The following is a 144,179-nucleotide window of genomic DNA, read 5'->3' on the forward strand; positions in this document are numbered from 1 at the left end:
TAGATCTTAGGATCACCAAGTGCACCCAAATAGTGTATACTATGTCAATGACATAGTTGGGGCCTAGTTGGGCGCAGTTGGTAGTTTCTGGGCGCAGTTGGTAAACTTGGCTAAAATTGAGGCAATTCTGGAAGCTATGGTTTCAGGATTAATGTCACAAAGAGGTAAATGGTAGAGGACAGTGTTAGGGCTAGTATGAATGCTCAAAATAATGGTTAGGACACGCAAAATGATGGATAAAGTGGTCAAGATGATGAATAGGTATGCAAAGATGCAAGGCGGTGAGTGCAAAGTGTTGATTCTGAGATGGGAATGCAAAAACTAAGGAAAGTAAAACTGAACCTAAATGGATGCAATATGAAAGTTAATAGATACTAAATGAAAAATAAAAGGTGAAATATGAAGTCTATATGATACAATAATAAAGCCTAAACTAGGGTGAATGCAAGTGAAATCTATGCAAGTGTGAGATCTACATTTTGCCAAGCACATTTAAGAGCACAAGTCACCATGTTTTCCAAGGTTCAAGTGTGTTGAATCAATGTTTGCAAAGTTTGATAAAGGTTAAAATATTTTGGAAATGTGTGAGGTTTTGAAAAATTCAAATGATATCCAGGGTGTGAATTTAAAAGTTTGGCTTTTATCTTGATTATGTTTTACACACATGCAAGACACATTAAGACAAGAATAGCTGTTGTAAAAGTTAACAAACACACCATAACCTAGGCTTTTAGGACTGTATCCACTGAATTTCTACTTGAACTAAAGTTCAGCTACACTTATCCAAAGTAGACAACCTAGGATCTTGGCACCACAAGCTCTCCCTTACAACGCACTCACTTCTCGGGGCTACCAAGATCCACTTCCCAAGGGGCATGACTTCCCAAGGGACTGTTGCCTCTACTAAGGACCATGAGAATGTAGGATTTCTTTACGAGCATGGGTGACCCCTTGAGCCAGTGGATAGAAAGGATTTTGGCCACTAAAACATGGTTTTTAGTAAGGGCATTTCGTTTGGAAAGTTAATGATAAACTTTCGTAGAAGGTCTCCCAGCCCCAAGAACCGAGGTTTGATGCACCACAAGGGTATTGGAGGAGAGCTATCATGCGGCAATACCGCCAACACAACTTTCACCATAATCAAATTTTAGATAGTGGCTAGAATGTTGACCTGGCTTTGGCCCATTACCGCTCTGAGGTTGTCCCCTGGCATACCCAATATCAAGTATCTTCGTCCAAGGCAAGCCTCCTATAGAAGTTAAACAAATTTCTCTTACACCCAAGATCCACGAATGGCGAGGGGAGAGGATACGTCCAATGCAACTCCTAGGGATTTAACACTGTAGACACACCAGGCAGAAAAGAAAAAGATTCTTTTTAAGCACCAAACGAAATGTTATCTAATCTAGGAAATCCACACACATAGTTTTGAAAGACACAAAAAAGTCTTCGACAACATCCTGCAAACAAAGCATTAGTAGTTTATGATAATGTCTTCATCCCACAATTGCCACATGCTAAAAATAGACCACCAGTAACACAAAATAACCTAATCTATGTCCTAGAGAGTGATAGAAACCTTAGATGCAAATTTTGATTGATGCATGTGCTTACTGTGAACCTAGGTGTGCTTTAACAGTGCAGATTGCACCCCAGAAGGCCAAAATGGCTCTAAACATCCCCAAGTGTTCCCAGACAATGCAGACTACATCAATGATGTAGTTGGGGCCTAGTTGGCTGCAGTTGGTAGTTTTAGGGTGCAGTTGGGAAGTTAGGTGCAGGGTGTGGGGAAATGGTGCCTAGACAAGACCTAGAAACTAAAATTTTGGAGATTACACTCCCAAGTGCACCCAAATAGTGCAGACTACATCAATGATGTAGTTGGGGCCTAGATGGGCGTAGTTGGTAAGTTGGAAATAGCAGAATGAGATTTTGGTGGTTTTTGGGCTCCTAAAACTGCTCCTAGGGGTCCCAAGTGCACCCTGACAGAGCAGAGTGTGTCGTAGGGTAGTAGGCTAATAGAATGCATGAAACAATAGCATATAAGTATTTTATTGGACCCGTAATTAATCTAGGTGTGAAAAGGAAGAGCAGATAGTCATTATACCCTTCCAAGTGAGCTCCTTCCTTGCACCTACAAGCACAAAACAAGAAAACCCAAGTTAGATATGCATGTTCACGTCGGGTTCACCAAATGTAGGACAAGAAAAATGGGTTAAAAGCATAACACACTATGAGAAAATCACAAACTTAATCAACATGTATTAGCACCCACTAGTCTACCATGAAAGCCAAACTAATAAAGAAAGCAATAGAAACCCCCTTTTTCGCTTGTAGCTCCCATGTCCTTCCCTCTTCTCCAAATGATTGTAGCTCCAAAGTTTCCTATAGTGCACACAAAATTGAAGAAAAATTCCATGATGTAGATAATTCCATGAGAATACTTGAAGTTGTGATTTGAATGTGAGAGCAAGAATTCAACATGCAAATAAGCCAAGGACTTGAAAAATGCTCAAGAATTAGGACCAAGGACTCAAGATTTCAAGGATTCAAGGAACCAAAATAAGAGAAAGAGTGTCTAATTTACAATTGACATGGAGGATGAGAGCATTGGATTTTTCACCCATAGATATGCAATGTGGCAAGAGATTCCTATGACACATATGACAGAATATGCCAATTGTGAGATTCTATGACACATGCAAGTCAAACTTGGCTAAATGTGGAAGAGAATCTATGACGCGTCATAAGACACCTCAACCCACTTAAATCCAAGAATCTATGACAAAGAAGAAAAATAGAGACATGCGTAAGAGGTAATAATATTTGATTATGACAAATCTCAGCCAAGTGTCAAAGGAGAATCCACGAGGTGTCACATCGAAGTGTCATAATGATGGAATATTTTATGGAATATTTGAATTAAAAATCCTCTTATTCCACAAAATAAGAATTGGTAGAAAATGGAATTAATGATGGAAAATGGAACTTAGGAAATTAAGAATTTCCATGGTTTACAGATGATAAACAATTAGAAAGAATAGGAATAAATTATGGGTTACTTAATCCTGTAGAGAAAATTAGCAGATGATTGGCCAAATTGATTAAATGAATGTGATTGTATCCTTTGATAAAAATGTGGCGATGATGGATATAAAATAAGATGACTAAAAGGTAGACCAAAGCCATGGTCAAATTGATTGATTGAAGTTGATAACATGCCAAGGACACATGACATGAATTGGTTGATATGTAACATTTAACTAACATTGTAAATGCTACAGGATTGAAATTGATTGATAAGGTTTGATCATAATAACACCATCAAACATTGTCAATGTTATTAAAATGGTTGATGATGCCATGATTTGACATTGAAAGCCTCAACAATGTCAAAGATTGGATGACATGAATGATAGTTTGACCTAGCATTGAGAGCCACGACAGTACTAAGGTCAAATTGATAAGATTGATAAGTTGATAGGTTTCCAAGGCATTGAAAGCCACAAAAATGCCTAGGAGCGGATAAATGATGATTGATTTGGGATGTTTGATATGTTTCGGGTTGATTAGGACTGATTTTGAGTGATTTCAAATTGATTTGGGGTGATTTTGAGTTGATTTGGGGTGATTCTGAGTTGATATGAAATTGATATGAAAGGGGATACAAATGACGAGATATGGTCAATCTAGCCAAAAGATCAAAGTTAGTAGAATAAGAAAATGGGACAAATTAGTATGAAGAAGTGATGAGGTTGTAGATGCAAACCATTTTTGAGCGTCTACAAGTATGTTATGCATTTAACCCATTTTTTGGTCCTACAATATCAGATGGATGTCAACTCAACATTTCTAAATGGAGAAATTGAAGAAGAGTTATACATTGAGTAGCCTAAAGGATTTCCTTTAGCTGATGACAAGAACATAGTATGTAGAGTAAGGAAAGCATTGTATGGATTGAAGGAAGCACCCGAAACCTAGTGTGCAAGCTTGGAAAAGCATTTGGCAAAGCTTCATTATAGCGAAGGTATGCTAGATAGTAATCTATATTAGAAAGAAACTGATGATGGTTTGATGATTTTGGTAATTTTTTTTATGACATTATATTTAGAGGAAATGATGAAGAAAGTAAAAATTTTGCAAAAGAAATGAAGAAAGAATTTGAAATGAGTATAATAGAAGAGATGAAATATCTCCTAGGATTGTAGATTGTATAGAATAAAGATGGAATCTTTATTTCTTACACTAAGTACTTGAAGGATTTACTGAAAATGTTTGGTTTAGAAACATGTAAACCTACTATAACACCAATGGTAATTGGACACAAGTTATATAAGAAGGATGAGACAACTACTATTGAGTAGAAGAAGTACAGATCTATGATTGGAGGTTTGCAATATCTGACATACACAAGTCTGGATATAGCAAATGCAAATGGAATTGTTGCAAGATTCTAGGTTGATTTTAGAGAAGCACATTATGTAGAAGTGAAAAGGATATTTAGATATCTAAAGGTAATATCTAATTTTGGATTATGGTATGAAAGATCTAATGATTTTACTCTAAGTGCTTATGTTGACGTAGATTGGGCAAGTATTATGGATGATAGAAAGAGCGCCAATGGAGGAGCTTTCTTTCAAGGAGGAAGATTGATTTTTTTGGTTAAGCAAGAAATAGGATTGTACATCTCAAAGTACAGTAGAAGTAGAATATGTTGCAGCAAAAAATAATTGCAATCAAGTCATTTGGATGAAGGAGTTGCTAAAGGATATAGGGATAAAAATAAGTGAACTTGTTATTATACATCATGGAAACACAAGCACAGTAAATATGTCTAAGAATCCAATATTGCATTTGAGGACTAAGCATATTTCTATTATTATATGTTGAGAGACAAGGTTGCAAAAAAGGAAATTTGATTAGAGTATGTGAGCACTAAAGAATAGATTGTAGATATATTCACTAATCCTCTTCCCAACAAGAGTTTTGAGTATTTGCAAGGTATTCTTTGGGGTTATGTCCCTTCCTACATCTAAGTAGAAGATGAAAGAGTGCATCGGTATAGGGTAATAGAGCACCATTATTTAGACTAGATGATGATGCTTTATGTATGGGGAGTATCTATAATGGACAGTGTCATCTAGGACTATTGTTGATGTTGTTTTGAATAGTGTCTTTTGATACTCAAGCTAGTTAGTTGTTGTAGAATTTTATGTAGACATGTTGGTTGCAAAAATGTTTGACATTAATGTCAATAGGGGAGAAGTATTGGATGAAATATAGTACACTAAGGGAATAGTTTGGAAATATGCTGAGTGAGAAGTTTGGCATGAATTTTTATTAATAGTTTGTACAGAGCCCATTGAGGTATATCAATGGGGGAGTATGATTGATGAAGAGGATTTGAAGACTGTCAATCTTTTGTTGGTATTCTTGGAACTACATGTTTTTAATCTATGTTGCCATCAATGTCAAAGGGGGATATTGTTGGAAGATTGGTTGGAAGTATGATTTCTAATGATATTTTATATTTATGACTGAGTTTTTCATTGATGTCACCTTAGAATGTTTGATGTCTTCTATGATATTTGACAGAAGAATAATGGAAAGGTCAAGTTGGTATGGATGGCTAGTTGAGAATGATAACCATTCAAGGTTATGGAAGATACTTTTGAGTATCTAGTATATGTAGTTAATGTTAGAAGTAGAAAGGAAAAGTCTAGAAGAAGTTATGTAAGTTTTGGTGATGTCTATTTTGAGATAGAGTTTATAGAGGTATGTTTTGGTAAACTTGTTATATCTCTTAGAAGAGTTGATATCTTGGAGATCAAGGTTGAGGAAATGAAGCAGACATGTTGAGGATGATGTGGCTAAGCTTTCTCATCATAATATTTCATGTATGGAGAGTTATTCAAGTTGCAAGGGAAAAGATTAAGATTATCACTAAGTATAAAATTTTCTTTGTCTGATCCTATAATAATTAATTGTGAAGGACTAATAACCAACTTACAGAATTGTTTTATAGACTCAATATAAAGGGAGGAAATTTTTCTTTATCTTGATATGATGAATGTGATTTGTGAATGTTTAGAAAGTAGTAGAGAGTGTGGAATGTGAAGTTTAGTAGAGCAGTGATTCAAGGTTTAGTATTTGGATCTGAGATTTGTGACATGGTCTACAAGGCCTAATAGCGACTAGTCTAGTTGAAAAGACAAAGGAAAGATAGAGTAAATAAGAAGATATTAGTAAATTACTTATTTGACTAGTGAGCTCTTTTTGTAGTTAAAATTGCATGTTTGGGCAATGGGCTCTTCTTGCATACATTATTTGACAACTCCTAAGATGGTTGGAATTTCATAATAGGGATTCAAAGTCTCCTAATAGGGACTCATTGTACTAAATGTTTTAATAGACTCCTAATAGGGTTCATCCTCTAATAAGAAATATTTATATTAGTACATCATCTTGTTGGCATCATTCCCACCAGGATTTTCCCTCTGATCAAGGATTTCCCTTGTCAACATATTTGGTATATTTATCTATGAGTATATTTGTATGGATTTTATTTATTTTGGTTGAATGGTTAAGCTTGGTTAAAGAAGATAAATTTTTTAATTATTGGATAACTAATTCACACCCCCAAAATATCTTTGTGGACTATTATTTGTAACATAGACATTATTTGATTCTTAAGGAGTTTGTGATGTGTATTGATCATAAAGATAATTTAGATTATTTGGGAAGCTAATGTAATTTGAATTATAGACATATGAAGTGGGTTGAATACTTGTAGAGTTTTACATTTTTTATCAACAATAAATTTAAATTTACTAATTGAGTTGTTGATGCATTGAGAACACAATGTTCTTGGATGACCAAGATGGATGTTGAAGTTCTTGGTTTTGTTGAAATTAAGGAATTGTATGATATTGACCCTAATCTTTTGAGGTGTGAAGAGAGTGTAGAACACCAAATATATCAAGTCAAATGAGTAAGTATTATGAGTATTTCATTCAAGAAGGTACATTTTTCAAAAGAATTAAGTTGTATACCAAGAAGTTCTATGATAGTTAATTTTATTAAGGAAAAATATTGTAGTAGTTTGGTTGGAAATTTTGGAATTGATAACACATTGAGTTTTCTAAAGGATTATTGGCCATAGATGTATAAGGATGTTAACAAGTTTGTAAGGAGTTGTGGAATTTATCAAGTTAAAAAAGGACTAAGTTAGAATACTAGATTGTATAGACCTACTTATGTTCCTAAGAAACCTTGGATTGACATTGGTATGGATTTTTTTCTTGGATTACCTAAGGCAACAAGAGGGTATGATTCCATATTTTTTAATGTGGATAGATTTTTTGAAATGGAATATTTCATACCATGTAAGAAGACATCAAATTTTATCCATGTTATTAAGATTTTCTTCAAAGAGATTATTAGATTGTATGGATTACCAAAAAGTATTATTTCTAATAGAGAGAGTAAATTTGTTGGTTTTTTTGGACTATGTAGAGGAAGATGGATGCTGAGTTAAATTTAAGTTCTAAATTCCATCCATAGATAGATGGATATATATAGGTTGTGAATAGAAGCTTGGGAAATTTTTTGAGATATTTAGATGGAGATAAGTTGAGTAATTGGGAGACTCTATTGGTACAGGCTGAGTTATCATATAATAATTTGGTGAACAGGAGTTGAGGAAAAACACCTTTTTAGATTGTTACTAGAATGTAACCTAGATTATATTTGAGGGATGTTGTTAATTAAGATGAGAATCTTTCAAGGGAAATAATTTTCTAGTTTTATGAAGTCTTTGCATGAGAAAGTAAAGATGAAGTTGGAAAAAAGTAATCAGAACTATAAGGAGCATGTTGATAATTCTAGGAGACATCATGTTTTTAAAGTTGGTCATGAGGTGATGTTTATTTTGAAGAGAGGTATATTTCATATTGGAACGTATAGTAAGATAAAAATGAATAATTTTGGACCTTGTAAGATCTTGAAGAAGTTTCATAGTGGTAATGGTTATGAAGTTGAGTTACCTGATGATATAGATGTAACTCATATATTCAATTTTTCTGATTTACATAAGTATCATGAATTAGATGATGATCTTTTTGTATGAGAAAATTATCCTAAGATGAAGATTGAAGAGTTTGAAAAGATATTAGATCAGTGACTTGGTAAAAGGATGAGAGGAAAGGATTACTATGAATATTTGGTAAAATGGAAAAACGTGCCAGTTGAAAATGCTACATGCATTTCTCAATCTAAGTTGGATTCAACTCAAGTTGTGACATCTCAATGATTTAGGAGAATCATTTCTCTCTACCTTGGTTGTCTGATGTAGGAGCATCATGGGTTGCCTTAGAATCCTACACATTTTTGTTCATTTTTCTAGCTATTGCTACGTGCCAACTATTGTTGAGTGCCAGTTACCATCAAGTTCTAATGTTGGTTGGGTTACTATAGCTTGTGTTGGATGAGATACTATAGCTATCGAGTTACTATAGATATCTAGTATGGCCAAGCTATCTAGTGTTGGTTGAGTGTTCCTTCATATATTGAGTGAGCCTAATATTTACTAATGTTTGATTCTTTCTTTGACTCAATATGTGTGTGATTTGTTCTTAGTTTGAGATGACTTATGTATTTAATCTGGATCATGAATATAATTATAGGATCTTATCTTGGGATGTATGTACTTCATTTTAAGGTTCACCTTTCTATTATGTAATGATTTAGAATCTTCTGTTATTAATTTTGACAAGTATAAATATAGGTATTTAGGTTCAAGTTAGCAAGGACTTAGAGAATTAATAGTAGATGTTTCTAGAATAGAGAAATTGAAGCTAGATCATGGATTTGTAGCTTTATTGTTTATTTATCCATAACTTAGAAGGAGTTACATGTGGGAATGTATGTTGATAGTTTAAAGAATCAATAAAGTGTTTACTATCTCTATCCTTGGTATTTTTCTCTGTGTGTTTTCTTCCATTATGGTTTCTTAGCAAGGTGATTGGATAGTTAAGTGTGCCTCTAGCCCTAGTTAATTAATTCCCTCTTTATGTCACATAGGGATTCTTGTTTGTTCCTTTCTTCAATTGAACTTAGTTGAAAATGTAAATAAGAGTACTAATTTATTCTCTCTTGAATAACTGAGGACCAACACAAGTAGAATATTCATTTTCCAACCAATGTGTGACATTGTCTCCAATGCCAAAAAAATGCAGCTTCATTTTGTCCTTCCATGATGAGAAGTTCTCTTTGTTCAATTTGGGTACCTCTCTTTTATACATCTTTGATCTTTAGCTTAAGTTCCTTTAAACTTATTTCTCTAAGAACTATTATTTTCCAATTGCTTGGTCAATACTATAGTCACTTGATGAATACGATCCCTATTCATTAAACTTGTCAGTCAGTTAAGGTTGTGTACTTAAATGCATTATAATATATAATTGAAAAATAATAAAATAAATATTGCATTATCATTTTCCAAATCATTCAGGTACCCGTTGAATACCATACATAGTAAATATGTGTTCATCATACTTTCTTCAAATCCTCTTCATCAATCAAATGATATGACACTCTACTAAGTTAGCATAATGTCTAGACAACTAAGACTTTGACATTAATAGCAATATAAAAATTAATATGACTCTTCTACATGAATTCATAGATTTACCTATTGCATTATCATTTGGTGATAATACAAGGATTATATGTCATTATATTGACCTCATAATTCCTAGAGCTAGAATGTCGAACAAAGCCCCTTATAGATTGACCCCTACTAGGAGTGACTAACTTAATAGGAAAGTGTAGGAATTGTTATAGAAAGGTTTGACCTGAGAAAGTTAGAGTCTATGTGTTGTATCTACTATTTCAGAAGATAAGAGTAATGGTGGGTGGAGAATATGTAGTGATTCTAGAAATATTTAGGATAATAGTTAAATATCGGCTTCCTATGCCAAGGATGGATGATATAACTAATTTTTTGAGTAGAGAACCTTCTTTTACAAAGATTGACTTGAAGAGTTCTTATCATCATATCAAAATTAGAGAAGGTGATAAGTAGAAGACTTATTTTAAGACAAAAGAATGTGTATATCAATGGTTGGTTATGCCTTTTTCTTTGACTAATGCACCAAGTACTTTTAAGAGGTGGATGAATGAAATCTTGAAGAAATTCTTGGGTAATTTTGTGATTTTCTATTTGGATGATATTTTTATATTGAGTAATACTAAGGTAGAACATATTGAGAATATTAGACAAGTGTCACAGAGATTGAAATAGGACAAGTTTTGGATTGATTTGAAAAAGTGTTTATTCATGAAGGAGGAAATTATGTATTCAGATTTTGTGATTTTTGTTGATGGTTTGAAGATGGATCTTGAGAAGGTTAAAGAAATTTTTGAGTGTCCTACACCCAATAATATGAGTGAGGTAAGATAATTTGAAGGGTTGAAAAGTTTCTACAAGAAGCTCATTAGAATTTTCAGTTCCATTTGTAATGCTATGATTGAAACAATGAGAGAATATAAAAAGGATTTCAAGTGGAGACATGGAGCTGATAAGTTTTTTAAGACTTTGAAACAAAAGGTTTTTGAATCACCTATGTTCATTTTACCTAATTTTAATGTGGTATTTCATGTGGAATGTGATGCAAGTGGTAGTACAATTAGAGTGGTGTTGAGTCAAGAAGCAACTTTGTCTAGTGACAAGTTGAATGATTGCAAACAAAATTATTATGTTTATTATCAAGAGTTATATACCTTTTTTGAAAATTTGAAGAAGTGGAATTTTTTTTTGATTCTTAAGGAGTTTTTGTTCAATAAAAATCATAGGGCTTTACAATTTTTCAAAAGTCAACATAAGTTAAATTAGAGAGATATGAAGGAGGTTGAGTATTTTTAGAGTTTCACATTTGTGATGAAGCATAAGAGTGAAGTATCTGATTGAGTCCTAGTTACACTAAGAAGAAAAAGATCTTAGTTATCCAAGATGAAAGTTGTTCAACTCTTGTCTTTAATGAGATGAAGGATTTTTATGTGACTAATCCTAATTTTTCCTAGGCATGATGAGAGTCTAGAGCACCCGTTTCATATCACAAAAGTAATTATGGAGATTATTTCATTCAAGAAGGTATGTTCTTCAAATGAATTCAATTTTGTATATTAAGATGATCTATATGAGTTAATTTGATTAAGGAGAAACATAGTGTCAGATTGACTGGACATTTTGGTATTGGCAAGACATTAATTTGTCTTAAGCAAAACTATTATTTGCCACAATTATATAAGGATGTTTAGAATTTTGTAAGGAGTTGTGGAGTTTTCCAAGTGAAAAAAATATTAAGTTAGAATAATGGATTGTATACATCAATTTTTGCACCTGAGAAACATGGAAGTGATATTTTTATAGATTTTGTTCTTGTCTTACTGAGGAAAACAAGAGGGAATGCTTCTATATGTGTTTTTATCGATAGATTTTCTAAGATTTCACATTTCATACTTTGTAAGAAGAAATGTGATGTAGTACATGTTGCTAAGTGTTTCTTAAAAGAGGTTGTTATATTGCATGGATTACTAAAGACTATTGTATCTGATTGAGATAGTAAATTGGGTAGTTATTTCTAGAAGACTTTGTGGAAAAAAATGGACATTGTGTTGATGTTTAGTTCTAGATTTCATCTACAAATAGATGGAAAAATAGAGGTTGTGAAATAAGCTTTGGTAATTTGTTGAGATTCTTAGTTAGCAATAAATTGAGTAATTGGGATTTGATATTGACTCAAATAGAGTTTCATATAAGAATTTTGTGAATTGAAGTTCTTGGAAAAAACCATTTGAAATTTTTATAGGAATACATCCTAAAGGTATATTAAATTCAAGGAATGTTGCTAGTAAAATAAAGAGAGGTTTTGAGGGTGATGAATTTTTGGAATATATGAAGTCTTTTCATATGAAAATGAAACATAAGTTGAAGTAGAGTATTAAAAAATACAATGAGAATGTAGATAAGTAAAGAAGACATAATTTTTGAAGTTGGTGATGAGGTGATGGTTCATTTCAAGAAAGGAATATTTTGTTTTGGTACACATAGTAAGTTGAAGATAAATAAATTTTGACCTTGTGGAATCTTAAGGAAATTCAATAGTGGCAATGCTTATGAAGTTGAATTCATTGATGACATGGTTATATCTCATGTATTCAATGTTGTTTATTTGTACAAGTATCATGGATCTGATGATGAGTTGATAGTATTGAGTGATTCTCCAAAGAAGAAAACTAAAGATATAGAACCAATATTGGATCAAAGATTTGGTAGGGGTGTAGGAGGAAATAAGTAATTTAATTATTTGGTAAAGTGGAAGAACAATGTAGTCAAAGATATTGCATGTATTTTTCAGTCTAATTTGGATTCAACTTGAGTTGTGGCACACACATGATTCAAGAGAATCATTTCTTTTAAACCCTAATTTAGAATGGATTTTAATCTTTGTATTGGTCATAACTTGAAAGGCCTCACAACTGGGCTTGTATGATGAAATTTTTATGAATAAATGAAATATTTATGGATCTCTCTCTTTATAATGTTGTCTCTTTATTATTTTCTTCTATTGTGTTAAGTCAACAAGGTTTCTTAAAAATTGGGTGATTCCTTGGCCCTAGTTATCAACCTTGCATGTATCACATTCATACAAGTATGATTGCCCATCAAAATAGGTGGTGCATGAAAAATATAAAATGAATAACAATAAGATTGTAAAGATTCCATATGGTGAGAAGCTCTCAAAGCTAGAATCCATGTCCCTAGATCATGACTTGAAGTAGAAAACAAGGTTTGAACTTTTTCCTTGTTTCAATTTACTTTAGAAAAATTTTAATGAGAGGAAGAAGATGAAGTAGTCATTCTTCAAGATAGATTTATTAGATTCTTCTTACGAATATTTTTGAGTTTATCTATGTCCTTCTTACATTTCAATTACTTTCTTCATGTCCATTCTTTTTTCCATATGCACAAGTAGGACTTTCCTTTTAGATGATTCCCTTTTTTAGTCCAAGAAGATTCAAATTCTCTATATGTTTTTTTCTTTTTCTTCTTTTGTTTCTATATAAGATCCCCTACTTCTTTTTTTACCTTGGGCTCACTAGAAAATAATGTTTGCAACTTGGATATCTTGATAATTCCCATTTGAATCATCTTTACCTCCTCTTAAATTATAATATTAAAAAATGCATCAAAAGTAGGATCAACATATGAAACTGCCATAGAAACTTGATTGGTATGAAATTTACAAACAAATACAAAGTACTCAAGACCAAGATTTAGATAACACACTAATAGTAAAATAGATAGTTTAGTTAGTCATCTTGTAGTATTTTATATGTGTTATTAAAGTTGTCTAATCTTGGAGACCTAGTGTTTGATGTTGTAGAAACTTTTTGGATCAAGATTCATCATATCATTACTAGCTTGATAACTCTTAATCTTGTCAATTTTACCATTAAATTTTTTAAGAGAATCCAAAGGATTTATTGATGTATTGAATGATTCTAGGTCAAAGTATAAGTTAAAAGATACTAACTAAATTATAGAGGCAAGAGATTGTTAGCAACTATAATATGAACAATTGTTGTTTTATCATTGATGTCAAATTTACTAATGAGTCATGTTATCTAATCTAAATGTCATATCTAATTTGATTAATGAAGAGAATTTGAGAGATTTCTCATTAAAAAATTACTTAGAGGAAAGATTGAGTTATCAAAAGGAACTTACAATGGAAATTTCATTAGTTAGACTCTGACAAGACAAACTAATTTTTGATATCATTGATGTAAAGATTACCTAAGCCATTGAGTAAATTATAAGGAATGTCGAGTGATGGTAGTGTTGACCAAGAATTAGTATCAACTGAGTGATAATTGGTGCTGAGCTCTACAATGACCTAATGATTAAGTAATGATTTAGTGCCATAACTTAGTGAGGGATGAGCAACAATATTCTCAACATGCAAGAAGAATCATGATTTTTAGTTGAGTTAGTTGATTTCTTGGGATAAAAAACCATGTTGAAGATAAGATCAATGAGTTGGATCATTTAATTCAATGAGAGGATTATATATAATGGATATGATCAAATTCAAGGGATGAGAAGTGTCTCAAAGAGGAAGAATATGGATGGATACAATGAACTTGATGGACTAGAATTGCCTATTTAAGGAGGCCTTGAGATAAAGAGAAGTGTGTGTGAGATTTGAGAAAGGACATTGAATACATGCATAGATGTTGTTGAAGTTGATAACTGCATCTAAATAGAAGGCTTAAGTTTAATGTGAAGAAGGATGACTACTTGAATGATTGCCAAGAAAGTTAAGTGATAGAGTTGACAAAGGAACTTATTAGTGAATCAACACATGAACCAAAAATTCATCTGAATCTACAAAGTGATTTGTAAATCATACAGATTAAAACCTATTGTTTTCTTTCTAATAATTTTAATAATTTTGTATGGAAATCCTTTTAATCAGAGGCTTATCTAACAATCTTTTGATTGAATTAACAATCAATGTAAATCCTTTAGCGAGGTGACATTATAAATGGAATGATTGAAGTCTTCTGAGATGGCCACTCCTAGCAAGGTAATTAAGTCCTCTAATCAGGTCACATTTAATAGTGTGTATTGTAACCTTTAACAGGGTTGACTCCTAATAGAGCTCATGTTGAAAGAGTGGGAAAATGGTGACATGTTACTAGTGGTTTTGTTCAAACAATTGATTGATTGTATATTGTCTTTGATATTACACAAAATGTGATATCATTACCAATCAGTGTATGCCAAACTCACTCGAGCATTGAAGATAGATTTTTGTGTCTATTGAGCATTCCAGAGTTTTCCTAGTTTAGAAGAAAGTGTCTACTAAGCTCACTCTGGTGCCAAAGGAAAGTTTGTGGATGTTGAGTGTTAACTAAGCTCATTTAGTTAATGAAGGAAATTTTGGATGGAAGCAATGTTAATAGAGCTCACTCAGTTACCAAAGGAAATTTTTCAATGTGTAGTGTTAATCGAGTTCACTTAGTTAAAATAGGAAATTTTTTCTAAGTTAATATCTACCAAGAAGGGTCAACTAATGAAGGATTTTCTTATTTTGGCATATTGAGTTCAATTGAATTGTCTATTGGTTCTAGCTGACTGAGAAGATGAATATTAATTATTCTAGGTTATATTATAGCTAGCTTGACAATATGAAAGATATAAATATAAGGTCAAGTTGTGAATTAGAAAGAATGAATGCATGGAAGATAATTAAAGATTCAATGATGCTAAGAGGAAGTGAATTAGAAGGATAAGAATAGTATGCTTATGGAGCTGAAAAGATACATTTGATCAAGAAGGATCAAGTATAAAAGTTAGAATTGAGATCTATAATCAACAATTTAGTTGCATTAGAAATCAGGTCATCTCATTGTTACTCTCTAACCAATGTAGTAGTAATCTAAATCTCTTAACAAAGTTTTCTTAAAAGCTATTTGTAAATCCTCTAACAAGGTGGTATTTCTATTGAATTGTCAAAAGACCTCTGATAAGGCCACTCCTAATAGGGTAATTAAATCCTCTTACAAGGTCACACCTAACAGTGTGTTTTGTAACCTTTAATAGGGTCGGCTCCTATCAAGGCTCACTTCAAAAGAGTGAAAATTAGTAGCTAGTTGGAATTGGTGGTTTTTCCTAAATTAGGTTTCACGTTAAATATTGGTGTCAAATGTGTTCATGTTATTTATCTTATGTGTTTTTAAATAAGTTAAAGTAATAGTAATCATAGGTAATATCTTAAGATTTTCATGTTAAGCATTGCAAGCATCAACAAATTTTAGTTTTCATCGGAGTCTATTTTATACTAACATCTAAGGGATTTGGGATTTATTTTAGTGGTAACTAATTCACCCCTCCCCTCTTAGTTACTCCTTTTATATTTCCAACATTTGGTATTAGAGTTTGGTACTTGTAGAGAAGTTTTTAAGAACCTAAGCTAAAGATCATGATGTCTTACATAAAAGAGATTCCGAAGTTGAACCATGACAACTTTGCAGCATGGCAAGGACTTATGAGGTTACATCTGGAAACTATCAGTGATTTAGGTTGTAAGTATCTTGACAATGAATACAATACTCCTATTGGAACATTATCAATTGAAGATATTGCTGAAAAAAAAATCATAACATCATGATGATTGACATTTCATTAGCTTTTAATTATGTTGAATTTGATGAAGTCAAAAGCTATACTACATCTCATGATATGTGGATCAAACTAAAAGTCATCTATGGAGGACATTAAAATGTAAGAAGAGCCAAAGCCAAAAGTCTTAGAGGACAATCTGATTAGATGAAGATGAAAATATTGCAAAATATGTTGAAAGAATCAAAGAAAGTGCGAGTGCGATCAAAACATCTGGAGGAGACATTGATGATAAAAATTTGTAGGCAAGGTACTTAGAACCCTTCTTCCTATCTATACAATTAGAGTGTCTACTATTCAAGAGATGAGATGTGATCCAAGTAACAATATAACTTTGGATTCTCTAGTTGGAAGATTGACAACTTTTGAGTTGGATAACTATGATAACTATGTTCCTAGTTCCAAAGGTATTGAGTATTTTTTTGAAGCCAAGGATTCATTGAAGAAAAGGGGTAAGAAATCAAAGGCCAATCAATCAAGAAGTAAAGAAGAAGAAAGTTTAGACTATGATCTTGAAGTTTTTCAAGCCCTACTTGTAAGGAAATATTCAAAAGGTAGAGGAAAGTACAAAGGTAATATTTCTCTAATCAACTTTTCTTGTGAAGAATTTGGTCACATTATTGCTAGGTGCCCAAATAGAGAAAACAAGGAAAAAAAGAAAAGAAATAAGTACAAAGTCAAGAAGGAATTCAAAAACTACAAGGACTACAAGGAAAAAGGTAAGAAATCATGTTTAATGGCTAAAGATTTTGATAATAGTGAAGATAAAATGGTATATATTACTATAAAAGATGAATCTAATGATGAAGGAGATAAGATGGCACTTATCTCTCATGCTAGAAAAAATGATACATGGATTATTGATAGAGGCTACTCACATCATATGACTAGAGACAAAACAAAGTTTGATCACATGGAATATTATAATGGTTGTAGTGTGAGATTTGAAAATAATGAACCTTGTTGCATAAAAGGAAAAGGATGTATCTCATTAATCAATGAACTTATATGTGACAATGATTATTGGGTTGAAGAACTAAAGAAAAATCTACTAAGTGTGGAATAGTTGGATAACATTGGATTCAAGGTACAATTTATAATTGGGAAGGCCGAATTGCTAGATGGAAAAGGAGATCTACTTGGATCTGGAAAACAAACAAAAGGTAATCTATTCTATCTTGATTTTAGTGAATGTTTATATTTTATTGCTCAAGTAGAAGAAAGTTGGTTATGGCACAAAATATTATGTCATGTGAACTTTGATAACCTAGTTAAGATAAGAAAAAAATAAAGAGTAAGAGGTATTCCTACCTTGAGGAAACCTGATATGGGTCTATACAACAACTATCAAATTGGTAAGATTGAAAAGACTAGTTTCAAAAGCAAGAATTATCATTCTGAGGAAGTCTTAGAACTTATTCATACAAACTTATGTAGACCTATTGGAATAAAGAGTTATAGTGGAGATAAGTTTTTAATTCTTTTTGTTGATGATTATTCTACAATGATGACTTTATTGTATCTAAAAGAAAAATTTGAAGCTTTTAAAAAATTCAAGTGGTATCTAGCAAGAGTAGAAAAAGAAACTAGAAAGAAGCTAAAATGTTTGAGATCATACAAAGGTGGTGAATTCATTTTCAATGAATCCAATGAATTCTGCATTAAAAAAGGAATTAAAAGACAAGTATCAGCCCATGGTAAACCTCAACAAAATGGTATAACTGAAAGAAGGAATAGATCCATCATGGATTGTGCAAGGACACTAATGATAGCAAAGAATGTTGCAATCAAATACTAGAAGCAAGCAATCAATACTACAATGCATACCTTAAGCAAAGTATAGCTATAGAAAGACTCAAATCAAACTCCTTATGAACTATGGTATGGCTACAAACCTAATGTAAGTTATTTGAAAGTATTTGGCAACAAATATTATATCTTGAAAGAATCTAGGAAAGGTAAATTTGATGTCAAAGGTGATGAAGGCATATTCCTAGGATACTACTGTAGAAGTAAAACATATAAATGTTTCAAATTTTCTACTCATAAAATCATAGAAAGTGCACATGTGAGAATAGATGAGTTTGTAGAAAATATTGAAGAAGAAAGCAACAAAGAGCCTAAGGATTATAGAAGATTTTTTTACTATGAATTCGATACCCTACCAAATCAATTTGGAAGATAGGAGGCTTCACCTCTTGAGTTCCCAAAATCTTCAATAGCTACTAAGTTGTGATTAGTGCAACCCAAGTCATAGTCAAAAGCTATCAGGTTGTTACTAGAGAAAATTGAGTTTGATGAACCTGAGTCATAGATAGTGGGACCCAATTTTAATAATGAAATTCATGAAGAAATTAGTTGAACAAACTCCAAATCCAAAAAACCTATGTTAGTCAGATATGTTAGAAGGCATCATGCACCTAATCAGATCATTGGAGACAAGTCAAATGGAAAAATGACAAGAAACAAATTGAAAGTTACATGTTTACTTGCTAAATTTCAACCTAGAAATGTTAAAAATGCTTTGGGTAATGAAAGTTGGATTGAAAAAATGAATGAGGAAATGGAATAGATAGAGAAGAATAAAACTTGGACTATTTTTCCTAGGGCCAAGGATAAAAATGTAATTAACACAAAGTGGGTATTTAGAAACAAGTTAAATAAAGATGGAGAAGTTTCCAAAAACAAAGCAAGGTTAAAATGTAAAGGTTATTCTCAAGAAGAAGGTATTGATTATGTTGAAACTTTTTCTCCTATTGCAAGATTGGAAGGTTTTCTAGAACTTTACTAGCATATGTATGTCATAGAAGATTTAAAGTTTATCAAATGTATGTAAAATCTGCATTCTTGATGGAATTCTTGATGAGGAAGTCTACATAGAGAAACTTGAAGGTTTTGTAGATCCTAGCAAAATAGATATGGTCTACAAATTATACAAAGAATTATATGGTCTCAAGAAAGCTCCTAGAGCTTGGTATGAAAGACTTCATAACTACTCGATATATATTAGTTTTCAAAGAACAAAAGATAACATTAGTTTGTATATCAAATAAGGATTTAAAAAAAAAAAGATTATGTTGGTAGAAATATTCGTAGATAACACTTTATTCATAGGAAATGATGACTTGTGTAAGGCATTTTCAAAAGAAATATGTAAAGAATTTGAGATGTCTATGTTTGGAGAGATAAATTCTTTGTTGGATAATAGATCCAATAGAAGAAAGATGGTATCTACATTACTCAATCTAACTATATCAAGGAGATACTAAAGAAAATTGAAATGGAAGATTCAAGAGTAGTTGGAACCCCTATGTCTACTAGACATAAGCTTTCCAAAACCTTGATGATTCCAAAGAGGTAGATCAAACAACATATAGATCAATGGTTGAAAAATTGTAATATATAGTGCATACAAGGCTTGATATTACATTAGCAATTGGTATGGTGGCAAGAGTCTTAGAAAATCCCAAAGAAAATCACATGATGGCAATCAAAAGAATCATGAGATATATGAAAGGTACTAAAGAATATGGTTTATGGTACAAAATAGGAGGCAATTTGGAGTTAAAAGTATTGACAGATGTTGATTGGGTAGGAAGTATTAATGATAGAAAGAGCACCAGTGGTGGAGCATTCTTTCTTGATAAAAGACTAGTGTTTGGATAGGAAAGAAATAGAATTGTATTTCCCAGTCCATAGAAGAGGCAAAATATGTGGTAACATTAGTTAATTGTTCCAATATTGCTTGGTTCAAACAACTGTTGGCGAGTATGAAGATAGAGATCAAGGATCCAGTGACCTTATATACTATGATAACACCAATGCAATTAATATATGAAAGAATCTAGTGATGCATACCAAAACTAAGAACATTGCTATAAAATATGATTTTTTAAGAGAATTGGTACAAGATAAAGAAATAAGATTGGAATATGTAAATATAAAAGAATAAATTGTAGACATATTCACCAAACCATTACCTAAGGATGCATTTCTATATATAAGAGGTAAGCTAGAGGTCATTCCCCTATCTAAAGCTCACTAAATGAAGTTTAGGTGATGCATCAACCAGAGCATGTTGAAGATCAATTAGTTGGTGTAGTATTGACAAGGGCATACTGCAAATGAATTAGTACTTGATGTATATTGATATTTACTAAATATTGTCTTTGGCATGATATGTCAAAGAGGGAGAAGTTTTCTATCATATCTCATAGAAATTCTATAAAGAAAAGGAGAAAGAGATGTCAAGAGAGAGAATAAACTTGGTCTAATATCAAAGGTAGAGTTTGCTATTAGAAGAAGTTGTTGCAAACAAAAGTTTTCTGATAGAGGGAGAAATTAAAGGAAGAAAGAGTTCACACCGATACATGGAGTTTTCATGGATGAGAATCAAAATGAAACTAAGGATATATTCCTTACTTCATTTTTGTTCTAAAATTTTCATTGTATTATGACATGTTGTGTTGCTATCAATGCCAAAGAGGAAGATTGTTGAAATAATTGATTAATAGTGTATTTTCTTTGATGTTCCACAAAATGTCATATCATTACTAGCTAATGTATGCTAAGCTCACTTAAGCATTGAGGATAGTTTTCTATGTCTACTAAGCATTCAATATTTTACCTAGTTTAAAAGATAGTGCCTACCAAGTTCACTCAGGCACCAAAGGAAAGCTTGAGTAAGTTGAATGTTAACCGAGCTCACTCAGTTAATAAAGGAAATGTTGGATGGAACCAGTGTTAACCAAGATCACTCAGTTACTAAAGAAACTTTGTGAATATATCGTTAACCAAGTTCACTTGGTTAACACAAGAAAATTTCTCTAAGATAGTATCTACCAAGTAGGGTTGGCTAATGAAAGATTTTTTTTTTTTAGCATATTGAGTTCAATTGAATTATCTATTGGTTCTAGCTAATCAAGGAGATGAATATTAATTATTCTAAGTAATATTCTAGTTGACTGGACAATATGAAAGATATAAATATAATGTCAAGTTGTGAATTAGAAAGAATGAATGCATGGAAGATAATTGAAGTTTCAATGATGCTAAGAGGAAGTGAATTAGAAGGATAAGTAGAATATCCTTGTGGAGTTGAATATCCTTCAATGGGCTAGAGATGAATTTTGCAATGGCCTCCCCTTGAATCAATAGAACATTTGGTGGTCTCCCCTATTTTCAATTTAGGGTACTCCCCTTGCCAAGACTCAAGATACCAATGCTCTGCAATTTTTTAAACATGGCATCAGAACTCCTAAGGACCTCTTTTCAAGCGTCACCATGAGTTTTAGGACCTAGGAAGACATGCAAGTATAGTACCACCTTATCTATTTAGATTGATAGACTTTTGACCTGCTACTTTCTTCCATCCCTATTCACTTAGTTCATAAAGTGAGGATTCAGTCTATTAGACCTTGGTGGCTTGATTGAAAGTGGTATCCTGCCACTCCATTTTCTAATTACAAGAAAAATTTGCAATACAGATGGCTTTTTCCACATATTCTAATGGTGGATACATTCAACCAAAGATGGCATTTGCAATCTTCTCTTTCTCAATGGATAAAATGCTTTGATACCATTTGGAATGTTATAACTAAACCCAATATTGCACATTTTGTTTGGTGCCTAGCCTTCCAAGGTCTTCCCCAGGGCCTTGGCTAAAACACATTGGGGTTTCTAACACTAGGTGACCATTTTTTGGACAACCAAAATCTTTCTTACATATTTTTTGGTTTTATAAGTGTGCTAAAAAATTATTAGCATTGGATTCATGATTTTTTTAAGCCATTTAGGCTTGAGTTTTTTTCTTGGCACATGATCTTATTGGGTGACTCTCCTAGAATTCCTTGAAAGTTCACCTAGATTTGGCATACCTTCAGGATGGAAATTCTATTTTCTCTATGGAATGATAGAATTTTTTTTCTTTTCACACACAATTTTTTGGATGTTAACATTGCTATGTACACTAAGGAATGCATTTGTAATAATGTAATTATACAAATTTAGGTGCAAGATAGAAAAGTTTCCCTTGAGGTAGCTCACCTGTACTAGTTGCTAAACCATTGGGGCAATGCTCCCTACACTATTGACAGAGTTCCTCCTAATGCCTCGGTAGATACCTCAATGCCTCATGGCCATTGTCCTCGATGCCATTCCTCAAGCTACCACTCACACACCTTGTGCTCCCATGCTTTTTGCTACTGCTCTCCCAATGGTGGTGATGGTGAATGGAGGTGTCACTCAACTTCTCCACCTCATGGTGGCTCTGGCTGGTCCTCGGCTCCTCCTCTTGGTATTCATCGGGTGCATTCTAGAAAGTGGCCTCACTTGGACTTGGCAATCTCTCCTCCATAGCTAGAGGTTAAAGATGTTGAGGCTACCACTATTACTACTGCTATTGATGATGGCTAGATTATTCCCAGCCTACCCTGAATCCCAAAGATTATTGGGGTTTTTATGACAAAGATGATCCACCACCCTTGGTCGGTACTACTTTGGCAGCCTCAAGTTGCTTTAGATGTTTTTTTTTTATGAATAGTTTTTGTTTCCAGCTGTGGCCATATTATTAGTCTAGTTTTGGTTGTGTGAACTCATTCATAGGGTGATATTGTATCCCTTGACCCCTTTTTTGTGAATTGTAACCTGAGTATTTTTTTTAATAGAAAAGAAATATTCATAAAAAAAAAGAAATATTGTTGCCTTGTGTCTTGACAAAGAACAAAATGATGAAAGCAAGGAAATAAAGTACAAAGGAAGAAGAGATGATAAATATTACAAAAAGAACAAGGATGAAAAAGGTAAGAAATCATGTTATATTGTTGAAGAAAAGAATGATTCTAAATCTAATAGTAATGATGATGAAATTGTCTATGTTGTTATAAATGAAGATTTTGATGAAGATGAGAAAACTAAATAAATATCTTATGTGAACAAGAGTGGTAGATGGATAATTGATAGTGGTTTCTCCAATTATATGACCCGTGATAGAAACAAATTTGAGGATATTAGACCATAAAAAGGTGGATGTGTTAATTTTGGTAATGATATTTCATAAGTCATGAAAGGTAAAGGTACAATTCAATTGACTAACAAAATTAAGTATGAAAATGTTTATTGGGTTGAAGGACATAACTATAATTTATTGAGTATTTCATAGCTGAATAAGTTAGGATATAGAGTTGAATTCCATTATAGAAAGGAAAATATTTATGATGTTGATGGTAATGTAATTGGAAGTGGTGATCAAACAAGAGGTAAAGGTAACTTGTTCTATCTATATTTATCTAATGAGACATGTTTTTTTGCACAATAAGAACATTTCTATATATGACACTATGAAGATTTGGTAAACATTAGTAAACTAAAGAATGTAAGAGTTTTGTCAAAACTAAAGAAGCCTGACAATGCTTTGTGTAAACAATGTCACTTGGGAAAAATGACAAAGTCTAGTTTGAAGAGAAAAACATACACATCTAGTGATATTTTTTAATTGGTTCATACTGACCTATGTGGACCTATTAATGTTCAAATCTATTGTGGAGATAAGTATTTTATTCTATTTTTTGATGACTATTCTAGGATGATGACTGTGATGTTTCTTAAATCTAAATTTGATGTTTTTTAGTTATTTAAGTGTTTTTATCCAAAGTTCAAAAATAAATAGGGAAAATTCTAATGTGTTTGAGATCTGATAGAGGTAATGAATTCATTTCCAATGATTTTAATAAATTTTGTAATGATAGATGAATTAAATTATAGATGTTAGCACCAAGGACCCTTCCTTAGAATGAGATAGCTAAAGGAAGAAATAATTCAACAATGGACTATATAAGAACATTGATGATGGAGAAGAATGTATCACAAAAATATTGAAGAGAGGTAGTTAGTACTCTTGTCTATACCCTAAATAGAGTACAAGTCAAGAAGGTTAAAAATGCTACACCTTTTGGACCATGGTATGGATATTCTCTTAATGTTAAATATTTCAAGATCTTTGGAAGTAAATGCTATATATATTCAAAGATAATAGGAAAGGAAAACTTGATGTAAAGAGTGATGAAGGTATATTCCTAGGATATTCCACTAAGAGTAACACTTATAAGTGTTTGAATTCTAAGACTAACATAGTTTTGGAAAGTGCAAATGTGAAAGTTGATGAGTTTGCAGCAAGAAATGATCTTACATGTAAAGAAGGACCTAAAGATTATAGTTCATTCATCTATGTGGATGATGATGCTCCAACACTCCTAATGAAAAAGAAAACCAAGATGTAGTTCCCTAAGAAACATGGAATGTTGAGGTGCAATGACAGGTTTTTGAGTAATAGACAATGGGTACCGAGCAAGACACTTAAGATGTCAAGTCACAGATATGCAATGTTGACCATCAGGGAGACAATGTCAAGCATGCAAAATCTAGATGAGAACCTAGACAAGAAAGATAAAATGAGATTTACATTATTTTTCAAGATGAACCTGTTGAAGAATATAGAAGGAAATCACCTATGCTAAGCAAGTTTATTAGAAGACATCAAAAACATGAAAATATTATTGGTGATGCTGAATCAAGTGTTATGACAAGAACCAAACTCAAAGATGATACATGCTTATTTTGTGAATTTAAGCCCAAATCAATAAAAGATTCTCTAGACAATGGAGATTGGAATCAAGAAATGAATGAAGCAATTGAATAAATTGAAATGAACAATACTTGTTCTTTAGTACCAAGACCAAAAGAATTTTTTTTGTTAGAAAAAAGTGGGTTTTTAGAAATAAGATGAATGAAAATGATGAAGTAATAAGGAACAAGGCAAGACTAGTATGTAAGACTGGAAGGAGTCATAAATCTACTTGCATGTTCAGCCTACAAGAATTTCAAGGTATATCAAATGGATCTTAAATCTACATTTTTAAATGCTATACTTGAGGAAGAAGTGTACATAGAACAACTTGAAGGATTTGTGGACCTAGAAAAGAAAAATATGGTATATGAACTAAGAAAATATCTTTATGGATTGAAACAAGCCCCAAGAGCATGATATGAAACACTACACAATTATTTGTTGAAGATTTCTTTTGAAAGGAAAAATGATAACAATAACCTATATTTGAAGATTGGTAAGAGAAATGAAGTACTGCTATGTGAGATCTTTCTTGATAATATTATATTTGGAGGAAAATAAGAGTTATGCAAACCATTTGTTAGGATAAAACCACGAATAGAAATAAAAACTACATGTAAATATAACCAATAACAAAAAATAATAGATCACACATAACTGAATACAAGACACCAAGATTTAATGTGGTTCACCCAATCCCTGGGCTATGTCCACCAAACAACAAGTCCAATCATATTACAATCCAGTGATTACAACCTAATTACAATCTGTAATCCCTTACAGTTCAATATCGCTGCAAGAACCAATTTTGCATCACACTATATTGAAAATAGCTTACCCTAAACCCTTTTATAAAAATATTTTATGCCATTTTCGGGTTACAACTATTATGAAGTATGTATAGTACTTTCCTTATCAGTCACCATAATCTAACAATCTCCCACTTGGGGACTGATCAGGTTCCACACTAAACAACAATCTCCCACTTGGAGATTGATCTTGTAGCAATAGCACTACCACATGGGGCTCCCACTAGATCAAACCACCCTGGGCTCTATTGTTCTTTGATTCATGTTCAGTCTAAAAGACCAACCAATGCTGAAGAAGAGTTCAGCTTCTCCCTTGTTACAACCTTTGTCAACATATCTGCTAGATTGTCATTTATATGGATCTTCTCCAACTTTAGCTATCCATCCTCCAAAACTGACCGAATGAAATGGTACCACAACTGTATGTGTTTTGTCTTAGAAAGTAGAGCTGAATTCTTTACAAGATGAATGGCACTCTAACTATCTGTGAACAAATAGTTATCCTTCTGAGGATGTCCCAATTCTTCTAAGAAGAACTGAAGCCATATCATCTCCTTGGCTGCCTCTATAGCATCAACATACTCTACCTTTTTAGTGGATAGAGTATTTATCTTCTATAACCTAGAAACCCATCTCATAGCTACCCCACCAATAGTAAGTACATAACCTATAGTACTCCACCTAGTATCAATATCTCCTGCCAAATCTGAGTCAACATAGTCCTATAAATTAGTAGTAGAGCTCCCAAAGTGTAAACACTTATTGGATGTTCCTCTCAAATATTAGTGAATCTACTTGACAACATTCCTATGCTCAAATCTTGGATGACTCATATACTTGCTAACAACTCCCACTGCATGTGCAATATTTGGCCTAGTACATACCATAGCATACATCAAGCTTCCTACAGCTAAAGCATAGGGTACCTTAGATATCTTATCCTCCTCTTCCTGTGTCTTAGGACATATCTCCTTAGTCAACTTCAAATGACTAGGTAAAGGTGTGCTGACAGCTTTAGCATTCTCCATAGAGAAATGTTGCAACACCTTCTCAACATAATCAGCCTGAGATAGCATTAATGTTCTATTCTTCCTATCTCTGCAAATCTTCATACCAAAGATTTTTTTTGCTGCCCCCAAATCCTTCATAGAAAATGCATGTGCTAACTAGCATTTTAGCCCCTTAATATGATCCATGTTAGACCCAACTACAAGCATATCATAAACATATAAACATAAAATAATGTACCTATCATCATCCAACCTATTAAAATAAACATAGTAATCTGAATGACACCTATTATATCCATGCTCATGCATAAAATTGTCAAATTTTAGATACCATTGCCGAGGTGCTTGCTTCAAGCCATATGAACTTTTCTTCAATTTGAACACTACATTCTCATTACCTTTGACTTCAAAACCATGTGGCTAAGCCATATATATTTTTTCATCTAAATCACCATGAAGAAAGACTATTTTAACATCCAACTTATCTAAATGAAAATCTTCCGTAGCCAGAAGACTTAAAACAGTACAAATAGAAGTCATTTTAACAACAAGAGAAAATATCTCATCAAAATCAATTCTCTTTTTCTGTGCAAATCCTTTTACAACTAACTTGGCCTTAAATCTTTTCTGACCTCCTTCCTCTTCTTTCAACCTATAAACCCACTTATTCTATAAATTCTTTTTACCTGCAGGCATCTTGCATAAATCTCATGTTTTATTCTTCAGCAAAGACTCCATTTCATCTTTCATTGCAAACTCCCACTAAATCTTAGTATCCACCTACACAACTTCATCATAACTTTCAGGTTCACTAGCATCATTAAGTAAAATAGAATACAAAGAGGGAGAAAATCTTTGTGGAGGTCTAATTTGCCTCGTTGATCGTCTAACATTCACTAGTGTGTGTGGTATTTGTTGTTGTATTTGTTGCACATCATGAGGAATGGTTGGAACATCAGCTTTTGGAGTATCATCCAGCACTACATAATCATCTTCTTTCTTCTCATGTTGCTACAATAGATCTTTGTACAACACTTTCTCATTGAATATGTCATCCTGGCTTCTAACAATTTTATGATTTTCAAAATCCCAAAGCCTATAAAAAAATTCATTAATGGCATATCCAACAAAGACACATTTATTTGATTTAGCTTCTAGCTTGGTTCTATTTTTAGAGTTTATATGAGCAATTCACAACTGAAGGTCTTGAGAAAAGAATAACTCACCTTCTTACCAATCCATGCTTCCTCTAGAATACCATAGCCCAAAGGAATAGAGGGACCTCTATTAATCAAATATATTGCATTATTGATAGCCTCCACCCACATGTGTAAGGGCAACCCAACATGCAACATCATGCTCCTTGTGTGCTCCATTATAGTTTTGTTCATGCATTCAACCACTCCATTTTCTTGCAGAGTCCTTGAAATAGTTTTATGTTTATGAATACCATTAGTGAAGAAATAATCTTCAAATTCATGACTGCAATACTCACCACCATTATCAGATCTAAGACATTTTAATTTCTTACCAGTCTCATTTTCAACCAAGCATTTCCATTTCATAAAAGTTTGAAATACATCAAATTTTTTTCTAAGGAAATAAACCCATACTTTTCTAGTTACATCATCAATAAATGTAACATAATAATGAGAGCCACCAAGGGAAGATACCTAAGCTGGTCCCCATACATCTGTATGCACAAGCTCTAATTTTTCCTTTTTATTTTCCTTCCCAGTCTTTACAAAACTCACTCTCTTTTGTTTTCCATACACATAACTTTCACAGAAATCTATATTAACACATTTCAAACCTAGTAAAACTTTCTTTGAATGAAGTACTTTCATACCTTTCTCACTCATGTGCCCAAGTCTATTGTGCCACAACGCTATATCAGAATCTACAGAAACTATTATTTCTCGCTGCTCAGTTGTAGCAATTGTTCCTGAACATTCATTTTTCTCTAAAATAATCAAAGTAGAAGGAACAATATGACCTATACAAAGATATAAGGTTCCTACTTTCACACCTTTTTCTACTACAAGGGAACCTTTTGAAACCTTCTAATTTTTATCATTAAAATTAACTATACAACCCTCATCACCGATTTGCCCCACTGAAATTAAATTCTTACTCAACCTTGGAACATGTCTTACCTCATGTAGTAGCCAATGATTCCCATTCTGCAACTTAATCTTAATTTTTTCCTTTCCGAAAATTTGACAAGATTCATTATCCCCCAAATAAACGAGCCCAAAATCCCCTTGGACATAATCAATTAAATAAACTCTATGAGGTGTAGCATGAAATGAAGCACCAGAATCTAAAACCCATGAATCATCAACACTTTCTAAAGACAAAAGCAAAGCATCCTCTTCAGATTTGTTACTTACCACATTTGCCTCCTTGTCTCCATTTGATTCATCTCCATTTTTCTTTTGATTCCAGCAATCTTTCTTTTTGTGCCCTGGTTTCCCATAGTACTGACAATCGTTTGGTCCTCTCGATTAAGACCTCTTCCCCTTTGACTTTCCTCTTGATTTCCCATGATTTCCATAGTTACTTCCTCTCTCAGTCATTCTACCCCTACTTTGTGCATTCAAATCACTTCCTAATATAGATCCACCTAAGGATTTCCTATTTGTTTTCTCGCTCAAAACAACACTGATCACATCATCATATTTTAGGGTACTAGATCCAGGAACAAAACTACTCACCACCATTACCAAGCCATTCCAACTTTCAGGCAAAGAACACAAAATCAAGAGAGCCCTAATTTCTTCATCAAAATTTATACCCACAAAATATAACTGACTAGTAATAGTATTAAACTCATTTAAATGATCTACAATAGATCCACCTTCTTCCATTTTCATATTAAATAAACGCTTCATGAGAAATACCTTGTTTGAAGTGGAAGGCTTTTCATACAGTATCGCTAGGGTTTTCATCAACTCTTCCATCATCTTTTCTTTTGTAATATTAAATGCCACCAATGGTGCCATGCATAACTGAATGCTTCTAAGTGTCTTTCTATCCAAAAGATTCCATTTAGCATCTGACATAGATCCTTGATTCTTGGCTTTGCCTTCCAATAGTTTCTATAAATCCTTCTGATACATATAGTCTTCTATTTGCATCTTCCATAACTAGAAGTTCTACCCATTAAATCTATCAACCCTCAATTTACCCTCATCTTCCATTGCTCCTACTCAACCATGAGAGTCCTACTCAACTATGAAACTTTTCTATAGAGGATAACTAAAAGACAACTAGGCTCTGATACCACTTTTTAGGATAAAACCATGGATAGAAATAAAAACTACATGCAAATATAACCAATAATAAAAAATAATAGATCACATAGGAATGAACACAAGACACCAAGATTTAACGTGGTTCACTCAATCCTTGGGCTACGTCCACCAAATAGCAAGTCCAATCTTATTACAATCCAGTGATTACAACCTGATTACAATTTGTAATCCTTTACAGCTCAATACTACCCCAAGAACCAATTTTGCACCACACTATATTGAAAATACCTAACCCTAAACCCTTTTATAAAAGTATGTTATGTCATTTTAGGGTTAGAACATGTCGGCCATATGTCAGCTACAATGTTGGCCACAGCTCGAACCCCACTAATTATGAAGTATGTAGAATACTTTCCTGATCAGTCACCATAATCTAACACCATTTGCTGAGTGAATAAATTAGGTTCAATTTGAAATGTCTATTTTTGGTGAAGTCAAATTCTTTGTTGGATTGTAAGTATGTCAAATGAAGTTTTTTTATTTTTATTACTTAGCCTAGATATATCAAAGAGATACTAAACACTTTTAGAATGGAAGATTCAAGACTTGTAAGCACACCTTTTTCAATAGGACATATGTTATCTAAAAATGATTAAACTATTGATGTGAACTGGTTACTATATAGATCAATGATTGGAAAATTGCAAGATATTGTTCATAATAGATGAAACATTGCATTAGCAGTTGGGATAGTTGTTAGATTTTTAGAAAATCCTAAGGAGAATCACATGATAGAAGTGAAAAAGATATTGAGATATTTGAAAGGTACAAAAGACTATGGATTGTATTACAAGAGAAGTGATAGGTTTGAACTGAAGATATTCAGTGACTCTGATTGGGTAGGAAATATTGATGACAAAAAAATCACTATTGGAGGTACATTCTTTCTAGGAAAGAGACCGGTTTCATGGAAAATCAAGAAACATAACAATATTTCCCAATTAGTAGTTGAAGCCAAGTATGTGGCAACTACAATGAACTATTAAAACATTATGTAGATCAAACAATTGTTGGAAGGAATAAAAGAGGAAATTAAAGATCAAGTGGTTATCTATTGTGATAACATAAGTTCTATAAACATATCAAAGGATCCAATGATGCACACTGATACCAATCACATTTCTATTAAGTATCACTATTTGAGAGCAGTAGTTCAAGACAAATAAGTGATGTTATAATATGTGCACACCAAAGAACAAATTGAAGACATGTTCACTAAAGACTTACCTAAAGATGATCATTAATATCTTAGATGTAAATTAGGGGTGATTCCACTTAATAAATTAACTTGAGAAGACAAGGTTAATTTCTTCAAGTGTGATACTCAAAACATCATAAACATTGATGTAGACAATTCTACTTTAGAAGATCCATAAGGTAGTAAAGATTAGTAAGAAGAAGACTAGCATAATAGATTAGTCATAGATAGATGAAAGAATTCAGCTAGGCATGCAAATATCTACATGATCAAGATGCATTAAGTAATTGATTTTCTTTGGCATTGTTGTCAAAGAGGGAGAGAATCATTAAAGAAGAATGAGGGAGAAAATTACGAAAGAGAGAGATATACTATAGAGTGAGAGATTTGAATATGACAAAGGATACGATATGAGCATTTGAATGAAACTAAGGATATTATTCGGTCATAGTGAAAATTTTTTGTATTCCATGGTAACAAAGCAAGAGATTGTATTCCTATATTAAAGTGATGTATTGAGGTTTTTCCATTAATGCCAAAGAGGGAGATTGTTGGAAACTACAACCAGAACAATTGTTGTTTTGTCATTGATGTCAATTCTACTGATAAGACATGTTTCTATATGATCTAAAGGTCATATCTATTTTGATTGATGAAGAGGGTTTGAGAGATTGATCATAAAAAAAGTATTTAGAGGAAAGGTTGAGTTATTAATAGGAAGTTACAATGGAAATTTGATTAGTTAGACTATGATAAACAAAGTGATTGTTTGTATTATGGATGTTAAGATTAATCAAGGAATGCCAAGTGATGCTAGTGTGATCTAAGCCATAGTAAGTATTGAGAAAATTAAGTGTTGAATGTGGATCAATATAAATTCAATGATAGGTGTTGTTGAGATCTATAGTGACTGAGAGACTAAGTAATGACTGAGTGCCATAACTTAGTCATGGTCAAGTAATAGTATTTTGAATACACAAGAGGAATTGTGATTTCAAGTTGACTTAGTTAATTTCTTAGGATATGGAAAGCATGTTGAAGATAAGATTGATTAGTTGGATTATTTAATTAAAGGAGACAATTAGGTAGAATTCCTATGACTGAATTTGATGGATGAGAAATTTATAGAAGAGGAAGAAGATGTACAGATATAATGAACCTGATGGACTAGATCGTAAACCCTAAGATCCATGGTGATTGTGAAAAAATGACCAAGCTAGAATTACCTATTTAACAAGGTCTAGAGACAAAGAGAAGTGTGTGTGTGTGTGTGTGTGTGCATGTGTGTGTGTGTGCATGTGTATGTGTGCACATGTGCTCATGTATGCATGCATGAATGTGTGAGTGTGAGAGAGAAGAAAGGAAAATAAATACGTGTATAGATGCTTCTAAAGTTGATAATTAAATTTGAGCAGAAGGCTTAAGTTTGATGTGAAGAAGGATAACTTCTTCAAGGATTTCCAGGCAAGTTAAGAGATAGAGTTGAGAAGGGGACTTATCAATGATTCAGAACATGAACCAAAAGTGATTTGAACCTACAAAAGTGAGTTGTAAATCATAAAGATCAAAACCTATTATTTTCTTTCTAATAATTGTAAATTGTTTGTATTGAAATCCTTTTAATCAAAGGTTGACCTAACACTCATTTGAATGACTTAATAGTCTATGTAAATCCTTCAGTAAGGTGACATTCTAAATGGAATAATCAAAGTCCTTTGTATAAGGCCACTCCTACAAGGGTGATTAAAACCTCTAATTAGGTCACCTTTAATAGTGTATATTGTAAGCTTTAATAGTGTCTATTCCTAATAGAGCTCACTTCAAAAGAGTGAAAAATTGGTGACATTTTTCTAGTAGTTTTTCCCAAATTTGGTTTCCAAATTAAATCCCAGTGCCAAACTTGTGATTGAATTTTAAATGGTATTTTACATTTACATGTTGTACACTCATCATGTTTGATATAATAGGATAGTGGATTACTAGTAATGTTTTTTATTATTATAAAGTAGAGTGTGAGTTATAGTAGGATAAGTAGTATGATGGATGTTTAATGATTATTTGTTCAAATGGTACTTATGGACCTTGAGTAATTGATTCACCCACCCCCCCACCCTCTTAGTTATTCTAAACATTTCTAATAGATATTTATCATGAATGTTATCCCATTCTTGAAGAGAATTAGTATCAATAGGTGTGGTAATTGATTCATTTACATATCCTATGCAACCTTGATCCCTTAGATAATTCCATATTTAATTTTTCTATTATTCATAGATATATGGAGTTAGGGAGTTCAAATTATGCTTTTCCTAGTTGTATTGCAAAAATGAACCAAATCAATAAATAAATAAAACTATATCATCCTCCCAATTAACTTTATCAGAAATCATGTCCCCCTCCCCAAATAGGATGCAATAATTTTAAAGCATTGTCTAATTTATTAAATCTACAATTAATAATTTCCAAAATGGATCAAAGTTGGCCTATTATTTTGATGATTACAACTAAAAATATGAATCTCTACAAGACTTAAAAATATAGAACACAACATCACTCAAGAATCTTATCAGTTACAAGTGCCAAATATGGCCATAAAAGACCAAAGTATGATAGTGTTATGTCTACATATGATTCTCTAGAATGATACCAGATCTAGAAAGTAGACAAAATTTCATGCACTTCAAAGGAAAAATACTACAAAATGTGTCCATATGAGCCCAAATGAAACTCCAGAAGTTGCAAAATTTAGCATTAATCAATTATAATTATGAAAAATTGCATTTTTTGTCAAATCCATACACCAAAGTAAAAATAATAATACAACACTGCAAATTCAGGGAAATTCTATTGAAGATCAAAAAATATTGCATCAAATTTTGAGTTTGAATAACCAACCTATGCAATTTCAAAGTCAAACAAATAAATTAGAAATGTAAATGGTGAGGGGTGAATCAAAAGAATCAAGTTTAAAATTGATACTCAAATGAAAACTATGACAAAGAAAAATTAGTGACTACTATTGGCACATGGCCATTTAATTTTACATAGTGTGTTGGCAACATTTTAAATAATGTTGTGTCCTACATTGATGAATTATTGGGTTTCTAGAACTTTAAAATGAAGATTTATCAATACTAATACAAACAGAAGTGGTCAATTATGGTCCACATCAGTAGTTTGCATGTGTGGTTGATTGGTATGTGGGACCCACATGGGTGGTATTATTTGTGTGCTTAAACAACATGAGGGAAACCTCCTTGGATTGTGCAACAATTCACTCTTTGAATTGGGAGAAATTTTGATAGTTGGTGACTTCGTTCGATTGTGTTTTGGCCTATTATTCAAGAATTGGCTGATAATATTCGATACATATTTAAAATGTTTTGCCTCAATTTGTATGTAGAGGCTTTGGAAAATAACTTTTTCCATAGAGAGATCAAGACACCAAAATAGGTCACATTTCATAACAAAATTAATCCCTTAAGCCTTTCAAACACAATCCAAGGGTCCTTTTAGCCTAAAAATGCTCTATTTGCATGATGTTCTGCATATCTAAGATATAAGTACAATCTTGTAGCTTATGCAAATGAACTCTAACTTGGATGAAAGAAAATTCAATCTTAACTTTCTCAAGCCTTCTAGATATAAAGGAGATTTTATAAATACTCGAAGAATCCTCTAGAGTGCTTCAATTATCAGATCAATGAAAACTAAAATATATGCAAAAGAGATTAGTGGGTCTTCATAAATCCTATACGAGTCTCCATTTTATATAAAAACACAAATGAATATCATATGATATTTTCCAAGACTTCTAAGAAAATAAATTGAATCTTTCAAAATTATCTCTAGTAGCATGTTAGAATTAATGAAAAAAAATATTAAACAAGAATCTAATGGAAGAGTTAGATTAATCAATAGGAAATGAAGTTGACAATAAAAATATAAGACTAATTAATAATATGATTTCTAAGAGGTATAATAACATTAATATTATTTTTATCTCGAACTATTATTGTCTATTAGTGTCAACTACTTATTGATTTACAAGGCCGAGTTAGACAATCATCACTATGACCGAGATACTCATTATAGGTTGAGACATGTACATAAACAAGTATGTACCAAGCTCTATAGAAGCCCAGCAATTTATGGTCACTAATTATTTTGTATACAAGCTAAGCTCATCAGCAACCAAGCAAAAATAATTCCGAGCATCTAAAAATAATAAAAATCAAGCAATGCATAGTTTACATAAAAGTCTAGAATGGAATAAAATTTGACAAAAAACATTTATCAAGCTGACATGGAAGGAACATTTAAATTTTTTAGAGGTTTTTATAGAACATTAGATACATGCAGAGGTTGTTACAAAATATTTCCATGATGTGTATCATAGATCCCTATGTTTTGTGTTCAATGATCAAGATAAAGAGGCAAAACATGAAATCATCTAGAAAACTTTGTAGGAAGCTCTATAAATAGCGATGATATTAACCTAGACTAAGGGTATGTAGAGTAAGAGAAAGAGTAGAGAGGTGTATTAATGTTTGTAAGGAGTAAAGTCGAGGATTGAGATAAGATCATAACTTAGTAAAGGGTTTTGTTATCACTTATTAGAGAAACACTTGACCTATTCAAAGCATTGAAGTGAAAGGGAACGACAAGTAATACTAGATCAGAGGAGAGGATCAATTAGCTAGGAGAAGACTTAAAATTAGCTTCCAGAGAAAACTAAAAGTCATGTACAGAGTTAGTTTTAACCGACTTGAATCAAGGTAAATCTCTCAATGGAGTGGTGTTAACATATCTTTATAAATCTCCTAATAGAGTTCTTACTTTGTCATAAGTGTTAAATCCTCTAACAAGGTGAGACCTAGTAGTCTCTTAAGCCTTTAATGTGGTAGACTCCTCATAGGGTAGATCATATCTTATTATCAATATTGTAACCTTAACTAGTTAACTGTAATACTGTGGTAGTGAAGATTTGTGGGTGTCATTCCCACAGAAGTTTTACCTTCAGCTTGGAGGGTTTTTGGCTAACAAATATTGTGTTATTTTTATTATTTTCATGTACAATGTTATTGATTAAATTTATATGCTGCAATAGATTTTCATTAAAAATTTAATATGCACAAGTTTACTGATAGATGTGAATGAATTGGTAAAAATTTTAAAGTATTAAAGATTCTAATTCACCCTACCTCTCATTATCTCATTTATCCTATTTATAACTCCATTAGTCAACACAATATTTCTTGTTATGTGATACTTTCTATATGAAATACAAATAGTTAGCCTATTTATATAGGCAAAAGTTGGTAGGAGGCCTAGATAGGATTGAGATAAGTGTCTCAACTTGGAAGAACTAAAGCCTTCATGGAATGAATCACCTTCCATGTATAGAGGGTAGAGTCCAAATTGGACTAAACCATATCTAAGAAGTAGTTGGAGTAAAAAAGATGACTAAAAAACATTCTCCTAATAATAATAACCAAAATATTGAATTCCACTTACTAAATTAGTTCATCTAAGAAAAAACAATAGAAGAGAAATTAGTTCAGCTATGTAAACTTAATAGAAGAGTGAAATGGGAAAGAAACATTTACTCTAACACCCCCCTTAAATGCAACTTATTGAGTACGATAATTTAATATATAGCTCTAATGTGTCCTGGAAACAAAGTGATGTTAGATACACATGTACAACTAAAAGGATGCAATATCCCATAAAGAGGAAAAAAAGGGAAACCCACATGGAAATGACCTCCCCAAAAAGAAGAGAACAAAAAAAACGCATGAATGTAAGGAATAGTCAAGGCCATGCCACTATGACATACATTGTGCATGTACATTAAAGGAGTATGAGAAGAAGATAAATAGAGTATCCCCACTTCAATATTGATACTATACTAATGGTAGATGCTCCAAGTCTGATGTAGAAATAATGTGATGATTTAAGAATAATATTCCTCCCCTTAAGAAGAAACAAAACCAATGATGCATCAATAAAGCTTCTCCAATATGAAGTAATAAACTTCAAAACATATAGAATATCTAAACATTTCTCAAGAATCCTCATTCTAATATTGAAAAGGTGTAGGGATAACTTTAAGAAACCCCTCCCAAGAAAAATATGTAAAATGCTGGAAAATTTAACATTAAAATGCCAAAAAATTTCTAATCGAGAGTGATCTTTTCATTCGAGGAAAGGGAGAAAATTATTTTCTATTGGCAAAATTTTCCTTTTCATATCAAAATTTAATAATAACTATGGCAAAATAAATTTATTTGTTTTGGTATGCTAATAAATTTAGGCAATTTTTTTTGTCAATCATAAACATTTTTGTAATGTAAGAGGCAAATTAATTATTTCATACAACACAAAATATTAATATAGTTGGATAATGTGTCATTTTCTAAAGAGAGATCATTTAATTTTTTGGTGAAATTATAGAATGACAAGTGGTCCATGGCCCACATGCCAAGTGTACACTATACAATGTACTTGTAGTATGCCAATCCATTAAGATTCAATTAATAATGTGTCCTTTTTTATTGTTAACTTGGTTGTCATCACATTTAATGTTGTCCTTTTTATGGTGAAAGGAATTAATTTGGATTGTTGATGTAATATAGATCAATAGCTTCAACTCTATTTTAGGTCTAATTTTAAATGACATACCATAAAGTCTAAATCTTCTTTGAATTAGGACAGGTGTCCCAAAGACCAAAATAGAAAGTAGTTGGATAAACGGGAATAGTTGGAGACACACGTCAGTAAAATGGTAGGTGATGCTCAACCCAAGGGAAAATATTATTTTATTTTATGGGTGAAATAAAATTGTCCAATAAGAAAACATTAGGGAAACATAGGCAAAATTTTTAAAATAATTGTGTTCTAAATGTAGATTACATTGGCAATTGGACTAAGATTTGGACCAATTATGTGTAAACTAATGAGCGATTAGCCTTGGATTTTGACCCAAATTATTTAATATCTTGGCAACATGGTTGACCCCATATGTAGGTTTTATTAGCCAAATTGTGATTTCCCAAAGAGACAGAATAGCCAATTGGCAAAGATTTGCCACTAAAAAAATCACTAAAAAGGTGCCTCCTTCAAATCATATGTACTAAGATATTCCATTAAAAAGATTAGTCTGGGTCAATTGAGGATAAATATCGAATATGTTGTATATATTGAAGAGTCTCCTCTAGAGATAAAATGGTATCCTCTAATTAAATTATGTTTAATCACTTGAACCCATGGATGTATGAATGCAAGAACCATGAAGAATAATAGTAGAAACAATATTAGTAGAAGGAAAATTAATGGATGGATCAAGAACTTGATCATATATAAGAATACCCAAGTTAAAGTAGCCAAATCCCTCCTTAAAATGTGAATCAAAACTATAATTGTGATCAAAATAATCTAAAGAATCACTATCATTATCATAAGAAAAGTATGCAAAGTACTATATTTAAGATTCATGATTAACCACTCATGTAGAAATGATATTTCTTCTCTCCAAGTATCTAATAAGAACTAATTCAAGAGTAAATTGCAAATTTTTTCTTTTTGTTGCATTAGTGAGTTGATAGATGGAAAGGTGATTATGGGTTAAGTGAGGTATACCCAATACATATTTGAAGATGACTGGTCAAAAGTAAGGTTGTTAATGTTTTAGAACCTAAGTTAGACAAGAGGTCTAACATATTGCTTCATTCAATGACCAAAAAAAAAAGATTGCTATTGACAAGAAAGGAAAGAAGGCTTTAGAGTATGAATGATTGAAGGGTGAACAAGCTATCAAAGATGAAGTGTGTGAAAGTTAGGTAGAATGGAGGACTCAAATAGAGATTTGTAATCTACAAATTAATTCTATTTTGTTATAGATCAGGTATTATTATTAATTTCTAATCATTGTACTAGTCTAGGGTAAATCCTAAGAACTAAGGTTGACCTAACAGTCATTTGTAAATCTTTTAACTAGTTGACATTCCAAGTGAATGATCTAAATTCCTCAAACAAAGCTCACTCCTAATAGGGTGATTGAAATCCTCTAACCAGGTCAAATTTAACAATATGTATTCTAACCTTTAATAGGGTTGGCCTTTCACATGGATACACTTTAGAAGAGTGATAATGAGTAGCAAGTTATTGGTGGTTATTTCTAAATTGGGTTTCCATGTAAAGTCATTACACCAAAAATGTTATTGAATCTTTTATGTTTCATGTTTATATTTCTACAAAGTTGTTTTGACTTGGGACATTAATCTACAAGTTTAAGTAATTATATGATCTAATGGATGCATGCATGGATATGTTTTATGTATATGGGTTTACTAAGCTTTGAAAAGTTTTATTTTTACATTTGGACCTTGGATAACTAATTCACCCCCCCCCCCCCCCCCTCTTAGTTATTCTAAAAAATTACAACAATTGGTATTAGAGTCATCTGCTTAAGAGGACTAGTTTGAAGGTACTAGAAGCAAAAGATCAAGATGTCAAAAAGAGAGGTACCCATGCTTAACAAGGAAAATGCCCTTTCATGGCAGAGTCTAATGAAGCTACACCTAGGAGGTCTTGGAGACCATGCATAATCTACCATTGCCACTAAGCATGTTGATCCTGCTAGAACCCTAACTATTGAAGATCTAAAAAAGAAGAAAGGACATAAATGGAAAATATTGGAGATTGCTTCTACCCTAAGTTATGTCGAGTTTGATGACATCAATGGTTGCAATAGTGCAAAGAAGATGTGGGATTCTCTTCACACCATCTATGGAGGAGATACAAATATTTTGAGAACCAAATATGAAAGACTTAGATGTAATTTTGATGATATGAGGATGCAAGAAGGTGAGAATGTTACTCAATATTTCTCTAGAATAAAATATAAGAAGAGCTATTGGTAAGACAGATGATGATAATGTATTAAGTAAAGTTTTGAGAACACTATTTCCCATGTATACTATTAGAGTTTCTATAGTATAAGAATTGAGATGTATACCTAGTTCTAATCTGACTCTTGAAGGTCTAGTAGGTATGCTCACTACTTTTGAGCTATCTAATTTTGACAAATTCAAATCTCAAAACATTGAATCTTCTTTCAAAGGTAAGTTGTCATTGAAGAAACCTAATAAGAAGAAGAAAAAAAGGTAAAATATGTTTCAAGTGGTAGTGATACAAATGAGGAGGATGTAGAACTCCTTGAAACACTACCAGCAAGGAGTATTCATAGAGGTAAAGGAAAATTCAAAGTTAAGTCACCTATCATGTGTTTTAATTGCAATGAGAATGGTCATATTATTGCTAGATGCCTAAAATAGAAGAAAAATAGAAGTGGAGACAAATATAGAAGTAGAAGAGATGAGGACAACAAAGACTAAAAAGACAAAGGTAAGAAGTCTTACTACATTATAGAAGAGGAAACCAAAGATGGATCTAGTGATCATGATAATGAAGTGGTGTATGTTGTAATAAAATATGATTAAGATGAGGATGGAGCAACTGTACTAGTGTCTTGTGTGAACACGAATGATAGATGGATAATTGATAGTGAGTGTTCACATCACATGATTGGAGATAAAAAAGTAGGTTCATTACCTTGAATTACTATGTTGGAAATAGTGTAAGGTTTGGTAATGATGCACCTTGTCTAATAAAAGGAAAAGGATCTATCAAACTCATAGAAAAGATTTTAGATGACAATACTTATTATGTTGAAAGACTTAACTATAATTTGTTGAGTGTGTTAAAACTAAATAGTTTAGGTTGCAAGCTTGAGCTTGAGAACATGATAGCTAAGATATATGAAACTGATGGAAAACTAATTGGAAAAGGTGATCAAACTTGTGGTGATCTATTCTACCTAGATATGAATGATACTACTTGTCTAGTTGGAGAATTTGATGATGTGTGGTTATGGCACAAGAGGAAATGTCATGTTAATTTTAATAAGTTGGTTAGTATAGGTAACATGAGAAGAGTCAAAGGTTTTCCTAAGTTGAAGAAACCTAATAATATAATTTGCAAACAATGTGAGTTAAGAAAAATGACAAAGTCTAGCTTTAATAGTAAAACTCACACCTCTAAAGGAATTTTAGGGATTGTTCATACTAACTTGTGTGGACCAATTGATGTGAAAAGCTACAAAGGAGAAAAGTACATTATATTATTTTTTAATGATTATTCTAGGATGATGATAGTTATGTTTTTGAAACATAAATCTAATGCTTTCCAAATGTTTAAGTTGTACTTAGCAAGAGTTGATAAGGAAATAGGTAAAAGCCTAAAATGTCTGAAATCTGACAAAGGAGGAGAATTTACATCAAATGAGTTTGAGATGTTCTATAATCATAGAGGAATCAAAAGATAGACATCTACCCCTAGGACCCCTCCACAATATGGAATTGCTGAAAGGAGAATATATATGTAATGGACTATACAAGGAAACTCATGATGGAGAAGAAATTTGATTTAAAATACTAAAGAGAGGCTATAAGTACAACTATCTATACCTTGAACCATGTTCAAGTCAAGAAATGTACTCATTCAACACCTATGGATACACAGGCAATGTAAACTATTTAAAAGTATTTGGAAGTAAGTGTTATATTCTCAAAGATTTCAAGAATGGTAAATTAGATCCAAAGAGTGAAGAAGGTATATTCTTTGGCTACTCCACAAGAAGTAAATGGCATGTGCAGGATCATGGCCAACCAAACCATGCCCTTAAGTGGCAATGAAAAATTAGCAAATTAGGACTACGTCAACTTCATGTACAATTTTAAGCTTGTTATGAAATTTCAAACAAAAAGTTGTTAAAAAACAATCTTTAGAAAATTCAATTAAATTTCTAAACTACTAGGCCTTATCTAAAGAAAGAAAAAAAAAATTTGGTCAAAATATTGGATTTTAATGCAATAGTACAAAAATTTCAAGACAAGAAAAAGAAGTAGATGCATGTTTGACCACTTTAGTCAAAATCAACTGATAATTTTTTTTGATAAGATTATAGATGTAAGAAGTATACTCATGCTAGGATGTGACACATATTTTTGGATATTTTTATTCCAAATAAATAATTAATTTTGAATTCTCTCCTATAGTATTTTTAGAATTAAAAGACTCTCATGTTTGACCACCTTAACTAACTCAAGACTTTACAAAATTTAAATTTTGTTTCATTTTCCTTATAGTAGAAGAATAATATAATGTGATGCACCTTTTGGATTTCAAAAATGTTATACCATTTGAAAGTTATATTTGTTTTTCAATCAGTGTGTCAATTAACACTTTATGCATAACTAAATTAGATAATGAATAACAATTACTCATTGAACTTATAATTTGGCAGACATTACATTTATGGAAATACAAGAACATGATAAAGAAACCCTTTTCATTTCATCAAATTTTGGTTCAAAAAAGACATTAGACAAATGTTTGAAGTAAAAAAAACACCCAAGAATGTGTCAAAAACATGTTTTTGAGAGATTTTTAAAGTTGATCATGTAGGGTTAGTATCTAAAGAAATACTAAGCCTTATAAAGGTATTAACAATTTTTTTTTGTATTAGGATGGGTGGGATAAAAGTCAGAATAGATTTTGAAATGATTTGAGGCATTTCTTAACTACATATTTCTTAGATTGCTACTTTTTGGCACACCACGATCCTAGGCATAGCCTAAAGCTTATAAATGTTTAAATAATAACACTAACAACGTTGTGAAAAGTGGAAATGTGAAATTTGATGAATATACAAAGGTACATGATACTGAACCTATGAAAGAAATAGAGGAATACAAATATTTTGTATACTTTTATAAAGGTTTGTATACCAATGAAGATGTTGTAAATCAAGTTGCAAATCAATAGCAAGTTTCAATGACTATTGAGTCACATACAATGAATGCCATGTTACATTTAGGAACTAAACTATAGTCAGGTGTTGAGCTGTAGTTTGAAGTTGAGGCACATTCTTATTCTGATATTAGTATACATAAAAGAGATATTGAATTACCTAATAGAGAAGTACATAGTGATTCCAAAGTTGACAAACCTAATGAGGAAAATAGAGCAGAATCAAGATTGTCAAAGTATGTCAAAAGACATCACCCTGCTACACAAATTATTGGAGATAAAGATGCAAGACCAATGAAAATAAACAAGATGAGAAGAGATACATGTTTTCTTAGCATGCATGAACCTAAAACAATGAAATATTACTTAGAAGATAAGGATTGGAGTAAAGCCATGAAGGAAGAGTTGAATAGATTGAGAAGAACAAGACATGAAATCTAGTTCCTAGACCAAAAGATAAAAATGTGATTGGCACCAAGTGGATGTACAAAAACAAGTTAGGTGAGATTGGTTAATTCATAAGGAATAAGGAAAAATTAGTTTTCAAAGGGTATGCACAAGAAGAAGGGATAGATTATGCAGAAAGATTTTCCCCTTTTGCAAGAATGGAAGGAGTATGAACTCTACTTTCTTACTCTGCATACAAAGGTTTTAAAGTTTATCAAGTTCATGTTATATCTACATTTCTAAATGACATATTAAAGGAAGAGGTCTATATAAAATAGCCAGAAGGATTTTGTGATGCTAACAACAAAAATATGGTATGTAGACTACACAAAGCTTTATATGGTTTAAAGTAGGCACCAAGAGCATGGTATGAAAGGCTTAACAATTATCTTGTGGAAATTGGATATGAAATGCTTCACAATTATCTTCGGGAAATTGGATTTGAGAGGACTGATGATAACAACAATCTCTAGTTGAAGAAAAAGAAAGGAAAAGGTATTCTATTGTTTGAAATTTTTGTTGATGATATCATATTTGGAGGTCAAGATCCTCTATGTAAAGCCTTTGCAAATGAAATGAAGAAAGAATTTGAGATGTCTAAGTTTGGAAAGATCAAGGTCTAGGTGGGTTTGAAAGTACATAAGATGAAATATGGTATATACATCACTCAGTCTAAGTATGTAAAGGAGATACTAAATTATTTTGGATTGGAAGATTCCAAGCTATTGAGCACAACTATGATAACAAGAAAGAAGTTGTCAAAGAATGATGATTTAGTTGAGGTGAATCAAAGATTGTATAGGTCTATGATTGGAAAATTGTAATATTTAGTACATAGAAGATCTGATATTTCATTATCTATTGGGATAGTTAAAAGATTCTATTCTAATCCTAGGGAGAATTATTTGATGACTATTAAGAGAATAATGAGATATTTGAAAGGAACATAAGATTATGGTCTATACAACAAGAAAATTGAAAATTTTGAGTTGAGAGCTTACATTGATGACAATTGGGCTGGAAACATTGATGACAGAATGAGCACTAGTGGAGGAGAATTTTTCTTAGGAAAATGGTTGGTTACATGAACTAGAAAGAAACAAAATTGCATATCTCAGCCTACTACTTAAGCTAAATATGTTGTTGTTGTATTAAATTGTACAAATAGCTACTAAAAGTTATGAAAGAGGAAATCACTAAACCTATAATACTTTACTGTGATAATACAAGTGCTATAAATATATCAAATAACCATGTGATGCATACAAAGACTAAGCACATTGAAATCAAGTATCATTACTTGAGAGAGTTAGTTCAACACAAAGAGGTGAAGATGGAATATGTGAATACAAAAGAGAAAATAGTTGATATCTTCACAAAAACATTACCTAAGGATGCTCATGAGTATCTAAGAGGTAAACAAGGAGTGATACCCCTATCCAAGGCTATTAAAGAAGCATGCATAGTGCCCTGCATGAATTGAGATGATTGACATATGTTACACATTAATGTAGTGGATCTTACTTTAGGAGCTGCCTAAAGTAATCAAAGAGCTGGAGTTGTAGATTAGTCACAAGCTAGGTGATAGATGAAGAAACTAAAAATGTTCATATCTACATCTTCAGATGACAAGTCTTTGGCATAATTGTCAAAGAGGGAAACCTAAGAAAATTGAGAAATACAAAATACCAAACATAGTGAGAACAAGGGAGAAACATGGAATTTCTACTTAGAGGGAAATAGTGTACCTGATGATTACTATAGAGTGAGAAATGACTAAAAGACATACATCTACCTAGTAAGAGGGAGATAGTGTTGAGGGAGATATAAGAAAATAATAGTACAAAGATACCTAAATATTAGAGGGAGTCGTAAGGATGACTTCATTTTCTATTGATCAAAATAGAATTTTGTAGGCTATATGAAATATTAAAGTTGTTGATAGAGGGAGAGATCTCAATATGAGGAATTATTTTCTTTTTGGTATTGTTGTTGGTATGGTTTTCCATAAATGCCAAAGAGGGAGATTATTGAAAACAAATTGACATAAGTATGAGAATATGTCTCAATTATTATTTTGTCATTGATGTCAAACTTGCTACTTACTGGTATGAAAATTGATTAGTTTATTTGAGTACTATAATTTGTTTGATTGATAAGGAGGTTTTGATCAAATGAGATAATAGCACCTAGAGTAAAGGTTTTGGAATGTTCAAAATGGGAAGAGTACTTCTAGGGTGTTGGCACTCAAAATTGTAGCCTTGATTTTGAGCACTGTTGAGAAATTAAGCCCTATAAATGCTTTTTGATGCCTATGTACCTGACTGTACCTTTTGACCCCATGAGGTGTTTAATGTTTCTAACACCTTCCATTTAGCATGTCCACATGTTCATTATGAGACAAATCATCATCCCGTTTGAGCATTTGTCAAATTTGCATTTTGACTTGAAGTGTCAAACAATGACAGGAGGCTATGTTTGCAACTAAATATCTTGCACCCAGAAAGGTTTTGTGACTTTCCACTTTGAGAGTGTCTAGTGTCCATACTCAAGAACCTATGTTTCAGATTTTGAGTTGTTTCAAGTTAGTTTGACTAGGTTTTGAATCCCTCAAAGTTAGTAGTTTATTGTTTTCGTGTTTTTGCAATTAATTCTGAATTCTAGAAAGCCCTGCTTGACCTATAATAACTTTTGACCAGTTGACCCAAATGCTAAAATTCATTTTTTATTGCATTATAGATGTCAAAGACTTGTAATGTTTTAATTTTAAAGTCTTGATGAATCTATTTGATCAGTTTTCAAACGCGATTCCAAAAGCAATTAATAACTTTTTACTAGTGTCAGCATTTGCAAATTATTTGGTACCCCTATTTGGGATGCTATAACTTGAGATCCATTGGTGAGATCGAATGGATTGTGCCACTATGTAGTACTCTAAAAATACTCCAACTGTGTCAGTTTGCAAGTCATGACGAATCCGTATGCACACTATTCCAGGGGCATTCCAATCGTAAAAAATGATATTTTATTGGTGTCCACTGTCCTGCAAATCTAGATAGCCAAGTTTAGATGCTTGCTAAGTTTGACCTGTGATTTTTCATGAGACGAAACTATAGAATCATAATTTTATCATGGAAAAGTACCAGTGTCCCAGTTTTCAAAACCTTAAGTGCCTATTTGCCTAGTTTTTCGAGCCAATTTCGAGCCCAATTTATTGCTTTCTAACATGTTTTCTTATAGGTAAATCTGAGAAGGCAACTTTGACAATCAATATCTTTTGACTGGAAATTTTTCATGAGACAAGATTTGACAGGGTGAAAATATATGGAACAAACAATCTGTGGGTCAAATTTTCAGAGCTTGGTCAGGTGTTTATGTCAGTTTTTAAGGCCAATCAACAGACCTCCTGGCATTAAATTGATAGTTTGCAAATCATTAGTAAAATGAATTTTAAATGATTAGTCTGGGATCCAATTTTCTTTCAATCAGTTTGAGATAAGGAATAGATCAATTTGAGGTTTCAATTATCCAAAAATGAAAAAATTTTAGCTGGACCCACTTTGGGGCCCAGCTAATCTCAACTAATCCTACCAAATTCATAAGGTGCTTGGATAGAGGGTGAATGGATGAACCTCTATAATAAAAAGGGAATTGAGAAATGCTTAGCATTAGCAGATAGACAAAAACAACCATGGCTCATTTTTGAGTTCTTGATTATTCATCAAATTCATGCCTCGCCTTGCATGTAGTATTTGAAGAGCTGATGGGAAGAGAAACATACCAAAAATTTTAGTAGAAATATCAGGTTGACATTGCTTTCACCACATTATAAATCAAGTGTCCATGAGAGAGCTCTATTTAGAAGATACGATACACATCGAAGTGCAGTCAAAACAGAGTGATCATGCAATGCATGCTTTAGAAGGCTTGGCCTTTGACAAAGGTTCAATACTTGGCTTAGGCACAAATAATTCAATTGTTTTAGATTATGTGATGGATGGAAATAAACTAATCTCCTCTATATCACTTGATCAGTGTGAAGATTATAAAATTCTCTGCAAAGAAGTGTTTCCCAAAGAATCTAGATTTTGTATTCCTTAGATAGTGGATGATTTGCTATCCCTTGCACTAAATTTTTTGTGGGATTGAGAGAGATTGTCCAAAAAAGGTGTCTCAAATCTTTTTAAAGTCTAGATTTTTGGTTTATCAAAAGAGTCTAACTTCAACATCATCTTCAGCGGCATCTAAAAATTTTCCTTCATTTCATAAGATAGAATCTAACCTTGAGACTAAAAAATCATGGTTTAAAAGAGTCTAATTCTAAGCATCATAATGTTGAGGATGGTATGGATAATGGAAATTCCTATTTGGCATTAAATAAAATTTTAATCCAAATAAGGTCCACATAACCTTTACGCCATTTAAGAGCAAATGATGCAATCCACGCAGTCAGCAGTTTGAAAAGGACCAAGTCGATATAATCAAGGAAAGAAGATCATGTTTTTAACAAAGAGAAACAAGCTGCTATCAAAGGCGAGGCAGATTATAAAGCCACAACTACAATACGAAGAAGGGCCCTCCATATATTTGTGTATGGAGATAGGAGAACAAAGGTAGAGGACAGCTTGACAGGAAAGGTAGAGAGCCCATGTTGGAGACCAAAACTATAGTCAAAGTTACAAGCCAACCATGTAGAAGGAGAGTGTGATGTTTGAAAGGAAGAAACCCATCACCGATTAGCCGAGGGAGGCATCATTAGCAAAGCCATTCCACACCGAGCTTGGAGATAGAGCAACTCATGCCAGCTAAAGACCACCCATGCCATTTTAAAGGAACAATCTATAGTGGATAAAAGACATTACCCACATAGTTAAAAGGCAGCCCACACAAATTTGAAAGATGCCAAAGACAAATGAAGCCACACCATTAAAGAAGAACTCGGAGGTTATAAGTACAGGGTCATAGAGCCATTTTGAGGTTTTGTCCCACATTTAGTGGGTGGAAGGCCCTTTAATATTTTATAAAGAACAATGCAATAGCATTGAGTGTTTCAAGAGACATGTTGAAAGACCGCCCAATGCATGTGAAGGGGTCATGTGGGGCCAAAGTCAAAAATCTTTTGACTCGCTAAAGCACTCATGACCAAGGCATAAGAACAAGGAGCAGATTTGAAGTGTCTACAATCTTACGATTAAGTGTAAGAGTGAAATGATAAGGCTAAGGTCATTATGGTTCTCCAAAAGTTTGAAATCGCGTATGATCGTAAATTGAATTTTGGAGGCTTGTGCTCTTACGAGAAAGGTTTCACCATAAAGGCATAAGATATAAAATAAAGGCTTTCAGTGGTACACTAGTGCCCATATGGGTGTAAAAGAAAATTTTCTAATAACCATGTCAACGTAAGCACATGGAGAAAACTTCAAAAGGCTCTAGGGATATGTTTGAGGTCACAAAGGCATAAAGCAAGGCCCAAGCATAAGAACGTAAAGAAAATTTCATATGCTCGCGATCTCATGAAAAATTAAGGTAATGTAATTAAAGAGAATTAATTAATTAATTAATTTTTCAAATTGCTCAGTCAATCAGAGTTCAACATGTGGCATCTTGAGATTGGAGAGACAAGGAGAGTTTGAAAATAGAAAAGTAAAAATTCAGATGATTTCAAATGCATGAATGGATTAAAATGAAAAATTGAAATATTTTGAATTGTTATATAGTCCAAACTATATACTTTTTAAAAAAATTCATTTTAAATTTTTTGATTCAGTCATGGAGGCCTATTTTTCAAACTGCCATAACATGGGTGTTTTTTATTAGAAATGGGCAGTGTAGTATACTGTTGGAACTGGGAGGAAGTAAATTTTTTGAATATGGGGTCAAATTTTGCACAAGTTTGCACTGGTTCAGTTTGTAAGTAGTTTTATAAATTTTGGGGCATTCTCAGTGAAAGGAGTAGATTTGATCTGAGAGCATCAAAGTCAGCTAGAGGATGGTTTGGAAGGCTTGGTAAAGTCTGGGTATGAATAAAATCAGTTTGAGAAGATTTTCTTGGGTTTTGAAGTCATTTAAAAAAAATCAATCTTCACTTTTACCATAGGTAAAGATCAAGAATCAAATCAAATAGTTGTTTAATCATAGTTTCAGATATTTGATGCTTTTGGAGCCATAACTAATCGGAGATTTGATTCAGCATTTGAGGGAAAAGTTTTGAAAGTTGTTTTTAACTTGTTGAGAAGGTTTTTCCAGGTTGATAGATGTCAGTTGTAGATTCAAATCCAGGAATTAACTCTTTCCTATATCTACTTTTCTTTTTCTCATTGTAATGGTTCCAGTCTTGGTCATTGCGAAACTAGTAGGTTAGCAGTTTTCTTTGGGTAATACCAGCAAGGTTCCATTGATTTACTGTGAAACCACACTTTTTTAGCAATTTTCTCTCTTGTATGAACATCATTAGGAAGATATATACAGATTGTCTAGATCTGTTAGGTGTTTTTTATGTTTTCATTTCATGCATATGACTATATAATTTCAAGGAAATAATACAAAGAATAGTAGATGGTTGAGTTTCATCTTTAATCCTGTCTCTTTTATCAGATAATTTTCAATGTTTTACACTCTTTGACATAGTGCTTAGGTTGTATTTGCAATCCCTTCAGGCTATATGTTATTCATTGTTGCTTATGACCCAAGGGGTTGTGTAAATGCTTCAGGGAATCAACAAGGTTGCAAGTTTACTAATGAGGATATCATGTAAGAATGGGATTAAATTTGAGCATAGATGTCTATTTACAAGTTAAATATATAGATCAGATGTTTGAGTATACAAAGAAGTACTAGATATCCATATGTATGTTTGTGATTCATGAATTTTCTCAATGGTTAAGCCACTGATCAGTTTATAGGATCATTTAGTTCTTGTTGCTATATACTAGGGGTTCTGCTGAATTCAACATCTTTAATCAAATGTTCTTTACATTTTATGTTGAAGGACCTAAATAGAATGCCCTCACTCAACTTGTGAATATTCTAGATTTTCATTTAGCTACTACAGATCTGTGTCATTTCATGAGTTACTAGGATAAATAAGGGTTTTCATCTACTTAATAGATTTAGGGCTATGTTTTTGCACTGGTATGGTATCAATTGAATCTAAGATCTACCCGCCTAGGTTTAGCAAAGCCTAAAGTAGAAGAAGGGTTATGCCTTATAGTTGGCCTTGTGTGTGAAATGATATGTTGATAATGGGAGTTAGCTGCCCCTAGATGTGTCATCTTCTCATGGGGATAATTGAAAACCCTCTAGCGTTTTCAAACACCAACATAGGGGGTGGGGTGTGAATCAAAAGTATCACACTTTAACCTTTTTTAATCCTTTAAATCGAATAATTGAGAAGTAAATTGCATGCATGTAACCATATAAATGAACATAAAGTAAACACATGCAATGACACACATAACACCAAATTTGGTAACCGAGAAACCCTCCAAGAATAAGAAGGTAAAACTGGGTTGGGGATGATACCCACAATAATCACTGTAGCAATAAGTGTTTGACCACTTCTGATGGTTTTCCCTATGAAAGGCCAACCCTGTTAAAGGCTTTACACTATGTCAATAGTGACATGGTTAGAGGATTTCCAAACACTTTACATGAAGTGTCACCCTATTAAAGGATTTAATCACCTCTTCACAGGATCTACAAAGTAGCTATTAAGCTAACCTATCAACATAGGATTTTCACTTATCTAATACAATGGCTAGAAAGTATTAGGAATCTTTGACCTGATTCCTTACAATCTTAAATTGCTAATTTTAGGCACTTGATCTACTCACTCTGATCTTGATCCTTTGAGATCTGATACCTAATTGTGTTCCTTGTGTTGTTCTGATCAACTAGATATGTACTTGTTGCTCTGTTCCTCTAAGTCTTTCTCCCTTCACACTAAATTTCACTATAGTTTACTCATACACTACTCTCTTCCACACATCCAATGGGGTTTTCATCCTCCTTTTAAATATTGTGAGGACTTAGGGTTAGGTATGGATCTATGATCCATATTGAATCTTAAGTTCCTACTCATTCCTTGCATTTACCTCATTGGTTGCATGCCTTCTCCATTTTTCTAATTGGCTACATGCTGGTTGCATAAGAAATGTAAGAGATTCATCCTTATCCTTTTTCTTCTTTGAAATCCTTCTATGTCAACTCCAAAAATGGTTTACATTTGAGTTTTTGAAGGCACAAACTCATATGCTGATTATGTGTTACTTGACACATACTAGACTACTGGTGCTTGGCACATGGGTGACCACAAAAAGTTGGGTTGCAATTCCATGGAAGTCAGATCCATAGAATTGTACTTCTCAGAAATGGGTACCCGATTTTTAAAAAATTGGGTACCCATTTCTAAAATTAAGCTTCAGGCACTCGAGCCAAATTTTAAAAATTGGGTACCCGATATTGAAAATCAGATCGAGTGCCTGAGCCACTCAAATATCGGGTGCCCACCTTCTTACAAATCGGGTACCTGAGTTTTAAAAAATTGGGTACTCAATTGCTTACAAATCGGGTACTCGATTTCTTACAAATTGGGTACCTGATTTGTAAAAGTTTATATAGCCGCTTTTTTGGCATTTTTGAGGTCATTTTCATGACCTCAAAAATGGGAGCACGATTAGAGACGCATACAAGAGCTCGATTTTCAGCCCTACCGACTACCCCCTTGCTGCTAGTTTTCGATACAACAGGTATTTTAATATGTTTTATACTATTTTACTTTTTTTTTTCAATTTTCAATTTAATATGTATGCTAATTTATTGTATTTCCATTTTTAATATGTACGTAAAATTGTAAATTTACATTGTTAATGAACTTAGATGTTTAAATTTTTGTATTTGTTAATTAAAATATAGTTTTGTAAATTTTTATTTAAAAAATTATTATTTTAGATTTTTGAAATGTATTTAATTTATGTATTTATTAAAATGTTGAATGATTAGATTAGATGTAAATTTAGTGTAGAAACATGTAATTTTACAAATAAATATAACCTCGGCCTAAAACCATATAACCTCGACCTTGTTTTAACTATAACCTAGACCTAAATTCATTGTTTAAACTATAATCTCGACCTAACCATATAAATAAAACCCTAAACATATATAAAGTACTTAATCACATAACAACCCGCCAAGGGATCCAAACAAAAAACTTATAGTATTTAAAATGATTTTACTTAAATTGTATTGTACTTTGTTTCATGGATCAAAAATGGATGATGTGAACTATTTTATAAATGTATATTCTTTTAGCCTTTCATACCCTGTGACATGTACAGTGGATGATTGTGCATTCCAAATTAATTTGCCAAGTGGCATTCAAAAAAAATGTATATAAATTATTTAAATGGATTGAACTAAAGTAGTTAATATTCTTTCATGTGGATATGTTATTTATTTTACTTTTAGTAGTTTATAATTATTTAAAAATGAAATGTAAATGTGCTCATTAAAGAATGCAATCTATTACATTTTTAATAAATGTAAATTATTGTATGTATGTTATTGCTTGCTTAGTAAAACTTTTGATTAGTTCTTTGGATCCCTTGGCTGGGCGTCATTTAGGATTAACTATAATGTCAATTTGTATTGAATTTAACTCTAATCATAACCCTTACTATCATCTTAACCTTAATCTTAATTTTTTAAAACCTACACCAGGTAATATATAAATAATTAAATAACTTTTCTATCTTACCTTGAGTACTAATTTTAGAAATGTTAAACCCTAAGATTGAAAGGTAACCCTGGCACTTAACTAATTAATATTATACTTATAAACCAAATTGAATTAAACAATGATCATAAACCTAATTATATATCCCAACTTAAGAGTAGAAACCTTGAATTTAACCTTTAAAATCCTTTCCCCAACCATTAACCAAATTGAACGATTACCCTAGAAGTTTGAACCAAGTTAAACATTGACCTTAAGAATAAACCAAATCACCCTAAACTAGAACTCAATAATATATTGAAGACTTTAAAATAAAATTCAAACCTAACCTTTTTGAATTAATGTTGGTTTTTAATCTAAAAGCTCTAACTATAATTCTATATCTAAAACCAAATTTAGCACTTTAAATCTTAATTCAATTTATTAACTCTTGTCCTAATTGAAACCTAATCAAACACTACAAACCAAATTGAACCCTAATCCTAAAACTAATTAAACATTGATATCAAGGTATCAAAATGATACATCATAAAAAAATTAGAAGAGACTTGAATGAATTAGGCATCTAATTAAGTAACCCTCCCTGACCATCAAGAGGTGGAGGTGTCCACATCAGTGCGAGTAGGAGCCCGGACTAGACCCTTGGATTACTAAGAATATATATAAAGAAGTGAATAACTTGTCTTTCCACTGGATGCCTAAACCTTTATATCCTAAGTGAAAATTCATCATGTAATATCTAATTAGGAGGGTATTGAAGCACTCTAACACCCCAATCCCTAACTAGATAATTATGTTAGGGTAGACTAATTTCTATTTATCTTGGGTTGGAAGTGCCTGAAAGTTTCTTTTGGAGACTGGAGATTCCCCTATTTGTTTCCTATTTTCTTGTATGGGTAGCCTAAATGTTTATTACCTTTGCAGAATGGAAGGCCACATAACAAAATATTGACTTATTCTATAAAAAGAAATACCCACCCCCTAGTGATATATATAGTAAGATCTTTTTCCTAATTTTACCATCAATTTTTTTGGTTAAAATACAATGATAGTTCAAAATGATTTAGAAGATAGGGATAAAATGAGGACCATAATTCCTAGAATGAATATTCATTATTCCAAGTGATAAACCCATTTCTATCATAAATCAACTTGTCCATCCATAAAATTAGTAATGAGAATTCCCTACGTCAAGTAATCAATGGAGGGCTCATAAAATTGATCAAGTGATCAATGGAGGGCTCATAAAATCCCTAGGTCAAGTAATCAATTGATCCCCAAGGGGAGATAAGAATCTCATTAAAAATTAGAGACAAGACACTCCTAAATAAATATCATACAAAAAAATTATTGCCAAGGTCTTAGCCTCTAGACTAGAAGATATCCTACCCAAGATCATTAACCCTACACAAAAGTGTTTTGTTAAGGATATTTATGCATATTGGAGAACTTGATAACCTATTGGAAGACTTTGGATTGAGAAACATTTCTAGGATAGAGTGTAGACATGCTCAAGTAATTGATTATGAAAATGTCTACAAAAAGGTGGAATGGAGTTTCACTATGATGATGTTGCAAGCCCTCCATCCAATATTAAATGTCAAATGGTGACCTCTCTTATGATTGGTATCAGGGTTTTAGTAAAGAAATTAATGGGGTTAGATCATAATTTTTAGGACTCTCTAGATCAATTATGAAAGGGTGTACTCTTGCATCCTCTTTATTTTTTATTGTTGAACATTGACTCATTACATTATCTCCTTAGAGATAACTAGTTGTCTCTAAAAGTTAGAGGATCTACTCTACAAATAATTAATAAGTATCTAATGTACATAGTTTGTTGATAATATATTTGTATTCTTTTTAAGCTAGAAGAGTGCAACACGAGTCATTTAATGATCAAATTGGACCTCTTTTCTTTGTATCAGGTAGTAAGATTTATGTCTCTACATCTATCTTATTGGGGCTAAATATTGAGTCCCCTACCTTGTGTACTAAATATGGTATTGGATGGAGATTTCATAATTAAGTGGTTAGGTACCTAGGGATTCCATTTGTAGTAAGCCCTAACATATAAATGAAATGTGTCTTTATATCAACAAGAAAATCTTTGGAAAACTCAACAACTAGAACTCTAATTATCTCACTTTTGTTGGTAGAATTCAAGTATGTTAAAATATTCTCTCCTTGAATATTGGGTGTAATTTTCTCTTCTTCCTACTCATTTTATTTAAATCAATTTGGTCTTCTATATAAATCTATTAGGAACATTTTGTGGATAGCCAAGCGATTACTCTGGCAATAAAATGGATAGCCAAAGCTTCATAAGGTAATGAATTATGGATTATGATTAGAAATAGGATTATTATATGGTTAAGTATAGGGTTCACATGTATTAGTTCATTACCTGACATGATCTACACTTATAGTTTGCATTAAAAAGTGAATAATAGTTAGGATTCAAACTACACTCATAAATATTTTTTAATCAAATAATAATTCTATCTCTGAGCTTTCATTAGATAATTGTAACCTTAGCTCTTGTCTTAATGCCATCTATTATATATCCTATAAAAAATAGGACCATAATAAATATCCGAAATAGGTAAATATAATTTTAACTAAAACCATAATCCTAGGTAATTTCCCTAACATTAAAGGATCGTAATCATTATAATGATCTTAAGCTTAGCCATCATGAAAACTATTAACATAACAAAATTGTAAACCATAACCTTGTCATAATCTTAACTTTGTTTCATCTTGAGACATGAACATGTATAATCCATAATGAGTTCATACAATCCCCCAATGTCACAAAATAAGTGTACATGAAAGAAAAATTAGTTTGGTGACTCCTATTTTAAGAAAAGAAACCTTGAACTAACCTAGATATATATTTTTGGACTATTATTTTATGATTAGACTTAAAAATTTAGTATTTAATGTTTAATTTCACTTAAGTGTTTAACTTTATTTATTTAATTGATATGATTTTAATAAAGATATGTGCATTTATATAGATCTAGTTGATAAATTTTAGATTTAAATTTTATTAAATAGTAATTTTTTCATGTATTATGTTGTGATGTATTTTTTTCATGTTTTATGTTTTATGTTGTTTAAATATATATGTAGATTATATTTGATGGACCTATTGGGCGTTCGTTTTGCATGAGGTCAATGGTAGGAATCCATAGTGTAATTCCTCTATTGAAAAGCAAATCTTTTTAAGGATCCACTCCAAGGTTCAGTGTTTGTCTTGCGACATACCAAAATCCACTCAGTAGAAGATAAATGTGAATGTTCACAAGGAGGCCTTTTCTGGTTCCAAAAACTCTTTTACCTTGGAATCAAGTAAAATCTGTTCGCTGTCTCAAAATATCACACCAAAAGAACAATATTTTTTGTATTTTCTATTTTTCAATGAATGCAACTCTAACAATGCAGCTAGTATGAGGTCCTATTCTAACAGGGGGGTTAGAAAAGAAAATAACATGAAATCAAGCAACTTGAAAGTGAAATTCCTAAACAGACATAAGCTATAGAACACAACACGCTGTGAGTTAAACCTTTGAAGAAATTGGTAGGAAACCAGTGAAGACAAGAGCAGTGCTTCATAGAATCCACTAATGCAATCGTTGGTGAGAATCTATAACAAATCAAATGATGTTTCACTCTTCATCAAATCGAAAGGCCACGGAAAGTGCACTCATGCGAGACAAAAAGCTATGTAGACATAATCGGGTTATCTCTTCTCAAGCTCGTTACATCAATGAAATTCATATATCTGTAGCAAACACCAAAACTAAAAGATTGCACAACCAAAAACAACACAATAAACCTTTGGATCAATCAAAATCTCATGAATAAATCCACAAAACAATGACACATTTAGGTAAGAATAACTACACTCCAAATGCTAGCACCAAAAGCATAACTTTATTGCATAATAACGGTGGCCCTTGTTACATTTTACAATGGGGTATTTATAAAAAATCATCTCCCCAGTTTGTGTTGAGAGTGAGAGATATCTTGATGCAATAAAAATGCTTTTAAAACATTAAAACAAATTAAATATATAAAAATTGGTAATCTAACTAGTGCTTAGAGGGACTCCATCCATATTTTATTCATTAATTGGACGCATGGGCCCTTTACATGTCAAAAACAATGAAAGCATGAGAGAGAAAGTAGGACGAAGCCATCAGTCGAAGTAGAAGTGCATGGAGATACCAAAAATAGAAGTTGGCCCTTCACTTGATGTGTGTCAGAGTTAACTTGCCATCAAAATGCATTTGCAATGCATGGAAAGTACTAATTTTGAAACTGGCAGTCAACTATCGGCACACCTTTGAATTGTGGAGCTACAGACCTACAGACCTACATAGTTGTGGACCTGCGAAGCTGTAGACTTGCAAACCTATGTAGTTGTGGAGCTACGAACCTACAGACCTCAACTGAGTCAAAACTCTCAAATTTTTTCTAAGTGTCAAAATTGAAATTCTAGCATTTGGGTTTTGTTCATCTTCATCCTAAAGATATGTTTGAATATTTCCCCTTGAATTTCTCTATAATATCAATAATCTTAGCAGCATTGGGAAGATCTAAAGACTCATACTTATCTTTGACCTTCTATCTGTAGTTGTTTACCTCAATTCGAGTTTCTGCAAAATCCCCAAGTTTGGTATCCAACTCTAACAATGCTTCTTCTATCTTGAAGGCTTGTCTGATGTCTCCATCACTGGATGCTTCCTCTAAAGTCTTTCTAAAGTTTTCTACAACTACCTCAACTGGTAAAAGCTTCTCTCATTCTTCATCTTCAAAAATATCCAAGCATGCATCACTATATAACTTTTCTGCTTCCAAAATTTGCTCTCAAGCTTGGTCCTTGAGCCTATGTATCTCATCATGCAATGTTTCCATCACTTTATTTCCCTTTGCAATATTTTCTATCCAATCATCTATCATGTCCAGCTCTTCTCTAGTATATACATCAATTAGAATTTGGTACCTTTGTCCTTTTATGGCCTGTAGAATTTGCAAATCCTTGCTCCAAACTCGTACCTCAACCATAATGTTGAAGTCCTACCTCAAAATTGCCATGATCTTATCAACATTATCTTGTGTAGCATGCAATAATATTAGACTTCCTATAATTATAGTGATACCCCTATCCTCAAGGTTGTCTCGCCAATCCTGACAAGCTCTCAGAAATGGATTGAGCCTTACACTTTCCCCTTCTTTAAGAATGGTAGTTAAAGTCTCCTCAGAGTGTTCAGAATCAAGAGCACCAATAACTTCAGCTAGATATCCTTTCAAGATCTCAACTTGCCTTCGAAGTGCTCTAATTTCAATCTCATCACATTCCATATGGTTAAGAACCTCTTTGACTCCCATAGTCATCATTTGTTAAGAAGTATCCCATGTAGGTTTCCTTAACATGATATCCTTTACTTCATAGTCCTGAAGGCTGACATCATCTTCATCTGTACCTTTTGGGGGATGAGCCACTTGTGCAAATAAGTCCTAATTTTGAGTAGTAGTAATGAATGCAAATGGTGTTGCATCCTATAATGGTGAGTCAAGCTTGTTCAAAATCTCTACAATGTCACAAATATCATCCTCTAAAGCAAGGAATTGATGCTTAGCACTTCTCATTATTTCCTTCCAAAACCATCTTGGGATATTTCTTTCTTTAACATTGGCTCTAGATGATGAAGAGATGATGAAGGGATGTGTTCAGCTACCTCCTTCCCTCTGTCTCTTTTTCTTGAAGTTTCCTATTGAGAGGGTTCTTCTTCTGTAGTCTCAATTTTTGTAGATCCCATATATTGATCCTCAACTTCCTAGGAAGGCTATTGTATACATTCTATTACCTATGCCTCTTTTGGTGGCTCATTAGTAGTCCTTGGTTCTGGTTCTCCTTGTAATGATGATCCTTTCTAAACATGTTCCTCTAAACTCAGAGGTGGAGGTGTCACTGAAACCTTATCTACTATCATAGCTTGAGGTGAAGATTGGGGCATTGGATGAGGACCTTGTGTCTCAGGTGGCATCTGCGTCCAATCTTGCTATTGAGATTCACCTGTAGGAGTATCTCTAATCTTATCTCCAACCAATTCTGTACCGACTAGCATGAAATCAAAATTTGGAATGGAGAGAATATCATCATCTAGCTCTCTTTTCTCATTCACCCATCGTTTTACTTCATCTTTCGAAGAAGAGAGCTCTACTATTTCAGCCTGGGTGGGTGGTGGGGTATTTGTGACATTCTTCTTTCTTTCCAATTCTATGGCTTTGGCAAACTGAGTTCTCCCTTGTAAAGGCACTTGTTCTTCCTGCCCATCTGACTTTGTTTCATCCTCATCTAATTCTTCCTCAAGAATGGTTTTAGGAACAGATGGCTTAGGCACTAATCTTTTACGAACTCTCTGTCTCTTGTTCATTCTAACCTTAACCCTCCTTTGCTTCTATGGAACCATAGGAGAAGCGGGTTCTTCATGCATTGGATGAATGGATGTCTCTAGAATCTCTCCTTCTTCTTGTTGGCTTGACAAAATAGGAGGTAATGGAAAATCAACCTAGATATGATAAATTGCAGGGTCTCATGGGTCTTGGGAAGTAGATTCATGTTGCTGTATAGGGGCCTATTCTTCAACATGCTCTATCTGAATCCTCTGAGGAAAGGCTCTCTTCCTCTTTTCTTTCTTCTTCTCTGAAGGATGGTAATATCCCACTGAATGATCAAGCTGGTAGACTATTTTTGACCTAATAGGAGACTAGAGCGCAAAGATAGGAACTGTGACCTTCCTCCCCTTTACCCTTTCTGGGTGAGCATGTGCATGGAATATCACTATGTTCGAAATTAGATCAAGTGGAAAGGGTTTCTTGATCCAACTCTTTGTCATTCTGATGACATGTCTTGCTCGATGATTGATATCATCTCCTTCCTCCATATCAACTTCTGCATTTAGAATGGGCCTCTCGCCAACCTTATCTATATTGAATAGGGGATCCAATAGCTCTTGCAAATCTTGTAGCCTTATCTCATCCAAGATGGTCAAATGGAGAGCCTTCTCTACTAAATATAAAGTCATTCTACAATATTCCCTGATACGGACATCATAGTCATTTGTGGCATTCATCCAATGATCTTGAATGGTGTCCTCATGGTAGAACTCTTTTCCTGCCAGATTTTCCACTTTACCAACATTGTCAAAGAATGGCCAGGGAGAGTTATATTCTTTGAGGGGATAGTTCTCCCATTTCCACTCGAAAGTCAGGATATCTTGCTTCCTCTTTACCTGGTATGCTCCTATTACTAATGGCCAATCCCAACAAGGTCTTCGTTGTTTCTTGATCCTCTCATAAGATGACTCAATCTGTCGAGAAATTTCCATTAGAACCAACTTGTCACTTGGGTACCTTGGGAGCTTCTTTGGATGGATAGATGCACCACCAACCTGAATGTATGTGAATGTTTGAAACTGGATAAAATATGCACCAAGAGCTGTGATCTGTGCCTTCGCCTCATTAGAAAACCTCTTTCCATAATCACCTTCGATGAATCGAATGATGGAAAAGATAAAGGCATCATTCACAATCGTGTACTCTTTTCTTTGTGGTGAGAGCTTCTTCTTAACTAGCTAAGGATAAACTATATACGGCCATGCATTAGGGTCCTACATACTGCCCTCTTTGTACAATATAGGATAGTCAGTGGCTCTTGCTGCAAGTAGATATACCACATAAGAAGTCATATAAAACTTCTTGTCCGTTACTGTCTGCAATTGATCACACACATTCTCACTAAGTGTGGTGGCCCAATCCAGTGGCATTTTTGTGTGTTTGATGGTTTCAATGAAGTTAACCATGAATGGAGCGAGATGACCTACTGCAGGCAATCCCATAACTCTGCTTAGAAGAATGATTGAATATCCAATGTCATCCTTCATGTATCCTCATGCCATATCTACTTTGTTGATTGTATTTCCTTGAGATGGCTTCTCAATGAAATATGAGGAATATATGATGTCCATGGCCTCCTGGTGATGATCCTTATGCCACCTCTCAGCTGCTTCATATGAAAGTCTGATAAATTGATTAGCTCTAGGTAAGTGAAAAAATCTCTTGATATTATTAGGTCATAGATCTAAGACCACTTCCCCAGTGATGCTCTTTACCACCCTTTCCTCAGGAACAAAATGTCGAGATAAGGTCAAAATCAATTCAGCTGACTGAACGGTCCTAGGATGTGATGCTGCATTTACCAATCTAGACCAGATTAAGGTGGATCTCAAAGAAGATCTTTCAGTTGGGTTGTTACAAACCCTTAAAAATTCTCCAAAGTCCGTGTGTCCAAGTTCTGTGTCTTTGATCTCAGAGTGTTCTTTGTGCAATTATGACTTCGGGGTTATGCCTTGGAACTTGTACACAACTGGCTTTGCTATTGATCCAAATGTGGATGCCATTTGATTATATTACCTATACATCACAAAGAAAAAAAAAAGATTAATCACTAGATACATATAAAACATTAAAAAATAAATTAAAAAATGATATTCTAAAATTTATTTTACTTATTGTGATTTTTTTTTTTTTTTTTTTTTAAATTTTTAATTTTTTTAAATTTTTTTTAAAAAATTTTTAGATCATATAAAAATAAAATAATAAAAATAAAATAAAAATTTTTGAAAGTGAGGAGGGTGCTAGTGGAGGCCGTGCGCGCACCAAGAAGGGGGTAGCGGAGTCCGCACGCGTGCCTAGAAGGGGGCCGCGGCAGAGCGACACGCACGTAGCCCAAAAGGTGCATGCAGCGACTATGCGCGCCGCGTGTCCAAAAGGGCATCGCAAAAAAGTAGTGCACACGCATCCCAAAAGGCACGCACAATGACCATGCACGTCATGCATCCAAAAGGGCACCGTGGCGAAGTGGTGCACGCGCGTCTAGAAGGTGCGTGCAGTGCCCGTGCGTGTCTAGAAGGTGCATGTAGTGGCCGCACACGCCGTGCATCCAAAAAAGGCGTCGCATCCAAAAGGGCGCTGCGGTCCTATAGGTGCGCGGTGCCAACATGCAAATGGAGGGGGGGGGAAGGTTTCTCACCTTCCACTCTCAGCTGTAAGAAAAATGAAGTGAAGAAATGATAATAACAAGGGGGAAGGAGGGGGTTTTATAACCCCCCTTCCTTCCTTGTTTTTACAAAGCGCGTGTGAGTCGATATGCACATGCATGGAAATTTTTTTTTATTTTTTATTTTCATTATTTTTTCAAATTTTTTGTTTTTAAAAATGATTTTCCCTTTTTTGATTCTTTATGTGATTTTCAATTTTTACTCTAACTGATTTAATCAAGACTTTCTCCTTCTTTCGATTCCTGAACTATGAGTTCGAGAGTCGAAAGAAAGTAGGGGGTCCCCATTCCTAGTGAGGAATGGGGCGTGTGTTGTGGATACCACAACAGGACCCACCACCACCCCCTCCCCCTCCCATACCCTCACCTCTACCCCCTCCATCTCCACCTCTACCTCCACCTCCACCTCCACCCACACCTCCACCACCCACCGCAAATGAACTCTGTGAGACCATGAGGCGTAACCTCAACGACCTCATGAGTGATATAGAGGCTATATGACATGAGAGGCAACCCCCCCCCCCCCCCCCACCTACTATGTCAACTATGTCTTGCAAATAGCATGCAAGGCATGGTTGACTCCATCCATCATTTTTATTTAGACATCAATTCATTTAGATCATGGAGGGAAAGCATGTGTGCCTTCTACTCTGATGGCATATCATACAAAGAGGTTTATAACCTACATATAGGTAAAGGGAATTTTCAACATTATTTTGTAAACCTTGCATTTCCATTAGGTGGTGTACACATCTGTGCATAGCAGCACATTTTTGGGAATGGTGGTGGATGGTATTTGACCATCCACCACACGCTAACCATGAGGTGCCCATGTACTTCCTTAGGAATTTATGGGCTGAGTTTGAGTTGGGTTTGAAACCCAACTATTTTGATATGAAAGTATTTCAAGGGGTTGGTAGAGGGATGCCTCAGGATAGGCCTGAGGCAAAGCTAAGTGATAGAATGAGAAACTGCAGGCTAGCTAAGCCCCTTATACCTCTTCCTGTGCCTATTGTGCTTGCTCCTCACCATCATCATGCAATTTCATCTTCTTTTACCTATTTGAGTGCCCTTTTGAGCAATTTCGTACAATAGTGGATGCATGCGGTACATGCTCCTCCACTTGGACATGTTTGTACTAGCTATGGAGGCATATGCACAGGCCCCTAGAGCGATCCTGGTGCAACACACGATGGCCATTATGCTGAGGGTGTAGATTTTGATGATGATGTATACGCTTCCCATGGTGATGGTAGTGACGAGATAGACGTGTCATCATTTGTTGACCTCATGTAGCAAGGAGAGCCTAGAGAGAGTCAAGAGCAGCAGGTAAAATTTTAATTTCAATATAAATATAAAGTGCACATAATTATTTACTTTCTACATACATGTGTAATTGTATTAACTATATTAATTTGTACTTTTCAAATAACAGAGGATGGATGATATTGTTCCTCCTAGGAGGTAGTATAGTCTTTTACTGAGACCTACAAGCGTTGGCATCCCTTATATAGTATGCACTTTGAATTACACTGTTAAAATGTACATTCAAATTTGAATTTAATAACATGTGCTCATATGTTCTTTTTATTTGATTTTGTAGGGATTGTCTGCATCTACACATATTGATGTTAGTACAAGTCCTACTCTAGTTACCACTGAGGCACAACCTCAAATACATGTGGTGTGAACTTTTGAATGAAGAAAAATAATTTGTATTATTTTTATGTATGTACATTATTATTAACTTATAATTTGAAAATTTTTAACTCACATGTATATATATTTTATGTGTTTTGATTTTATGAACATGAGCATAGATATCATACTCATCCATATAGGCCTCGATATAGTCTATTTTCGACTCCATCTTATGATTACAGTGCTAGGATACTTGTAGACACATCTGTGACATTGGCTACTACTCAGGTATGATATATACATTATATATACATGTTAAATTTATAGTGTATAAAAAATGTAGTGTACAAATTATTTACTTTGTAATTATTCATGTATATTTAATTTTGACTAAACGTTTATGTATCCATAATTTTAGGACTATGTCACCACAAGTGTTGCTGAGAGCACAAGACTTAGCCATATGGAGGTACCTACATCATCATTTGAGGTCAGTATTTTGATTTATGTACATAATGTATAGTTCATTATCCTCTAAAATCAAATTAAAAAAATGTATGTATTGTAAATTACAAGACCTCACCACTGCTGCATTTGGTAGTTTTGATAGTGTGCCTCCTCCAATTACTGAGGGATACCCATATCATGTGGTATAATTTATTTGCAAGCTATATTTTGAGACCCATTTCAATTAAGCATGTACATGATGAGACGTGCATCATGTTACACAGGATGATACATCTACCTCACAGGGTGTCCAACATGATGAGACAACTCATATTACACATGATGATCCATCTGAGTCCTCTTCACGTGGAGCAAAGAGGACATTCAATCAGATAGATTAGGTCTTGTTGGCACCTATAGATTGTGTTTTTATGATGTATATATTATTTATGATGTATACACTTTGTGTTAGGATAGTTAAAACTGTATGTTAGACCATGTATTTTTTCACTTCATAGATCATGTTATGATGTATGTTAGACCATGTACTATTTTTTTATGACTTCTTATCATGCTTGTGTATGTAGTACATATATTACTATGTTTCACCATGTTTTAAGTATATTTAAACCATTTTCTTTATTCTGACATATTTTATTCATGAACATATGACACATTTTGTAAGTATATATGCAAGATGAACAATAATTTTAACTATCTATAGAGCATTATTGGATAAATATCCCATCAAATTTATGCATTGATATTTATACAAATAAAATTGACCTACTAGATTAAAAAATGTATTGATAACATACCTAACAATGTATCATAAGTGATCTTAATGTGTTGTTTGGTAATGTAAGACTCATTATCACCTAATAAGACCTATTATGTGGTAGTAAACATATGAATACCTATCATAACCTATAACAGACATAACATGACCTATTAGGACTCCCATGTCCCCTTAAGACACACATGTATGGATAATGTACCTAACAATATACATCATAAGTGATCTTAATGTGTTGTTTGGTAATGTAAGATATAATCAATACAATAAATACAATGAGTAATGATCTTTAAATTATCATGTGCAAGTGACTTGTTTTTAATATTACAATCAATATTAATTTGAAACTTCAAGCAAACATTAATTTAAACATGCTTGAATGTAAAAGTAATGGAACAAAGTAGGAGGTCATTACTTAAATTGACAATTAATTTATAATTTATCAAGTGCACATACCTTTAACTTTCCAATAGAAGTAAACTCTCATTTTTGAATTAGTTTGTACAACATATTTCACAATATATGTAAGACAATGTCAATGATATATTTATAGTTTAGTGAACTCATTTGAAATATAAAATTGGTTGAACACATCTCTTCAAATGAGGTCTTGTAAAATAAAAATGTAAAAAAAAAACACACATGTTAATAAACACATAAATTAATATTCAAGGTATCTAAACTATGTAAATATATATGTGTGTAATTTGTATGTACTTACAATGTCAAATTGCAAAAGATGTTGATGTTCGATCTACTTTAACATTTAAATTTGCATAAATTGTAATTGAGACCTAAATAAGAAGTATATAAGTTCTCTAAATTGGTATTGACAACAAAAACATACATGTAATTAAATTATATAAGTACATATATATAAAAATAATACAATAATGAAAAACTTACATGTGTTTGATTTAAATGTAGTCATCCCATTGTACCATGTGCATCCTCTCTCTTTTGCAATGCATCTATGATTGTCTCGTGCTCATCCATTGAAATTGTCCATAATACCTTATGGCAAGTCTCCCTTTGTATCTTTCTAATTTGATATTTGTTGTCACAACCAAATGAGAATAGTGTAAAATCTTCTTTTTGGTTTGGTAGTCTTCAAATGTTGGCATACCATTTCTTCTTGTTAGGTATCTACATAGCCAGGTGCCAGCTACAACAATAGACCCGATTGGATACTCAAAACCATCATCATCTACTTGATGACATGTCAATTTTTTCTTAGGTTTCACACATCTAGCTAGCCAATACTTAGTCTGTTCATCATTATCACTATGTGCAATAACATCATAAACATGTCCTACAAGATAAGATAAAGTATAGAAACACTTTAATCACATGAGTGTACATATGCAAATTATATAAATTGAAGCATGAGATTGCAAAAAAATTTAATTAAATTGTGCATACCAGGTTTTATCAGGTCTAAAATACGATCATAGTCTTCTGATGTAAAAGTAACATTCTGACGTTCATTTACTATATCATCTTCAAAATGCATGTTAGTAGGTGTTAATGAGCTTTGTTTCCAATCTTCAACCCATTATGTATTCTCACATTCTTCCCATTCACCTACAAGAAAAAATTGACAAAAACAAGCAAGCTCCCTAATCCATATAGTCCAAGTGTTAGAACTTGAACTCCTAAATGAATGCCATTTAGCTGAACCACTAATTATATCACAATCATATCTTGAAGGTATATTATTTTCTTCAACTAGGTAGAAGAAATGTTTGATTGTAGAGTTTTGACTTGATCTCATGTATAAATATTTCTTATACCATTCGACAATCTCATGTGCATTTTTGAATTTAGCTTTTTTCTCAAATTTTGATTGCTCTTTACTAAGGGCTCTCTTCACACATGCACCAGAACCATCATGTTCTCCTTTACCATGTCCAGCCTCAAAAAAGCTCCACATGTGTTGGATGTTAGTTTTCTTATGTGTCCTACTCAACCAATAGAACATTCTAGCGTTCTTGAATTGTCCTGTACAATTATCTAACCATATCCAATGTTGTGTCATTTTAATTTGTCTATCTTTTAAATTATGATAAAAGACCTTGAAACAATATTGGAAAAACTCAAATGAATGGAGTTTATTATCACTTAAATAAAAATGTTACTCTCTCAATATTTATTGATCCTCCTTTGTACTATTAGGTGCATCCCTATAAATTATATGAACATAAATTGTTACTTGCACTGAATTGTAATATTGTGGTTGTACCTCTTCTTGTAGTGCAAGCATGTAGTTCTCTGCAAAGTAAACAACTAAAAGTATAGTACCAATTGAAAATGTATTCTTACATATGCAAAATTGTCCATCAAGTCATCTAGAATATTGAGAGTGTTTAACATATTTTGGTATGATCACACTCTTAAACTCATCCATAAATGCATGAAAACTAACTTTATTTGTAACTAGATTACACCTTCTTCCAATCTTCCCATCCTTCAATGGATATTCAATAGTTTTGAATCTTTTTATCTCAACTAATTGTTGTCCAAAAGTATTCAAAGCATTTTCATGCAAAAATTCATCTAACAAAGAAAGATTGCTGCACATATCACATGTACTAGAAAGACATGCATTGAAAAGAAAGTATTGATCATTAGGTGGCTTAAAAAAACAAACCTGATATGAAATCTTTTATAGTTTGAGGTGGTATTTTTATACCACATTCTTGCAACATTCTTTACTATGCATGGTACCATGTATAGATTGAAATACATCATAATGGTAACAAAATTGAATATGAGTTTTACAACAACATGTGATTCTTTCCTTGTTAATCCTTACATACCATGGTTTACATTTTTCAAAATATCTTTGACTAATGGTAATATTTAATACCTTACCATCTACAAATTTTTTAAACAATTAAGTTTGAGTCATGTCCAAAAGGTGTTTAGGATGTGGATCATGTACTTTTGACCAAATTCTCAATTTAAGAACATCTCTTGAATTAGGTGATACTCTTGTATTATCATGCCAAAAATTTTCAATCAAACTTTTGATTTCACTAGTAAGTTTCATATCACATCTTGGGAGTCGACCACTAGAAGTCCATAAAATATTTGTTGGATCACATTCAAAGTTAACCCTTCTCTTTACTACTCTTTCTAAAGTCTTACGATTCACATTAAGATATCCACTTATGTTGGTAATCAATCTTTTGTTAGATGTTGATTTGTTAACTAAAGCTGTTGTTATTGCTTGTCATGCTACATTCTTATCTTTAGATCGACTTCTCTTTTCGATAACATCAAAGGCACTAGCAATAGTGGATACAACTTATTTTAAAGACTCATTTTTATTCTTGAGTTTTGCATACATTCCCAACCTTCTCATTACTTTTCATATTTTAGACATTTTAATTAGTTGCAACATTAGTTGACATTGAAACACAAATTTCTTATTATAAAAAAATGCCTATACAATCTATTAGCATGTGTCCTAATTTGTCTCCATGAAACCAATCCCTCAAGATTATCTAACACATCATTAGGAATATGAAAATTATATTCAGACACTTTACTATCATGCTGACATGTTTGTTTAGTAGTTGGTGTTTCTATTTCTACATTCATGCAATTTTTATTTTTAGACACTTTACTATTTTCACTGTTATTTGGAATTTGAATATCATTTTCAATTTTTCTTCATAATTCTTTCGGGGTAGGCATTTCAATTGGAGTGTTTTGTGCATGATCGTTTGACAATTGCTTCTCATGAAGAAAATCTAAATCATTTAAATTGTAACTTGCTTCTAAAAAATCACCAATTTCATCATGAGAGAAAATTTGAGGGTTTGGAGACACACCTGTCTTGAACGCATGATTAGAATGTGCACCTGAAATTTTTTGTATTAGGTTCTCTTCTTTGACCCTTCATCCATCATGGTATCCTCAATGTCTTTCTCCTTTGAAACATTGTTCAAGTCTCTAATTTTTTGTCTTCTCTCTCGTTGACGTTGTGCTTCATTCTCTTTATTTGCTACAATCTCCTCATCTGTCAGAACTCTTGCTTTCTTCTTTCTTCGTTGTTTTGATGCCATGTTTGCACCAATTTTGAATTTGAATTAGTAGCTTGCAAATTTTATAAGAGGAAAATAAAATATAATAAGCATGACATAATTCGATGTTGCAGGTCGAAACTATTGTTCGATCATTTCAATCATTGAAATTGGGTCAGTGGGGTAGCTTTTGGGACCCAACGGGTACATTAGAAATGGGTACCCGATTTCTTAAAAATTGGGTGCCCGATTCTTTAAAAATAAGGTACCCATTTATAAATCAGGTACCCAATTTTTAAAAGAATCGGGTACCCGATTTTCAAAAAGTCAGGTACAACAGTTCAAAGTAATCGAGCACCCGATTTTTGAATTACAAATCGGGTGCCCGATTCATGAGACATGAGAAAGAATTTGGTATGGCTCCTAACTTTTGCATGGGGTTTTTCCTTGGGGAAAGGCATGGCATAGGCTTCGTCCCACCAAACCATGCCTTTGTGATCCTTTTTTTTTCTAAGGCATTTAATTGACAATTTTTGGTATTGTCGTAATTTTTTTATAGTCATTCCTATTGAATTTTTTGACAAGACAAAAACCCATTATAGGTCTTACTATTCTGATTTCAAAAATATAAATTTTATAGTGTTATTAGTTTATTTTCTATTTTTCCATTATTTCTTAATCAAAACTATCTCCTAAATGTTAAAAAGTGACATTCACTAAAACTTTAATAACTTTTTTATTTTATAATTTTTCTTAAATTATTTTATATGTCATCAATCTACATACAATTATTTTGATGTTAAAAAAGAAAAATTGAAAAAAGTGAGATTTTGATCAAATTATGTGGTTCATACACGAGAGGTTTTAAAATTTACCTTTATAGCCAATTAATAATTAATAATAATAAAAGTATTCAATAAAAAATTAAAAAAAAATATTGTCATCAATCATAGGTGTATTAGGTAACTCCTTTTAAAATGATTTGCAAAAATTCATTTATTTGTGTCAAATTATGGTGTCTATACACAAGCATGGTATGGTCCTTAAACAGGCATTTTGAAAAAGTGGTTTTTAAAGATCCATACCAAAAAAATAATCTATCATATGGGTGCACAAATAAATTACATATTCAAAAACTAGATTCCGAACACTAAAAATTTTATTTCTGGAGTTTTTTAATATTCAATCTCTGAATACCTCAATTTTTTACATCAATTGACAAAAAATTTCAAAAATAGGAAAAACACTTCCACTTTTTTGCCAAAAGTGAGACCCAACTTCTTGCATTGACCCACATATACTATCTTAGCTTGCTCAACACCTATTACATTCTATATTGCTTGGCACATGTAAGATCCTGGATTACTCGGCACATGTATAGTTCTAGATTGCTTAGTATTAACTGTGACTTGACACCTATGTATTAATGGACACTTATATACTGCTCAGCACCTGAAGTTACACGAAACCTATTGGAAATCTAACTCAGTACACACTGTGGCTTAGCATACATAGTGTACTCAGCTTCAATGTAGAAAGTGGTTAAGTGTGTTGACACTTAAATGTCAAAACTATTTTAAGACCAAAAATCTCCCCCTTTGACATAAGTGTCAAAAACAATTAACTAAACATCACTAATTTATCCTTATGAGTACCTTATTCACAAAATGTCAAAATTTGTTCAAAATTTGTTCAAAATACCTTATAACTCCCCTTGACCTGATTGTGCCTTGTCATTCTTGAAACAAAAATTTTGTTTTGAATTTGCCTGATACTCTTTTCCTTTGCCCTGTATATGTAATCTATACCTATGTGTTGTTTTGTTCATATGTACCTGTGTGTTGTTTTATTGATATCTTCCTCAAAACATTATTTCTCCCCATGAAAGAATGAAATCAAAATTTATTATTCTCCCCCTTAGACATATCTTTATTTCTATTATTACTCCTCCTATCTTCCTTATTGTTATTTCTCCTAGTTTTTGACAGTAATGTCAAAGGGCTCTAAGGAGTAATACCACATTTAGCCAAAAAGTTACTATTTACCTCCATTATTGTTTTTAGAGCTACATCCCAATTCTCTAAAGCAATGTCAAGTGCCTTGTGTTGGATGGCAGCCTTTTTAGCAAGGTGTACAAGTCCATCAAGTGTAGTAAGATTAGGATCTTTCTTTAGAATTATTTCAACATATACTTGCTCCTTGTGGAGGACTTCCAAATGTGGGGTGATAGAGGATTGAATTTGCATCAATTTAGCCTTAATATTGGCTTCCTTTGATGTAAGTATAGCTAACTCCCTTTGAGTGTGAACAAATTGTGTAAAATGCTTCTCACTTTGAGCTAGATCATTTGGCAGTTACATGCTAGAAATTTTCAAATTTCTTTCCAAGCTCATTATTCCCTGATTTGTTTCTTATCTAAAATTGGAAAAATCACACAACTTCCTATACAGTGAGAAAATGTTCTCAAGTACAACTTTGACCTTGTCTATTTTCTTGGCCAACTCTGCCTATTCAAGTGCTATTCCACTTGATATCTTCTCATTTACTTTTCCTTGAAATTTTCTCTCTGACCATTCCATGAGTTTAGCATTAGTATCTTGGTCTTCATTGGTCACCTAGTCAACTATGTCTGATAGTTGCTCCACTATGGGCTTTGATTCATCTAGTGATTGCAAGCTAAAGGCATCCATGAAGAAGTCCTTAATCTCATGTAGGGCTTGCTTGTGTTCGAACTCTTTTATGAGTATCTCTTGCCTCATCCTTCTGTCTAATGCATTTTATATTTCATTGATTTGTTCCATTGTGATGGTCTTGGAGTCATAGGAAGGTATTACAATATCTTCATCTAATTCACGGTTTCCATAGTGAAGTACCCTTGCCACTTTGGTTGAACTCAATCCTGGAGTTGAGAATTGCAAAGGAATGACTTTAGTGCTTAGCTTCTAAAGGGTCTTTGTAGGAATGTCAGTCTTTGGTAGTTCTACCAATGTTTTTTTGGTGGCCTGCTCCTTTTCTTTTGAGGTATCCTCCTTCTCATCAGTCTTCCTTTCTTTTGTGCTTGGCTTTTGTGTGTTGTCACCTATTTTTGTGGGTGGTGGAAGCATCCAAACATTAGTATAAGTAGTTGTGTAGGTGAAAGGTGGTTCTTTTGGTTTCACCTTTTCTCTTTGTGGTTCTGCTACTTCCTTTTGTAGTTCATCTATACTCACCAATATATGACTTATGCATAATTGTGCCTATAAAGTAGATTCGTGAAGGATCTTGGAGAAATTCTTTATAATTAGAGGATTGATGTTTTGAGCTAAGTTGTTAGGAACATCCTTAATGATTATTGTGTCTGCAGGTGTGATGGTTGTATGAGGTGGAATTTGTGTGTCTTATAGACTCTATTCCTCTTGCTGCTCTTGTTGTTTAGCTATTTCCATGTCTTCTCCCTTAGCTAATTCCTCCTCACCTTTTTCTTTATCCTCCTCATCTTTCTTCTCTTCCTCCTCTTTCTTATTTTCTTCATCTATTATTGCTTCCTTCACTTCCTCCTGCTTCTCTTCATCTCCATTCTTCTCTTCTCTTCTCCTTTCCTCTATCTTTTCCTTGGCATTGGTCTCTATCTAATTTTCTTCCTCTACCTTGTCATCAATTATCTTATAAATTGGTTTCCACAATTGTGCGAATTTATTTACTACATCCTCTATCTTGTTTTGTAGGTCGCTAAAGGCTCTATACTTAGGTGCAAATTTTCCACCATGTTTCTTATTAGCCTTTTTTATTTGACCTTTTGTCATGTCAGGATTTACTTGAGCCAAGGTAGATTCTCTTATTCCTTTTCCATTTTTAGACAATAATGCCATTTATTCTCAATTATCTCATATAGTTCCTTGGGCATAGCATTGTCAAGTTCTAGAGGTGTGTTTTTAAATTCTTCCATCATGGCATACACAAATTCCTCTACTTTATTTTTCTCTTCTCTACTAAGGTTATTGAAATCAAGTTTCTTTAAATCATTTAAATCTGCACTCCTAGTCTTTTCACAAATTGTATCTAAGGTTGATTTAGGAGGATGACTTACCACTCTAAATTGGCTGATATCTTTTGATTCTATTCTTTCTTCATCATTAGTATCTAGTTGTGCCACATACCTCCTTCTCTTCTTTGGCTCTTCAACAAGCTATTCAGTGGCTTTCTTTTTCTCTTTTGTTGCCTCTTTGGCCTTTTGAGTGATGCCCTTGTAGCTCCCTTGTTGCTGGAGCTAGCTTGGTTTGAGTTGGCTTAATGACCTTCTTAGGCTTGAGCTGAGCTATAGGCTGTGTTTTTTACTTTCTTTTCTTTTTCTTGGTAGGTGTAGGGGCTTCCTTGGCTTCTTCTTCCTTGACACCTTCCTCCTTGTCTTCTCCTAAACCTTGGGTCAACTCTATTGGACCTTGTCCTTTCTCTTCTTCTTCTCCACTTCCTCCTTCTACTTCTTCTTCTTCTTCATCAACTACTTCACCTTCAATGCTTGCTCCAAATTGCTTGTTTAACTTCTTTACCAACTTATCTTTCTTCTTGATAATAGTGGTTATTTTTAATTCAATCTCAACTTTGGACTTAACAACATCATATGTTCCAAATTGAGGAGCCTTCTTGTCTATCTCTTTTGCAAGAAATGCTATGATTGCTGCTAACGCTTCATCTACATCAAGCTCATATCCCAATGGCCTTAACCATCTTGCTCTTGGTATTGTAAATGTAGATGTTTTCAATGTCAACCAAGAAACATATATCATTGACATGTTGCTCTACCAATGAAACTAGTATTCTAACCCTTTGCTTCATAGATTTCTTTAAATCTTCAAAATAACTTGTCATTTGTGCCTCAGAATTGTCACCCATCTAATCAATGAACTCATTGATTTGTGTAATTATAGTTTTTTTTGGGTTCCACTTCACCTTTCCTATAGAAGGAAACTCCTCCATAACATAAAAGAATATACACATAAGAATAGAACCAAATTTTTATTGTGCACCTTTTGATCTCCTTATAACTCCTAGGTTTTCATTAATTTGCTACAACATAAGTTCTGACAGATCATATGTGTGATCTTTCTTCACCAAATTGTATGCTACATCAATAGCTATGCATGACACATTGTTCAATCTACTGGATTGGTAGATTTTGTGGGATACTATTCCCATAGCAAAATCTAGAAGAGGATCAGTGACAATGTCAATAGTCATACCCCTCTTATTCCATTTGGCACTAGTATTCCTTTCAATGATCTCTTTCGAATCACTACATAGGGTCTTAGGCCGATCTAGGGTTGGGAAACCCATAACCCTATGCACTATCCTTTTAGTGATCTTTACTGGTCTTGTTTCTAGCCATAAACATTCATTATGAATTTTTCTTAAAAAAATAAGTATCCATTTAGTCTTAATCATGTGAGAAAGACTAGGTCATTTGTTAAACCCTTTTTCTCAACTATCTCAAATTGGTTTTTCACAATCTTGTTTTCACATAGTTTATCATAAGCTTGGAATATCTCTAGATCACCTATGGCACCAATTTTGTAGTTATAGCATTTTCTTATATCTTGCACCATGACAACTTTAGGTGGGATAATGGATAATGTGCCAGCTAGGTCATTTTTGTAGGAAACTTTAGGGATTGGCCTAAATTTGGGTTGCTTTGTAACCTCATTGCTAACTAACTGGACCTCATGACTCTCTTTTCCTTTGGGGTTTCTTGAACTAGAGGCCATTTTACCAAACTAGGGTGTAAATGTATTAAAACTTTAATTTTTGTGTAGCTTGACACTTGATAAATACCTTTGGATTGATGAATTTGTGCTGAATTATTGTTGAAATTCATGCAAGTGGATGTTAGATTGCTGCTTGATTGATTCTTCGCTCTATGTTCAAATGGCATGAAAATGAGTGAATTTCAACCTTGTACCTGTCAAAACCTAGCATTAAATGCTTAGTGCATACATCTATAAACTGCACACTTGAAAGTTTCACCATGACTCGGCTCCCATTTTCTTTCATTTACTTGGTTTCCATTAGTTCACCACCTCACTTAGCTTCTATTGTCAACTCAGCATCCATTGGAGCTTTACTTAGCATTTGAGGATAGTTCAGCAGTATTTACAAAAAACTTTAAATTCTGACCTAGCATCTTTGCTCATGCAGATTTCTTCCTTACAATGCTTCTTTATTTTGGAACTAATGTATGATATAACTTTGTATATCAGTGCTATACACCTTTCTTTTGCTTAGTTGGATGAAGTGTGATCACTTGACCTCTTGGGTGAAGTGATCTCTCCATATGATGTGTTGCACTCATCTTTCTTCTTTCAAGTCTTGTTCATTTTCCCTCTTATTTGTTCAACATTAACCTTTTCTTTTCCTTTGTTGACTTCTATCTTGGGTGCTTTTCACTTTGTTGGGCAATTCCTATTGATATGACCAATTTTCAAGCAACTAAAACATGTAGTTTGACTTAACCATATGTTATAATTCCCTCTAAAATGTGTCCTTATGCAATTTTTTGGAATTTGTCCATACTCCTAACATTAGTGATAATTATACCTAGTGTTGTAATCCCAATTGTGATGATGACCATGGTTGTTTCTTCTTGTAGGTTGATTAGGTGTCCACATAGGCTTTGATCTACATTCAAATTCTGTATGTCCATATTTTTTGCAATTGTAGTAGTGACCTTAAAATCTTGGTGTCCTCATAGTCTTGCATCTGCATTCATGTGTTTGATGTCCTTACTTTTTGCACTTGTGAAAAAAGCTTGCATTTGTATGCTTATCATACTGATGACTATTCTTGCTCTTGCATACATTAGAAGTATGTCCCCTTTTACCACAAAAATAACAAGTAGGTTTAGTCTTCTTACCTTTGTTACTCCTTTCATTTGTAGTCTTTGATGATTCTCCTTGTTTAGTGCTAGTGTATCCAAGACTTGAAGTATCATTACTAGCCCTTGGTGATTTTGATAGTTTCTTAAAGTACTTGATAGCCTTATTGGGTTTGTTGAAGCTTTCTGCTATCTCCTTTTCTCTTTTCAATTCATTCTATAATTGCTCATTTTCTATTTTCAAGGTGGAAACATCAATGTCCTTCATGTTTAGTTCATGATGAGAATTCATCATCTGGCTTAAGGTGTCCAACTACATGTTTGAGATCCTTTCAAACACAATTTTCTTCTCATCTAGTCTATTGGTAAGATTTCTCTTGTCATATTCTATCATGACCTTGTCTTCAATGGCTCTCTTCCTTTGTTCAATTACTTCACAAAGCATTATGGCTTGTGATTCTTGTTCAAGTTTGAGTAATCTGATTTCTTTAGCTTGTGCTCTATTTTTCTCCATTAGTTCTGCTATTGCTGCATCAAATTCCTTAGAATCTCCATTGGAAAAGACTTGTGTGGTATCAATTTCCTTGTAGCGTATGTCATTTTTAGCTATGGCTATATCCTTCCTTCTTTTAAAGGATTTTCTCAATTCTTCTCTGGCTTCTTCCAGTTTGTGTAGAGCGAGGTGTATATCAATCATCTAATTGTCTATGATCTTTCCATGTTTGAAGACTTCCATCTTCAGACTTTTCTCTAAGTAGCTATGCTTCTCCTTGTGAGAACCAGTTCTTTGATACCAATTGTTGGAATGTTCAAAGTGGGAAGAATACTTCTCTTGGGGGCGGGGCGTGGGGGGGGGGGGGTGTGAATTAGAAGTATCACACTTTATCCTTTTCTAATCCTTTAAATCAAATAACTAAAAAGTAAATTGCATGCATGTAAACATATAAATAAACATAAACACATGCCATGACACACATAATACCAGATTTGGTAACCCAGAAACCCTCCAGGAATAAGAAGGAAAAATTGGGGTGGGGACGATACCCACAAAAATCACTATAGTAATAAATTTTTAACCACTTATGATGGTCTACCTTATGAAAGGCTTGCCTTGTTAAAGGCTTTACACTGTATAGATAGTGGCCTAGTTATAGGATTTACAAACACTTTACATGAACTGTCACCCTGTTAAAGGATTTAGTCACCTCTTCGAAGGATCTACAAAGTAGTTGTTAAGCTAACCTATCAACGTAGGATTTTCACTTATCTAATACAATGGCTAGAAAGTATTTGGAATCTTTGACCTGATTGCTTACAATCTAAAATTGCTGATTTTAGCCACTTGATCTGCTCACTCTAATCTTGATTGTCTGAGATCTGATATTTGATCATGTTCTTTGTGTTGTTCTGATCAACTAGATATGTACTTGCTACTCTGTTCCTCTAAGTCTTTCTCAGTTCACACTAAATTTTGCTATATTTTACCCATACACTACTCTCTTCCACACATGCAATGGGGTTTTCATCCTCCTTTTAAAGATTGTGAAGACTTAGGGTTAGGTATGGATCTACGATCCATATTGAATCTTAAGTTCCTGCTTATTCCTTGCATTTAGCTCATTGGTTGCATGCCTTTTCCATTTTTTTGATTGGCTGCATGTTGATTACATAGGAAATTTAAGAGATTCATCCTTATCCATTTTCTCCTTCAAAATCATTCTATTTCAGTTCAAAAAATGATGTATGTCTAAGTTTTTGAAGGCACAAACTCATATTCTAATTTTGTGTTACTCGGCACATACTAGACTACTAGTGCTTGACAACATATATTATCTTGGCTCACTTGGAACCTATTACATTCTATCTTTCTTAGCACATTTAAGATCCTAGATTGCTGAACACATGTATAGTTCTGGATTGCTCAGCATTAATTGTGACTCAACACCTATGTATCACTCGGCACTTATATACTGCTTGGTACCTGAAGTTACTTGGCACCTATTGGAAATTTGACTTGGCAGACATAGTGGCTCAACATACATAATGTACTTGACTTCAATGTAGAAAATGGTTAAGTGTGTTGACACTCAAATGTCAAAACTATTTTAAGACCAACAAAAGGTTGAGTTATGGGGAAAAAATGCGAGTACAAAGATCAGTTATGATAGTGATGTTATAGTGTATTGATTATCAACTTAAGGATGAAAAGTTTGGATGTACTGACTAAGTTTGGAAGAACAAGATAGAAGAATTGAGTCTTCCTCACTTGATCAAGTCAACAACAGGTGTTGAGAAAACTTAGTGCAAGCCAAGAAGGAAATTAGTTGGAGCCAAGAAAAGTGAAAGTTTAGTGTATGCTGAGTGATACAGTGTAAGATGTGTAAAGTTTAGTTGATGTTGAGCAAAAATAAACTTTAGTGTTTACTAAGTTATCCAGTGGATGATAAGTGGAAGAATAGTATTGATGCTAACAAATAACATATTGATGTTGGGTCCTAGTATTCATGTTAGATCATAGATAAATATGATAAGTTGGTTGCACAGAATTCATGGTAAACCATTTTGAGGTGAATTTAAATAGAATTTAGGGAGAAGTTTCTAGAGGAACCAAATGAAAAGATGGGTAAATTCATTGAATCCTACCTAACCCTAAAATGGATCTAATAGAGGTTGAATGGAAAAAGATCTTAATTTTCTATTTATTAAGATAGTTGGACAAAAGCAAGGTTTGCAATGTTTGAGAACCTAAGTTAGACAAGAGATCTAAGGTATTGCTTCATTTAGTGACTGAACATAAGTGATTGCTATTGGTAAGAAAAGAAATAAGGATTAAGCGTATGAATTCTTGAATGCTATGTTGGCTCCTGATTTAATAGATTTAGAAATAACCTAGAAGGTAGACCAATACATCTAAGGTTAAAAAATTCCTATGATGGATGCACTTGACTGCAATCTTTGGCCAACTATAAGGCTAGACCCTTCTTCTACTTTAGGCTCTACATGACCTAGGTGGGTGTACCTTGAGGTTCTAATATATGGTACCAATACAAATAAACATATAATTTGAACCTATTAAGAACAAATGAAACCCTTACATATTCTGATACTTATGCAATAACATAGAAATGAAATAGCTACAAATCATAACCTATGAATCCATAAGCTAAGTGAGGGTTAATTCCTTTTAGCCCACTACAAAACATTAAATTGAATTGATTTGTTTAAAATTATTTGTGCAAATGACCTCCATCTTAGCTTGCATTTGATTAAGTGATTAGTGCCTTATCCATTGCAACATAGAGTCACTACTAGCAAGATGACCTAACTTGACTTCCTTACAATTAATTTTTTGAACCGAAATCTCCAAACTCCATTTTTATTAGCATCCCCTCCATACACCTAAAAACATTATGAAATAATTGAATCATTTACTTAACTCCTTGAATTAAAAGAAATAACAAATTTGGTACACAACTCATCGAAGCTATCTTAAATTAAATGAACCTTATTCATTCAATCACAAAGTTAACAACATATGAAGAATTAGGTGAAAAAATAAGAGAAGATAGATAATTAATTATAAATCCTCTTTTGTATTTATCCTTAGAAAGACTAAATACATTAACTGGTAACACTAAATGAAACTCAAGATATGTCACATGATCTATCATCAATATTCATTATCTCAAAGAAACAAGACATGAAATGAAACTAGAAATTTGCACAAGAATGGATGTGTGGCCATCATAGTTACAACCCTACTCAATAGATAGGAAGTAAAACTAACCAACAACTTGGCCTCATAGTAAGAACTAGAACCCTACTAGTTTCATAGTGAAAACTGCCAACAACTACAATGGATGAGAGAAAGAAAGATGTAGAAGGAATAAATTCTCAAATTCACTCTACAACTACCATGTGTTTGATTGAAAAACTTCCCCAAGAAGTTAAAAACATCTCTCTAATATCTCCCAACAACTAGCAAATCAAATCCTCACACATTTTTCCTCCCAAGTTGAAAATATCTTCAACACTTGATGGAAAACATAACTAATTTGGTAGGAAACAACAATTACCAAAATTTCCACCAAATATACATCAAATTTCTAATTAGAAGCCAAATACTTCAACTATGATCAAAATATCACATACTAGAGAAACCAAACATGCCAAGTGTCACCACAACTTAATTCTACAAATGAAACATTTGCCAAAAGCCACAAATTCATAAGAATCACAAATCCCCCTATAGGATGCACTAGTGACTACTTATGCAAAAAGAAACTCCATAATAGGGAATTTCATCTTCTGCCAATTCTAATAGTATATTGAAGTCCATATTTTGGGCAAAAGACTCCCCCCTAGTAGCCATTCAAACTTCTCGGCTCCAATTGCACATTGTAATGCAAAAAATTGAAAAATTGAAAAACCAATATAGTAAAAACAATAGGTTTTTGAAGTTATAACTTTGATTTTATTGGTATGAACATCACTTTCATTTTTTGAATAGAATATTAGAAAAATAATATTTTATTGACATTTTGTGGCACCATACTATTGGTCTTACCATGACACCTATCCATTTATAATTTCTCATTACCATCCAAGCAGGTCCCACAACTCCTGCCATTTTTTCAATTTTCTGGGTGGTTGCCATGTCGCTACTGATAAAATCCTCCCATTTTTGATGGCAACATAGTGACCACTAGAATCTAACATCCTTTTTTGGTGATTCAAAGATGTATTTGACCTCACTAGGAAGGCTCCACCATCTAGCTTGCACCTTCCAAAAGAGCATGTCTTAAAGACATTAAGTCTATTGAGCAAAAATGTATTTAAAAGACTAAATTTCTCTTTGTGGCATCCATATGGGATAAATGTTTTTTATTTTTTTCTGTACATGCTCCTAGTCTTTCCTGCATTTTTCCATCATCTTCTTCTACCTGTGCCATCACCTTGATTTATATCAACATCTTCTTTATTACCATGCAAACATGCCACATTTTGATTATAATATGTTCATGTATGTCATCCACGAGTACTAAATTCAACTCCATTTTTCTCTACTTCCCACTCCTTACTGATTCATTCACAAAATATATAATGGTGTCCCATGATCCCATTACATTTTGGTAGATACTCATTTCCCTTTTCTAACCCAACACATGTAGCATAGCACCAATCTCCAATTGGAATGCACTCAATAGTAGGAGAAATGCAATATGATAAGCTACTTTACATGTACTGCAAAGTACAATATAATTATCATGCTATTAATGTGGTACACATTGAACTATAGTATCCCTTTCCTTGGAGTCCACATCGTCATTGTGATTTGTAGTTTCAACTTCCATTCCTCCATTTAGCCTCCCAAATGGACCTTTTAGAATGCAACTAACAAATTTGAATGTTGAATTGAGATTGGGGTAGGGAAGTGATTGAATGGAGGGGGAATGGGAAGTGCATTTGAATAAAGCTAAAGCTCCCAGTGATTACCTATAGAATTTTAGGTAGGGGCTGACAACTACCAACTAATGTGCTAGGAGTTTGAATCACGTGTTTCCCATTTTCAACCAAATTATTCAAATTTCTATTAGTAGTATGTTCTTGAGCCTTAACATTATTCCCTAGCTGGTTTTCTACCTCAAAAAGATGATGTTGGCTCAAATTTTGAAGAGATTCATGCATTTGCCTTTTAATATCAGATCCCACGTTAATGTTTTCAGAGTCATCAATCACATCCTTATCTCCATCTTTTTCCTTGAACTAATGTTGATTCCTTAGAGTAGACTGAGGTCTCTTTAGATTGGTGGCTAAGGAAATGGTAAAGTTCTTTATTTTAATGTAGAGAGAACTTATTTCTTTGATACTCATGCCATGTCCTCTTTATTGCCGATTTGGGTGCCAAAGATTCAAATCATTTGACAAGTGATGAGAATCTCTAACTAAAAGACCACTTTCTTTCTGAAAAATTCTACCTCTATAAGCATTGGGGATAATTCCTCAAGAAATCGATTCTCATCAATGTGTAATGCATTGATTCTCCCACTTCATTGATATGCAATTTTTTGTGATGTTGTGAAACTACTATTTGACTCGAGATAGCTTTGGAAGCACTTACATTTGTATGATATGGAGTAGTTGAAAACTTTATTTCTAGCTGGCAAGTGGGTTCCAATGCATTTGATTCTTCTCAAAACCATTGAGATTTCATGCATATATGTTTTTAAATTTATATTAAAAACTTCACAGGTGCCCTCCAAATCCTTCATGTTCCATTTCCATTGCACATATAATGTCTTCAGTCTTTTAGTGAAACTTCTAATGCTTAGCCTATACCCAATGGAGGCTTTGGTAATCCTTAAGCTCCCATTTATGACTTATGACCTTTTAAAATCCTTTGAGAATCTTTATTCCACAAACATTTGCATTAATATGATGAAATTAGTTGGGCCCCAAAGAGGGTTTGGCTAAAACAATTTTTTGTTTCCAAACAACTAAATTGTCAAATTGATCCACTGGTTGCCTGATACTGATTTGAAACAAACTTAACCACTGGAAACAATTTTAAAATTCATTTTACATCTTTCTACAACTTACCAACTTTATGCCAAGAGATCCTTTCTCTAACTTTAAAAATTGATCCAAATAGTTGACTGGGCTCTAAAAATGGATGCACTAATTCTTTTTTCTACATTCTTGCACCCTAATGAATTTCATCTCATGAAGAATTCTTAGTCAAAATATATTGACCATCGAAGTTTCCCTCTTAGAACTACCTAGAAGAAAACATATAAGAAAACAATAAATCACATTCTGTTTTGGCTTTGAAAACTGGGCAAATTGACACTTGGGGAAATCAAAACTAAGGAATTGGTTCACTGTCATGAGGAAAACATAAATATATGATTAAGGCTCATGAATAATAATGGGGAAAATTTTAGGAGAGGTCAAAGTGGGCTACTGAAATTTTTAGATTGGAAACACTGGCAGAAAAGCAATTTTTGCAAACAGAATGGACCTAGGAAAGTGTGCAGATGCATTTGTCAAGATTTACAAGCTGACCCACTTGAAGTATTTTTGGAGTAGAGAATAGTGCTACAATACATTCAATCTCACCTATTACATATTTCAAGATATGACATCCTGAACAGAGGTACCAACCAACCTGCATTTACTAACACACATAAAACATCATAAATTCCATTTGGAATCGAATTCAAAAACTAATCAAATGGATTTTTCATAAGCTAAAAATTGAAACATAGAAAGTCTTGAAACTATAGAATGCATTTAAAAATTAATTTTCTCATTTTGGTCAATTGGGTCAAAGTCATAACAATTCAAATAGGGCCTCAAAATTCAAAACAATTTGCATCAGTGTGACAACAATAAACAACTAACTTTGAGGGATTCGAAACCTAGTCAAAACATAATCAAATAACTAAAAATATGAAATATAGTTTCATTTATATGGATACTAAAAAATTCCAAAGTGGATAATCATGAAACATAACTGGGTGCAAGATATTCAATTGCAAACAAGGTCTCTTGTTGTTGTTTGACACTTAGGCAAAAATGCAGATTTGGACATTGCTCAAAGTAGGACTTCACATAATGACTCAGAATGGAAATTTATCTTTATGGGATTAATGGATATATTGGATGCAAGGTGTTAGAAACATTAAGCACCTCTTAGGCCTCAAATAAATAGTTAGGTACACATGCATTAAAAAGCACTTATAGTACTTGATTTTATCAATGGTACTCAAAATCAGGGCTTCAATTTTCAGTCCCAGTAGGGTGAAAAAGATGACTCAAGAAAATCCTCTTAATCATAATAACAAAAATAAATAATTCCTCCTATAAGTGACTTCATATAAGTAAACTTAATAGAAGATAAATGGGTTCACTTAATTTAATATAAGAGTGAAATGGAAAATAATCATTTAATCTAATAGTCATATCTAAAGAACTTTTTAGATCATGCTTAATCATATCAAGGAGATCATATATTCTACACATAATGATAAGATCATCCACATACATAACATGTATGAAAATATTTATTCCAAAGTTTTTGATATATATATTATGATGATAAGGGATTTTAATAAAACTAAACTATAGGTAGTGATCATCTATTTAAATGTACCATCCCTGAGGTTCTTGACAAATTCCATTTACAGATTTGATTAGATGACATACCTTGAGAGAATTATGTTTATCAATGAATCTTTCATGTTAGACTATGTATATATCCTCTATAAGATCAATGTTCAAGAAATACTTCTTGAGATCCATTTGGAAAAGATTACAACCTTTCTTTAGAGATAAATCACACATAACTCATTATAGTTTTGAGCTAAGAACATGGTGCATAGGTCTCTTTATAATCAATTCCCTCATATTGAGCATATCCCTTTACAACAAGACATGCATTATGCATCTATATATATCCGTCTACATTATAATTAATTTTTAAGATTCATTTGCATTATGTGGATTTCTTTGCCACTAGTTGATCAATAAGATCCCATGTACAATTTTTGGATAGGACATCCATGACATGCTTAAAATATGGTTTATTGAGATCCTCACACATCGTATAAAGTTCATTGTTGTCTTCAATTAAAATAATTAGGGATAAATTAACCTTATTTGTTATTTTAATTCATGTATTGATTCTTGTAGAAGTATATAGAGAAACACTTAGGTGAGATTCTCAAATTATACACTAAATCCATTTAGCCCAATAATGTTGTCATTGATCAAAATCCTCCAAAATACCCATGTCCACATGTAGATCACTATGTAACTCTTCTTCTCCTTTTGGTTAAAAAGAGTGTTCAATATCATCATCATAATTTAAGAGAGTCCTATGAAAGGAAAATGGAAATTTTGTGTGTAGTTGAGAGTCAAAAGAAGATTCATTAAAAACCACATCTCTACTTACAAAAAAATTGCATGTCTTAGGATGCATTAGATGATATACTTTGGACTGTGAACTAGAGTCCAAGAATATACAATGGAGTATCTTTGAATAAAGATTCTTTTATTCTTTAGTTGGGACATGCATATGTGTAGTACAACCAAACAATAAAAAATGTGAGACTAGTGGTTTATGGCCACTCCATACCTCATCTTGTGTCTTATTTTGGAGAACCTTAGTGGGAGATATATTGATTAGGTATAGTGTAGTTTGAACTTCTTCTTCCCAAAACTATTTTCTCAAACTAGTTGTAGAAATCATACATGAAAACATCTCTACAATAGTTTGTTCATGTAATTTTGCAATACCATTCTACTAAGGTATATAGGTAAAAGTTGATTATTTCTTAATACCACAAGCCTTCAAGATCTCTATTAATTTAGTAGAAAAGTAATCTTTTATATTGAGGAAAGAGGCAGTCTCCCCAATATAAATTTGGATTGCCATTATTTATTGTTTTCATAATTTTCAACATATAAACCTATTAGAAGGGTTTGTATTTATTTTATTATAGATGATAGTGAATTCAATAATCTGATCAATAACTTTGTGGTGGAATGGAGTTTCATTATAATTATGCTAGATGCTCATAGATCTCCACAACTCTTCTATCATATGATATATACCCTTGCTATTGGAAGAAGGGAAGCTATATAGATAAATGGTGCTAGATCAACCTTATTTGAACTTTTAAGATCTATCAAATAGAGGTGCCTCTTTGTCCCTTCTTACTTACTTAGGGATGATACTTATTCTTCAAGAGTAGATGGTTCATCATTACCTAAAAATGAGGAGATTTTCAATATTTAGTTTGTAGATAACATTGCCTTCCTATTTTGGCTAGAAAAAATGAAAAAAGGGTCACCTTATGAAGAAATTAATTATCTTTTTCACTTCTTAGGAAGTAAGATTTCTCTGTCAAAATTGATTTCCCTAGAATACAATGAGTAACCATCTGAGTGGTGACTCAGATATGGTATCATATAGAAGGGGGATATTCATGTAGTGAGATATCTGAAAATTCCATTTTCTCTTGACCCAAAAAATTAATGACATATGAATGTGGATTATATAGAAAATTGTTGGTGTAAATAAGTATTTACTTATTACACTTTACTTAAGTTTACTTAGGTCAATGCATTATTTTATTATCTATTTGTTTGACAACTAGTAGTTTGTGTACTCTTATGAGTTGTCATGTTGACCACAAGAATTCACACTCTTAATTAAGCACATGGTGTCTACAACATAATTTTATGTGCTATACCTTTGTAGGCTTATCCTATCATCATCGCACTTACTCATGTGCTTAATAGAGGATAATCCACTCCTAGTGGACATGTGCTTGGTTGTAAGACTTATCAGCGTATTGACTCCTAGACATTCTAGAAGAATTCCAAAGGTCCTTATATTTAGGCACTCCTAGTGTGTATGTACATTAATTGAATATCATATTGCTATTTCGATCATACTTTTCTAGTCTATTCTATGCTTGTGCTTGAGTTCCTTAGACTTGGGTTATTTTCCCCTAAGGAAAATTCTGACATGGTATTAGAACTGAGGGAAATTCTCTTCACATAGCCATTGGAGACCATTTTCTTGCTCCACCTCTCAGAGGACCTCAACTTAGATCTAGAGTATCACAGTCATTGGGAGTGTCTACAGCCAAAGAAAACCTTGCCATTACGTTTGGAGCATCAATTTAGTGAAATCTGATTATAAATTTTCCTACCTGAGGTGATAGTCAAATTTGATGCAATTTTTTTTGGAAACCGGCACCCAAAGGCCCAATTTACAAATTAGGAATGATCTCTTTTTAGATCTACACATTTATTTCTTACATCAAAATTTGGATTCTCTACAATTTCCATTAGAATTTTTCTGCACTTTATAGAGCAATATTTTTGAAAAATATTTGGCCTACGAAGTCTACAGAGAATTTTTTTTTCCAGGAACCGGGTGGTGAAACCCTGGCCTCAGAGAGAATATTCACTATCATTTTGAAATATTCCATCAATATATTCCTACATCTTTTGTTTATTAAAATTTTGACATGTGAGAATTATAAATTATGGTAGACTACATACGTTTCAGCCACTTCTCGAATACTAGCGGGCACCTTGCATTTGTTTACACACCACGATGTATTATTTTTATACATCTCTTTCACTATAGTAGGGTCAATGTGGGACTAAAGTCCCACTGATCCCACTATCAATAGAAAATTTGGCACCAACCTAATTCACCCCATTTCTTTTCCAATTGTTAGCATTTGTTTTAACTTTAGCATCACAACCTTCAAACTCCAATGCAAACATACCTTCAGGTGCTATTTTCTGCACTTCTTGGTGACTGCATTGTGTTCTAGCATTTTGAAATCTAACCTGATGCCAACCATCCATGTGTCCCTACTATGGATAGTCCAACTTACACTTCACCACATTGATTCATTTGGTCCCAATCAACACACCTTGAAAGATTCACATGTAACTACCACATCTATCTGATTCATTGCACTTCCACCTAGTCAAGAGGCCATCATAGACCCTACCACATCACCAACACACATGAGCTTCTAGTAAGCACTGTCTTGACATGTCAAATAGACCATACACACACATTAGCAATGACATGTGTTGACATGTTAGCTTGCCATACAACCATATAGCTGATGTTAGCAGTTGACATCATTTGCCACATCATCAAGGGACCTTTTTATTTGTTGAAATTAGCTAGTTAGAAGACTAACTTTGATGGCCATGTGACTTTCATTTCTAGGAAAAATTGAACTATTGTGATAGTCATTTGACCATCAAATTTAACCTAGTATTTTGTTGTCCAGACCCCTCTCTAGATTTAGTTTTGATTTGACAATCTGACTTTGAGAGGCCATAACTCCACCATGTAGACTCCAAATTAGGTACAATATTTTTAAAATTTTGGGTAGAATTTCCTAAACTTTTCAATGGTGTTGTTATTTTCTGGTTTTGGTGCACGGATTTGTCAAAAATTGCATTTTTTGTTGAATACACCTATCTAATTCTACATTTTGCAACCTCAAACACTCTATACGAGCTCACCTAGACACATTTTCAGGTTTCATATTTTTTGAAAGTGCTTAATTTTTGTCTACTTTCTAGATCTACAATCAAATTATAGGCTTGTGTGGATAGAAATATCACTTTTAGAATTAGGTCCTTTTCTCTATTGTATTGCTTTGACTACTTTTCAAAATTGTTGTACATCTAAGCTAGAGTGATTAGTACTAGATTTGAACCTTAAAACATAGCTGTAAGTAGCAAAATTACAAGTCCACTTTATACATTTTGACAAGTGGCCTATTGTAAATGCACTACATATAAAGTACCAAAAGCATCATTTTTTGGGGGGTTCTTTGATTGAGTGAATGGGGGGGTGTGTCTTACATTTTTGTGTCTCTTTTTCTTGTGCTCTTTTATTTTTCTACATTATGGCTTCACCTAAAACTCCACTTCTAACTTCATACAATTATGCTACATGGAAACATATTGTATGGAGTAGATTAATGGAAAAGGGTTTAAATCACTATGTTGATGGTACAATTACAAAATCCATTGATGCTACAACATTAGTTAATTGGTGAATTAAGGAAAACCAAGCTTTAGGAATCGTTCAAGGTTGTGTTCATAGAGATCTCTTCTTCCACATTTCTAGCTTTAAGGAAGCCAAGGTTGCTTGGGACAAACTAGAAGGGTTGTATAATAATTTGGAAAAGAAAAAGTGTTTCCAAATTGAGGATGATCTACTTCTCTTGGATCCTAAGAATTTTGACAAAATTCAAGACTATATCAACAAAGCCAATGAAAAGAGAGCACTATTTAATGATTGTGGTAATCCCATGAAGGATGATAGATTGATTCATCACATTTGAAGAGGCTAGCTTCAGAGTATACATCTTTTGTTTCAAGTTACAATTCTCATAGGTTGACCATGGGAAGTGCCTTCCTTAAGCCTACATTTGATGCATTTGTAGAAATGTTGATGTTGGATCAAACCAAGTTGATAGATATGGGAATTCCCAAGTCATCAAAGAGAAAGGAATTGGTGGCTAATAATGAGAACCAATCAAATAAAAGTGGAAAAAGTTCTAGCAACAACAAGAAAAAGAAGTGGAAGAAAAATCATAATTAGAGACACAATAATATTCCTCCTTATAGCAAGGCAATTATTCTTCCAATAAGAAGGGAAACAAGGAGAAGAAGGATAAACTATTTTGTGCATAGTGCAAGAAATTGAACCATGATGAGCATAATTACAAGATTAAGAGAATATATGAGTTGGAAAACCTACTTAGAAAGAACAAAATCAATGTGCCAAATACTTCCAAGAATTCAACTCCCACCACTTCAAAGGTAAAAGGGCAAGCACTTATGGCTGGTTCAAGTTCTTCAAGGGAATGGATTCTTGACTCAAGTGCCTCATATCATATGGGTTCTTCAAAAGGAGACTTTTCATCATTGAAGTAGTCTAAGGTACCACACATCTTTGTAGGAGATGATACAAAAATGGAAGTTGAAGGGAAAGGACAAATTGAGATGGAAAATGGAGAGTTGAAAGAAGTTTTCTATGTTCCCAACCTTAGCTCTAATCTCCTTTCAATCTACCAAATCACTCACTATGGAGATGGAAATAAATTTGAGTTACTTCTTGCTTCAGTAATGATGTAAAATCTTAAATATGATTCATTGGTTGTAGTGGGTAAAGTCAATCATCACACAAGGCTTGATTCTTTCTCCCACTTTGTGCCTAAGTCTCCTTCACATACCTTGTTGACTCAATCTCATTCACAAAGTAAATTATGGCATGATCAGTTTGGACATATTCCTTCCACTATCTTCATCAACTCTCCTCAAAAAATATGGTCAAAGGTCTACCTACAATCAACTTTTCTAACAGTCAATGTTTAACTTGTTCAATGGATATGCATCTAGAAGAGAAGATTGATAATGGGAAGTCTTAGAGAGCATCAATAGCTCTTGAGTTGGTTCACATAATTTTATTCAGTCTTTTTGTAATGACATCAGTTAGCAAGGGTCACTACATCCTCACTTTCATTTATGACTTTTCATGCTACACATGGGTCTACTTTCTTGATCATAAGAATGAAGTGTTTGATAAGTTTCTAGCCTTCAAGAGTCATATTGAAAAGTAATCAAGGAAAGCCATCAAAATTCTTCATATGGACAATGAAAGTAGATATGTCAACTCAAGAATTAGAGAATTTTGTGAACTTGAGGGTATTCATCATTAGAATCTAGTAGCATTCAGTCCACAAAAGACAATTGTTGTAGAAATGAGGATTAGAACTCTTAAGCCTATGGCAAGTGGCATGATTCAAGCCAAGTCTCTTGATCCATCACTTGAAGTTGAAGCTATCAGTAGTATCAATCACATACTTAATAGGTCTCCTCATAATGCCCCTAGATGGAAAGACTCCTTTTGAGGTATTGTGTGACAGAAAACTAATTCTGAAACACTTCAGAGTCTTTGGTTGTCCACCATGGGAAAACATATCTTCCAGGGAATGCAAGGCACCACCACCAAAGCCTTGTACTTTCATCGGATATGAAGATAGTGTTAAGGCATTTAGACTTATGGATCTTGAGACTTATGAGATCTTCATAGAGAGGAATGTTCACTTTGAGGAAAGTTCACCTAGCTTATCTTGTAATCCTCTCCATACTTCATTCATAGTGGAAACTAATAGTGATAAAAGTGATAGTGATTCAATAGATCTAGATATGTGGGATCCTTTTGATAGCTATAATAAGAGGTCACAACATTATCACATTCCACATGTATACATTGCTATAGTGATAGGTCCATGTAATTCAGTATAGTTGGGTACACCTTGTCTTCTAGGTCTAGCATTAGGGGATGACTACATAATAGATATTTCAAGTTTGTTTGTGGAGTCATACATAGCAGATTTGGGAAACATCATTGATGATATACATCTTCTCTTTGATGATGAAGATCCTTCTTTATTTGTTGCAAGGGCTCACTCTAATCCTCCTGTCCATTCTCTACATGATCAATCTTTCTAGGTTGATACGATTGTGGGTCCTTATGTATAGTAGTTGTAGGAGGACTCTTTATCATTTGAGGAGGCACATGGTTCTTTGCAATATGTTCTACATCCATCCTTGCTAGATCCAACATTGTTCTTTTCAGTAGGCTTGGAAGGGGCAATAGTCAGTATCAATACAGGGACAATTGAGTAGGTTTTAGAGACACCATTGATCGTCAGGTTTCTTTCTATACATTAGTGAAGTATCTCATATGTACCTATGATATTGTTTCTTCCAAAGAGAAGGAACACTATTTAGTAGTTATGGATTAGCTTCTACATTGGAGCAGCTATCACTAGTTGGCATTCTACATTGGGGGGGGGGGGGGGGGGGGGGGGGGGGGGGAAGACTACCTTGTCTCCTTTCTTCATCTTCTTCTCTTTTATGGCGGGGGGGGAACTTTTCCTCTATTGGGATGGTGTTCTTATCATACTTCTCTATTGTATATACTTGATGTATGTCATAATGGGGGGGTCTTGATTACTTCATCCATACATGCATCTTGTTTTTTCATCTCTCTTTTTTGGGGAGGGTTTTTCCCATGAGGTTTTCCATCTTTCTCCACTTTATGAAAGATTGCATTGCATTTTGTACATGGCTACCTAACATGGCCTAGTAGTTGGGACCTATCTTGCTTTTTCATCCTAGATTTTGTAAGATTAAGTGCATTCCCCTAAGATGCACTTAAAGTAGGGTGTTTTTGTAAATAAGTATTTACTTATTACATTTTACTTAAATTTACTTAGGTCAATGCATTATTTTATTATTTATTAGTTTGACACCTAGGAGTTTGCATACTTTTATGAGTTGCCATGTTGACAACATAGTTTTTTGCACTCTTAATTAAGCACATAATGTCTACAACATAATTTTACATGCTACACCTTTGTAGGATTATCCTCTCATCATCACACTTATCTTGTGATTAATATAAGATAATCCACTCCTGGTGGACATGTGCTTGGTTCTAAGACTTATTAGTGTGCTAAATCCTAGACATTCTAGAAGCATTCTAGAGGCCTTTATATTTAAGCAATCCTAATGTGTATGTACACAAATTAAATATCATATTTTTATTCTCACATACTCTGTTGGTCTATTATGTGCTTGTGCTTGAGTTCCTTGATCTTGTGTGATTTTCCCCTAAGGAAAATTATTGCAAAAATTAAGCAAGTGGAATACTAACTATTGTTGAAGTTAATGAAAGATCTATCCCACAGCTCCCAAGAACCACCTACATGCAAACACTTGTCATAGAAGAGAGAAGAAAAAGGCTATGGAGGATAAAATTTATAGATCCATAGATGAAACACTCTTGATGAGAAACAAGAGAAATTATTATATCAAAAGTGAATTAATAATTACATAAATAAATCATCCTTATAAAGGAGATCGAAACCCTAAAAAGGTTTAACCTAAGGTGCATAATAATAATAAATTATTATATGCCTAAAATTTAGCTTAAGTAGACTAGAGTTAATTAGAAAATATCTAATTAGGCAAGAGCCTAAAACACAATGGTAAATTGTGAGACTCATATCGAAGATGTCTTAGGTTCAAATCTACCCATATATAATAAAATAATAATTAATGACAATATATAATAATTAATCTTGGCTTCAACCTCTTACCGATTTTTAAAAAAATAGAAAATATCTAATTACTCTACCATGTTGTAGTTGATGAAAAATCAACCTCGTAGCTTGAAAAATCACCTGCATGTAAACACCTATTGCAAAAGAGAGAAGCAAAAGGTTATGGAGGCTGAAATTGCTAGATCTATAGATGAGACATTCTTGATGAACAAAAAGAGAAATTGTTATATCAAAAGTGAATTAATAATTAAGAAAAGAGATCATTATTATAAAGGAGATTGAAAACCTAAAAAGGTCTAACCTAGTTAGCATAAAAGTAATTAATAAAAGAATTAATTATTATATGACTAAAGTTTACCTTAAGTAGACCAGAGTTAATTAGAAAATATCTAATTAATCTACCATCTCTACCTTAAGATAAACTTAGGGATTAGATAAAAAATTAGAAGCTACCATTGAAAGTACATTTGGATCCCATCAAAAAAGCCTAATGAAGTATGGTCCAAGTCCAAAAAAAATCTAAAAAGAGGAGAATGTTGGAATTTACAAGAGGGAAGATTTACTTCGAACAGGGTGGGGGTGGGTAGTTGAATTAGAAGTAATAATATTTAACCTCTAAAATTTTTAATTGAGATCATTCACATGCATCTACCATATCTAATTAACATAAAAGTGAAGACATGCATGAAAATAGATAACACAAGATTTTGGTCACCAAGGAACTGCCCAAAATGAGAAGGTAAAACTGGGGTGGGGATGACACCTACAAATTATCACTGTAGCAATATGTAACTACTAAAGGTTACAAATTCTAACCACATCCAATAGTTTTCCCTATTAAAGGTTTTACACCTTGTTAAAAGTGACTTGTCTAAAGGATTTACAAACACTCACTTGGAATGTTACCCTATTAAAAGATTTATCACCTTGTTAACGATTTACAACATGCCATTTAAACCAGTATAGCTACCAAGCCAACCTATCATCATAAGATTTTCATTCATAATACAATGGCTAGAGAGTATTAGAATGTCTTGACCTGATAACTTGTAATCTTCAATTGTTCATTCCAAATCCTTATTCTACTTTGTCTATTCTAATCCTTCCTTGATCTGATATGTCTCTCCTCAAAATTTGGATGCTCTGTTCTGATCAATTGGATTCTATAATGTTGCTTTTCCTTTTCTAAGTCCTTATACCCCACTAAATTTCACTAGCATTCTCCCATAAACTCTCACATATGCATGAATGATGGGGATTCTTCCTCTTTTTAAAGGCCTCAAAGACTTAGGGTTAGGTATGAATCTATGATCAATATTCATCCTTCTTTTCCTGCTTAATTCTTTCACTTTTCCTAGTGGTTGCATGCCTTCTCCATTTTTCTCATTGGCTGCATGGTGATTACATAGGGAATGTAAAAGATTTGATCTTATGTTTAAGATCCTTTGAGATTCATCCTGAGTTGGCTCAAAAACTATTTCCATCTGAGTTTGTTAAGGCACAAACTCATATTTTGATTCTATGTTACTCAACACTTATTGATTGTTATGCTTGACACTTATAGTAATTTTGTCTCACTCAGCTCCTATAGTAACTTTATCTCACACATCATCTATACTCTACTCAGCACTTATAGTGACTCATCATCTGTCATGACTTGGCACCTAAAACTTGCTTGGCACTTGAAGTTCACTTGACACCTATTGAATTTGTGACTTGGCACATAGTATAGCTCAACATCTATATCATACTCAGCATCATCTTAGAAATTGGTTAAGTGTGTTGACACTCAATTGTCAAAACCAATCTAAAACAAACAATCTCCCCCTTTGACATGAATGGGAAAAACACTTAACTAAGCATTATGAATCTAGTCTTTATGAGTATAATACACACTCTATTCAACATATGTAAAAAACTTCAAAACTTGTTCAATTTTTTTAGAAGACTATATACCTCAGAAACTTGTAACTGCCTTGAGCTGATGTGCCATTTCTATATCCAAAATCTCTTATGTTGAATTTGTCTCATGTTGATGTTTCTGATACTCTTTTTCCTTGTCTTCTCTATTTGTACTACTCATTTGTTTCTGCTCCCCCTTTCACACATCTCTTTGTAGTTTTTCTTGTTATCCTTCTGGCCTTATTTCCTTATCTCTCCTCAAAACTCAAAATTTTATTATCTTCCCCTTTGGGTTTCACTATTATCTCCATCTCAAAAAAAATGTAGTTCTCCCCCATATCTAATTATATTTTTTACCCAAAAGTGTATTATCTCCCCCTTTTTTGACACTTATGTCAAAGGGTCCTAAGAATGAATGGAATATTTAGCTAGAAATGTTTTATTTACCTCCATTATTATCTTCAGAGAAGCATCCTAATTGTCTAAGGAAATTTCTAGTGCTTTGAGCTGAATGGTTGTCTCTGCTACAAGATGTACTAGTCCTTCTAATGTAGAAATATTTGGATCTTTCTTCAAAACATTCTCTGCATAGGCCATCTCTTTATGCAATAATTCTAGGTGTAGGGTGATGGTAGACTAGATCTGTATCAATTTGGCCTTAATATTAGCCTCTTCTACTACTAATATAGCTACATTTGGGTGTGAAGCATTGTGGAAAAGTGCTTCTCACTTTGAGCTAGATCCTTGGGTAGCTATGTGCTTGATATCTTAAGATTACTCTCCAAGATCAATATTCTCTAGCTAGTGTCTTTTGTTAAATATGAAGAGTCACATAGTTTGGAGTATAATGAGAATATGTTCTCAAGTACTATTTTGACCTTCTCAACCTTCTTAGCTAGTTCCACTTGTGATAGTGCTATTTTACCAAATATCTTTTCATTAACCTTCATTTAAAACTTCTTCTCAGAACATTCCAATAGTTTAACATTGGTATCAAGGTCTTCATTTTGTACCTAGTCCACTATGTTGGATAGTTGCTCCATAATGTGCTTTGTTTCATTAGGTACTAGTAGGTTGAATGCATCAAGGAAGATGTCTTTGATTTCCATTAATACTTTCCTCTATCTATACTCATTTCTAAGTATCTCTTACTTCTTTTTCTTTTCTAATGCCTCTTGCATTTCATTGATCTTTGCTAGGTTCATTGTCTTGTAGTCATAACTTGGTATGACTATTTCTTCACTAAGTGTAGGGTCTCCATAGTCAAGTACCCTTGCTCCCTTGGTGGAGCTCGATCCTGGTGCTAATATTTGTAGTGGTACTACATTAGTGCTCGGCTACTTGGTAGGAGTCCCTCTAGTAGGAAATTAACCAATGTTTGTATTTCCTCTTGCTCTCTTTCTTTGGGGGATTTGTTCTCTTCCTTGTCTTCTAAATTTCTACATTGATCAATTATGGTGATTAGAGGAGGTACACCTTGGTTCTATACTATAGGATTAGTGATATCTTTCTATCATGTTTTCTCCTTTGTGTGCTCCTCAACCTTAGAAAATGTGTCTTGTGTTGCTTTCTCTTTTGGTTGATCACTTGTAGCTTTAGTAGGTTGTGAAGGTGGTTTTTGTGTATTCACGTTCTTAGTTATTTTAGCTATATCTTTTTGTAACTCTTCTACACTCACTAAAATAGGATTTGTACACAACTATGATTGCAAAGTTGTTTGGTGTAGGATTTTTTGAGATCCTCTACAATCAATGGATTGGTGTTCTGTCCTGAGGTGTCAGGAACATCCTTCACAATTATGGTTTTTATAGATGTAGGTGTTATATGTGGATGACTAGGTGGTATCAATTGTGTGTCTTGGACACTCTATTCTTGATGTAGCTCTTCGGCTATTAACATGTCACCTTTTTGTATGTCCTTCTCCACTGTTACCTCTTCCTTCTGTTTCTCTCCTTCTTCATCATTTTCATTCTCCTCTTCTTCCTCATCATTTCTTCCCTCAAAGGGATCTTCTTGTCCTTCTTTAACAACAATGAGCCCACAAATCAATTTCCACATTTGTGTGGATTTCTTTACAACATCCTCAATTTGATTTTTTAGAATGTTGAAGGCTCTATATTTGGATGCAAATTTGTCTGCATGTTTCTTGCTAACCTAATTTATTTGAACTTTAGCTAGGTCAGGCATTACATGAACCAATGTTGACTCTTTTATTTATTTCTCTATTTTTAGGAAATAGTTCCATTTATTTTCTACTATTGAACTTAACTCCTTAGGCATAGAATTATCAAGTTCAAGTGTAGTAGTCTTGAACTTGGTCATCATAGTGTAGATAGATTTTTCCATTATTTTTTTCTCTTCCCTTGACAACTTATTAAAATAAATATCTTTTAATCTTGATGGGTAAAAATTATCCCTAATATTATCATAAATATTTTCAAAGTTAGATTTGGTGGAGTGTCTTAACACTCTAAATTGTTCATTGTCAAATTCTATCTTCTCTTCATTTGACTCTGGGGGTGCCACATATTTTCTTAATTTCTTTTTTGTAGGCCCTCCTTGTTCTATGGATTTTTTTTCTCCTATTCCTTAGCCACTTTTGTTGCTTCCCTTGTGGTTTCCCTTGTAGTAGGCTTGGCTAGGCTCAGCTTAGCTAATTTCTTCTTCCCTTTGGGTTGTGCAGCAGGTTGTTTTTGTGCCTTTCTCTTCTTAGGTTCTGCCTTTGGTGCTTCTTGCTTGACACCTTCTTCTTCCTCTACATCCTCACCCATGCCTTGGGTTAGTGTTAATGGCTCTTGTCCTTGTTCTTCTTCATCATCATTAGCCTCTTCATCTTCTTCTGCCTCTGCCTCAACTGCCCCTTCTCCAAATTTAGCTTTAAGCTTCTTTACCAATTTGTCCTTTTTCTTCAATGTGGAGGTAGTCTTCAACTCCATATCCACTTTTGATCTTACTAAATCATAAGTTCCAAAATGTGGTGCACTTTTATCCACTTCTTTTTCTAATAATGCAGTTATAGCTACAGAAGCCACATCTATGTTTATCTCATATCCAAGAGGTCTTAGCCATCTAACCCTTGGTATGGTAGCTTGAATATAGGTATGATCAATATCTACAAGAAAACATACATCATTTACATGTTGTTCTACCAATGAAATAGGTATCCTCAATCTCTGTTTCATAGATTTCTTGAAATCCTCAAAATAACTTGTCATAAGAGTTTCCAAATTAGCTCACATTTGTTCAATATATTCATTCACTTGAGCTACTATGGACCTATTGGTTTTCTAGCTAACTTTGCCAAAGGATGAAAATTCATTTTGTACATAGAAAAATATAAAAAATCAAATTTGCACCAAATTTGCACTGTGCTCCCTTAGTTCTCCTTATTGTTCCTAAGTTTTCATTAATTTGTTGCAATTGCAATTATGCAAGATTATAAGTATGATCCTTCTTGACTAATTTGTAGCCAACATCCACTACAATGCAAGGTACACTATAAAGTCTATTGGATTGATAAAATTTGTGAGAAATAACCCTAATAGCAAAGTCGGCAAGAGGGTCTTGGATAGTATCTATAGTCATTCCTCTCTTGTTCCATTTGGCTCCTATCTTCTTCTCAATTTCTTTCTTAAAATCACTTCTGAGGGTCTTTGGCCAATCTGGGGTTGGATACGCTCTTACCCTATGAATGTTCCTCTTGATATCTTTATTGGGTCATCCTCTAACCATAAACTACCATAGTGAATCCTGCTTAACACTATCTTGATCCATTCAATTTTGAAGACAGTGAGGAATTCTAGGGCACGAGTCAAACCCTTCCTCTGAATGCTTTGATACTCTTCCTTCAAAACTCAATTTTCACACAACCTATCATATTCTTCTCTCATTTCCATTTCCCCAATAGCACCAATCTTATAGTTATAACACCTTCTAGCATCCTGAACCATAACTACCACAGGAGGTATAACAGATAGGGCTCTGGCTGGGTTATTTTTGTATGCCACTTCAGGGATTGGCTGAAAATCTAGTTGTTTAACTTCATTTGACACGAATTTGACCTCAGACAACTCTTTCTCCTAAGGTTTCCTAGAACTGGAAGCCATTTTCATCTAACTAGGGTTTTAACATGAAGAAAACTTGAAACTATGTGACTCAACAATAGTATAAATACCTTGAAATTGATGAAACTATGCTAAATCACTGTTGAAATCTACTCAAATGCTAGATTCTCTACTTTGAAGTCATTCGGCACTATTCTTCATCTTTGCTCTTTTTTTGCTATAAAGAAAAATGATTCAAAATGTGATCATATACCCTTTTTTTGTAGCATTTAATGCTTAGTGTGTTTACAACTATCCACTCGGCTTCTTAAGAATTTCTTAATTACTCAGCTTCCATTGATTTTCAAACACTTGGCATCCACTGAAGTTACCCTTACTCAACTTTAACTAAAATTTTGCTTCACTCGGCTCCCACTACAAATTCAGCATGTACTGGGATTTTACTCAACATCTGAGGGCTACTTTTCTTACTTGGCAACATTGGTGAAAACTTGAATTTTTAACTTTGCATCTCTATTCATGTCGATCTTTTCTTTTTAATACTTGCTTGTTTAGGAATTGATGTATGATAAAGCTTTGTATGTCAGTTCCACATGTCTTCTTTTTCTTAGTTGGATGAAGTGTGACCACTTGACCTTCTAGGTGAGGTGATCCCTTCATTTGATGTGCTACTTCCATGTCTTATTCATTTCTCCTCTGATGTGTTCAACACCTACCTTCCCTTTTCCTTTGTTGAACTCTGAGTTGGGTGCCTTTAACCTTGTTGGGCAATTCTTGTTGATATGACCAGTCCTCAAATAAATAATGCATGTAGTTTGGCTAAGCCATCTATTGTAGTTTCCACTGAAATGTGTTCTTATGCAATTCTCAAGGATGTGTCCATATTCCTGACAATAATGGTAGCTATACCTAGTGTTGTAGTCCCAATTGTAGTGATGTCCATGATTATTTCCTCTTGCAGGAAAATTAGGTGTCCACATAGACTTTGATCTACACTCAAAAGCTCTATGTCCATACTTCTTGCAATTGTAGTAGTGGCCTTCAAATCTTTGTATTTTGATGGTCCTAGTCCTATAGTCATGTGCTCGATGTCCTTGCTTGTTGCACTTGTGACAGTGACCTGCATTCTTATGTTTTTCATGCTTATGGGAATTCTTTCTCCTACACACATTAGAGGTATGTTCCTTTTTATCACAAAAATTGCAAGTAGGTTTAATGTTCTTACCTTTGTCGCTCCTTTCTTCTACAATCTTGGATGACTCTCCTTTTTTAGTGCTGGTGTATCCTAGTCCCGAAGTATCATTGTTTTCTCTTGCTGATTTCAGTAGCTATTCAAAGTACTTGATGGCCTCATTAGGTTTATTGAAGCTCTCTACAATTTCCTTCTCTCTTTTCAGGTCATTTTGCAATTGTTCATTTTGCATCTTCAGTGTGGAGATCTCAATATCCTTGACATTCAATTCATGATGTGCATTCATCATCTGACTTAGGGTGTCTAGCTGCATGTTTAAAATTCTTGCAAGTTCAATTGACTTTTCATCTAGTCAATTGACAAGGATTCTCTTGTCTTCTTCTAGCATAGCCTTATCTTCAATGGCTCTTTTCATTTGTTCAGTTACTCCACAAAGCATCATGGCTTGTAATTCTTGTTCAATCTTGAGAGTTCTGATTTCTTTCACTTGAGCTCTATTCTTCTCCATTAGGTCTACTATTGCTACATCAAACTATTTGGAATCTTCATTTGCAAACAATTTTGAGGTGTCAATCTCCTTGTATTGTGTATCATTTTCAGCTATGGCAATCTTTCTTCTTCTCTTTAGAGAATTTTTAATTCTTCTCTCGCTTCCTCCAAAGTCTCTAGAGCGAGTTGTACATCAATCACCTAGTTTTCTATGATCTTTCCAAGTTTGTAGACTTCCATTTCCAAATATTTTCTCCAAGACATAAGGCTCCTCCTTGTGAGAACTAAGCTCTAATACTAGTTGTTGGAATTTACAAGAGGGAAGATTTACTTTGAATGGGGGGGGAGGGGGGGGGGGGGGGGGGGGGGGGGTTGAATTAGAAGTAATAATATTAAACCTCTAAAAATTTTAATTGAGATCATTCACATGCATCTACCATATCTAACTAACATAAAAGTGAAGACATGCGTGAAAATAGATAACACAAGATTTTGGTCACCCAGAAACCCTCCAAAATGAGAAGATAAAATTGGGTGGGGATGACACCCACAAATTATCATTGTAGCAATATGTAACTATTAAAGGTTACAAAGTTTGAACACTTCCAACGTTTTTCCCTGTGAAAGGCTTTCCTTGTTAAAGGCTTTACACCCTATTAAGAGAGACCTGTCTAAAGGATTTACAAACACTCACTTGGAATGTTACCCTATTAAAGGATTTATCACCTTGATAAAGGTTTACAACATGGCAATTAAACTAATATAGCTAATAAGCCAACCTGTCATCATAGTATTTTCATTCTTAATACAATGGCTAGAGAATATTAGAATGTCTTGACCTGATAACTTGCAATCTTCAATTTCTAATTCTAGATCCCTGTTCTACTTTATCTATTCCAATCCTTCCTTCATTTGATATGTGTCTCCTCAAAGTTCTAGTGCTCTATTTTGATCAACTAGATTCTGCAATGTTGCTTTTCCATTTCTAAGTCCTTATACCCATCTAAATTTTCCTAGAATTCTCCCATAAATTCTCACATATGCATGAATAATGGGGTTTCATCCTCCTTTTAAAGGCTTCAAAGAATTAGGGTTAGGTCTGAATCTATGATCAATATTCATCCATCTTTTCACACTCAATTCTTTCACTTTTCCTATTGGTTGCATGCCTTCTTCATTTTTTTTATTGGATACATGCTAATTACATAGGGAATGTAAAAGATTCATTCTTATCTTTAAGATCCTTTAAGATTCATCCTAAGTTAGCTCAAAAACTATTTACATCTAAGTTTGTGAAGGCACAAACTCATATTCTAATTCTATGTTACTCAACACCTATTGATTGCTGATGCTCGATACATATAGGAATTCTGTCTCAGTTGGCTTCTATAGTATCTTTGTCTTGCTTAGCATCTATACTCTATTTGAGACTTATAGTAACTTGACATCTATGGTGACTCGACACCTAAAACTTACTTGGAACCTAAAGTCCACTCAACACCTATTGAATTTCTGACTTGACACATATTGTAGGTCAACATGTATATCATACTCGGTATCATCTTAGAAATTTATTAACTGTGTTGATACTCAATTGTCAAAATGGATCTGAGACACCTAGAGAAAATAGAGAAAACCACATGGGAAAAACCCTACTCCAAAAATAGATGGAAAACATGTTAAAAGAAACTAGTGGAGGATTGAAGAAGCATCCAAAGTAGGGAATGTCTTAGAAGATAGGAACACAATTTGATCATGTGAAGAAGACCACTGAAGCATGAAGTTGCAAACACTATCAAACTATTGATCTAAAGAAGCTCCCTTGTATAGAATAGGACTAGGTAGAGAAGAATAATTATGAAGAGATGATCAATTGAAGATGGAAGGTATTTTAGTGGCCTCCAAAACTAGGAATGAAAGAATGTCTATATGGTAAATAATCCAACTCACTAAAATGTATAGGTATCCAGTCACTATAATTGCCTAGTACATAGGATCAAATATTGAATGCATAGCTCACTACATTAAACCAAGAAATAAATAGAACCAACATAATCTCCCTATAATTCTAAGAGTTAACACATGAACATTGAAACTAAATATAATATCTCCTATATAAAGAGGATCTAGGAACATTGAGAGTGAAAAAGAAGTACAAACACCTATAATGGCATGTGTCATCGACACATCATGAGTCTAATATCATAGAAAGAATTCTCACTTGAAAAAGGAAGATGGAAATTATGGCCAATATGAAACTCCACAAGGCACTCTATAAAATAGTGCAAGTATAAAAACACACAGAGATGTGCCAAATTCCAAAATGCATTAGAGTGACACTTTATCTTAGTGCATTTGCAAAAATACTACAAAAGGATTCAAAAAAGATCAAAAGAGACATAAGGCTAATACAAGAGAGAGTACAACCCATGAAAAGTCATCTAAAACAAAAAAAAAATTGATCTCTAGACCTAAAATAACTAAGATATCCATTAGAATACAAAAAAAAGAAAAATTTGAATGGGATGTTCCTAGAGTAGAATCTAGAAAATAGAATGTCTCAAGATATGTCTACTATATTGAAAAATAAAAATTATAACTTTGAGAGCCAAAATAGGCCACCAAACAACATCAAAAATCTAAATAAATTGCACCGTCACTATGGGCTCTGATCCAACTTTCCAATGATATCTCATTTGTAAAAAATGGAGTCTAGATGAGAAAGTTGTAGCTAAAAAATGACATCTAGGTCAAAAAATGCTAGAAAAGATAAAAAATCACTACCTTAGGATCTATGCCAAAATGCATTACGAAGTGGTTCTACCAGCACTAGAAAATACCTTGGGAAGCATGTCAATTTTGTATAAAACTATCTCGATTTATGTCCCAAAATTTTTGATTGTGTACTAAAAATCTCAACTTGTGCGCCAAAAACTCTTGATTTCAATGTTAAAAAGCCTTGATTTTTAGCAAAACATTCTTGATATGCATGTCAAAAAAGTCAATATTAGAACCAAAAAATATCAATTTGCATGACAAAAAATCTAGATTTACATGCTGAAAATAAGAAAATCACTACCTCAGGAAATGTACCCAATCTAGGAGCAATAATATTTTGCCTCAGATTCCAACTATGTCAAAATTTGACTAGTTTTATATGGAAATAGGGGTTTTTTGGGTGTTCTAAGCTCAACAATGATGTCTATTTTGGCTCAAAGTGCATTGAAAATGAGTGACCAACTAGATTCAATACAAAAATCCTTTGAAAGCCATAGATCAAAAAATTGATGCCAAGTCTCTCAAGAATTGAATAGAGGCATGAAGATTTTCAGCTTTGATACCATGTTGAAGTTGATGAAAGATCGATTCTGTAGCTCATAAGAATCACATGCATTCAAACACCTATTACAAAAGAGAGAAACAAATGCTTTGGAGGCTAAAATTGCTAGATCCATAAATGAGACATTCTTGATGATAAAAAAGAGAAATTGCTATATCAAAAGTGAATTAATAATTACAAAGAGAGATCATCCTTATAAAGGAGATTGAAACCCTAAAAAGGTCTAAGCTAGGTTTCATAATAATAATTAATAAAAGAATTAATTATTATATGCCTAAAGACTAGAGTTAATTAGAAAATATATAATTACTCTAACAATTATCTCACCATAGCTGGTAATATAGCAACATATAATTTTTTCAAAAGATCCTCTCTTTATATTCCATACAATTTTCTTGTACATGGATCTTCAATAAAAATAATTTAGTATTCCTTAAAAGAAATATCAAACTTTTTTGGTGTTCAAATGGTAAAGGTAAGAAAAAATGACATGTAATATGTTGAGACTGGTGTAATAAAAACAAACACTTATAATTTTTGGGGTTGAAAGACCTCAGAATTCAAGAGGTTACATTGGCTATTAACTGGAATATTAGCTAAAGCTATAAAAGGGGGTTAATACTAGAAAGTTCTTTTCAAGAATAACTTAACCAAAAACCATCATAGCAGAGCCAAATTTTGGATTGATTTAAATATAGTAGACCTTCTCACTTCAAACTACAATGTTTGTTTGTGTAGCTCCAATGTATTTAAATCAATCTAGAACAACTAGAAATATGTCAAGCACATCTTTGGTGGAAAGGAGATATTTGAACAAGGTAACATTCTATATGGATAGAACTCCATGTAGTGGAATCTATAGCATGGTGATAAAGACCTAGCTCCTTTTCAATGTTCCCCTACTAGAAGAGGAGCAAAGAAAAATATTATTAGGATCAAAGCATCATTAAAGGAAGCTTCCTTATTTAATGGTCAGATCTTAAGGAAAAATATATTATACAAGACTCACAATGGATAATTTTTGTGGTCTCACAACACATGCCCCATTTCTCCTAGAAATGAAGATCCCCTAGTAAATTTTTTCCTACCAAGCTCCCTATCCAAAGTCTAAGTCACTTTTGGACACCCCCAGGAGTTTAGGTCAAGCCCTAGTATCTAACTAGAAAGTATTGGAGAATAAAAAACACATAATGATACTTCTAGAGCACATTTTAGCAATCTCAAGTATGTGCACACATCTGCACCTTCATTAGGTTCTCATATGTGCACCCTTTTGGAAGTGTGCAAATCTACAACTCTAGAAGTGTGCATCCACACAATTCTAGAGGTGCATACTTGTGCATATTCTATGGGTGCACAAATGCATGCACCTATAGTTGTGAATGTGTGCACCTTCCTTCTTTGTGCAAGTGCACACACCTCAAAGTTGTCATCCTAGTTGCACCTTCCCAGGGGTCTATATAAGATCCTAGAACCCCTCCCTTTCTTTACTTCACATTTTCCTCCTTGACAACCTATCCCTTTGTAGTTATTCAAGTGAAATCCTCTCTACATCCTACAAGTATATAACAACATAGACAAAGGTCATCTCCTTCAATGTAGGTGTGCACATGTGCACCTCCATAAGGTGCACATGTGCACACCTTCCAACCTCTACACATAAAGACAGTCTAATAACCTAACTCCAAAGCACAATGAAGGTGCACACATGTATACCTACACAAGGTATGCACGTGTGCACCTTCCAACATAAACATCAAGACAAAATGCTAAAACCCTAAGGCACCATGGAAGTATACACATCCCCATGTCTTGTAGGTGAGTATGTGCACAATTTTGTACTCAAAAAAATCACAAAAGACTTTCCCCCCCTTGACATTCAATGCACATGTGTGCATGTGTGGTTTTGGGTACCTCACCTAGGCATGCACCTATGTAGGTGACCAACTATGCATAAAAGGTTGTTCAAAGGAAAAAATATCACACCTATGCACCTAAAAAGGTGTGGTAGGTGCATTGAATTGCATGCTAGAGGTTTTGGAGGGGGGGGGTGTGGGGGGGATTTGACTATTTTGATTGTATTTTTTACTGATGTTAACCTATTTTGGAGTCAGTTAGAGTCCTATTTAGGTCAAGTTTTAACCTTCTAACTAATGTTTTCTTTTCTTGTGCAAATAAGATGGCATCATCATCCTCTTCAATGGTGGAAAATATTGCTTCTAAACTAGTAGCATTTAAGTACTAAGGGGTACCCACAAAGTTAAAATTTCAAGATGAACATGCCAGGATCAAAGTTATAGAGCTGGGGCATATAGACTAGAATTTGTTTCACAAATTTTTTAACAAACCTTAGGAGAGATCTATAATGGTGTCAATACTCATCTGATTATGCCTTGTCAATGCAACATCTCATTCAACATCAGTTCAATCTTCTGAACTAATAATGACCCTTATAGAATGCTATGTGACCAAAGAGAAGGTCATTTTAAAAGTGGATGTAAGGTCCCTCCTCGTATGTACTTATTAAATATATATTTTGTTTGTTGAATTTTTTGTAGGAGATTTGAATGGGTATGAAGTAATATTTTATGGTATATATTTCCTAATAAAAACTAAAATCATCTTATACATTCATATTTTAAATACTCAGTGATTTGAGAACTACTACATTGTCTTGATTGTTTAAACATTAATTTGCACTAACAATGATACAAGGTGTTTTACCTGATGATGATGATGTTGATTTTGGTACCTTGATGATAGGTTATACACATTCAGATAGTTCAATATGACTTATTGATAATGTTTAGGTATATGCATGCCTAATGATGATTATTATAGTATTTTGATCTAAATTAATGAATATGTTATGTTATATTGATTATGTAATTATTGATGATTAAATGTGTGCAGAAATGAGAACAATTTATTTAAATAAAAGTTGATGCTTTTGATTTATGTGATTATCTAGATGATTTCTAAATATATGCATTTTATTTTTCTCGAGCTACTAATGTGTGAAATTAAGTGTGTAGGATTATTAGCTAGGAAATCTAACAAAGAATTGAAACTTGACCCTATGTAGAGTTCATGAAAATGAAGGTTGAGTCTAATAAAATATGAAAAGTTTTTTGTTTTTCATTTTATTTGTATCATAAATTGAATGTGTGTATCATTCTATAATCATAAAGATTTTAATGTTTTGTAACAGTGATTTGATGGTGTCACTTGACACTCGTGATCTATACATGTATATTAGCATGATAATTAGGGTTATCCAAGTAACCCAATAATCTAAGTTGGACTAGGTTTGTGACCTAATACTAATTAGTTAATAATTGAGATTAATTACCCTAATTAGGGTTTAGTGATAATTTTGCATTCTTAGAGTTTTTAGAAAGTCAAAATTTTCAAGCAATTTAATAGGTCAATAAATAGTCATAGAGGCCAAAAATTATGAAAAGTAAGTGTGTAGAGGGTATATGTATGAGTTGGGGGCATTTTCCACCCCTCTAGCCCCCTTTTTTGACTTTTGTGACCATTTAAATATCCCATTTTTTCTTTAGTGCAAAAATTGGAGTTTCGCCATGAGTTTGACAAGTTATACTCCACCATGAAGTTTTCATTAATGATGAGGTTAAGTTAGAAGGCTCTAGAAGCCCTGAGTCAAGAGGGGAGTTATAGAAAATTGTAGGTGGTTTAGTTAGGAGCCTATTTAGTAGCATATTTAAGGATGGAAGAGAGTTCACTAAACCTCTAGATTTAGAGAGTAAAGTTAGGATTCGAAGGAGGGTGAAGGAGAGCTCTTCTAAAATTTCAATTTCTCATAACCATTTGTGAAGGTAGGAATCCTTCAAGTTAGTGTCTTCATATTGTGTTTCATTTCTTAAAGTAGGTTTCTGCATGTGTGTGTATTCATATTAATGATGTACATGTCAGGGATTGGATTGCGATAGGTTTATTAAATGTTTTTTTCTTTTCTTTTATTTGTTTATTTATGAGGGAAACCATAAGGGTTGTGTTGACATTACTCACCCTCAAATAGGGAAGAAGTGGCCATGTATGGGAGGAGGGCTTCAGTTGGATTCTGTTAGTATAGAGTCTCTCCTTGTGATAAGGAGAGGACGAGAGTAGGGTGTTATGGGCCCCTACTTGTCACTACAAACCATGTTTGTGTTTTAGAAAAATGAAAAGTGAAAGAATAGAAGTTCTTGTGATATTAGCATTGAAAGGGCATCTTTGGGAGAATGGAAGTTCTTGTGATATTAGCCTTGAAAGGGCATCTCTTATGGTGTTGTGTTGTAATTGAATTCTTATATCTATAAAATTCCACATTCTCCCTAGTTTGGCACAATGATGAACCTATTGTGCAAACCTAGGATGAGAGTAAATGGGTTGAATGTGTCTTTGTGTTAAATCTATTTGTCTCTTGGTCAATTTTTTGTTTCTCTAAGGTTATCTTGATGTGAATTTTAGATATCATAGTGGCTACCTTGTTATGGAGCCAAGCATGAATTTAGAGTTGTTGTTTCAATTCAAATGTATGGGAAACTTCTCCTCGGGATAATGATCATGTTGTAAAAATTTATTGTTAAACTTATTTTCAAAATGACCATGATGTTGGGTTTTCTTCCTAGGTTCTTTCCCAATAGAGTCTTTGAATTGGGTGAAATTCATTAAAATAAAAATGAAGTGGCCAGCCCACTATTGTTTGAAAAAAAAATGATAGTCCCTTATATAGGAGAAATGTTCATTGAATTATTATTATGTTTCAATGGTCTTCTCATTATGGTTATTGTTAGTAAATGAAATTAAAGAACATGATTTTTTGAATGTTTATTTACATTATTGTAAAAGTAAAAAAATCAATCCCTTGTAAATTGTATAAATGATGAAAGAATGAAAGGATTGCTCTTAAGTATATTTTGTGTGAATCTCCAATATGAGAACAAGTGCAAATTAAATTGGAAACATAGTCAGGTAGGATAACCTACTTTGGATATGATTAATTATTTAATAGACATGTTGATAATCATTAGATTTAAATATAAGTTGGAATACATTCTTCTTACCTCTCAAATTGCCCTTAAAATTAGTAAAAATGGTCCTAATATATTCACTAGGTAGTTGAACTTTTAGCCATTTAAGTTTTTCCTTTAAGAAAATGAAGAAAGAGAGAAAAAAAAATTCAAAATAAATATCTATAGGATGTTGGTTAATACATGGGAGCTTTTTACATTCAAAATGGTCATGGGGAAGATTCCATAGATACCTTCACCTTCTAAACATCTAACCTAATTCAAATAATTTATATTATTTACAAAATATATTAAATTTGTAAATTCTTATGTCTTCCTTCTTATCCTAAGCTCACCTATATTATATTATCCATAAATATCACATCACTATCTTATCTTAATCCCTAAACATTACTACCCCTTTTCACCCCTCACCTAAAAAACCTTGCAACATGACTCTACCATGTTTAAATCAAATTAAAAGAAATTTCTCCCTTATGCATTTTGGATGATGTCACCTCCCCTCTCCAGTGTTGGATGCAGGTAAGGTTAAAGGAAAAAAAGTCAAGTACCATTATTGTTTAGCTTTGCAAACAAAAATCATTTTACCTTTTTCAACTCCAAGCTTTCTTTCTATGCATTCCTTTCTAGAAATCTAACCTTGGGCAATGTGTAATAGGTTTGGGTGAACATGCATTGACCTTGGGCATTTTGCCTTGGCCTTGGGCAATATGGTTTTGCATGGGGAAGTGTGGGAAGGGGTTAGGTGGGGTTAGGGAATTTGTTATTGAGTAGGATATGGATTAGAGAGCTAGAGAGTTAGTGGGTTCGGGGGTTAGGTTAGTAATCTATTAAGATGCTAAGGTAGGATATGTTAGTTGTTAAGTAGTCAAGTTACAGGTAGTTTAGTTTGAGATGTTAGATGTTAAGTTAGTTGTGTTAGGTGTTATGTTGTTTGTATTGTATTAGTAAGTAATTTTAGGATTTTGTTAGTTAGTTTTATTTTGTATTAACATTTTAGTAGTTAGTAATTATTTTATTTAAAAAGGTGTTAGAGTTAGTATTTTAGTTAGTAGTTAGTTATTAGAGAAATTTTAATAAATTTATCTAATTTCATATTAGATAGGTGGGTATGGAAGTTTGTTTGTAAGTGAGTTATCTAGAATTTTATTTTTGTAGTAAGAAATGTTATTTCATTAGTGGTTAGTTAGTTCATGTTGTCTTTATAGAAATTGTAACTATAGATTTATACATATATTAGATGAAATTAATTGTTTCAATGTGTATGGTTATTATTCTTTTGATGCAATATCAAGGTTGAAATAGTGATAGGTTTATTTGGAACTGGTCAAACATTTCATTTTATGGGTAAAGGTATAGTCAAAATTATTATGGAATATTGCTCTAGTTACTATAAACTTTTCAACTAAATGTTGATTAAAATATAATTTCAAATGTTATTAATGTTTTGGATAGTACGAGTTAACAAGTTAGCTATTAATAATGTATGATGATCTAAGTGTTTAAGTCATAATTGACTAGATAACTTGTTTAGGGAATCAAGTCATGATTTAAAATGATGTGAATGTTGTAATAAATTAAATGATGAATAGAAATGATTTAATTAGTTCAAATGGCTATATCAGGATTTTAAATGTGTAATGGATTTAAAGTTGTCTAAATAGCTTGATAGAATGGTTTGGGTTTTGATTTGAAGACGAGACAATGTCGCGATTAGTTTAATGATAAATATTTAGTGTTTTTAATTAGTTCTAAATAGGTTATGATAATATCCAAAATTAATTATTAATGTGTTATAATAGATTAACCTTTAAATATAGAATTAGATTATTCTAAGGATTGATCTAGTATAGTGTTAAAAGGGATAGCATCATAGTCAACTCATGAACTTGGAAACCCTAAAATGTAATTTGAGTTGGAACTTGTACCTTTGCAAATTGAACCTAAATGTTAATCGATTGACTCATTCAACCTGAGCTAAGTGTTCTTGAATACTAAGACATAAGGTTTCAAACCTGTGCATTATCTTGGAATACTAACTCTACATTTTTATGATGTGTATTCAAAACTCACTTTAATCCTTGGTCAAAGTTTCCATAATATTTTTAGTGTGGCATGCATTTTCATTGTGAATTAATTATCAAAAAAAATTTGTTGGTGTGTTTTTGCCCCAAATTTTGGGCATGATAGTTATAGGAGAGATAATCTTGGACCTTTGACCTAGGAACATTGAGAAAGTATTCCATCTCCTAAGGGAGGATCAATATTTAAAGATAACATATGATAGATTAGAATGATGGCACAAGGATAATCTAAAAGAAACAAAGGAAATAGTTCAATCCTTCCTCCTGATTGAAAAAATACCGATGGGCCCCAGAGTTGGTAAAGTTGATATTATAAGGGGATATATGAAGGATGACATCAGATATGCAATTGTGCTATTGAGAAGAGCTATGAGACTTCCTACAATAGGAGACCTTCAAACATGGATGGTTGACTTTATAGAAACCATCAAAATGGCAAAGATATTAATTGATTGGGCTACCATTCTAAGTGATAACATGGATGAGCAACTTGTAGCCATCAAACTCGATCCATATTTCTGCATGACATCATACATGGTGTATTTGTTGGTGGCTATAACCACATATTACCAAGGCCTCTATAAAAGGTGAAGCGTTTAGGATACAAATGCTTGGTCCTAGGTGGTATATCAACAATTGGTGAAGAAGAAGCTCCCATTGCAAAGTGTGGAATATAGGGTAGTGAATGATGGTTTCATCTTTGCAATCATTAGGATCATTGAAGGTGATTATGCCAAAAGACTGTTAGTAGAGGAAGCGACTAGGATTTAAAAAATTGGTTTCTCTTACATTCAATTCAAAACCTTCACCTATCTTAGGGTAGTCGGTACTCTCCTCTACCCAAGGAATCTACCAAGATACCCATATGATAGGCTTATCCTATTGAAGATTGCATGCCAACTCACTTCTACATTTAACAAAGTGAGAAGACAACATAAGAAGACATGGGTATGGGCCATCACAATTGATGCTTTCAAGGTGACAAAAAAGAAATATATTGTCAAATTTGAATTTAGGGGGATCAATATCCCTTAGAAGAATACAATTCCCATCACCCATACTTTGAGAACATTCACATAGTACAACACTTGGTGGGGAAAGATTAAGATGCGTTGGACCACCATTGGATGAACAATGTAGAAGACTAAAATGTTTGTATAGGGAACTATTGTAGGATTACTTTATTTTTAGTTGAACATATGATGAAGTTAAAGATCCCTCTTAAGTTTATGGAAAAGGATACCAAAGATGTGATGGATGCATTATATAATAGGTATAAAATCTATGACTAACCCATACTAAATTTTGAGATGGGGAGGGATGAGAATGTAGATGTAAATCATTAGGCTAGGCACATAGCCAAGTTGATAAAGGAATGGATCAACAAGCCATTTAGAATGGACCCAGTTCCTCTAGCTATCCCTCTACAAGCCACATTGAGGCCAATCAAAGAAAAAGGTGTAAAAGTCACTGTACCAAGCTTCCTTGCTCAATCCCTAGTAAGGATGGAAATAGTTCATCAACATGAGAAGGATCTTGAGTACTTTAGAGATAATAGGGGTACAAAGAGGAAAAGAATACCTTTTAGGCCCAAGAAGAAAACAACTCACGCATAGGTACCTCTACAAGGGTAGGTACAACTAGAATAAGAAGGGGCTCAAGCTGAGCCTTAAGCTCAAGAATAGAAAGAGCATGTGCAACATCAAAAAGATGAACCTTAAGCTACACATACATAAGAGTCAACCTAGGAAAAAAAAGAACTTCTATAGCCAGAATAGTTAGAGCAAGAATAGGTAGAAGAACATAGGATTTCACTAGTATTAATTGAAAAAGAAGAAGCCTCCCCCTATGTTCCAAAGAAGGCAAGAACTGAATCAACTGTGGTAGTGATGCAGGTGCATCCTGGGTGTAAGAACAATCTTACATCACCCAAAAATATTTTTATTTTCAGCTTATTTCTATTTTAATAAGGACTAGTAGACAAGGGGTTGCTATTTTAGGGAACTTGCTATTTTTAGTAATTTTTTCATACAAGCTTGGAATTTTTTCATTTTCTACATGAAGGTTCATTTTAGAGTTATAAAGCTATCATAAAAAACTTATTGCTCTAGCTTAAGTATTAGAGAAGTTATTGCAAATATTTGGTGGAAAATTTAGGAGAAGAATCTTCATGCTCACCATTGGAGGCCTTAGAGTGCATGGATGAGGTCCAAAAAATTGATGGAAGGGTGTTTGTCCACTTTTGTTCTCCCATGTGTTGTTGTTTATTTATTTATAAATGTGTTATGGTATTAAGAGGAGCAACCTTAATCAAGTGGTATCATAGCCTAAAGATCAAGAGTTGATGTTTCTAAAAAGTGGTCATAATAGTGAATTGAAGAATAGGATCGAGAGTTATGGCCTTCAAAATTTGGGCTTCCTAAAATTTGTAAATATTTGTTAAAGATGTTTTTGGTTGACTCTATATGTATGTTTATGGTTTGTCGGCCCTAGCTATTAAGTTTGAGCATCTAGAAGCTTCCTAGGTGGCATAAAATTGTCTATTTAAGAAAGGCCAGAACATTGTCTAGAATAGCTCTTGATGGTAGTTTGTAACTTAGTCTTGCAAATTACCATAATGAAAGTACCCATGAGGGTTAGCATATTGCACTTATAAATTTTTTAATTCTACATTTGTGGTGATAATAAGAAGTCCATATTTTGTTCTTGCATTTTCTGTGGTTTCTTTGTTTCTGTTATGTGTTTATGGTATTAAGGGGAGCAACCTTTATCAAGCAGGGAAACAAAGAAGGAGATTAAAGAAGAAAAACACTCCATCACCACAAGTGGGACACCATCATGGAAGAAAAGAATGAAGAACAAGGGTAGAAAATTGAATGTGTCCCCTTAAACAAAAGAACCCACTTGTGTTGGACCACAGAGGAAGAGAGGAGGAGAAGCTCCATAGTAACACCTCCATTTTCTCCAAGGGAGCCTATCTAGGTATTGACATCAAAATTTGAGCAATGAAAATGGATAGATGATATGGAAGGTCAATAAAGTGATGTCTTCAAACTCTCTAACTTTGACTTCATTCTAGTGAACAATGAGATGGTGGCAGAGAAAATAAGAGATACTCCCATAAGTGAACCCTTAGAAGAGAACTAGAATCAATTATCACCTCTACCTCAAGGACCTCTAGGAATTCCACAACCACCATCTCAAGATTTGGTATTTTTGGATAAGGGTTTAGTGACTCCACTTCCCAAGCCTACACAAGAAGAGCAATAAACAACCAAGGAAGCAGAGTCCCCATCAGTTGCTTGCTGATGAAGTATCTAAGGAAGAAAAAATACTTTAAGAGCCTCATCAAACTCCTCATGATACATAGGCTAGAACCTTAGCCCATCAAGATACAGAGACTCAAACCAAAGATCTTTCTTGATAGAAGAAGACTCTAGGGAAGATGGATAAGGAGAAGGAGCCTACAATATAACAAACCTCTTTAGCCAAGTACATGTCTCATATGGGCACCACAGTGACATAGCTAAATATATAGGTTATGTTTCACCAAAAGAGGCATCTGGACCTAACAAGTGAGTAGGGAAAGAAGGAATTAGTGAAAGAAATAATGAAGACTAGCCAGCTCTAGGTGATGTGTGAATATTGGCCTACATAATGAATAACCAAGATTAGGGATTTCTTTCACATATATTCATTCCTCCTCTACATCTTGACATCAGATATCTAACTCCTAAAGACTACTAAATCAAGGAGGTCATGTTGGGAAAAACCATGATAGACAAAACCATAGTGACGATCACTATGGTTATGGAGGAGGTGATTAGGCATATGGAATGGGATGAGTCTGAGTTAATAACATTCTAAGAGAAAAATAAGATATTAAGAGGCTATCTACATGAAGCTAGGGGCCCAATCAACCTAGAAAATCTAGAGATTACTCTTGTGGCGATATTAGAGAAAAGAGGAATATGGACAACATAGCTAAATCCATTTTTGGAAGCATATTGGCAATGGCATGATAACTTTGAGGAGAAAGGTGTATAGATAATACAGGGTAATTTGAACCTATTGCACCACATTGAAAATAGTGCTAACATGTTGATTTCCATAGTGAACCAAGAGTTTGTGCTAATGGATAAACCTCATACATAGGAATATGACCTACAGGTTCTAAAATCAATCAAAGGTAAAAGGTATAAAATGCTAATGGAAGTATATACTATTGAGGATCTAGAAAATCTTGATGATTGGATTGAGAAGATATTAGCTGGGAATAAAGTAATGGAAGGATTACACATAGAGATCTAGAGCCTAAGGATCAGAATCAAGAGCAATTTTTTAAAGTGGAAAGGTACTACAATGCCACTTTCCTTGATATTTTTGAAGATGAGGCTAAGACCAAGCTCATTGTGACACAATCAGTTGTCCATAAATTCAAAGTAATATTTGATGATGCTTTTTCAGATGAAGACATAAGACAAGCATTCAAGACTGAAGAGGTATTCGTAGAGTTGGACACAAAGCTTGAAGATTTTGCAGCAATTTGGATTTAAGTTTTTAATGACTAAGACTCAATAAAGGATAAATATGGGACCTTAGATTTTCCAAAAGCTACCCAAGTGGTAGAGATAATAGAGAAGTATAAGAGAAAACATCTAGACATCATTTTGGTATAAAGGGGAAGAAAACCCAGATGTAGGAAATTAAGTTTCCACACTTAGAAGAATATTTTTTTTTGGAATATGTAACCATTGTGCATAGGTTCATAGGTGCACTTGTTATAGAGGTCCACTAACACTTTTGAAGAAGTAGTAGTGCATAGACAGTTAACTACTAGTTCCTAATTTAGGTCATTCCATGCACCCAAAATGCATTTTGATGGTAGTTTAACTCCTAGAAACACCTAGAGAAGGTCGAGCTACCAATTTTAGAGCTTCCAAAGAGTCATAGATCATCTAGCAGTTGTATTCTTCTTATATTCTCATTATTTTATTCTTTTGTGTCATGTAAAGGCCCATACACCCATTAATGAATATAAATAGGGTTGAAAACCTACCTAACACCATTTAGATAGTCAATTCGTACATAATTATATTTTTTATTAGTTTTTAGCATATGTCTACATTTTAAGAAGTCCCACTTCTAACATAAAAGGAGGATATGATTTCTTATAAATACATGGATGCAATATGTGCTCCAGGCCATTATTTTGATGCAATAATATATGCTATTGGTGCTCTCATTCTGAAAGTAGTTATTCTTGCTAGAGTGTGTTATTTTTGTGAATGCATGTTCATGAATAATAATAGAGCCAATGGTTTTATTTCATTGTTATGATTGTGTGACCTTCTAGTTTTTGTGTTTGCCTTGTGTTAATAGATTCTACTAATGTAATGAATTAGAGAAAAGATCACCTATTGTTCTTGCATTAGCATACTCTATGCAGCCTTGTGATTTTATGAAACATGGAACATATTTTGGTTATTATTGAGTTCCCATTGATAATTGCATTAGTGGAATTGAGGAAGCACTACTCCTAGTTTCATTGGTTTCCTACCCAATCTTTTTGACAATTTAATTTGTAGACGTGTTGTTATTGTGGTTTACGTCCATTTTGAAATTCCCTTTCAAGTTATTTATTTTAATCTCTCCTTACCTTATTTTTTTTTATTTTTTTTTCTAATACTTGGTTAAAATAGGAATTCATATAGTTGCATTGATAAATTACAATTATCATAAAATAGAAAATACCAAAAATATATCTCTTTTGTGGTTACTTTTTCAAACAACAATAGATCAAATAGATTATCCAAAATTATTCAAAATAGAAGTGGCGCTAGAATGGGGGCCTACAAACCATTTAAATAAGAAAATCAACTTGCTATTTTGAAATTATTTTGTTTTTAGAAGTTTAGAAAATTTCCTATCTAATACTATTAGAAGGTGCATAGGTGCCCAGGTGCTCTATTTTGAAAGAGTGTGCTTCTATAGAGGTGCACTTTTGTAGGATTGACACAAACTTGAAGATCATGGTATCCCATCTAAATTTTAGCAAGCTTTAAGATCTCTACCTAGGGCACATGAGTTCCTAGAACTTGGCTATTTTTATAAGCCTCGTAGTGATAAAGGATTACCAAGAATTCTACCACTTCCATTTTCAAATTCATCATCTTCTTTAGTTTCACCTCTAAATCAATCTCCATTATTGTTCCACCAAATCCTCCCCTGATGGCCTTCTTTGCTAATGCAGTAGATTCACCAACTAACTTGGAAGGTGTACTTAATGACCTTCCCAAGAATCTTGAGAAATTCTACCCAAGGTTTATTAATGAAGAAACACGAACAATTGAGGATTATATCAAGGTATTCAAAGAGAAATTAAATTGAAAATAGGTTCAAGAAGAGAATGCGGTCCTCTATTTATTCCCATACTTGTTGGGAGAAGTTTCCTTTAATTGCTACATGAATTTTCCACTAGGATGTATCCATAATTGGGGTACCTTTGAAAAGTTGTTCCTTGAGAAATTTAAAACATTTGTCAAGCTGGACATGATATATCATAAGTTTATATCAATCAAGAGGGATCCAATGGAATCCATTTCACATTTCAACCATCTTTTTTACATGGCTTAATGCAAGTTGGAGACACCCTACACAATACTACTTGAAGATACAATTAAGATTAATTTAAATACTATGGACTATCTTACAACTATTTTCTTGAGAATACTACCTATGGAAGACATCAACACATTGGACAAAGTTTTCTCAAAAGAAACTACCTTTACTAAAGAAGCTAATCCTAATGGAGGAGGAATGATGGTCTTAGCTCAAGCTACTAAAATAGTACTCACATATCCTATTGGAGTACAAGTGATGCCTTGTCAATTCATTCCAATGAATCTAATTCCACTACAACAAGCACCAATTATACTAGTTCCACTCATAACTTATCCAAGATATGAACCTCCAAAAGATGTTTCCTTTTAGCAGAAGACAACCACATCTCTTCAAGGACAAAATAATATTGAATTTGAGATTGGCCAAATGAAGGAAACCATGTCTTAAATTATTAATGAATTAACTTGTTTGAGGTTGTCATAAGGGAAGAACAATAAATTTCAAAGAAAAAATGTAGGTCCTTACAACAATAACTATAGTCAAAATAATAATAATAATTTCAATGGAAATAACAATGCAAGAAATAATAATGTAGGGAAAATTTTCAATCCTCCAGATTGCAACAACAGTTTCCAAAGATAGATTCAACAATGGAGTACTTGTCCAAACAAAGAAAGAATCCCTACAGATAATGACAATAATGCTTAGTTTGTATACATCAATGGATATGGCAATAATCAAAATGTACCCAATGATGATGTTGCATATTTCAATGGAAATCAAGAAGTAAACCAAAACTCAAAAGGCAATATTAATGAGCCCCCTAAGTAGTTCAATACTATACTATTGGAATCTTATGATTATCCATAGAATTTAGGGATGGAAGAGAAGGTTAGTAAAGAATTTAATTTTGCATTCAATTAAGAATCGAATCCTCAACTAGCAGATATGATTTCTTTTGAAAATGACAATCAAAATACTTACAAGTTGTAGAATTGAAGGGAACCCATAAATGATGGGATTCCTCTTTCTTTTTCAACCAATGTCTCCAAATCCATGGGCTAATATCAATCTGCTATGTACTAGAGCACCCTGTGTTGAAAAAAAATCAAAACCAAGGAAATGTGCCTACAATCCTCAAGAATCCTGCGTGGTCAAGTGAAAAGTATAGTGTAGTGGGAGATTTAAAAGGAAAAAAGGCCAATATATCCTTTTTCAACATGCTACAAATTTTTCCTAATCAAATGGAACCACTGATAAAGACTCTTGATTATATAAAGGTAATTCCTACCATGGTCCTCAAAAGACAGTATCACAACAAGTCAACACTTTTGAGGCTATGAGAACCATTTATAAAGAAGTGCCCCGTTTCTTGCTTAGCATCATAATATTTGGAAGAAACCTTCATAATTGTCTCATTGATTTAGGAACTTCTTGTAATGTCATTCCAATTTTGATAGCATAGTGGTTGGGAGTTACTCAACCTATGAATCAAATAGTGATTCAACTTGAAAAGATGGAAGTAAAATTATAGGGGTATGGAAAGATGTTCGAATACAATTGACTATAGACCCCAGAATCTTAAGATATCGTATATATACATACAAATTATTGTTGAGTAGATAATGGACAAAATTCTTAAGAGGATGGTTTTCAACTAACTTTACTTAACTATGGCTATCTTGGAAAGGACTGAATAATCAGATCAAGATCGATGCTAAGCCAAAACTAAAGACAATGATCATAGAATAATATGCAATAAATGAGTTAGGATTTTTTTTAAGCCAATTTAGGTTGCTACAAAGCTATGGATCTTGACATAACTTCAGCCAAGAGAATGAACAATATGAAAAAAGAATCTATGATCCCAACCCCAAAAGAAGAGGTCGTGACTCAATTCATAGATAACATGGTTGGGAACTTACAATTATTAGGTGAAGAAGATGACCCAAATGTTTTTATTCTTCCAAGATTTTCCAGTCTACACAAAGCAAGTCATTCAAAATTGGAGTGCTCACATTGCCAAGAAGAAATTGGCCGAGTACTAACTCAGATAATGCAATTAAAAAATGGCTAAACTTTGAGGGAGATATAATAGGAAACATCAAGTTCTACATACATATTTGAAGTCATGAACAAAGTTAAAGAGGAAACAAAAATTCTTAATGTGTCATATAGTGAAACCTCTTCAGATGGTGGGGGTTTATCTTCTCCTACACTGGGGATGATCAACATACTAAGGAGAAAATGTTTTGTAAAAGGTCAAGGCTAGAACTTGATATTTGTTCATCCTAAACCATAAATTGATAAAATTATAGTTATTAATTGAGGATACTCAAAATCAACAATAAAAATGGGCAACCCCAATTTCAAAGGTAAACAATATCAATTTTTCCAAGTCCACCATGAAAAATATTACAATGGATCCCGAAGAAACAATCCTTCAAAGTTCAAGTGAAAGAAAAGTTTCAAATGAATAAACATAAGTCCAGAAAGCTCAAAGAACAACCAATTTGGACACTTAGGTTTGATGGCTCCAAATGCATATTAGTAGCTAGTAGAGGTATTGAATTAATTATTCCCAAAGGTAGGTCTTTTTATGTAGCATATTACTTACAATTTAGATGTACTAACAATGTTGTAGAGTATGAAGCCATGATTCATAGACTTCTCTTCGCATTAGAGAAAAACATCAAAGAACTCATAAATGAAGGAGACTCTAAGTTGGCCATTAGACAAGTGATATAACTTTATTCTTCCAATGATAGAAGATTACTTATGTACCAAAAAAGAGTTTGGGACTTATTGGAATATTTTGAGGCCTTGAACATAAGGTCCATTTTGAGGAAGAAGTATATGGTATCCGGTGCCCTTGCCATTTCAGAAAATGCATTGCAACCCATTTAGTGAAAAAAAATAAAGAGGTTTTTAGCTGAATTGGTTGTTTTACCATCTATTTTAGACAACATTATGAACTTCCAAGTCCTCCAAGATGACCAACACATTCTTGAGTTTATTATGTGCAATGGCCCTTTCAAATGATAGGAGATTGATGATACTCTTGATGATAAACCTTAGGATAATGCGACAATGGATGAAGATGGGATTATAAATTTGTAGACCAATACTTTTCCTAAGGGGGTGGTAGAGTTGGAAAATATCTTTGATTGCAACAAATTAGTGCATAGTAAAAGAACTATTCAAGGAAAGGGGATTGAAGAATATGATTCACATAATCTGGGTATAGAAGAAGCTCCTAAGATGGTAAAAATTGGAAAGGCATGTAAAACTCAATAATGAGAAAATATGCTTCAATTACTTATAGAACACAAAGGTGTCATAGTATGGAGTTATGGAGAACTCAAGACATATGATCCTAAAATCATCACTCATGACATTTTGTTAAAGCCTAATGCCAAATATTGTTTTCAAAGATAGAGACTAGTGAATTCCATAATTGAGCCTTTGATAGTGAAAGAAGTCCAAAAATTACCTAATGCTAAAATTATTTTCTCAATATGAAATTCTACATTGGTTGCTAACTTGGTTCCACTAAGGAAAAAGACTAGAGAAATTCTCCTTTGTGTGGATTTTAGCAATTTGAACCTAGCTTCCAAGAAGGATAACCACCCTTTTCCCTCAACTTATGAAGTATTTAAAATTGGTAATTGGTCTAGAATGAAGCATTTTCTAGATGGATATTCCAGATATAACCAAGTGATGATAGATGAAGAAGACAAGTTAAAGACTACATTTACAAAAAAATGGTGAACCTTTGCATACCAAAGGATGCCTTTTGGATTGATCAATGTAGGAGCCATATTCCAAAAAGTGATGGAAGAATCATTCAAAGGGCTGATAAATGAGTGTATAGCTATCTATATAGATGACTTAATCATCTTTTCAAAAGGTTTGAGCACTCATATTTCTAGTTTGAGACAAGTATTCAATTGATGTTGAAGATATGGCATATCACTTAATCCCACGAAGTGTTCATTCAGAGTCACAAAAGGAAAGCTTCTCAGTCATATTACTTTTGAAGTTGGGATATCCATTGGTCATGAAAGGGTAGAAGTGATTCTTAATCTATCACCTCATGATAGTCATAAAGAGCTAAGATCATTCTTTAGGAAGATAACTTTTGTGCATAAATTTAGTAGTGGATTAGCTTAGATAGTACACCTTCTTAATCACTTGTTGAAAAAGAGAGAAATTTTTGAATGAGTTCCTAAAATAAAGAAATATTTTGAGGACATCAAAGTAGCTATATCCATCGCTCCCATACTAGTAAGTCTAGATTACAACTTGCCTTTCAAAATCTACTCCTGTGCTTTAGAAGACTCATGTGTCAAGATTATCACTCAAAAGAAAGACAAAGAGGATGAAAGACCTATTGCATTCAGGAGTTTTCCACTAAATAACACTAAATTAAAGTATTCCAATCTTGACAAAAAATTATTTTCTCTAGTAAAGGTAGTCAATAAATTTTGTCATTAAATACTCAAGAGCAAGGTATATGCAATTGTGCCAGATCCTACCATCAAAATATTACTAATGTAGAATTAGTTAGGAAAAAGACAAGGAAAGTGGATGGTTATATTATAAGAGTTTGATTTAGAGATTCAACCAATGAAGTTGGTGAGAGGAAAAGGACTAGCTAAGATGATAGTTGATAATGAGATTGGTGTTGACAATGAAATTAGAATTGACAAAGAAATCAACATCAATAATCAACAAAAGATCATAGTATCACAAGTGGATGTTGATCAAGGAATATTCATAGATGTATGGTATCAAGATATTGTCTATTATCATTTACAAAATCAATACCCTAACTGGATGAATAGTTCCCAACACAGAGGACTCAAGATGAAATGTGAATCCTATATGCTTCAAAAAATTATAAAAAAACTATGAGGGAATTTATTTGAATTGTCTGGGATGTGAAGAAGTGAAAGAAGATTTGGAATAGTTTCATGAAAAGTATGACATGGGACACAGATCAACAGAGGCTACAAACCACATTATTTTGAGATCAGGTTACTTTTGGCCTACCATCTTCAAACAAGTGCTTATATATATATATATATATATATATATATATATATATATATATATATATATATACATATATGTATATATATATATATATATGTATATATATATATATATACATATATATATATATATACATATATATATATATATATACATATATATATATATATACATATATATATATATATATATATGTATATATATATATATATACATATATGTATATATATATATGTATATATATATATATAAATGTATATATATATATATGTATATATATATATATATGTAGAGAGAGAGAGAGAGAGAGAGAGAGAGAGAGAGAGAGATCCAACTATGCCAGTACAAACAATGTTCGAGGTACATCCTTTTGAAAATTTGGGGTTGGACTTTATTGGACTAGTAAACCCACCATAATCTATAGGACATATATCTTTCCTCACAAATAAAGACTATTGCATGCACTGGATAGAAGTTGAGACATTTTGAAACTACACAAAAAGAGTGGTTACTAATTTCTTGGAAGAACACATTGTCACGAGGTTTGGTATGACATTCTTCCTTGTGTGTGATAATGGGATCTTTTGTGTCAATCTTCCTTACTTAATGGGTATTGGACAATCAAGAAATAGTCAAGTTCTTATCCAGTTACTATCACCAAGGGAATGGTGTGGCTAAGTTCAACAATAAGAACTTGATCATAGTGATAAAGAAATTGCTATATAGGAAAACCCAAAAGATTTGTCCACTCAACTAAATATGCATTATGGATGGACAGAGTCAAGATTAAAAATTCTTTGGGGACATCTCCATATTTACCCATCAAAAAACAAGAACTAGTATTCCCACTTAATTTCAAGATTATAGTTTTGAAATTCATGAGAGGGTTTCCTGAACTTTCTCATCCTAATGATGGATCATGTAGTGTGATCCAAAATGTTGATGATAAATAAGAACATGTAATTGAATCTAGAAAAATTTGTATTATACAAATGGATTGTGGAAATCTATTACTGTTAATATGCTAAGCATGCTGACTGAAAAAGTTTAGATCTAATTAATGAATCTCTTGGAATCAAATGAGAAACAACCACCAACTTTAGAGCATATGGAAAAATGTCAAGCTGTTATCAAATGATGGTTTGACAAGTGAGCCATAATCAAATCTTTCAGAATGTCCAACCTTGTTCTACTATGGGACAAGGTGAAAGAAAAGTTGGTAGTCACACAAAGTTTCAATGTTTATGGATTGGCCCTTATCAAATTGCAAAGATTTTGGGAGAAAATACTTTTAGGCTAAGTTTTCTATAAGGTAAATTGGTTCCATTGCACATCAATGGCTAGCGTATGAAATATTACTTCAAGGACTAAAAGAAAAAAACATTTCAAAATAAATAAAACTAAATAAACTAAAATAAAATAAAATAAATTTTTACTTTCTACAAGTTTTTTTACTTTTAGTTATGTGTTTAACCAAAGTTGTGTGTTTGATTTAAAAGAAGTGTTTGCCACTTTTGGTCAGTCTAGGGGTTAGGGGCAATCAAGACTCTTTCTTGACATATCTAGTAGATCACTCTTTTTGGTTTTGACTTTAGGGAATGGGTATTAATTTGTCAAAGCATTTAGATGATTTTATTTCTTGTACAAACTAAAAATAGATATGTCTTGCAGTTGTAAAGGATTTTAGTTCTAAAATTAGAATTGTAGATCAATAGATCTCAACACGTTGTGAACTTTATCAATTGACTATCTTGGTGATTTTTTAATCTAGGTCAGTAGTAGAAAGGTATTATCCAAACATGCTAGTTTAGACAAAGCGTCTCTTCAATGAATTGCTAAGATCACTATCTAGCATAAGAGTTTCTCAAGAGTACAATAAAAGAGGAATGTAGGGGTTATCAAATTGAACAACAAATCTAGAAAATTCACCAATACCCGGGCCACACCATCTAAGCATGGTCAGGGTATAGAAGAAAGAAAAGAATTATAGATGGTGTTAAATTTAAAGATTTTGAAAGATCCTAAAAGGTAATCAAACAAAGTGGATATGCACTCCAAAATGGTTATCCACCCTCTATAAAAAATTTCTATCTACCCTCTATAGAAACTTGGGTCAAGGAAAAATCAAGTGGAAACATGCGAGCTCTAAAAAGAAAATCAAAAGAGATTAATAAGAACTTAAAATATAAAATTGATAACTCGTCAAGAGCCCTTAGAATGGGTTGTCTCATCTAATTAGATAGTTCTTGATAAAAAGGTTTTATGAGGATTCTTGATGAATGCATTGGTGGATTAAAGGTTGTCTCCAAGTTGCTAGAAGCTTGTAAGAGACTACACCTTGAGAAAGCAAAGGAACTAAATACATTGAGCATACATTAAGCTTGAGGATTTGATATTTCAAAATTTGGACTATTAAGGGACTTGACAGCTGATTAAAATTTCCAAGATTTAATTTCATTTGGTACATGTTAGAGAAATGTTTCCTGATGAAGAAATGGTTGTGTCATTTCTTCCCTTTTGTTGGGGCTTTTTGTTGTGGACCCAAAATGCATGCCCCATTTTTCCTACAAATGGGGAACCCCTAGTAATTTTTTTCCTATTAGGCTCCTAGCCCAAAGTTTGGGTCACTTTTGGACTACCTAAGGAGGCTAGGTCAAGCCTCAGTATATGATTGGAAAGGTTCAGAGAATCAAAACCATAGAAGGATACTTTTGCAAGATATTTTAGCACTCACAAGTAGGTGCACACATGTGCACCTTCATAAGGTGTGCATATGCAGACCCTTTTAGAAGTGTGAAAATACATAACTTTGGAAGTGTGCATCTTCACACTCCTAGTGGTGTACACTTGCACATCTTCCATAGGTGCACAAGTGCATGCATCCTAGAGTTATGCATGTGTGCACCTCCAAAAGTGTGCACATGCAAAATCTCCTAAGTACACCTTCCCCAAGGTCTATAGAAGATCCTAGACCCCCCTCCCTTTCTTCAATTCACATTTTCCTTCTTGAGAACCCACACCTTCAAAATTCTTCAAGTTCACTCCTCTCTGCATTTTGCAAACAAGTAACAACATCAACAAACGTCAACTCTTTCAATGAAGTTATGCACATGCACACCTTCATAAGGTACACATGTGCACACCTTCCAACCTTTGCACACAAAGACAACCTAAAAACCTAACTCTAAAGCACAATTATGGTGCACATGTGTACACCTTCCAACATAAACATCAAGAAAAAAATGGTAAAACCCTAGGGCACCATGGAAGCGTGCACATGTGCACCTCGACTAGGTTCTCATATATGCGTGTTTGTGCTCATAAAAAGTACGAAAGACTTCCCCCCATTTTCCATGTAGTGCACATATAATTGCACATAAAAGGTTATTCAAAAGCCAAAATAGAACACTTGTGCACTTGAAAATGTACCTTAGGTGTATGAAATTACATGCTAGAATTTAATGGGGAGCTTTGACTATTTTGATTGTATTTTTGACTAATGTTGACCTATTTTCTATTCAATTATAGTCTTGTTTACATCAAGTTTTAACCTTCTGACTAATGTTTTCTTTTCTTGTGCAAATAAGATGGCATCAAAATTCTCTTCAATGGAATAAAAGATGGCTTCTAAACTAGTAGCATTAAAGTACCAAGAGCTACCTAGGAAGGCAAGGTTTCAAGATGGACATGTTGAGATCAAAGATTTAGAACTCTAGCATATAGAATAGAATACATTCCTCACAATTTGCAACAAACATAAGAAGAGATCTATAATGATTTTGTTGGTGTACATAAGTATTTACTATTTACATTTTACTTAAGTTTACTTAGGTTAATGCATATTCATAGTAGTTGTCATTTAGACATCTAGGAGTTTACATATTCACATGAGTTGTCATGTTGACAACATAGTAATTTGCACTCCAATTCAGCACATCTTTTCTACTACATCTCTTTATGAGGTACACCTTTGTATTCTTATCCTCTCATTGTTGCGCATACATTTATGCATAATGCAGGATAAATCACTCTTGGTGGAGATGTGCTTAGTTGGTATTCTTATCCCTTTATTGAATCCTAGACATATCAGTTGTGTTTATATACAAGGCACTTAATGATATATCCAATTATCTGACATCCAAGCATTTGATATCTATTCTCATTGATCATATCTTGTCTCTTTTGTGCTATCTCTTGAGCTTCTAGATCTTGGCATTTCATTGTTTCCTCAAGAAAATTCTTACATTGTATTAGAGTTATACTAAATTCTTATAGGTGTTAGCACTCATCTGATCATGCCTTGTCAATGCAATATCTCATCCAAAACTAGTTAGGTCTTCTAAACTGATAATGACCCTTGTGGAACACTATGTGACTAAAGAGAAGGTCATTAAGAGAATTACAAGAGTGATAGGCCTCGATCTCTAACCCCAAAACATTAAGAAAGCATTCCATCTCCAAAGGGTGGATCAATATTTAAATATAACATATGATAAAGGAAAGCGATGGAATGAGGATAGTTTGAAAGAAGCACAAGAAATAGTTTAATCCTCCTTCTTGATTGACAAAACACCAGTGGGCTGAAAAGTTAGTAAAGTTGATATGACAAGGGGCTATATGAAGGATGACATTAGATATGCAATTTTTCTTTCGAGTAGAGGTACGAGACTTGCTGCAATAGGACACCTTCAATCTTGGAAGGTCCACTTTATAGAAACCATCAAAATGGAAAAGATGCCAATTGATTTGGATACTATCCTAGGTGATAATCTAGATCAAAAAATTGTAGAAATCAAATTCAATGATTCACGTTTCTACATGACATCATAAATGGTGTATTTTTTGGCAGCTAGAACCATCTATTGCCTAGTCCTCTACAAAAGGGAAAGAATGTAGGATGAAAATGATTGGACCTATGTGGTATATACATAATTTGTGAAGAATAATCTGCCACTATGAAGTGTGGAATATAGGGTGTTGAATGATGGTTTCATCTTCATAATAATTAGGTTGATTGAAGGTAATTATGCCAAAAACAATGTCAATAGAGGTAGCATCTAGAATTATAGAAAGCAACTCATACTACATTTAGTTCAAATTATTCTCTTATCATAGGGAAGATGGTACTCTACCATGCCCAAAGAATCTCCGAAGATACCCATCCGATATACTCATCCTCCTAGAGATTCCAGGCCAACTCAATTTTTCATACAACAAAGTGAGAAGTTAATATAAGAGGACATAGGTGATTTGACACATCACAATTGGTGCTTTTGAGGTGAAAAAAAAGAAAGATATTGTAACGTTTGACTCTGGGTTGGCTCAATATCCCTTGGAAGAATACAACTCCCTTTGCCCATACTTTGATAAAATTGGCATGGTAAAATATCTAGTAAGGAAAGAGTTTTTACATGAAGATGCCTTGGAGGACCATTGGATGAATGTTGTAGAAGACTATGATCTCTATATAAGGGACTATTGTAGGATGAATCTATATTTATTAGAATGTGTGTTGAAGATAAAGATCCCTATTAAGGCAATGAAAAAGGACACCAAAGATGTCATGGATCTATTATACAATAGGAGTAAAATTTGTGAATGACCCCTTAGGAATGTTGACATTGGGAGGGATGAGAATGCAAATGTAAATCATTGGGCTAGCCACATAGTCAAGCTAATAAAGGAATGGATCAAGAAGTCATTTAGAATGGATCTAGTTCCTCAGGTTATCCTTCTACAAGCCACAATGAGTCCAATCAATGGAAAAGTTGCAACATTCACCATACCAACCTTCCTCACTTAATCAACATGGGTGAGAGGTTGAGTAATTTGGAGTTGAAAAGGGTACAAAGAGGAAAATAAAACTTTCTAGACCCAAGAAGCAAAGAAATCAAGCATAGGCACCTCCACAAGGATAGGTACAATTAGAAGAAGCAAGGCTTGAAGCAAAAGAGTAGAAAGAACTAGTACAACCTCAACAAGTTGAGCCTCAAGCCAAATCTACACAAGATCCAGCCAAAGAACCACAAGCACCTCCATAGATAAAATAATCAAAGGAAGAATAGATAGAAGAGAAGAGGGTGACACCAATAGTAACTAAAGATGAAGAGGCCCCCCCTTCTATTTCAAAGAAGACAAGAACTGAATCAACTATGGTGGCGACATAGAGAAGGAGAATAAAGAAGAGGAAAAATCCACCGCCACAAGTGGTTGAGACCATCTTGGAAGAAGAGGATGAAGATAAAGGGGGGGGATTGAATTTGTCCCCTTAAGACAAAGGACTTTCTTGGCTAGGGTGAAAGAGGAATAGAGGAGAAGAAACTCTATAGTGATCCATCTTATCCAAAGGAGCCTATCTAGTTATCAACATGAAAAGATGAGAAAAAAAATGGATAGATGATAAGGAAGTTTGAGAAACTAATGTCTTTGACCTTTCTAACTTTTACTTCATGCTAGTGGTCACTGAGACAGTGGGAGAGTGAATAAGTGATACTCCCGTGAGGGAACCCTTAGGAGAAGATTAGAATCAATCACCACATCTACCTCAATGACCTCTACGCATTCCACCACCACCACCTCTAGATTTGGATTTTTTGGATAAAGGTTCAGTGACTCCATTTCCTAAGCCTACATAAAAAGAAGAACAAGTGACCAAGAAAGGGGAACCGTAGTAGCTGCATGTTGATGAAGTATCTGAGGAAGAAAATATTCTTAAAGATCCTCAACAAACTCCTTAGGATACAAAGGCTAGAACCTTAACCCAATTAGATATAGAGACTCAAACTAAAGATCTTTCTTGACAAGAGAAGACTCTAGAGAGGACTAATAATGGGAAGGATCCTGTAGTAGAATCAACCTCTTTAGCCAATCACATGTCTCCCATTTGCACCACATCAACATGGCTTAAGAGGGAGGTTATGTTTCACCAAAAGAGGTAGTTGGACCTAATAGCTGAGGAGAGAATTAAGGAATTAGTAAAAGTAATCAAAAAGGTTGATCCACCTATCGGTGAAGCATGAACACTAACCTTATTAATGAAGAACCAAGATCATGAATTTCTTGCACATATAGTCATTCCTCCTCAACATGCTAAGACCAAACATGTGACTCCTAAATACTACCAATTCAAGGAGGTCATGTTGGGAAGACCCAAGGAAGACACAACCAAAGTGATGATCACTATGGGTATGAAAGAGGTATTCAGGCATATGGAAAGGGTTGAGTTTGCATTGATAGCAGTGCAAGAGAAAAATGAACTATTAAGAGGTCAACTACATGAATTTGTTGGCCCAATTGACCTAGAAAATCCAAAGATTATTCTTACAGTGGAATTAGAGAAAACAGGAACATGGACAACATAGTTATAAGTATTCTTTGAAGCATGTCAATAATGACATGATAATTTTGAGGAAAAAGGTGAATAGATAATAAAGGGTAATTTAAACCTATTGCACCACATGTAGTTTAGTGCCGACAAGTTGGTTTCCATTGTGAACAAAGATTTTTGGCTAATGGATGAAGTTCATGCCTAGGAAAATGACCTACAGGATCTGAAATGAAAGTATATACTATCGAGGAGCTAGACAAGCTCAATGACTTGATTGAGAAGATATCAGTTAGCAATAAGGTAATGGAAGGACTACACATAATGTTCTAGAGGCTTAAGGATCAGACTCAAAAGCAATTTTCGGAAGAAGAAAGGTACTACAACACTACTTGCCTTTATATTTTTGAAGATGATGCTAAGACCAAGCTTACTATGACACAATTAGCGGTCCAACAATTCTAAGGAACATTTGAGGATGCTTCGTTAGATAAAGCCATAAGACAAGCATTCAAGATTGAAGAGGTATTGTTGGATTTAGATACAAATCTTGAAGATTTTGGAGCAACTTGAATTAAAGTTAGTAATTATTGACAATCAGTAAAGGATAATTATTAGGCGTTGGATTTTCTAGAAAATAACCAAGTGGTAGAGAGAATATAGAATTTCAAGAGAAAACATCCTATCATCTTTTTGTTATAAAGAAGAAGAAAAACCAGATGCTGAAAATTCAATTTCGACACATAGAAAATTGTTATTTTTTATAGAACCTGTCATGAAGGTCCACAAGTGCACTTGCTACAAAGTTGTAATGATAGTTTTGAAGAAGTAGTAGTGCACTAAAAATTAACAATCAGTTCCTAATTTAGAGCATTCCATGCACCAAAAACACATTTTGACAGTAGTTCAACTCCCAAAAATGCCTAGAGAAGGTCGAGCTTGCATTTTTAGAGCTTCTATAGAATCATAGATCATATTGCAGCAACATTCTTCTTATCTTATCATTATTTTGTTCTTTTGTGTCATGTAAAGGCTCATGCACCGATTAATAAATAAAAATAGGACTGGAGACCTACTTAGCACCATTTAGAGAGTTAATTTGCATATACTTAGATTGTATTTATTAGGTTTTAGCATGTGTTTGAACTTTAAGAAGTATCACTTCTAACACAAAGGGAGGAGATGATTTCTTATAAACACATGGATGTAATATGTACTCTATGCCATTATTTTGATGCAATAATATATGCTATTGGTGCCCTCATTCTGAGTGTGGTTAATCTAGTCAAAGTGTGTTATGTTTGTGAAACATTTTTATGATTGTGTGACCTTTTTGTTCTAGTGTTTGTCTCATGTGAACGAATTTCATTGACATAGAAAATTGGAGAAAAGATCACCTATTGTTCTTGTATAGTGTCTTGTCTTGCATTAGTGCACTTTTTGTGGCATTCCAATTTGATGAAATGTGAAACCTCTTTCGGTTATTATTGAGTTCCATTGACAATTGCATAAGTGGAATTGAGGAAGTGTTGCTCCCATTTTCACTAGTTTCCTACTCAATCCTTCTAATGATTTAATTCGCAAACGTGTTTTTACTGTGGTTTAGGTCTATTGGGAAATTCTCTTTCAAGTTAATTTCTTTAATCTCTCGTTACGTTATCCTTTTATTTTTTCTAACACTTGGTTAAAATAGGAATTCATATAGTTGCATCAATAAATTACATTCATCATAAAACAAATACTCCAAATATATATCTCTTTTGCAGTTATTTTTTCAAATCACTCCAAATCAAATAGATTATCTAAAATTGTTCAGAACCAACAAAGGCCTCCTTATGAACATAAACATTTATCTTCAATTGAGTGGATTTTAGTAGGTTGCAAGATTGCGTGGAACAATGGAGATGATCCTTGATTATCTTTTCAAGAGAGGAGTTTGAAAGGATTCCTATCATTCAACATCATGCAGAATGGAAACTCAACAATAATTTATACCATCTTGAAAGGTGCTCTTGGTATATATTCTTTGTGTAAGGGATATTGTACCAAAGAATCATGTATCATCCATTTCTTTTGGATTGATTTCACTCCCTTCCACCTTGCCAAATCCAATTACATTTACTCCCACCTCTCACATAAAATTTATATATATAGACATCTCAACCACAAATAAAAACTCCAATTTGAGCCATTGGAGTGGATTAAGATCCTTACATACATGTGAAATTTCCCAATTGAGCCTAAACTATCTTATTTCTTTTATGGCATCTCTTCTAGCACATATTTACTATTAAAATTCACAAGGGGAACCCAATATCTATTTTGTTTAAAGAAAATTTGAGTCTATTCATCATGTGTTGCTTGATCACATCTTTGAGTCTGTTCAATAGAAATTTCTCTTTTGATAACATTATTACTAGATTTTTTGTCACTAGCAGAAAATGATGTAACATCTTTTTGTTCATTCTTTTATGTATCTTATGATGGAATAGTTAGAAAATTAAGAATACTAATTTTTTGAGGGAAACGTCAAACACCTTACCGAATTAATATGGAGACTCATTTATACTAATGTTGCATTAATGAAGGAGAGAATATTCCTTCATATCCTGAATGAAAAAACATAATGATGGAGAAGAAGGATATAACACATGGATACAGAACCATCAAAGAAAAAGAAGAGTTTGATATGACTCTAATAGAATTAATCCAGTGGTCGAAAGACGATGGTAAAGGGAGTAATAAACAAGATGTTGGAAGTGCTTGTTGACATGAACAGTTCAACAAGAAGTCTAATGTCTTCATAAACCCACATGTATCTCCTATTAATACTACTACCTCCAATTCTTATAATAATCTAAACTAAGATTATTTAGTACATGATCCAAAGTTTGAGTTGTGTTCCTAAAAGTCAAAACCATGTTGCATTTTTGGAATTGATTGATATCTCTGATTATAAATATATATTTTCCTATTGGGAATTTATTTTACCATGATGTAGTTTCAGTTGAAATACTATGCACATAGGAGAAAGTAGAGGAGAAACCTAGATATGGGTTCTACAAATTGCATTGTCATTCATTACATTTATAGAGGATTACATATTAATTACTACAGAATTGTCAAAATAAAGTTTGATGTGTCGTTAATGAAGGATAGGTGAACTAGTGAATAGAATTGGAAAAGTATGGGTAGACTGGTGGTAGATTGGTTAGCCTCATTTTGGTGGTGTTGATAGTGGCGTAGATAATTGATTTATCATCTAACACTTTAAGTAGTCTAAATAGACTATACTCATGTTACTCATGAAAGTTGTATTTTATTATTAAATGATAATCAATATGAAAAAAATCAATAAATAAATAAATAAAAATCTTAACCAAAAACAAATTATATAAATTTCCTTTTTAATTAATCATTGTGTACTACAATAAATATCACATCTTCCAAAGAGAATTTTTCCTCATCTATACTTAAAATGAAAAATAATTTAAATGTTATTCTTCATCCATACTAAAAATGGAAATCTAGGGAAGCCTAAGAACAAGTCCCTGTGTGCTCATCTATTGAAGATATCTATAATTGACATGGCATAAACACTCATGCCAAATTCTTCTTACCAAATCTACATGTACTATAAGACAAGAACTTATATCATGAGAAGAATCAAATCGCTCAAATATTTAGAGCTGAGAAGCAGGTCACCACTCCTAGTAGCCACAATCAACTCAAAATCAAGTAAGTCCCTATTAGTACTCGATATGGTCACAATTTCAAAACTTCAAGTTTAGAGTTGTTGAACCACTTCGAACTGAAGTTCAAAGTAGTTCGATGGTTCAGAGGTCCAAGTTGGTTTGTTGGTTCAACATGCAGACTCAGATCAAGCTTAAGGTTGTCAAGTTCAATGATTCAGAGCAAAGGTATAAGGATCATTTAATCCAAGTTCAGAGGACTTCACAAGAAGTTTCACAGTTTCCAAATTCAGTTTCAGATGTTGAACCTCTTTGAACCACTTCAAACTAATGTTCGAAGTAGTTCAAGGTAGTTCAAAATGGTTTAATGGTTCAAATAACCCATCCTACAGGTTCAATATAAATGAAGTTCAGACTCTAGATTTTGAAATGCAGATTCATTCATTAAAAAAAGTTCAATGCTTGGCCCTAGTCCATGATTCAAGGTTTCTTAATTCAGAAGTTCGAAGTGGTTCAGTAGTTCAAAGCAGATAGTTTTGCAGGTTCATGGTCATCCTGTGAGGGTCACATATGCAATTCAATGGCCGGGGTTTGGTGATTCAGTACAAGAGTATGAATAACACAGATTTGGTCTTCACAGGAAAACTTCATCAAAATTATCAAGATCTTTTTTTGGGCATATCAATTCAAACTATTCAGAGATACATGGAAAATTACGAGGTTTGAATATGACTACATAGGAAGGCTGCATTCACTCCAAAGGGATAATGCTAATGAAACATATGACTTCTAGGGTGCCGCGGGAACCAATTTTTGAAGAACGCATTTTATTGAGCCCACAATATGGTTGTAAATTCTTGGTCCCTCAAGTGGCTTCCATGATCATGCTGCAACTATATGCATGGAGGGTGCAGAGAAAATGCATCTATCTGTCATGGTACAGCAATAAAGAAGAGGTGCATGTGAATTATTTTATCTATGGCTTCCCCATGGGCTTGGGGAAAAAATGATCCATAAAACATGACCAAAAATATATGTGATCCATATTCATAAATGGAATAAAGATGGGTTGTATTTGAATTAGAAAAAAAAAAAGTACATATATCAAAATTTGTTGAAATCGGATGCTTGCTGTTCCAGAAAATAAGTCTCAGTGTGGTAGGCATAAATTCCAATTCAACCATTGGATCTAGCTTAATTTTGGATATTTCTTGGAAAACCTAGTTCTCCAAATCATCACCAAATATTTTTGTAATATTTCATATGGATCAAAAGTTACGGATTCTTGACTGTACCACTATCAGATCAGCAATAACAGTCATAAATTGCAGATGACAGAAAATAGTCATATTGCGGGCGTCATATCTCACAATATAAGAATTGGATTGACCTAAATATTGGATATATGTTTTGACTGCTAGTTATATAAATCCTCTCCAAATATTTTTGTAATATTCACTATGGATCAAAAGTTATTGATTTCGGTTTGCACCTCTATTGGCTCAGAAACAACAGTTACAGAATCCAAACAATCAAATTAGGTCTCAGTGCCTGGGGCATAACTTCCAATAAAACCATTGGATTTGGCTTAATTTTAGATATGTTTCTAAGAAGCAAGTTTTCCATGATCTGACCAAAGCATTTTCAAAACTCATTCTGGTTAATGAGTTACAACCAATTGAGTGGGCCGCTATCAAAACTGTCAATGATAGTTACAAAATCATAATAGAACCTCATCACTAGCAAATGTCACTTGTCAGCATGAGTATACCATAGGGGCCACGAATTTGCAAAGATAAAAGACTATTTTTTATAATAATATAAACACCAAAAGGAAGAGGGAAATCAAAGAGTTTTTCAAGATTCAGTTAGGAAAGTGAAAAGCCATGGGAAAGAATAGATTAAATAAGCCAGCAACAGAGTAAGCAGGGGGTTCCACTTCTTTTCTATAGGGGAGACTTTGGTGCTACAATACAGGAGAGTTTTGGGCTGAGAGTTCTATTTTTTCCTTATAGGAGATTTTATGCTGCTGCAAAGGGGAGGGTAGAATGGTTAGAGTTTTAGATAGGCAGATATTGTAATGACAGTAATTGGTAGATATGATATGGGTGTTTTAGTTTTTGCATGACTTTGTGCATACAGAGATTTGATGTCTATATATGTATCTTCTTGAATATGGCTTAGAAACCTTGTGTTCAGGCATGTTAAGTCAGTATTACTTTGTGAATCCTCATTTATCAGTTCTAGATATCTGGTTACTGTCTTTACTGTAGATAGGTGTTATTATTCATTTCTATAGATCAGTTAAAATATCTCTTTGTTGTTAGAAATAATCTATACCTCACGATCCAATAATCTGTGAGAGATCCTTTCATATTTTCGGGTAAAAGTGCAGGATATTTAAATTCATTAAATATTTCATACGGGGAGCTGTACCCAATAAAATTCAAAGGAAAGTTATCAATCCAATGATAACTTGTCCAACTGTTAGTGCTGATTCATCTTCTCATTTGGGCATTCGGGGTTATATTTGTATGTATTTTCTTGGAGGACAATCTGTTCACTAGCAGATTTTTGGCGACTCCGCTGGGGAGGAAACGAAGATCATTTCCTAACATTTATTTTCTTAGTTTTATGGTTATCTCTGCATGCAGGAGATTGGCGACTCTACGTTACAAACTTGTTGAATCTTTGATTTTGGAGTTTCAACCTATACTATGGCAGCAGTTGTAGCTCAACCATGGGGTGCTCAAATTGGACCATTTGCCTTGGCCTAATATTCAACCTTACCAAAAAGGTCATCAGAATTTCTTCCCAAGTTTCATGGAAATAGAACACAAGATCTGGCTTATCATATCAAAGCGTTTATTGTTGCATGCGGGATTCTTGGTGTACAAGAAGAAGATGTGTTCATCAGATTGTTTATTCAAAGCCTTGTGGGAAAAGCCGCAGAATGGTTTCGGCATTTGCAAGATGGATGTATTACAACTTGGGATGATCTTAAGCAAAGATTTCTGGAAAGGTTTTAGCCCACAGTCAATTCTCATCAATTATTGGTGAATCTTCTTCAACTTCAGATGAAAGAGGATGAATCTGTAAGGGAGTTCATTGATAGATTTAATCAAACTGTTGGTAAAATTCCTCTAGCCAACCAACCAAATGAAAGAAATCAAGTATGCTTCTTTATTGCTGCTATGGATGTTGAAGTCAAGTTTTGGTTACAATGCCTTGGAATGCAAAATTTGGTAAATGTGCAAAAAGAAGCAATCAGGTTAGATGATGCTTTAATCCTTAGTGGTATGAAATCTATAAAGACTTCCCCAATGAAAGAATATCTTTGCGAACAGAAACATTACACTAATAAGAAAGTTACAAAAAAGAAGTGTGTTCTAGAAGGACCCAGACCTACTTCCACTCTTTCCCATTTTCAGAATCTAACAGTTTTTAATGATGGAGACTTTAAAAAACCTTTGTTGGCTGAAGATGGTGCTTTAAAGATTTTAGGATTCTACTGCGCACATATTGAAAATGATAAAGAGGAGCAAAGAAATGCTAAAGAGCTCACAAATTTAGGTAACAAGATTTTGCCACAATCTTTCTTCAACCCAGAGACTAGATCTCCCAAATCCACAGTAAGATGGGAGAACGAGAATACTCAAGCTGAAAATGAGAATCCTAGCACCAATGATCCAAAGGGTGAAGAAAAGGCTAAAAATCAGGAAGGTAAAATTGTCTGGAGTAACCTCAATCCACTTTTCATACCAATGTGGTTTGATAAGAATACTACTATCATAGAAAATCCTCTTTTCCAATTTCAAGATTCACACTTGAAAAATGAAAATCTATTCAATAGTCCCCAGCCAGGTGAAAACTCTGCTGAAACACCATGTGAAAATCTCATCTATGAAGAAGAAGAAGCTATGGGTATGTCTCTACCATCACTTAAGCTGGATCATTTTCCTAATCATACCTTAGGTGACTGTTCAAATCAGTTCCAGAATGAAGAATTTATTGAAAACTTCCCTTCTCATTCATCTATGCATAATGTTGTTGGTTTGGAATGTAAAAGAAATGTTGAGATATGTGTTGACAGCTGGTTCCTTGAAAGAGGTGGAGGAGATATATATCTAAGAGCTTATCCTATGCTGAAGGAGGCATCATTATGGCTACAAACTGGTCATGGCCATGCACAAGAGTTGAACTTGCATGACAATATTTCTGAAGATTACACATCATCTTTTGGTGAGCCTTTTCCATTTCATACTTTTCAGCCTGAGGTGGAATCAGATCCTGCCAATGTGAAGGATCAATTCTTCAATGGAGATGAGTACTATGATGAGTCACAGCTTTTTGGAAAAGAGAATTGGTTCAGCAAATTCATGCATCTTTTCATTTTAAAGTTCGGTATTAAAAGAGTCATCATCAAGCAATGGTTTGGAGCTGTTCCATTGAGGAATGCTTTGCTGATTAGAAAAGGCTCCTATTTCTCTCAACCGGTAAATGGATTCACTTAATTTCTTCTTTCTTCCAGTCTTTATGGTAGGTTTCTTTTCCTACCTTTGTAAATATTGTAAATAAGTTTTTGTTGTGCGTAGCGGTAGTTGGAATAATGTGCAAGCCTCATGCTTGCTAGAAGTTTAGCTATTGGTTGTTAGTTTTGTTTGCTGGTTTTGCCTTGCTCCCCTCCACCCTTTCTACAAGCAGCTCCTAGTCTTCTTTTTCTGACTCTATTTTCCCAATGGATAAGACATTATTCTTCTCCTAGAGATTGCTAGAGTTCTCTGCTTTTGGCATCAAAAGCAGTCTCGCAATTAGAGCCTCTGTTAGTACTCAATATGGTCACAATTTCAAAACTTCAAGTTTAGAGTTGTTGAACCACTTCGAATTGAGGTTCAAAGTAGTTCAAAGTAGTTCGATGGTTTAGAGGTCCAAGTTTTTTTGTTGGTTCAACATGCAGACTCAGATCAGGCTTAAGGTTGTCAAGTTCAATGATTCAGAGCAAAGGTATAAGGATCATTTAATCCAAGTTCAGAGGACTTCACAAGAAGTTTCACAGTTTCCAAATTCAGTTTCAGATGTTGAACCTCTTTGAACCACTTCGAACTGATGTTCGAAGTAGTTCAAGGTAGTTCAAAATGGTTTAATGGTTCAAATAACCCATCCTACAGGTTCAATATAAATGAAGTTCAGACTCTAGATTTTGAAATGCAGACTCATTCATTAAAAAAAGTTCAAAGCTCAGCCCTAGTCCATGATTCAAGGTTTCTTAATTTAGAAGTTCGAAGTGGTTCAATAGTTCAAAGCAGATTGTTTTGCAGGTTCATGGTCATCTTGTGAGGGTCACATATGCAATTCAGTAGCCGGGGTTTGGTGATTCAGTACAAGAGTATGAAGAACAAAGATTTGGTCTTCACAGGAAAACTTCATCAAAATTATCAAGATCTTTTTTTGGGCATATCAATTCAAACTATTTAGAGATACATGGAAAATTACAAGGTTTGAATATGACTACATAGGAAGGCTGCATTCACTCCAAACAGATAATGCTAATGAAACATATGACTTCTAGGGTGCCCCAGGAACCAATTCTTGAAGAACACGTTTTATTGAGCCCACAATATGGTTGTCAATTCTTGGTCCCTCAAGTGGCTGCCATGATCATGCTGCAACTGTATGCATGGAGGGCACAGAGCAAATGCATCCATCTGTCACGGTACAACAATAAAGAAGAGGTGCATGTGAATTATTTTATCTATGGCTTCCCCATGGGCTTGGGGAAAAAATGATCCATAAAACATGACCAAAAATATATGTGAGCCATATTTATAAATGGAATAAAGATGGGTTGTATTTGAATTAGAAAAAAAAAAGTATATATATCAAAATTTGTTGAAATCGGATGCTTGCTGTTCCAGAAAATCAGTCTCAGTGCGGTAGGCATAACTTCCAATTCAATTATTGGATCAAGCTTAATTTTGGATATTTTTTGGAAAACCTAGTTCTCAAAATTTTTACCAAAGCGTTTTGTCATATTTCTTATGGATCAAAAGTTACGAGTTCTTGACTGTACCACTATCAGATCAGCAATAACAGTCATAAATTGCAGATGACAAAAAATAGTCATATTGTGGGGGTCATATCTCGCAATATAACCATTGGATTGACCTAAATCTTGGCTATGTGTTTTGAATGCTAGTTTTAGAAATAAGTTGTGAAAACCAACTTCACATATCGCAAAAAACACCTACATGGAAATAATTTGTACTGAAGAGAAACCAGCAAAGGAAAAAGTAGAGCTTGGAAAATCTCAACCATGTAGAGTGAAATTGTATTCCAAGTTATGAAAACAAAAAGTATAAAAGTTCAACCTTAAAGATGAATGAAACCCTAAAGCGAAAGAAAACTATGTTTACGCATTATAATTAATGTAAAATATTAATTGTATGTACCTAAGAGAAAGCTTAAATAACTAGTGTAATAAAAAACTTGATTAATTACATCAACACAATCTAATTAATAAGCGTAACAAATAATTATTATAATAGTTAATCTAGCCAGGGTGTGTTATTTTTATGAATGCATGTTCATGAATAATAATGGAGCCAATGGTTTATTGCATTGTTATGATTGTGTGACCTTTTAGTTCAGCTATTTGTCTCATGTGAACAAATTTCATTGATGTAACAAATTGGGGAAGAAATCACCCATTGTTCTTGTATAGTATCTTGTCTCATGTTAGCACATTTTCTATGGCCTTGTGATTTGATGAAAGGTGAAACCTCTTTCAATTATTATTGAGTTTTGTTGACAATTGCATGAGCAGAATTGAGGAAGTGTTGCTCCTAATTTCATTGGTTTCCTACCCAATCTTTTTGATGATTTAATTAGTAGACATCTTTTTACTGTGGTTTAGGTTTATATGTAATTTCTCTTTCAACTTATTTTCTTTAATTTGTCGTTACATTATCTATGTTATTTTTTTTCCAAAACTTGGTTAAAATAGGAATTCATATAGTTGCATCGATAAATTATATTCATCATAAAATAGAAAATACCAAAAATATATCTCTTTGTGGCTACTTTTTAAAATCACTATAAATCAAATAGATTATCTAAAATTGTTCAGAACCGACAAAGGCTTCCTTGTGAACATATGCATTTATCTTCAATTAAGCGGATTTCAATAGGTCACAAGATTGCATGGAACCTTGGAGTTGATCCCAGATTATCTTTTCAAGAGAGGAGTTTGAAAGGATTCCTATCATTCAACATCATACAAAATGACAATTCCACAATAACATATACCATCTTGAAAGTGCTCTTGGTATATATTCTTTGTGCAAGGGATATTGTACCAAAGAATCATGTTTTATCCATTTGTTTTGGATTGATTTCACTCCCTTCCACCTTGTCAAATCCAAGTACATTTAGTCCCACCTCACACATAAACTTGACATCCGTAGCCATCTCAACCACAAATAAAACCTCCAATTTGAGCCATTGGAGTGGATTAAGATCCTTACAAACATGTGAAATTTCCTTATTGAGCATAAACTATCTTGTTTTCTTTATCGAATATCTTCTTACACATATTTACTTTTAAAATTCACAAAGGGAATCCAATATCTATTTTGTTTAAAGAAACTTTGGGTTTGTTAATCACGCGTTGCCTAATCACATCTTTGCTAGAGAGGTTTGGAATATTTTTGGTTTAATGCTCAATAGAAATTTCTCTTTTGATAATATTATTACTAGGTCTTTTTTCACTAGCAAAAAATGATGTAACATCTTTTCATTCATTCTTTTATCTATCTTATTATGGAATAGTTGGAAAATTAAGAATACTAATTTTTTTGAGGGAAAGGTCAAACACATTATTGAGTTACTATGGAGACTCGTTTATACTAATGTTGCATTAAATGTTACAACCATCATCAAAATGAAGGAGAGAAAATTCCTTCATATCTTGAATGAAGAAATCACAATGATGGAGAAGAATGAGATATCACATGGATACACAACTATATGAGACAAAGAAGAGTTTGATATGACTCTAGTAGACTTAATCTAGTAGTTGAAAGACAATGGTAAAGGGAGGAATAAACAAGACGTTGGAAGTGCTTGTTGACATGAATAGTTCAACAAGAAGTCTAATGTCTTCATAAACCCACATATATCTCCTATTAATACTAGTACCTCCAATTCCTATAGTAATATGATCTGAGATTATGTAGTACATGATCCAAAGTTTGAGTTGTATTCCTAAAAGTTAAAACGATGTTGTGTTTTTGGAATTGATTGATATCTCTGATTATAAATATATATTTTCCTATTGGGAATTTATTTGACCATGATGTACTTTCAATTGAAATACTATGCACATAGGAGAAACTAGAGGAGAAACCCAAATATGGGCTCTATAGATTGCGTTGTCATTCATTATATTTATAGAGGATTACATATTAATTACTATACAATTCTCTAAACAAAGTTTGATGTGTCATTAATGAAGGATAGGCGAACTGGTTAATAGAATTGGAAAAGTATGAGTAGACTGGCGGTAGTTATGTTAACCTTGTTTTGGTGGTGTTGATAGTGACATAGATAATTAAGTTATCATCTAACATTTTCAGTAGTCTTAGTAAACTATACACATATTACTCATGAATGTTATATTTCATTATAAAAAATTATTACTAAATAAATAAATAAAAACTTATAACCAAAGACAAATTATATAAATTTCCTTTTTAATTAATCATTGTATACTACAATATATATCACATCTTCCAAAGAGAATTTTTCCTTGTGCATACTTAAAATGAAAAATAATTTAAATGTTATTCTTCGTCCATACTAAAAATGGAAAGTATTTTCCTGCTTTTATTGACTAGAATTCATCCTGACCATTGAAAAGTAAAGTACCTTTGACTGCAAAACTAAATTTACAATATTGAATTTGTTATGCCGTTAAGCAAATGGAAAGGAGTTAAATGCTGTAATTTTCTATGTAGGTTTTTTGCCCTTTTAACTTTGTTTATTGTTTGGAGTGCCTTCCACGCTGGAAGACTCAAATACAGGCTACAAATGTAAGTTATTTTGAGCTACGTAAGCTTTCAAAATTTCCAATTTCCAGACAATTTTGGCATCTTTCCTCTTTTGTGTAATCTGATTTTAAAGAATTTCTTTCAAGGTAAGCTTCTTGAAAATTTCCTTCCTCCTACGCATGAATTTTCCACATGAACGCTTTTTCCAAAATTTACGGCTGGTCTTTTGCTTGGTCTGCTTCCTTTTTCGCCCATTCATAATTTGCCGGGAAATTATGGTGCGCTTCAGCATAAATTTTCCCTTTCAACTAAAATAAATGTTGAGATCCGTTGGGGTCTGCAAAATTTCATATCAAATATTGGCTGATCTAAACAGAGAACAGGAATACGTAGCTCCATTTTCTATTGAATAGCTATTCATATTCCCCTATTCCTATTCCCGCAGCCAAACTGACCAAATTTCCAAATTCTTGACCATATTTTTAGCCCAGTAGTATCAATATCAATAAAATATAAGTTATGCACATTATTAATAATAATAGTAATAGAGTATAGATCTAGGCTTAAAGTTTCTGACTCTAGAAAAATTTGGTAAACTCGGTTGCTTAAATATAGATTGTACGAACATTTTTGTTGAATAGTTTAGTTAAAGATTTTTATAAGGTCATCACTTACTTGAAATCAATAGTCCAGAGACAAATCCATAATCCAATTAAACTACGTTTGGATAGTTTTGTTGTAAACAACACTCATTCAACAATTTTATCAGTTAGACTGGTTGAAAATAACCATATGCATTAATTGATAACTATACGTAGTCAGGAAGATTGGAAATGAAAAAGAAATTTCTTTTGCTTAATACTCGTATTTGTTGAAAATTTCTATCATGACCCAGTCCATTTATTCGAATATTAAAATATTTATAAAGCACACAACTTATTAAAAATTTAAAACTCTAATGCAAATAAATTAAAATAACTATTTCTTATTGATCTAGAAATAAAATTATACTAGAGACACTCGTTACAAATGATCCATCCAATACAGTTCGACTCCAAAATCAAACAATTGATAGTCCACCATCCACAGGGTTAGTTCAAAAAAAATCATTTTGTTTCCAATCGAAAAATCTAACACATCATAAATGCATCAATATAAAATTTTAAAATATGAAAATGAATATCATGTCTCCCGTTTTGATTTTATTTTTACATCTATATTTATATCCAGTAAAAGGGTGTGTAACCCTTCCAAAACAACGCGCCCTTTCTTAACAAATAATTGACCAACTACATAAAATTCTTAATACATTTTAGACTTAATCGGACCAATATTTTCTTAATTGTGTGAACTTTATTTGGAAATGGTGGCACATTCGGTTCATAAAGTTTACTCGCAAAAATCCTTAGTTCCTTTTTCATTTGTGTCTTTCCTCCTGTGTGTATTCAAAATCATTGGGCTCCATACTT

This window comes from Cupressus sempervirens, chromosome 1 (assembly GCF_028749045.1).
Source record: "Cupressus sempervirens isolate cs-2001-9-10 chromosome 1, ASM2874904v1, whole genome shotgun sequence".
Lineage (NCBI taxonomy): Eukaryota > Viridiplantae > Streptophyta > Pinopsida > Cupressales > Cupressaceae > Cupressus > Cupressus sempervirens.